Consider the following 144,179-nt stretch of genomic DNA (forward strand, 5'->3'; position numbering starts at 1 on the left):
AAGTGATTACGGTCATAGGGTAACCATCTGAAGCTGGTTTGAAATCTGAGTCCCTCTAGGATGCTATCTGCCTCCTTCCATCCCTCTTCTCTTTTGTTATATAAGAAACGAACCAGCTGGCTCCTTACCTTCAGTTGCACCTTCTTGTTTTTACTTTGGAAATGGATGTAGTCAGCATTTCCAAACTGTCTGAAGTATTCTAGGGCAAAGAGCCTCATGGGGACATATCTTGGAAGCCTAAAAGGTTCCAATTCACAGCCATAAATGCTGATCACTGTGTGGTGTTGGTAGAAGTACCAATCACCAATGTTGTAGGCTTTAGAGAGGTGGAGGACTCTTTGCATCTCATCAGTTAGCCTTGGAGGAGGTACACCATATAGCAAGGTCATTGCTGGGAAAATGAACAAGTCTATGAACTCACAATATGTGTATGGTGAGAGAGAAGCACTATGAAAAACTGAAGACCAAAAGACAACTGATCTTGGAACTCCCTGGGAATTTAGTTTCTTGAGGGGAACAGGGAAGCTATCTGGTTGATAGAACAAGAACAAATGGTAGATGTGTGAAGTGAATCTGAACACTCTTTCCCTTGGTAGATTCATTAGCTGCTCATGAATCTTTTCTGCAATATAGGTAGCATAGTCATAGTGTACAGCAGGAGGCATTCCTAGGGAAAATATGGACATCATTGCCATTATGGTGTCATCAACATCTTCAATTCCCTTATACCCCAGGACATAACTAATCAAGTCCACCAACATTCTGCCCAATTCATTCAGGTACTCATATCCAATAGGAGGAGTTCTTACAGTTTCAGAACCTGAATCTACAAACAACTGGTTGATCTTGACAATCTAGGCATGTGACAAATTAGTTCCCTTCTTTACTAAATCCATCATGGACAGGGGTGTCAATGGTCTTGCAGTGTGGAAGTGGAGCATCTCATTAATGGTTTCTGGAGTGATGTAGAACAACACTGAACCTGTAGGAGTAAGAACAGCTCTCTGGCAAGGATCATAGCATTCCTGGCACTTGTGGATCAAGTCTGGAAGGGGATTGACTTGAGGGAGGTTGTAAATGGGCAAATTTGAATCCCAAATCCCTAAAATATCAGCCCCACTAAGGTGTTGGGCTTTTATTTGATTGATCATATGAATATTATACTTGGAGCCCATTGGAAACCAATCTAACATTTGATAATCCAAGTCCCCCAGGGGTTTCCAATTTATCTCTTTTTGAGGGGCATTCAGAGGCTGGATGTTTAGAGCTATTGGTGTCTCCATGGCTACTGAGCTTCTGACTTGCAGGTGAACTGGTTGAAGTAAGAAAAACAACACAAAGGTGATTCCTTACAATGGAAGTGTAAATTTTAAGGACCAGAGGGTGAATTTAGCAAACAGTAATTGAAATATTGTTTAATGGATTGATAAAAATAATAGCAGGGTTGACCAAAAATTTTCTATGGTGAGTTTAGCCAGCAGAGGTTTCTAGCTCACGATTGCGCGAACTACCTGTGAATTCAGGTTGATTTAGTCAAATGCAGGTTTTACAGACTGTTTGTTTCCTTGCCATAGGGAAATAGGTACAGGTTACTGGATACCAGATGGTGAATTCAGTGTTTTAACACTCCCTTAACAGTTTGTTTGTAGAAATTTGGATAAAAACCAAGTGCAGAGAATAATTTCGAGAAATACCTTGCGGATTGCCAATGATAGTTGCAAATGCAGGTACGACGGAGGCGCCCGCAGTTTTAGAGTCGAACTGTGCAGGTTGGCGCTGGTATGGTCGTCAAATACATGCAGGAACAACAACAGTCTCTTTCGGCAAAAGTAGAAAAACACGAAATTTTGGCCAATATATGGATTTTTGTCATATTGGCGCCTTTTTTGGGATGACGTCAGCATGACGTCATCGGGTGGGCTCGGAGTCAGATGACGTCATCATGACGTCTCCGGGTGATGTGGCTGGTCCTGGTTGGTCCAAGGATATGCTGAAGTGGCGGACATGTCAGCGAAGGGACGGACGCATGAGGTGATGTGACGGCGGGGTGGCAGCGACGTGGCTCTGACGTGGGCATGACATGGGACCAGCAAAACCGGGCGGTAAGTGAAACAGTGGTAACTGTTTTCTCGGACCGCTTACAATACGGCCCCGATTTTGTCAGAGGCCGACCCGAGAGACTGAGAAGGTGACGCGTGGCCGAGGACTGACGTAACCCTTCGTCAGTTTCTCGGGTGCTAACTGTCGGGCGTCGGGACCAACCCGATATGTATAAGGGTCGTCCGATCAGAGGCGCTCGATCGGACGGCTGACGGGTTGATGAAGTGATCGAGCGATACGGAAGGGGGTGGGATTTTAAAAAATATATTTTTTGGGATGCGCGCTTAGCGGAAGACCATTCGGGTATGGTGTTTTGTAAGGTTTTTCAAGGTATTTTGAAAAATCAAATATACGCGTCGAAACTTTTGATAAGTGCCAAAAGGTGGGTTTTTTGGGTTATTTCATAATTTCAAAGGGGCTTATGGGTAGGAGGGGTTTTTTGCAAGGTTTTTTGGGGAATTTTTGGGTTTTTTCTAAGCAGAGGGAAGGTGAGAGCTTAGGGGAAAGGTTGTTGCTCATAACCAGAGGTTAGAGCAGCCCTAGGACAGGGTTGACCACAGTCCCAGGTGGACTAAAGTCTCCCTTTAGACAGACATATTTAGTTATAATGCTAAAAGGAGGATATTTATAGAATGCTTGGGGTTTTATACACCATGGTGTTAATAATACTAGGGAAAGGGTAACATATGGGAATTACATAATAGAGTTAGAGTTAATATGAGGGAATATGTGAATGAAGGGGAAAAATCACTAAGTTTACTTGAAACTTACTTAGTTCAGGGAGTAGATCAAAATGAAAAGAAGTTTTAGACAAGAAATGTGGCTTTTCAATGAATAAAACCACCATCAAACCTCAAGTTTTCTAAGCAATTCAATTGATGAGGGGATGTTAGTAATGAGTGGGAAAAGGGATAATTGGGAAGTTAGACATGCTTCTTTGTTTTCCTTTTCTCATCTTGACCATCAAGGTTAAATCTGACATGAATACCACTTCTGCAACCCCATCTACTTACCCAGCTACCTTGCCTAGCATTTTTTGTTTTTTCTTGGAGGGTGCACTTAAGCTTGCAGACCCTTACTTGCCTTTTCTTTTCTTTGGCTTTTTCGTTTGTTTTTCTATCTACTTCTACCCTTATTTCTTCCAAGGTCCCAGATTAAGCTGTTGGGAGCCTTTTCTTCTCTACCTGAACTAATTGTCTGCCAAGATTAAACAGTTTGGACAGACTTCTTTCTCTATTCTACAACTGAAAATTTAAACCATGACATGATCCAGATTAGACTGTTGGACCATCCATCAAAATTTGAGTCCATACCAAGCTATAAGCACAGATTGTATTCTTATGGAAATATGTGATCTTTGCATCATCAAAGCAGAGCATATTTGGACCTTTTCAGTGCCAATCATGAAATATGAAACCTATTGGTATAGGTAGCTAGCACATGCCACAAATCTTTGGAAGGTGACACTTGGTGGGATATTTCTAAAATGATCCTTGTATGTAACCTTTGTGATGGTGTGCATGCACCCCATGGTGACATCTTGCTAAAGCGAACTCTTGTGTCTATTTCATCCAAGTGCATTCGTGTGGCTCCTTCATTCAACTCATCTTCTAGCATGCGCATGGCCTTCCTGGTGCAACTAGATTGGAAATACACTGATGAATAGTATCCGTGCTGATCTTCTAGTGTGTGCTCGTGCACATTCACATCAACTATCAACTACATGCTCAACTCTAGTCAGACTTGCTTCTTGTCTTCGCCCTGGTGAGTCTACTGAATGGGTTGGATCGCATCCATGTGCACAATAACATGCATGTTGTTTAATCCCTTGCATGTGATCAACAACAATGCTCACCATGTATGCTCCATGCCAACTGCTAGGATAGATCTATAACTTGTACGGGTGCAGTTTCATCCCTAAGTGCATGTTGCTCCCCCTTTTGTTATTGTTCATGCTACAACACACTCGTTTGTCTGTGTAACTTATCTTCTTCTCTGAGTTTTTGCTTCAGCACATGCAACTCATTATTTGTTCCATTCTCTATCTTCATGGGATAGCATTGTCACCTCACAGTCTGAGTCTCCAAACTTTCCTTCATCAACAGTGGATCTGCTTTAGCTCGCAACTTTGTTCTACATTCATGTTTTCAACAACCTTCATCTTTCTTTTGGTGCATTTGGTATGCTACCTTTAGCTATTGTTAATGATGTTGCTCCCTATGATGATGCTGTCATCATAATTTGATTTCCTTGTCTACAAACAACTTGATGTCTTCATGAGTAGGCGAGCTCATAGACACTTTGTCAACTATATCCCCAAGTGTGCTCTAAATGGTTTCTTTGACTCTAGTCTCTTGGAAACCCTTCTACCTATGTTTCTGAGATGCAGATGAACACCTACGATACTTGGAGACATGGAAACGCTCATGGCAAGCAATCTATCAGTCAAAAACCAAAATGAACTTAAGAGCTAACTTGAAACATACCTGTGTGATTGATCATGAAGGTTGCACAATTTCTTGTGTGAGGTCAGGAAAATGACTGCCAAGACTACACAAGGGATAGCCTGGGCTGTTGGGAGGCTATCTAATTGTTGGAACTACAGAATGCACAATCCAATCTAGTTTTTGACTAATGAAGTTATGCAATGAACAATCTCACCTGGCAATGGTTATAGGCTTAGTGACTGCATCATGTAATTTTATGGGCTAGTTGTCACTGTCCCTCATAATCACGCAATTCATGATGGGAGGATAGTCACTGGGTAGAAATGTGCATTTCCTTAGGGGAAGATAGAGCCTTCCCTCTCAGGATTATGTAATGGTGTCTTGGTGAGGCAGAGGCTGCCCAGACTTGCTGACAGGCAACTGGAAGTGAAGTGAATGTGGTTTCATGTCGATGCTAAGTTTAAGCACAATTAAATGATCATGCGTGAAAACGCTGAATGACCAATTTAGAAAATAGAACAACATGCATGTGAGTGAGCCGAGTCGCCAAATTGGCAATCATTCATGAAAAATAGTTTCATACATATGAAAGAAGTGAGATGTTAATGAAAAATGAAATTTTGCTTGTACAAGCTAGTATGCATCAAAACAAGAGTAAGTGTTCACTGAAATGAAAAAGACAACGTTCATATGAAGCCAAACACAAAAAGTGCCAGAAATGCAACACAAGACATGGAAAGCAAGTTTACCTCGAAACAACTGAGGAGAATGTGACGACATCTCCTAGATGTGATATGGGATGTCAAAGCGGAAAGGTTGATGTGAGGAATGAAATCTACAACATCTGGTTGATGATTTTTCATGAAATTGAAATTGTGACATGCATGCCACAAATCTAGGGAAAGGGACACTTGGTGGGAGGTTTCTAAAATTATCCTTGCATGTAACCTCCAACTACCAAAAATAGGTCCTTGAACCAAGGGATGGCTTTGCATGCTACCTTCGGAGAAGCAGTCGATGCATGCAAGTCTATTTTGGTCAGTCCCAGAGGGAACTATCAACTCAACTCCACATCCAAGAGGCTGATCAGCTACTGGGAGAAAATGCACATTTCTTGCTAGGAGCTGGGCTAGTTGCTTAGATTATTGTGCAATTTTTAGGAAGAGTAGCTGATTACTACGCCGATTTGCACAAATTCTGGGTTGAGCAGCCCGGCTGGGAAGGATTGTGCAATTTTCCTGGTGAAGCTTTCTTAGCAGAATTACACAATTCTAGGGCCCAGTAGGTTGCTAGGTAGGATTGCACAATTTCTGGAGGGAAGGCTAGTTTCCCTCTAGATTTGCGCAAATTCTTGAAGGACCTGCTCAGCCTGTTGTTGGACCAAGTCTGTATGAACAACGTGTGAGGGGAATGCATCAAGGTTTGGTTGATAGGCTGTCTTTCTATAAGAAAATCATTGGATCTTGTGTACTTCACGAAGAAAGACATGTTGTTGTGAAGGTTGGTAGGGAGGCTCAAAAATGAAGCTAAGGAAAAATTTTGGAGGGTGGTTGTAGCCGCTACAACACTTGGTGACACACTGGTAAAACTCCAGTTCTCTGAATGGATCTTGTTCATGAAAAGCAAGTCTAACACCTTCGAAAGTATTGTTTAGTTCTCATCTTCTCTTGGTTTCCACACTAGCTTGATTGTAATATGTACCATCTTACAAGCTCTTGGTCAATTGATACACATCCCAAGCGAAGGAAACATAGTTGCTTCGATTGGGGTTGAGGGGTATATTGGTGCACATACAATATATTCTTTAGAGTCTTAGTTTCATCTATAGTGTTGCTCTACTACCAGTAGGCTTGGACAATACCACAATGGAGTCAGAGTATACAAAGCCTTTCTCTTCTTTCACCTTATTTATTTTCATTTTTTTTATTTTTTCATATTCATAATTGTGCATAGCACTTATTCATTTAAGAGGTGGAAGAATGATCCTAACTTATTGAGAGAAGAAGAGGTTGTTCCAGTAGAGAAGTAGTTTATTATACATCTGACGTGCTTATTAAGGTTTCTCCCCAAGATTACTCTACTTGACTGAGCTAACAAGGATTAAGCCAAAAGCAACACACTAGAGTAGGTGATGTTAGTGAGCATGTAAGCGTTGTGTTTTCAGCAAGTTTCACTTTGAATAGTACGTATCTTCGAATGATGTATCATTGAATGAAGACAACAAGTTCTTACCTAAGAGAGTGGACATCTGATAACCAAATTTTGATAGTTTTACAAGTCCTCTCATACTTTACCTAGCGTGTTTCAAGATTCATACATGGTTTCATGTGAAAGTAACCTAGGAACAAAACAAGCAAAAAAAAAACAAAGAAAAGCAGAAGCAAAAGCAGCAAGCAAGTGAACAAACTAAGAAAGCATGTAAGCAAACAAGCATGCAAGAACAATGACTATGTTATGTAGACTATATGGGTTTCCCAATAATTCTAACTTTTTCATAGAATGGATTCCTCTGACTGATGCCTGCATTAATTCCCACATCATGAATTGGGCCATCATCCTATCTAATAACCTACGCACCATCATTACTGAATATCGAGAGAAGAGATTCTCTTCTCCAGAGAACCTTCCCCTGTTCTATTTCAGTGCCTACATTATGGATGCCATTTGTTTCTACACTACATTTCCAACCATGGGTTGAAATCGACCTTACATGACCCCTACCCTATCCATCTTACTCACAAGAAAATATGGGAATCCCATTATATACCCCATTTCTATAAAATATGTCATTCTTTTATTTTTCCCCTGCATCAAATATTTTTCAATAAGAAAGCCCCCAAGTTCTCCCAATAAGCCGCAACAGACCTTCTAGCTATTTGCAAATATTTTGTTGAAGAATGGTTCACCTACATTAGGGTTTTTGGTAGCAGAGCTGATCCACATGTCCTTCCTTTGTATGTTTCTGATAAATTTCTAGCAAGGGAAATCACCCACCAGACCATGGGAAAAGGCCTAATTAACCTCCTTAAAGAAAGCAAGAAGTTATTATGGCCCTCTCTTCCTCACAAGTGTGGTTTTGTTTCTTTAGAAAATTTTAATCATGCCATTAAGGAGTGAGTAAACATAGAACCCCTCAGGATTCATACATTTCCAAAAAGGCAATTTTATCTAGACAAGGTAGCATATAACATCACTACTGTAGTAAAACTCAATCCATACAAATATGTGGATAATTATTTTGAAGACCTATTACAGTCGGTTGAATCCTTCGAACAAGCATTCGAATGGGATAAAGTGAACCTAAATCCTCAAGATTTTGAAAGATTTCGAGAATTCAAAAATGGAAGTATCGATGTAATCCCAATGCACTTGTTAAAGATTGAAGTTAATCCTACACCAAGTGTGATTGTTAGCAATGAAGGACCTAGTTCTCACATAGTCTGAGGTGAATACTAAGAAAAACGAGATACAGGAAAGGCCCAAGACATATATAATACAATAGAGTCCAACAAGAAGTTAGCTAAGAAACAATTTATGAGCACCCCACCTAAACAAATCAGTTCAGAGGTCAAAGTCAATAGTTTGGAACAGAAGTGGGATTAGTTTAATCAACAACTACAAGACACTCATAGAATGACAAATACCCAAGAAACAATGGAGTTCCAAACTCTTCTTCATATTCAGGAAAATACAAAGTCCAATTCTATGGACAAGCAATCCAAATCCATGGATGAGTAGTCGAAGCCTATGGATGAGCAGGTGACAACATCCTAGCACACTGAGAATATCCATGCTCTACCCACATCATAGATAGTCTTGAAAGTGACCAAAATCCCTCCACTTTATGTGTTATACAAACCGCTCCACAAGGCCATAGTAAGCAGAGAGAGGAAAATGAGAAGGGTAGAAACACCCAAACTCGCACCTAGAAATGAGCCAATGGACATAGTTTGGAGGAACATTCCTTCCAACCCAGCTGAGAACTTGACTAGATTTTCATAGTTCACAAGAGGATATGCAATGACCACCATGGAAAAAGATATTAAAGTCTCTACTTTGTTGAGATAAAAGGAAGGGAGGATTCCACAACTCGAGCAGCAGCTCACAACAGAGAAAGCAAGTGTGAACAGGCAAGAAGCTGAGTAGCTTGCCCAATTGTAGGAGGGCATAGAGGTCCTGAAAATAAGCCACTAAGCTGATATATCAGCTAAAAACATGCAACTCGAAGAATTGCAACAAGACATGGAAAGATATAGTGATGTTCCTACTACCGAGGATTTCCTTAAAGAGGCATTGGAACTAAATTCCTTCCTCATGAAATCGCAAGAGAAATTATGCCAAAAGATGTCAAACATTACTCCTTATTTGATCATTAGTGAACAAGTAATAGATAAGGTGATCGACCAGAGAACCAAGTTTACTAATTTGAACACCAGAATCTTAGATTTCATCGAATGGTGGGAAATAGAAGATGAAAGGAGATCCAATCTACCTAGAACTGAGGAGACATACAAAGACATTATTTTCACGGATTGGGACGTGAGAATCAAGCAAGCTAAGCTAGCATTGGCAAGGGAAGCTGGGGTAAAGGAAGGTAATCTAAAAGAAATGCCTGATTTAGGTACTTTGCATAAAAGCTAGGAGGAAACGTCAGAGACTCAAAGGGAAGCAATCACAAAATTGACCAAGACTGACTGGAAGTTGTATTGGAAATACATCATGAAGCTGCATAACTAGATTATGACCCTTAAATTCTCACATCATTTGACTCAACGGATGTTGGTAGGCTCTAGTATTTCCGCAATGATGCTACAACTCCTCGGATTCCCTTCTTTACTTTTATCAACCCAGCAGTTTGTAACAAACTTGGAAGTGATGGTGCTATATGCACAAGTACTAGCTCTTGCACAGGCTATCACTTGATCAACTGGCACAAGTTTGCTAGGAGATCACGCCAACTTCTATGAGTTATTAGAAGAAGCTTTTAACTGTGATGGATGAAAGCTAACTCAAAATAAGCTAGTCTACTTGTAGAAAGAAGCGAAAAGCTGAAAGAAAATGCAAACCCTAGCAAACCCTAGTTTTACTGACTAGCCCTACTGGTGCATGAAAAGAGATGAGGATCTTCGAAGGAAGGAATCTTGGATTAGGGGTTGGATTAGGTTGTATGATGGAGGAAGGGTAGGCAGGGATGTATTACAGGTGCTCTGCACACTATTTTTAAAAACTTATCGAACAAAGACTAGAAAAACCAGAGATCTATCTCTTTTGATCTAATCTGACCTAAAAACCAGAAACATGATGAACATAAATTTATAGATAGGAAAAACTGCAAGATAACTATGGTAACTAAGAAAGAACATATCTAAACATGCAAGTACAACTGATATCAACTTTTCCACCTTAAAACCTAACCATAGCAATTGCATAGGAAGGCAAAAATAGTCTTTTTGTGGCAGCAAGTATGCCTTGGTATTAGCTCATGGCCCCAAGGAGGGAGAGATGAGATCAGGGACTGCTTGATGGCCCTTTTGTAGATATTTTTTGTTGCCAAACTATCAAATCAACTTGAAGCATTAAAAGCTATCTTAATCATCAAAAACAACCAAAGTAACAAAGCAAGATCTTAACCTAAATAACATAAATTATTCTATGAATGAAAGGAAAACACATAAAAGTACACAAAGGAGGTACTGGCACTTTGGTTGGGCCCAACCCCAAGAGCTACAGCCTCCTAAGAAAGCTCAGAGCTGGTGCAAAGAAAAATTCATCCCCATTACTCAAAAAATAATCATGTAACAAAACTATTTATAGCAAGAGCTCGAAAATGAGCTGAAATGCAGAGCTACACTAAAGTGTGAAAAACAATTGTTCAATAGCTAAACTACCAAGGCTTCAAGCCTTCCTACTTATGCAATAGGAGGACTCCCAAAAATCCTCCTTAACTTTAGGAGCTTGGCTGCCAAAACTGCAGTTAATTAGCCACTTCACAAAACCTGCTCGGCTGCCCCTTGAAATCATCTTTGGTGGGCTATTGAACTCCGAGATGATGGTGGAGAACTCAAGGAAGAGATCATTTAGTGCAGGAGGCACCGTTCCTACAAATCCTCAACCTTGTCCCTTCATATTTTGCTATCAACTTGCTCATGAATGCTTGACCTTGGTCCAAAAGATGTCCAAAAATCTACAATAAGCACGTATTAGACTTTGTGGTCAAGTGACTATTCTCATTCATTTAATTAACATAAACATATTCAAAAGCATGCATAAAACTATGAAGAATGGTGGATTAATCGATAATAATAGGCAAAATGAGCCCATAAAGTTACCTATTTTTGGGGCTCATCATCACCCCCTACTAAATGTGTTGCTCATCCTCTGAGAAACTAATCCAGCTCATCATCTTTGATTGCTATGACTGCCTCTCTGACATCCCAGGCTTCCCAGGTGATGTCCTATTCTCGGTCATGAAACCCTGCTTTTCTCTCTACTTCCTACCATTGCATGTGTTTTTATTCTTCTTTGACCCCTTCCAGCTGTCCCAAAAGAAATGGAGGATTGAACTTTAGGCTAATCTAGTTGGCCTTCAGATTTTGCATTGAATATTTATAAAATGGTACTCTTGCCAAAGGCTCCCTCATCCTTGTTGCGGAGTGGTACTCTCTTATTTTGAGACTGTGGGACAATGTGTTCCATCTCCTTATGCGAGCATGAATGCAGTGATCACCAAACAATCTTTCCATGTCTTCAAAGTGAGCAATGGCCTAAGCTTGCCTTTCAACGTAGTCTGGCAGAACCTGGGGATTGTTGGCAAGGTGTTGATGGGCATATACTAAAGCTGAGGGATCTTCTGGTTCTACCCTAATCATGAGTGGCTCACTTAGCTCCCTATCCATAACTTTCTAAATTTCTACTGATCTATTTTCCTCATGGTTTAACCAAGAGGTCATGGCCATGAGTTGCACATCTCCCAATGCAGCATTGGGGTCCCATAGATTCATGTTTGGAAGTGCCAATTTGTGTAAATAGAATTCTGCTAACTTGGCCTTATCTTTAGCTGAGCTACTGTCACACAAATACATGAACTGATTATAATTTTGGAATGGAATGGTGCCCCTTTGGGCCAGTGTGTTAATTTGAAGTTGCAATCATTGATATTTAAGATATAATACACACGACTTAGTAGGTTCCTTGCATTGTAAGGCTTCTATTTCTTGCACTTGTTTTTTTAAAACTTGTATTTCTTCTGCTACCTAAGACTCTTTTTCTTGCAACAGTTTTGTCAGCATATCAACATCATCTTGCAGCTTTTCCTCTCTTTGTTGTTCCTCAGTTGTTTCCTTGTCTACTGGAGGTCCTTCTTGCTGCTGCTGCACTCCCAAAATGGATGGCCTGTCTTCCTTATGACCTCCCTGTAGCTACAACTACTTTTTTAGCAGCTCATTCTCCTCCTATAATTTGGCTCTTTGACTGCTTTCTATGTGCCTCACCATGGCCAACTCTTTTCTTGATTCTTTTAGCTGTTCTTCTAGGTGGCCTATGTTTGCAACACCCTTGGACTTGGTAATTCTCATCCAAGTGTGAGTCCTAGCCCATTCTTGTTCCAATGCAAAGAAAAGTGGTACAACAAAATTCTGTGGGATGATCTTCCCACCTTCTAACAGGTTTTAATATGAGCCCAAGCTAGGCTGAGGGCTTGGATCCAGTATCTCCTCAGACATGTACTCTCCTTGTGATTGTTTGGCTGCCTTCTCCTCCAGTTTCTCAGTTTCTTTTAACTTTGCTAGAGTTTCCTGTAGAGCTGCCTTTGAGTCCATCATCCTAATTTTCTCTCTCCAAGTGGAGTTTTTTGGGCTTCCTCTTTCATAGGTGATATATATCTTGGAAGAAGACTCTTCTTTCTATTTACTGGTTGTGTCCTCAATGAAAATTGGTTCCTTTGGTTGTGGTTGGGTTTGCCCACTTTGATCCTTGTGCTTCTTCTGGCTTTAAAGTACATAGAGGTTTTCCACTTTCCTTTTCCTTTTTGTTTTGTAGGTGTGCTTAATGCAGCAAGCATAGTTGCTGCCTCCCTTACCAACGTCTCGGGAGATTTCTCTTCCTATTGTTCTTTTCCTTCACTTCTTGTAGAAATTCTTGTGTCCAATGTTTCTATCTGTGTTACTGATATCTCAGGGTGTGTCTTTCCCTTTTCTTTCTGGGTGCCTGCTTTGGTTGTGGCAGCCTTCATTTGGGATTTCTCAGCCTTTTCCTTTATAAGTTATGTCCTCTTTTCCCTTGTGTTTTTTTGTTATTGTTTCTTCCTCTATTTTAGGCTCAGTAGTCTTGCCAAATTTTTATTTTTCATTTTGTTCTTCCTCTATTTTTCCCTCTGCTTGAATGTCCTATGTTCCCTCATCATTTTTCTTCTCAATTTCTTCAGTTTGCTCCCCCTCCTCACTGCTCGATGGGGTGATGTTTTCAGGCAAAGTTATAATGTTATCATCCCTGGACATATTTCTGAAGGTTTCCCAAGCTATGGGGATCGTATTGGTGTGTAAAGAATCTTCCACCAATAGTTTGATGAGCCCATGCTGGGCCAACTAATTTGGGATCCCTTCATTTAGCTTTGTACCACATTCAATTAAGGACTGAAGAAGGAAATATGGGATGCTCAGTTTCTTGACTGGAGGCAAGTCAATCCCATGCCTTAATTCATGTAACAACCTGAAATGATATCCATAGATGATGCTAAACCTCCCTTCACATGTGATATACTTCATAATTTGATAACTAACTTCACTCCAGAGAGGAGGCAAGCTTGTCCTTCTAACCTCGTTTTTGTCTTCTACAGGATGCTCCTCAGGCAGAAAAAATGTTTTCTTAGCAACTTGGCCCAATGATCTATCCTCTTTTCTCCAAGGGAGCCCCAAGGGTAGACCAATAATTCTACTTATGAGCTCAAGTGTAAGTTCTAGGGTCAAACCCCTAAAAATAACTATGGCATGTGTCTTTGAATGTGGTCTCAGGGACATCAAAAACTCTTCTGTTATCTCCTCATCATAACCCTAAATTTTGTCAAAGAAGGATATCCAATTTGCTCGGGTGAAAGGGTCCACCACCTCAGGGTGCTCGTGCAACTTGCTAGAGTCTGAGGGTTCTTTCCTTATGAATCTTACTGGCATGTTGTTGAATGCTCTTTTTATGTTTCAACCATAAAACAAAATGCTCAAGTGGAATAAACCAGTCAATTATTGAAACAGAGGACAGCTGAATTCATTTTCTTCTAAACCCAAGAAGGAACTTCTCATGTGTTCCTTAAAATATCAAAGAGCAATAATTCCCATGTTTTAAAACTGTTGTCACCCAGAATTTGACTGTCTATTTATGAGAAGATTTTTTTTTTTACAGAATGGAGTATAAGGACACAGGTTCTTTTCTCAGCACATAGATAGATATGTAAATTTAGTTTTTTCATACACACAGGCTGGCCTCTACTACTGCATGTGTCTTCCTTACAGGAGAATTTTAAAAAATGTTGAGGAGATTTCGGATGCAGAGAAAAAACTGGGTAAACTTGGTGAAATATGCAGGAAGACTTTCACTTTTTTCTCAATGCACAGGTAGACTTTTACTCTTGATTTTCAATCTAATGCTGTGTTCAATTCACCACCTTGCACGAAAAAATCATGCACAGAGAAGTTTTCTTGAGCCTACCTCGTTTGGAGCTTGAAATTCGACGAAAATTTTGGGTTTTGCTTCTGTAGAGTTGTTTTCTACCTTTCCTATAGAACCCTTCCTATAGAAATCTCCTATCTCCTGTAAAATGAAACTGTGCTTCTGGTACAGCCCGATAGGTAGGATATTTTTGAAAACAGGAAGAAAATTGGTGGAGGGTGACTGGTTAACTACTTTGAACATGGTGGATGTGTACTCCAGTCGAGAATGTCGTGAGTGCAGAATCAATAGAGGGTGGTCCATGTTTCAACTGAGCGTCTTTTAACTGCGGCATGGTTTTTGGTGAGGGGATAAGGTGGCCAGACCAGACCATTGATCTGACGTCATAGCCATAATGTTTCTGGATGTTTCTGACTGTCACCACCTCCTTTCACCCATTATCCACCACCACAACTGCTAGTCTCGACGATTTCTTCCTGAATCGACACTCCACACGTGCTGGCTGCACATCTAATTGGTAGTTTTAAATGTAATGGGGCTTGTTTGGATTCAACGAGGATGTGTAACTGGCCGAGCGTGGCTAGTTGACTGGCCACTGATTCCACTCAATTTGAACCATTCCCATAGTCATGCGGCCTTGAAATATGATTTATGCAATTGAAGAATGAGTTTAGGCACTTAGCTGCATAGTCACCGCCGTGTTATGAAGATTTCGGATTTTGGAACCCATTCCTTTGTTTTCTGTTGCTGCATGCACATTGCATGCTTGGCCTTGGATTTTGTTGTTATTCACATGTTTAAGGAGAGCTCCATGCATGTTTCTTCTGCCATACTTTGTTGTCCCTGTCTCTGGAGTATGTCTTTCAGAGGGATCAGCTGCTACAGGAATCCTACAAGATGTCCTGTAGCTGCTTCTCCTAGAATGCAAGCTAGAGTGAGCAGGGATACACTATTGATAAGGGTCTCGGCTGACGAGGAGTCTAGATGGAGGGTATTAGGTATGACAAGTGACAAATTGCTACTTGGATTTGTCATTAAAAATTCTCACTGGCAGCGTGAAGGAAATAGGATTTTTGTGTGTGTCTGTGCAGGGACATAAAAATGAGTGCAATGGAGGTGTACAAAGATGGAAAAGGGGTGACATATGGCAATGGATGGAAGTAGGGATGCTTATAGGCCTCATATAAAGATTCCCAACCTTCGGGTCCCCTTCTGAGATTGATTTTGGCTTGTCCGTAGGTTCTACAGGATATTCCTGTAGAAGATACAAAACTTCCTATAGAAGGTGAAATCTTAGCCCAAATGAGACCAAATCTTAGGAAAGGGTAATGGCCATGGAGGAATGGATTGTGAGGGATGCTTGCAGCCTAGTGGTAACGTCTGTCTTTGTCTTGTGTGATCCTCCTAACCCTGTAATGACCTTCCTGCAACTTGCAATTTATTCAATAGAAATTAGGTTTATTTTTATTTTTCTTTCTTTTTTCCTTTATTTTTTCTCTTTTTTTTTTAGTCTGAGACAACTGGGGTGCCTTCAGGAGGTTTTCACGCTCACTGTCTACCCTGGGTGCCTCCAAGAGGTTTTCACCCAAGGATTTTTTATTTTTTTTTAATGTTCAAGGTGTGGGTGGAGTGGAGACAGGGGCCTGCTCCACTACCAGCATTGATTTATCCAAAGTTTCAATGAACTCCTCGTTAGAAAGAGGATTCCTGTAGATTTTCAATCGATGCCCATTGATGAGCATGGGGATGGCTTCATCAATGGTCCTGATAAGGACTGGACCATTATCGTTGCATTTCTCCACAGTATATGGTCCCAGCCATCTTGTCCTCATCTATCCTTTGAAATCCTTGTATTTTGAATCATATAATAGTGCCTAATCTCTTGGCTAAAATTTATTTTCTTTAAGGTGCCGGTCATGCCATATATTTCTTTGAAGTTGGACCACCTCTGAGTGGTGAAGGGCATGCATTCTCTGTTCATCTAGTTCATTTAGCTGAAGTAATCTTTCCTGTTGTGCATGGCTAAGATCTAGGTCCAACTGAGCTGCCGACCTCAATGTGTTCTATTCAAATTCTATGGATAGTAAAGCCTTCTTCCCATAGACCAAGTCATAAGGTGTGATACTTGTTGTAGTTTCCAAGTAGTCTTGTAGGCCCAGCTGGCTTCAACCAAGAAATTTGCCCAATCTTTTCTGTTGTTGCTCACCACTTTAGTCAGAATCTCTTCCAATGCTCAGTTAGTGACTTTCACCTGTCCATTTGCTTGTGGATGATAAGGGGTGGAAGTTCTGTGCTTAATCTTGTGATGAGCGAGCAAGTCTTCAATCAGGTTAGAGGTAAACTGACTTCCTTGATCTGTAACTAATTCTCTTGGGTAGCCAAACTTGTAGAAGATATTTTCCCTCAAAAGCTCAACCACTTTTTCTTTTGTTGCTACCTTGATTGCCTTTGTTTCTACCCACTTTTTTAGGTAGTCCATGCACACCATGAAGTAAGAATTTTGTTTTGAAGGAGGGTTGATAGGACCCACGAAGTCCTTGCCCCACTTCTCAAATGGCTTGAAAATCACTTGAGGTTGGAGGGGCATTTCATCCCTTGGAGACGGCTTCCCCATCTTTTGACATCGGTCACATTGGCTGATGTATCTCCTAACATCTTGATGAAGAGTGGGCCAATAGTAGCCTGCCTGTAAAATTTTGAAGTTTTGCTGTAAAGTGGCCTCCACAAGGCCCATCATGACAGGTTAGGAGGATGCCAAAGACTTCCTCCTCCCTGACACAGTGCCTCAAAATATGATCTGGGCCGAGTTTAAACAGGTTTCCCCTAATCCAAGTGAATGGGGTGCTTTTCCTCACGATCTTGCTCTTCTCTTTTGACGATAGGTGTGGCTGGAACTTTGCTTAAACTAAGTAATTTACTATATCAGTAAACCACGGTGAGAGTATTGAAATAGCAAACAGATGTTCATCTAGCATGTGATCATCCACCATCCCTTCTTCAATTGCAGGCAAATCTAGTCTAGACAGAAAATAAGTAACAACATTTTCCTTACCTGGCTTATCAAGAATGGTCAGATCAAATTTCTGCAATAAAAGTAAGCATATAATGATATGAGCATTTACATCAGGTTTATTAATCAAATACCTAATTGTAACATGATCAGTGTGTACGAATGTTTGATAACCATTGATGTAGTGTCTGAACTTGTTTAGGGAATGGACTACAGCTAGGAGCTATTTCTCAGTCACAATATAGTTTAACTCCCCCTTCGATTGGTTTTTACTAAAAAAATATGTGGCATATGGTAGCTTCTCTTCAACATGTCCTAAGGCTGCTCCTATGGCTTTGTTCGAGGCATATGTGTGAATGTGGAAAGGTAGGGTCCAGTTTGGACCTCTCAAGATTGGGGCAGTTACCCGCTTACCTGTCAACGCATCCAGAGCCTCTTGACAATTGTCAGTCCATATAAACTCAACATCTTTCCCTAAAAGACCAAACAATGGAGAGGCTAGCTTATTGAAATCTTTAATGAATCTTCTATAGTATCCTGCTAAGTCTAGAAAACTTCAAACATCTCTTACCTTTTGAGGAGGTGGGACCCTTTATATGATAGAAATCTTCTCGGGATCCACCTGTAATCCTTGTAGAGAAATTGTATGACTTAGCACAATCCCTTCAGTCATCAGGAATTCACATTTTTCAGGACTGAGGGACAAGTTCATTTCAATACACTTGGTTAAAACTTTTCCTAGGTTAGCCAATGCTTCTTGGAAGTTGGACCCATAAGGAGTAAAGTCATCCATATAGATTTCCACCGAATCATGAACCAGCTCAGTAAATATGCTCAGTACTGCTCTCTAGAAAGTGGGAGGAGCATTGCATAACTCAAAGGGAAGGACCCGGTAAGTAAAGGTACCCCATGGACAAGTGAAAGTGGTTTTATCTTGGTCTTCCGGGCTGATTTGGATCTGATTATACCTGTTAAAGCCATCTAGGAAGGAAAAGAGATTCTTCTTTTCCAAGCCATCTAACACTTGATCTATGAAAGGCAAAGGGAAATGGTCCTTCTTGGTAGCTTTGTTATGTTCTCAATAATCTTCATAGATTCTCCACTTCCCAGTTTTCTTGGGCACAAGCACCAAAGGAGAAACCCACTCACTGTTAGAGATAGGGTAGATGAATATTACATCTAGCAACTTTTGCAGTTCTTCTTTGACAATGTCCTTAAGGGCTAGATTCATTCTGCTCTGAGGCTGCCTAACTGGTTTACAACCATCTTTAATGTAAATGTGATGGGTACAGACTGAAGGGTGGACTCCTTTCATCTCCTTATAGGTCCAAGCAAAAGCATCCAAATGGTTGTTCAATAAGCTATATAGCTCTTTCTCTTAAGAGGGGGATAGGGATGAGTTGTTCTTCAAGGTTCTTTCAGGGCCAAATTCCACATTCTTAACTTGGGAGGAGGTCATATCAACCACACAGAGATCCACTAAAGCACTGGCTTGGGTGTATTTTACCAACTCTTCTAATGGCAGAACACTGGGAGGTGGCTTTTGAATAAAATTCTCAATAAGGTCATTCTCGGTTTGAGGACCTCCCCTGGTGGCTTCCACTGTGCACAATGGTGCATAGTAGACTTCATCCTCATCCTCCTTAGGAGGAGGTTGGCTATTTGGGAGGACATTCCCAAATAATAGGTTGATCTCCTGAATCTCCAGAGCATAGATAGGGCATGTTGTCTCTCCAGTATATACCTACTGCGCCTGTTTGTTATTGGGGTTTGGGTTTGGTTGAGCAGGCATCTGAGGTTGTCTCGGAGGAGCAGGAGGTAATGGTTGTGGCTGAGCAGGTGGTGGAGGCAAAATAGCGGGAGGAGAGTTGTACCGGGGCTTCCACCCCTGTTGAGGTGCATTCCACTGAGGTTGTGGCTGAACATGAGAATGAAATGAATGAGCAGTAGGTTGAGTATGGTATTGAGATGGATAGGACCAAGGAGGAGATACGGACCAGGAAGGATGAGCAGAGGGCCCCCAAGAAGGTATGTGAGTGGAGTAGTTGGGGTTGTAATAAGTCTGGCATGTCCCTTGCATCCCCTACTGGTACGGTCTGTGTCCATGTGGCCTCCTTTGGTTCAGGAAGTAGAGTGGTTCAGTGGCTCCTTCAGCCCCTTGGTACATATCTTTAAGTCTGGGTAATGTTGGGCACTGGTTTGTAGGGTGGTTTGCCACACAAACGAAACATATATCTATGGAGTGCAATAGACACTCATTCTGAGGATGCTTCCTTGTGCATCTGGGACTAAAGATGGCCAAAGTCCTCTTAGCTTCCTCTTGCTTCTGTTGGATTCAGAAGGTATCCTTTGCATGGAAATGATATATCTCACCTCGCTTTTGAGGTCTTCCATCTAATTTTAGAAGGTATCCATTTGCATGGCAATGGTCTGTCTCACCTCACTTTTGAGGTCTTCCATATGATTTGCAAACTCATGTTTGGAAAAGGTGGCACTAGCTAAAAGTTTACTCCCCCTACCTCTTTTCTAGCCTGCCATAGAATGGTTTCTAAAAATAGTCTTTATGTCATCATAAGGTAGTTGGTAGATGTCTCCCCTAGCTAACAAATTGAGGGTATCTAGAAGGTCTTCAGGGACTCCTCGGAGAAGAACCATCTTCAGAGATTTGCGGCCAAGTGTGCACCTGGCCCTTTTATAACTGAGTTGGAACCTTTCTTCATAGTCTTCTAAAGATTCATCGTTTCCCATGGTCATTCGAAAAATTTCTCCGTTTGTTTCCTTTGACCTACAGTAATCTCTGTATTTGTTGTTAAAGGCTTACTACATTTGAGGTCAAGTTGTGATACTGTTTCCAAGTAACCCCATGAACTAGAGTAATGCTGCATCCTTGAGGGTAGAGGGAAAGAGATTCAACTTTTTCTCGTCTTCTGCATAGTCATAAGTTCGATAAAGGACAACAAAATAAAACAAGAAGGTATCAGGGTTTTCAGTGGTCAATCCATGGAAGTGAGGTAAGTCTCAGGGACTTATGTTTTTCATTTTTGTGTCCCCATTGGTCTCTCAGATGGGAAAGGCACCTTCTATTCTCTCCTCATCTCCTATATTGTTTCTGTGTTCAACCATGGTCTCAGGAGGAATGTTTTCTTTCTCTTCTTCTATTATAGGATCTTCATATATCTCTGGAGGTTCACTTCCACCGAAGAAGAGAGAAAGGTGACTCAATGATGTGGTGGGGGTGTTGGGTAAGAATTTTCCTAAATTGTCTCTATTCCTACGAGGCATGAAATGAAATATTTTTGGTTGATTTTGTGTTTTTCTCTGCTTGTACCTACAAAACTAAAATTTATTGAACAAAAAATTGCAACTAACTAAAATAAACCTTGCTGGAATGAAAATTGCAGAATTGAAATGAAAGGAGGAAATAACTAATCTACTCTACTGAAATGAAATTGCAGAATTGAAATGAAAGCAGGAAATAACTAATCTACTCTACTGAAATGAAATTGCAGAATTGAAATGCTAGGCTACGCTTGAAGAATTGAAATTGTAGAAATGAAATGCTAAGCTACGCTTGAATAATTGAAATTCATGATTTCCTGTCTATAAACTTATGTTCATCATGTTTCTGGTTTTTAGGTCAGATTAGGTCAAAAGAGATAGATCTCTGGCTTTTCTAGTCTTTGTTCGATCAGTTTCGGAAAATAGTGTGCAAAGCACCTGTAATACATCCTTGCCTACCCTTCCTTCATTATACAACTTTCTCCAACCCCTAATCCAAGATTCCTTCCCTTCATTTGCCACACTTTTCCAATTTGCACTAGTTTCTACATTCTTGTGCAACATTTCTCCCTCTATCCTTGAAACCTTTAGTGCCATTTCGAGGAGCCGTATGAATCCCGGGATTTCGCCTTTTACCCGGCCTAATAAGAGGAGTTGTTCATTTCCAACCACTTTCATCACTCCTTAGCTTCATTTACAAGGTTATAGATCCATTCACATCCTTATCTATTATTCATTTCCACTTTCCCACCATTTTTCCTCCATCAACCCTCTAAAATCCTCTTTCGGTTGTTCCTATAGAACTTCCTGTAGAACCCCTGCAGACTTCCTATAGAAGTTCATGTGAGCAGTTTCTCGAGATTTGATCACTGTGAAATTCTCTAGAAGGGTGCTGCAGACCCCTTAGGCCATCTTCTCACCTTTCCAACCTCCTGCAAGCACCCACTCCATTTTCTTTCGTCAATAAACCCTCGCACAAACAGAGATAGTTAAAGCATATGCATAATCATTCTGCAAACTTACTCAAAAACACAAAAAGATGATTTTCCCATGTTTTTCCTCAAAAGTAGATTAGACACATGCCTATTACATTTCCAATAGTTAATGGCATCCATTTTAGCAACTCTCATCTCTTTTCGTGCACCGGTAAGGTTAGTCAGTAAAACTAGGGTTTGCTAGGGCTTGCATTTCTTTTCAGCTTTCCGCTTCTTTTTGCAAGTAGACTAGCCTCTTTTGAGTTAGATTTCATCCATCATAGTTAAAAGCTTCTTCTAAGAGCTCATAGAAGTTGGCTTAAGCTCCTAGCGTACTTGTGCCAACTGATCAAGTGATAGCCTACGACAAGAGCTAGTACTTGTGCATATAGCACCGTCCCTTCCTTACTTTTATCAACTCGGTAGTTCATAACAAGCTTGGATGTGACGGTGCTGTATGCACAAGTATTAGCTCTTACTACAAGCTGTCACTTGATCAGTTGGCACAAGTTCACTAGGAGCTTAAGCCAACTTCTATGAATCCTTAGAAGAAGCTTTTAACTCTGATGGATGAAAGCTAACTCAAAAGAGGCTAGTCTACTTCTAGAAAGAAGATGAAAGCTGAAAGGAAATGCAAACCCTAGTTTCACTGACTAACCCTACTGGTGCAAGAAAAGATATGAAAGCTATGGAAATGGATGCCATTGACTCTTGGAAAAGTCAAATGCATGTGACTAAGCTACTTCTGAAGGAAAATATGGAAAAAGCATCATTTTTTATTTTTGAGGAGTAATTTTGCAGAATTATTATGCATGTGCTTTAACTATTTTGGACTGTGTAGAGGTTTATTGGCGAAAGGAAATGGAGTGGGAACTTGCAGGAGGTTGGGAATGTGAGAAAAGGGCCTAAGGGGTCCCTAGCACCCTTCTAGAGAATTTCATAGCGATCAGATCTCGAAAAACTGCTCACATGAACTTCTACAGGAAATCTGCAGGGGTTCTACACGAAGTTCTACATGATGTTCTACAAGAATGGCCAAAAGAGGATTTTCGAGGGTTGATGGTGGAAAAACAATGGGAAAGTGGAAACGAAGGATGGATAAGGATGTTAAGAGGTATAGGACCTTGTAAATGAAGCTAAGGAGTGATGAAGGTGGTTAGATTTGCTCAAGGATGGAAAGAGCAATGTTGCACAAGAATGTAGAAATTAGGGCAAATTGGGAAAGTGTGGCAAATGAAAGGAAGGAATCTTGGATCAGGGGCTCGAATAGGTTGTATGATGGAGGAAGGATAGGTAGGGATGTATTACAGGCTCTTTGCGCACTAGTTGCCAAAACTACAAAACTTCTGCAAAACTGAAATTGATTGAACAACAAATTGCAACTAACTAGAATAAACCTTGCTGGAATGAAAATTGCAGAATTGAAATGAAAGTAGGAAATAAATAATCTATGTTGCTAAAATGTAATTGTAAAATTTAAATGCTATGCTACACTTGCAGAATTGAAATTGCATAAATGAAATGCTAATCTATGCTTGCAGAATTTAAATTGCGGAAGGGAAATGCTAATATATGAAAGCAGGAAATGTCTAATCTACTTTTGCGGAAATGAAATTGCAGAATGGAAATGAAACAACTACTCTACTCTTGTTGAAATAAACTACTGAGAAGAAGGTTGCAGTAGAAAATAGAAGAAAAGCAGCAATCACAAATACTCTGATGCTTCCCCAGCAACAACACCAAAAAGATGGTGGGCTTTAGTATTGCAGCAATGTTGTTGCAACTCTCGGGACTCCCTTCTTTACTTTTATCAACCCAGTAGTTTGTAACAAACTTGGAAGCGACGATGCTATAAGCACAAGTACTAGCTCTTGCCGCAAGCTGTCACTTGATCAATTGGCACAAGTCCACTAGGATCTTAAACCAACTTCTATGATTTCTTAGAAGAAGCTTTTAACTGTGATGTATGAAAGTTAACTCAAAAGAGGCTATTCTACTTGTAGAAAGAAGCAGAAAGCTGAAAGGAAATGCAAACCCTAGCAAACCCTAGTTTTATTAACTAACCCTATTGGTGCACGAAAAGAGAAGAGAGTTGTTGAAATGGATGCCATTGACTCTTGGAAAGGTAATATGCATGTTTCTAAGCTAATTCTGAAAGAAAACATGGAAAAGCATAATTTTATATTTTTGAGTAATTTTGCAGAATGATTATGCATATGCTTTAACAATCTCTGACTGTACAGCGGTTTATTGGAAAAAGGAAATGGAGTGGGCACTTGTAGGAGGTTAGGAAGGTGAGAAGAGGGCCTATGGGGTCCATAGCACCCTTCTAGAGAATTTCACAGTGATCATATCTCGAAAAGTTGCTCACTTGAACTTCTACAGGAAGTCTGCAAGGGTTCTACAGGAAGTCTGCAGGGGTTCTATAGGAAGTTCTACAGGAATAGTCGAAAAAGAATTTTAGAGGGTTGATGGAGGAAAAATGGTGGGAAAGTGGAAATGAAGGATGGATAAGGATGTGAAGGGGTCTAGGACCTGGTAAATGAAACTAAGGAGTGATGAAGGTGGTTGGATTTGTTCCAGGATGGAGGGAGCAATGTTGCACAAGAATGTAGAAGCTAGGGCAAATTGGAAAAGTGTGGAAAATGAAGGGAAGGAATTCTAGATTATGGGTTGGAGAAGATTGTATGATGGAGGAAGTGTAGGCAAGGATGTATTACAGGTGATCTGCACACTATTTTCCAAAAATGATCGAACAAAGACTAGAAAAACTAGAGATCTATCTCTTTTGACCTAATCTGACCTAGAAACCAGAAACATGATGAACAAATGTTTATAGATAGGAAATCATGCAAGATAGCTATGGAAACTAAGCAAGAACAGATCTAAACATGCAAGTACAACTGGTATCAACTTTTCCACCTTAAAACCTAACCCTTGCAATTGGATAGGAAGGAAAAAACAGTGTTTTTGTGGCAGCAAGTATGCCTTGGTCTTAGCTCATGGTCCCAAGGAGGGAGAGATGAGATCAAGGACTACTTAATGGCCTTTTTGCAGATTTTTTCTATTACCAAACTGTCAAATCAACCTGAAGCATGAAAAACTATCTTAATCATAAAAAACAACCTAAGTAACAAAGCCAGATCTTAATCTAAATAATAGAAATTATTCTATGAATGCTAGGAAAACACATAAAAGTACACAAAGGAGGTACTAGCACTTGGGTTGGGCCTAACCCCAAGAGCTACAACCTCCTAACAAAGCTCAGAGTTGGTGCAAAGTGAAATTCATCCCCATTACTCAAAAAATAATCATGTCAGAAAGCTGTTTACAGCAAGATCTCGAAAATGAGCTGAAACGCAGAGCTACACTAAAGTGTAAAAAAAAATTGTTCAATAGCTAAACTACCAAGGCTTGAAGCCCTCTTACTTATGCAACATGAGGACTGTTGGATGTGGAGCACGCTTATTCAGAGGTCTTTGTTTCAGCTTGATGTATGCCCAAGGAAGTTTGTACACCCATCCACGTGGGGGGTTGTGGGGGCGACTTGTCGCCCCTGTGGGGGTCCGAGGGGGCCGATCCCCTCGGCTGGGGGGTCCGGGGGCCAGTGGTCCCCTGGCGGGGGTTTCAGGGGAAATGCCCCCAAATCTAAAAATAGATGTAAAATTTCATTGTAAAAGTATAGTAATTTCTAGTCAATCTGGGTCGTTCATTAGGCAAATGATCTGACGGTAGAACTTATGTTTAGTTTAGGGTTTTTTCCCTAGAAGGAAACCCTTCTCTTTGTATGAGGGAATTTTATTTGATGCTGTGTAATATATGTGTATTCTCCGAGCGAGAAATAGAGAGGTGAGACTGTGAGAGAAAATAGAGGATATTACAACGGATCTGTTGTAGGTTGTGTCTCTTCATTTTGTTGGATAATAGAAAGGGAGGACTAGCTGTTCGAGGTGGACGTAGCCCAAACTGGGTGAACCACGTATATCTGTGTCTCTGTTTTTATGCATTTTCTAAGTTTATATTTCTACAATATTTTATGTGTTCCATTGCTCCGTAATATATAATTTTCTAACAAGAACTCCCAACAATCCTCCTTAACTTTAGAAGCTTGGCTGCCAAAACTACAGTTAATCGGCCACTTCACAAAGACTACTCTGCTGCCCCTTGAAATCATCTTTGGTGGGCTATTGAACTCCGATCTGATGGTGAATAACTCGAGTAAGGGGTCAATTAGTGCAGGAGACACCCTTCCTACAAATCCTCAGCCTCGTACCTTTGTATTTGGCTATCAACTTGCTCATAAATGCTTGAACTTGGTCCAAAAGATGTCCAAAAATATGCAATAAGCACGTATTGGACTTTGTGGTCAAGTGACTATTCTCATTCATGAAATTAACATAAATATATTCAAAAGCATGCATAAAACTATGAATAACGGTGGATTAATCGAGAATAATAGGCAAAATGTGCCCATAAAGTTACCCATTTTTGGGGCTCATTAGATGTTCCCACCTCTCACTGACGTAATTTTCTCAGGACAACTTACGACACATTTTGGTGCACCTCATCAACTGAGACTAATGACCAGTATAGGTGATTTGAATGATAAGCTGGAAGACAGAAAATCATCATCTTAGCCTCTCCTCATCAAGCCACTATTTATTTTTAGAGTTAGTTAACTAGTTAGGAGGAAGCTTGTTTGAAACCTCCTCAATTTTTTTTATAATCTATTCTTCCACATTAGATACAATAGTAATTATACCCTTCTCATGCATTTAGAGAAGGGTCCACAAGTTTATCAAAATCATTTGCAAAGAATGCACTTTTGTAAGTTTGTGAATGCTTTGGTGAAATTATAGAACATGATCATTTCTTTTAGATATCAAACTACTTTCCTTTGTTGACGCACTATTGTGTTCTTGGGAGATAATTTGATTTGAAGAAATCATTTGATCCATGTCATTATTTAAATGAGCAGAACTTTGCACATATGGTACTATTATCTTGTATGATTGATTTTGTTTAATTCGTGACAACACTTTACATTCATGAATTGTATGTGAGATTTATTCTTTCTGCTAAGAGTTAATGCACTATTGTATGATGCCTAGCTTAAATTGTTAATTTTCATATATATAATTCATCATATATGTAGTATATTTTATAAATTTCTTAGCCTAACTATAAATTCAAAGAAATTATCTTACATGTTATTATCTTTGTTTATGCGTGATTAATATTTATTATCACATGTTAAGCATATATCTTTATAGATCGCATACCACACATAAATACCCAGGTTTATATTACAATAAGTTAGTAAGATATTTGCACGATAGAATAGGTCATTTAGATTATCATTATTCTATTGCAATCACTCATGAACTACTCACTCTCATCTTAAAACCAACATTGGGAAACTCGTCACATTATCCCGAGTCAGAGCCACCACTATAAATGGGAAAGGATTTTTCTTAAGGTCTCGACCGGGTGGTTATCCCCCATGTTGGGGTAGCATAAATCTGAGGCCGCAATAGGTTGACAATGTTTCCTAATTTTAACCATGGTCGTCCATGTTGATGATGGGGGAACATGGTTTCATTTTTTCGACCATGATTGACCATAGGAACCTTTGATATATTATGGTTGACCATGTGCACAATGAATGTGAATGGTTGAATATGGAGACAATGGTGACCATGGTTGAGCATACTTGAAAATGGTTGTCCATTTTTCACATGGTTTACCATGTAAAATATGGTTGATTATGATGAATATGTTTTGCCACAATGACCATTATTGATTGGGGTTTATTAATATCGACTATCATTCGCCATGGTTGACTATGGTACACTATGGTAGACCATCATTGACTATGCTTGGCAATGGCCAACATGTTAACTATTTTATAAAATCTTAACATAGTTTACCATTGGGATCACCATTTTTCATGGATCACCATACATTACCATGATGACTATGGTTGAAAGAATATTACCATGGTTGAGTTGCATTGACCATAGCTAATTATATGTGAATAGGGGAGACTATGGTTAACTATGATTGACAATGGCTAATTGTGGATAATCATAGAATACAATGTCTAACCATACTTGAAATGGACAACTACAATGATTGTAATCAACTATTATGATCATGGATGACTATGATTGACCATGACCAACAATGGGTAACCATAATCAACTATAGTGACTCATGGGAAACTATAGTTAGCCATAATGCACCATATTTATCTTTGGTAAATCATATCAAATCATGGCGACCGTAGTTCGCCAAGTATGACCGTAGTTTTCCATGTTGAAGAGCCATTAACTGTGGGTGAAAATGGACGATAATGGTTGGGCTTGGCCAATCAAGTAGGTGAATGTTGGCTTGTTGGGATTTGACCTAGGTTCAGAGTTAATTAGGGAAACAAATCCTTATACTACTGGCCCTTTTGGAAACAATCTGTGGAGCATGGACTGAGATCTCACTAAAAGTAGTATGGGAGGGTGATGGAACCAGGTTTCTGCACCCTCGAGATGTCAGAGAGGTTCGACTGGTCCAATTGTTCAGTCCTGCGTGTAGGTCACTTCGTGCACTTCTTGTTCCTCTCGCCCTGATATACTGCCTTCACGCAGCGCTAACCAGGGGCTGTGGAGCTTCCGCGCTACTAGAGCAGCGCTCTATGCTATTACTCAAGATCTTACTTATCTTCCTATACTAGTTAATTACCATAGAATTCTTGAATGTCATACGTTATATTTACTTACAAAACATTCATATGATTTAGCGCAGAAAATAAGTAGTATACTTGCAAATTATACCCAATCATACATTAAAACAAGAAAATATACACACAAATATGGTAAATTTATCTTTATTTCTTCTTCCAATGGTTACAAAATCGACCTACCCAGTGCACGTAGCTTTAGGGGTCCGCACACTTAGCTGTAGGGGTCCACGCATTCAACTACAAACTACTAGGCCTCTGTGCACTCGGCTGCAGATCCTTCTCCTAATCTACGACCCAAAGAGACCTTTTACACTTTTATTCAATCACTTAGATTTATCATCCTTTTATTTTTCTACACTTAGAGACTCACTCTATTTTTACAATCACATGGTTCTTATACATGTGTGGGTCTATTAAGCCGACATTACTTTACAAAAATGAGGGCAGACAACCCTGTGACTCTATTATGATTTCATGCTCCGCGCCCACAATTCGTGGAGCTTTTACAAAAGGATTTGGTCAAAATATGGGAGTTAAGCCCCAAAACATGCCTTGGGGGGATTCCATGTCCAACAGCCCCCAATGCAAACATCGTGACTCGCCCTTGAGTCACTCTATTGGTGCGAAGATCTTCGCACAGAGTCCCTCCAACTCTGCTCGAGCTGCTACAATGTCGGCAGCGCACTGAGCTGCTGCCTGTTGGATATGTTGTACACGTTGTTCCGAGACTATGGTGCCAGAAGTGCTTCTCTACATCTATGCCTGTATCCCCTACATTTGTTTGAGCTTGCCTTTAATTTCTGCTATGATGGTGGAGGCCTTGTCGAGCCAAGGCTGAACGCATGCCTTAAAGAGTGCTTATTTTATGAAACTAGCTCACAAAAAGATAGCAAAGATAGATCAATGCCTTAGAATTCACCCTCTTCGAGGGGGCAACCTCCTTTACATTACACAAATGAACAATTCTTGGATGATACAAATGACAAGACCTCCTTTCTATATATAGGAGTCTAAGGGATCATAATACAATCAAAGTCGTCATAACAATAATAATGTAAGGACACATTAATAACAATAGTGGGCTTCTATGGGGCACAATATATGGGGACTACATGTGCACAACAATATAATAAGGGGGTTGTACTAATAACAATAAGGGGTTACACTTGTATTATAGGGACCTAACAATCCCCTCCTTCAAAAAGTGTTGTCCTCAACGCTTGAGTAGTTCTTGATGCTTCTATATAAAATTCTTGTCCTCCCATGTGGGATCTTTAGCGGGTAAGTTCTTGCACTTGATGAGATACTATGAAATTGATCGATTTCGTAGCTGTCGAGCTCTTGTTTCTGTGACTACTCTAGGCTCCAAAAATTTGATTTTTTTCTTCCTCGTCAAGTTCTGGCAATACTGTTTGAACTAGGATCTTCTACAACTTTTGAATCAGTGGTCACACTTCTTCATCCTTCTTCCATTCATCCCTTGCTCCGTTTATCCAATCTGGTTGGATAATAGAAATAGCACAACATAATGCTTCCACATCCTCATCCTCTCTTCAGAGTGCATCTGCAAAAACATTTTCTTTGCTTTTTTGTAGATGATTTCAAAGTCATAACCCAACATATTTATGACCCATTTTTTATGTTCTTCTAATGGTAATATTTATTCTAAAAATTATTTAAGACTATCATGATCCACTTTTACCTTGAAGTGTCTTCCCATTAGGAAAGGTCGCCATTTCTTAAGTGCATGTGGTATTGCCAACATTTCCTTCTCATAAATAGATTGTCTGAGATGGAGCCATAAAAATACCCAATCGTCTACACCAAAAATTGTTTCACTACGACATTGATCTACCTGTTGTTTCATTCAATTCTGAACTAAAGTGGCATTATCCTTTAAAATTTGGAGAACATTTTCTTGATGCTCGATGTGATCTTTCACTTCTTGAATTTTTTTCTTCTCAATATGTCCTTCTATCTTGATATTTTGAGGAGTGGTAATTTCTTCCAATGCATTACAAGATATGGTCGGATTTATTTCTTGATGCTCGATGTGATCTTTCACTTGTTGAAATTTTTTCTTGCTGATATGTACTTCTATATTGATAGTTTGAGGAGTGGTAATTCCAGCCAATGCATTACAAGATATGGTCAGATTCATTTCTTCTTTCTCAATGTGATCTTTCACTTCTTCAACCTTTTTCTTCTTGATATGTCCTTATATCTTAAGAGTTTGAGGAGTGGTAATTCTTGCCAATGATTTACAAGATATGGTTGGATTCATTTCTTCTTTCTCCGGGGTTGGTTCCTGGTATATATCCTCTTCTTTTGATGTTTATTGATCCTTTTCTTCCTCCTCTTCACAATCAATTTAAAATAATTTCTTCCCATCACACATATGACCTTTAATGTATTTGTTATCACAATTGTAACAATGTCCTTTTGCTATTTTTTCTTCCAATTGTTTTGGTGTCAACCTTGTAGGTTGTGGAAGGCTAGGAGAAACAACACATTCATCTTTATAGTTGTGAGAGTAGAATTCCTTGTTGCCATAATTTTTCTTTCCACATTTCTTGCCAACTTGAATTCCTTCTCAAATGAATTAGGTTCCCAGAGACGAAGCTCATGTTGAATGTTATCCTTTAAAGTCCCTATGGAGACACCAATCCTTTGCCTCTCTGGAATATCATTTTCCCTTATATTCAATTTTTGAAAGTCTTCAATGTTCTCTACCATTGAACACTTTTGTTCAAGATTTATTATCTAGCTAAATAAGATGTTACACTCTGTATCCTCATAATGTGTTATCATTTCTTCTATGATAATTGACCAAGTGACAAGTGCTTTACAAGAACAAATCCATTTATACAATAAAACTTGGTTTGGTTCTAAATATAAAGATGCAATATGTACCTTTTGTAATAGTTGAACCTCATGTAGATCAAAAAATTGCTCCATATATAGTATCCAATTTATTGGATCCTTGACATCAAACTTCCTGATATCACCTTTTCTTGATTTTAGGAGCTCAATCTTGAAATGACTGTCACTCTGTAATTTCAAATATTCCATTTATAAAATCATGACCTGTAGTATCCCTTTGTGTCCTCTTTCCAATACCACAAGTTTGATCGAAATTGGATTCTCCAAGGAAGAGTTATGCACAATCTCCCAAGATGACCTAATTATATACCTTTTTAGAAGAGTGAACTTGTATGGAGTGTCACGTGTCACTATTTCGAACTTCGTATATGAAAAATATATAATGAAAACTATAGTACATTCTCTTTCTGTCAATTCTTACAAAATTTTAATATGATACTCAGAGACACAATTATGATGATTTTCCCTAGGTCACTTGTTTGGGATGTAATTTGGGAGCCTGTAGAAAATCTGAATGTCTTGGACTATATCTCTGAAAATATAGAAAATCAAGATCTGAAATTTGGATTTGTGATTTCCCATGAGTTCTTATAAAATGGGTTTTAATTTCAGAGTCTGAACCTTCGTAGAAAAAAAATTATAGTGTTAGGTTCACGATGACCTGTTTGAGATGAAATTATGGAGTTTGCAAAAAAACCCTAACTTCCACAAATAATATCTCTGAAAAGATAGTGAGACAAGATCTGAAATTCTTACCCGAGGTTCAGATCGCTTTCCTCTCAAATAGGTTCTTGTTTTAGCTTCTGAAACTTCATAGCGAAAAAGTTACAGAGAAACTTCCATGATGACCTGTTTTAGATGAAATTTTGGAGCTTTTAAAACCCCTAACTTCCTCAGATCATATCTTTGAAAATATAGCGAGACAAGATATGAGATTCGGACCGGTGATTCAGCGAGATGTTTTTGAAAACGGTTTTTTTTTTAGCAACTGAAACGTCGCAGAAAAAACTTTATAGAGAAAATTCCACGATGACCTATTTTGAGCAGCGAAACCCTAGAATCGAAAGATCTCATAACAAATTTTATGAAACTAGCTCACAAAAAGATAGAAAAGGTGGATCAATGCCTTAGAATTTAGCGTCTTCGATGGGGAACCTCCTTTACATTACAGAAATGAAAATTTATTGGATGATACAAATGACAAGGCCTCCTTTCTATATATAGGAATCTAAGGGGTCATAATACAATCAGAGCTGACATAACAATAATAATGAAAGGGCACAATAATAATAATAGTGGGTTTCTATGGGGCACAATAATAAGAATATTAGGACTACATGGGCACAACAATACAATAAGGGAGTTGTACTAATAAAAATAAGGGGTTACAATAGTAGTATAGGGACCTAACAACTTCCTTGTGTCGTGTCGCATCCACCTGTTATTTCAGTGCTTTGGCCTGTTGCATGCATGCGAGGCTCTGAGTGAGGGCCACAGCCTACGTAGTTTCTTTGATGTTGTCATACTATTGTTGGAGTTCTCGCGCCTCTGTCTCTAAGTGCTAGATGTTGGGGTCCTCCTACATATTCGTGAGGACCTCAAATGACTCTTCCAACATGCTGGTGCAGTCTCGCACTAGACTGTCGATCTCATCTAGTCCCACTGTAATAGCGCTAAAGAGATGTTCTCTGACTTCCAAAGGGTTGGATAACTATGCCTTTAACTGCTACTCGGTGATATGAAGGTTAAGCTCTAGTTGAACCTTTTCCATTTCCTCCCGCACCTCGCGCACCCCTACTACTAACCTGTGAATATCTGCCTCTGCTGGTGTGTCAGTTGGAATGGCCAGCTTAGGGATGCTTTGGCACACTTCATCTAGTACCTATACTAGTTGTCGATTCTGCGACACCACTTCATCACACTGTAAACTCCACTATTCCATGTTGATTTTCTACTCGCTGAGGACTTGTATTGCACGACTCTCCCTAGCCCCCAGTTCTGCAGCTATCCCATCGTGCAGAACATATAAGTTCTCCTGTAGGAGTGCAACCATGTTGATGTTGAAACCCTTCAATGTGCTAACCATAGGCGTATTGGCCTCATTTGTTGTCACGAGTGCTGCTTCTAGCAACAGTATAGTATTCGTCACCCGAGTGCGCAACATTTGTTCTACTATCGTCGTCCTGACTATGAGGTTGGTGGAAAGGATACCAGCTTGTGAAGTGTGCACCTATAACTCCTGCAGCTGCGCTCTGATGGCACCCAACACAATTTGGTTCTCCTACAAAATTTTTTGGAGGGCCTCAGAGGGGACATCGTGCACTGTCTTGCTGATGTCGTGCAGGTCACCCTCGGTTAGGGTGATTGGGTCAACAAACAACTTTGATGCCTTGACCTTCTTTCACGGCCCTGTCCACTCGATTGGGTGCTGGTGCTTCAACTGTGTTGACGTAGTTTCTAAGTCTGCACCTCCCTCTTATTCCTCTGCTTCTTGCCAATACGAAGGCGACATTTGGCCCTCGTGCACGTTCGTGGTTACCTACTGTGCTACTACGGATGCAACCTTTTCTTGTTCAGTTGCTATTTGTGCAGCATCTCGTACCGCCCACGCTTCTACTGCCACTGCCTCCTTCCTTCTCTTTTCTGCCAACAAGGCCATGCGTCTTTGGCCTCTTCTTTCTTCCTCTGCGCCACCGACTTCTCTATTTCTGTGATTTCCGCAACAGGGCACTCTAATGGCCATGTATCTAATACGTTAAAGATGACATCATCCATGGCTACAAATGGTATCTTTCTCCATTTCTTGGTCGGGTTCTTGTGTGCTCTAATGTATATGTTGTGACTGTCCTCTTTAAATTCCACAAAAATTTGCAGGCTGTTGTAGGCAATGGGTAACAACCGTGGCTTGTGGTTGATCTCCATTTTGAGGTTCATCTCCATGAATGCCTAAAATATTGTACTACAAGTGTGAAGCGTACTTCACGGCCTCCGGCAAATCCCTATCAATTGTGGGGAATTGACTATCTTTTAACAATACCCCTACCATGAGCACTATGGACAACAAAAGCCATGCATAGTGGAACACTTTTCCCTATTCCTGAGCTTCGCAGGAATTCTCCAAGAATTCCTTGCAAAGAAACTCAGACAAATTAAATTGGACCCCCTCTGTGCACTGTTCTGGCATGGGTACCTCCTCCCCGCGGCACTTTCACATAAATTTATTGATGAGTATTTGGGTCACCACTCTCACTACTTTATCGCTGATGTTGGATATGTCGTAGCCCCTTTTCTTCTTTTCCAGCATGTAGTTCTTGTTCATGGCCTTCACGATGGCCAAGTCACTACTCTTCCCCTCCAAGATTTCTCCGGGCTCCTCTCCTTTGCATGGAAGCTAGGTAATGCAGTGAATCAACTCTACCATGACGGGGATGTGCTCCTCTAGTCACAAACACTCATCATTCACTAGGAAGAGTAGCTGTCTGATGTGTTGTGGGGAAAAATGCCTATGCAGGACAATCCTATCCACCTAAGGTGTGACAGTGCCTTAGCAACAAACAGATGCAGCTATTTTGGTTTCTTCCTTTATGAAATGTGAAAGAGGGGAGATCAATGGACTTACCGTTGTCTTCCGTTTGTCCCTCGATCTAGATCCTCTTCTCTTTGGGTGTTCACAGCTACTTGCCTCCTCGCTCGCTCAAGAGAACAACTACTTGATTCCAACGAGATCACAAGAGAACAGCTACCTGCGACAAGAGAACAACTACTTGCGGCAAGAGAAGAAAACAACACAAAGGCAAATATTCATATTCATAAATGATTCAGGATTGGAAGTAAATCAAATACACTAATGCAATCATACAAATACACCAGTATATAGGAGCAAACCAAGATAGCTTTATTGATAAATAACAGGGTTCAGGAAGAGATACAACCCAGAGGGCTCTAATCCAGCATCTCCTTCCGAGTAGAATGGAATTGCTATCTTCACCACCCTTCAAAGCATTAAGCACCCAATGATTCTAGTTACAAACGAACAACAATTATTTGCAATCACAAAATTCTCGCCTTCAGATCTCATGGAGGAGAGATCTATATATAATTATTTTGGAGAGAGGATGAGTCAGCTTGAGATCTAACTAGTGTCCTGTCCCTCTCTCAGTTCTCGAATCCACTTGGAGGTTCTTGCTTCCACTTGGAGATTTGGAACCTCTTACTCATCACCAGTCGAATTCCCTGAGGCAAGTGTCATTTTGGAATCTTCCTGGGCATTGACACATTGAGGAATGAGCCTGCCACTTGTCCAAACTCGCTCAACACAGGTAGCTAGTGTTGGAGTTGACATTCAACGCAGGTATCCAGTGTAGCAGTTGACATTCATCGCAGATGCTCAGTGGAGCAGTTGACATGATCCTGAATTGACTTGTTTTTGAGCAGTTTCAGGTGGAGAACTTCTGGAATTGCTGTGGTTTGTTAGCCTTGTTCCTCTAGGGGTAGGAACAACATGTTTAGGGACATTGGATCCCTTAGATTATGGACATTTCATGCTCAATGTTGTAAGGCACAAAAATGTCTATAACAGTTTCCCCCTAAAGTATGAGGCCGTTTATCGGGTGAAATGCTTTATCCAGGAGGGTCCGAAGTTCATCCATTTGCTGGGAGGAGACCTGTAATAAGATACAATACAATACATTATGATTCATACTGCTTTCATGATCTAGCTGAGGCGGGCATTCCCATGCTCAGCTTTATAAATTCATTTTTGTACATAGAACAGACGATCGTCTGATGGTAGACTGATAATTTTGGTGAAATTATCATCCTTTGAGTGGGATGATCATCTGCTGTAATGATGTACATGACAAATGTCTTTATCTTCCCTGAATATATATATTGCAGCCTGGATGGATGAAACTAGATCTGGGGTCTTCAAACTCGTTCGATCTTCACTCTAAGTACAAGTCGATCCATGTGAGAATTGCGCTGAAGTCGAACATGGAAAGACATCGCTTGATTACCGGTCAATGAGGTAAACTGTTAACAATCGCGAGAGGAATCACCGATAATGATAATGACCCTCAAGGTACTGCAGTACAATTCACGTGATGTGAATAAAGGACTTGGCGTCGAACACCACGCAAAATCTTCTGGTCGAAGGTCATTGATGTATACCTGTCGCCGGAAGTGAGAAACTTGCCATTGAGGCATGCAAGCTTCAAAGTACTGAAGGAGTTGTTCCTAGATCAACTTCTTGGATAATGAGCTGATGTCGACAAGAAGCGATCCGCCAAAGGATGGCCTTAATGAATCCCACATCAGTGACACAGAATGGAGCTAATGATTTTAATGGAGGTGAAAACGATCTGTGACATATGATTCAAGGTGGCGGTCATGAATGGATGAAGGATAATGTATGGCAGTGGATGGGACCCGGTTGACTCTTTCTGAACGACTTCTCTTGAACATATGGCGACACTGATGCGATGGATTGGTAGCATTACCCCAATTATGGATGGTATGGCGAGACCATGGTGATGTGACCGGTGAATGAAACAACCCAACCCGATTGTGGTACGGAGGAAAAGTGTCATGTTCAAGAGCGACCTGCTACCATCAAAGTTTTCTTGATTTTCTCCCAATTTTTCCCCAGTCATTGCTGACCAGTACCTCTTTATTTTTGTCAAGCTTGAGGAGGATAACATATGCTTGTTCTATAACCTCCCCTTCAGGCAAGCCCATCGCTATGTTTTAACGAGCCTAGCGATAATGAAACTCGTTCTCGTCTAAAGACAAGTTTGTCGCTATTTAGTGATTTTAACAAGTCTAACGACAAGGATAACTCGGCCCTTTTCCTTTTTAGAGAGTCTGAAAAGGTACATAAAGTTAACTCCAAAAGTCCTTTTTCATCATCTAATCCCTTAAGTCCGAAAAAGTATAAAACAATACAGAAGGGATGAGTTTTCGATAGTTTTAACGAGCAGAACAAACAAGCGCTCGATCTTTTTGTGCAATAATCCCTCAGGTCCAAAAAGATTGAAATCTAGAGGAGGGATAGCACTTCCGGTCGCTTTAACGAGCTGGAAGGCCAAAACTCGGCAATTTTTTCATATTTTACGAGTCAGTTGAAAAGAGCTTAAAGAAGACTCGTCTTTTGAGGAACGAGTGATGAACAGGGTTAGCAGCTGATTCCAGGTACAGGTTGGAATTTTCCAATCACGGCAGTGTCACAAGGATGGCTAGGTGAAATCACTCTTCGCAGCTGTTCCTCAAAATGGGTAAACAATCATATGGAGGTGAACGATCGGCCAAATGAAAAGTGGAGGTGACGGTGCAAACACGACCAAGGCTTTTATGGCAGATGAGGTTACATACACAATGGTTATTTACCGGAATAGGTTCATTTTTCAACGAGCTTGAATGCGCCAAAACACTGCTCGGACTTATGTTTATTTTTTAACGAGCATGAACTATGTGCTAAAACTGCTCGGATCTTGCGTTTATTTTTTAACGAGCATGAAATTTGTGCTAAAACTGCTCGATTAATTTTGCATGCCCCCAGCATAATAACGCAGATCGAGATGCATGCAAATTGGTCACTATTTAAACATAGTAACGCTTAAGGTACAACCCGTTGCGGGGTTACGCCAGTGGAATTCCGTCATAATCCATTAACTCGTAGGCTCCTTTTGCTAACACTCGTTTAACAATATAGGGGCCCATCCATAAAGAATTAAATTTACCTGCTCCCAATTTATCAGATTCTTGGTCGTAAAGCAGGACCAAGTCACCTTCTGAGAAGACACGGGGTTTGACATTTTTGTCGAACTGCGCCTTGACTCGTTTCTTATGGGCTTCGTTAGCCAAAGCGGCGTCACGACGGGTTTCATCCAATTGGATTAATTCCAAGAAATGTGCCTCTTCTTCTGAAGTTCCGGGGAGGAGATCAATTGCGAGTTTAAGAGACGAAATTTCACACTGGACTGGTAAGACTGCCTCCAGGCCATACACCAGTTGGAAAGGTGTGAACCCAGTCACATTCTTTACCGCTGTTCGGTAAGCCCACAAGGCTGAGTACAGGATTAAGTGCCACCTACTTTTGTGAACCCCAGTCATCCTTTGCAACATACGCTTCAGGACCTTGTTGATTGCTTCAACTTGTCCGTTGGCTTGCGGATAATATGGGGTAGAGCTATCGTGAGATAGCCCTAGCTTGGCAGCTAATTCAACCATCATGTGATTGCGAATGTGATCCATGATCTGTAACTATAGCCTACGGTACGTCGAACCTGGCGACTACATGATTGAAAAAGAAACGGGCAGTTGTTTCACCGGTGTTATCCAATGTAGGCATCGCCTCGGCCCATTTGGTAAAATAGTTAACGGCGACTATAATATACCCATGCCCCCCAGTCGAGGTGGGGTTACATTGCATGAAATTGATGCCCCATTTGGCGAAAGGCCCAACAGCAACTATTGGCTGTAAAGGTGCGGGTGGTCTTCTGGTTTTGCTGTCAAAAATTTGACAAGCGTGTCAACTTCTGACTGCGATTATGCAATCTTTGAACATGGTTGGCCAAAAGTATCCTGATCGTAAGATTTTTTGTGCTGTTGCATATCCAGATTAATGCCCCCCACACACGCCTGAATGACACTCATTCAGGGCTTTTTCGGCCTCCTCATGGGTAAGGCACCTCCTCAGAACTGGATCGATACCACGACGGTAAAGCGTATCACCGACGATCATGTAGTCTTTAGCTTGGTATCGTATACGTTTCTGTTCAGTGTGAGAGGTGTTAGGCCTGAACTTTTGGGTTTGGAGATAAATTATGATATCTCAATACCACTCATTTCTTGCAGATATCAGAAACAAACTCTCGTCCACGATTGATTCTTCGGATGTTTTATCGTTGGGTGACGATGGGAGATCGCACAATAATTCTGCGAAAACTAGAGCTTTCTTTGATTTGGAATTTACAAATTCCATATAAAACTCTTGAAGGATCGCTATCCATTTTGAATATTTTCCCCCCAGCAACTATCGCGACAGTATACAAGTCATGGGGTTGCAATCTGATAAAATGGTAGTTTTTCGAAAGAGGACATAATGTCGAAACCTTTGAATCGCTTGAACAGCTGCAAGCGCTAGTTTTTCAACATAAGAATATTTACTTTCTGTATCTTTTAAGTTTTTACTTAAATAATATATAGGATGTTCAATTCCATCGTCTTCTTGAACTAAAACCATCGCAATGGTCGTATCCGCTGCAGCCAGATACAGGTTAAAATCTCTTTGATAGTCTGGGGCATACATTAATGATGCTTTTACTAGAGAATTCAGAGCATCAAAGGAAGCTTGCGCCACCTGATCCCAGACAAAAGGTACATCCTTTTTCAAAAGACGAGTGTAATCTTTAGCAAGTTCTGCATAATTTGGAATGAACCTCCTCAGAAATTTTGCTTTCCCTTGGAGTTTCTGAATCTGAAGCAAATCTGAAGGTGGAGGCAAATTAATGATTTCCTGAACCTTGCAAGGGTCGAGACGAATCCCATCCTTAGAGACTACAAAGCCGAGTAAACGACCAGAACCGACGCAAAACACACATTTGTGCGGATTGAGTCTTATCTTGTAGTGTCGGCAACGTAGAAATATCGCCCTTAAATGCTGCGGATGATCAGTCCGCTTTCACGAATGAGCCGGAAGGTCGTCGAGATATGGTTGAACGATGTTCTTGATGTCATGGAAGGCATAATTCATTTCCCTCTGAAACGTCACCCCTGCGTTCTTCAAACCAAAGGGTAATTTTCGATAAGCGAATGTGCCCCACGGACAAATAAACGCAGTCTTTGACTGGTCCTGTGGGCGGATATTTATTTGATTATACTCGGAAAATCCATCCATAAATGAAAATATTTCACATCCGGCGCATTCATCAATTATCTGGTCGATGAAGGGTGTAGGGTATTTGTCCTTCGGACAAGCTTGGTTTACATCCCTATAGTCGACGCACACTCTAATCATCCCTTGTTTCTTCATAACAGGGACAATATTCGATACCCAATCCGTTAGAGGAACCGGGTAGATGAAACCAGCATGGAGAAGCTTTTCAACTTCTGCTTTAATGGCAGCGGCTTTCTTGGGGTGCACCTGCTGAAGCCATTGTCTTACTGGTTTGACATCAGGATACATCTTGATTTCATGTTCAACAATACTCGAGTCAATGCCTGGCATTTCATCGTATGACCAAGCAAAGACATCTCTGAACTCGCGAAAAAGAGCGTTATATATTTCCAGTTCTGAAGGGGAACAACCTTTGCCAACATAAATATTCTCTACAACATTTGGTTTAGTCGAGATATTTATGCCTATAGTCTCTTCAATATTGGATAAGTTTCGCTCGGAATCCACCGTATTTAAAGTATTTGATAGGAATTCAAAGACTGAAGGGTGATAGAGGTCATGTTGAGTATCTTCTTCATATTCTGGAAGAAGGGAACGATGGTGGTGATCATTCCATGGTTCCCCCTCAATCAACATTGATTGTAAGATTCCTTCATCAGTCCCATGTACTTTCGACCAAGGATCTAATGGGGTACCATATTCTCTAGACCTATCTACCCAAACGCTTGACGAGCATTGACTTGGGTTCGCCTCCCATGCCCTAAACATTGATTGCTACAATATTTCTATAGGGATTGGGGGCAAAACCATTGCATGATCCATGTTTTCATCTTCTGCAACCTTCGTGGAAGATATCATGTTGCAGGTTGCTACTAACGCTATATTTCCTATATAGATAGGAGGTGGAAGCACGAAAGTTCCCATCAATGTGGGGTCTTTCAGTAGGCCTACTCCGATATCTTGAAGCGAATGGTTGCTTTCATGGATCATGGGAATGCTTCCTGTAACTTGTGAACCATTAGGGAGGAAGTTCTGTTGGTCGACGACCGTAATCCCTCCTTGGAAAGGGAATGCGATCTTCCTAAAATAAGTCGACACGACAGCTGCCATGGCATATATCCATGGTCTTCCCAGTAGGATGTTGTAGTCAAGATTCCCATCTATGACTTCAACATCTATTTCCACTGTTTTTCCCTCTAGTTCAACCTTCAAGTTATTTAGGATTTCGTACGGGGTGTACGTCCTTCCGTCGAATGCTTTTAATGTCATCGAAGATCGCGACAAGGTTGGAGATCCGAGAGTTTTCCAGCAACTCATCGACATGATACATGTAGATGCCCCCTCATCAATAATTGTTCGGTGAACAGTTTTGTTGAGGGCTTTCACTTGAATAAGGAAAGCTAGTTGAGCTGGTAACTGAGGATCATATCCTTTGTGGTCAAAGGATACAAGATTGGAATCCTTAGGATCAACCCCACCAATAGCCGATAACAAAGCCTGCCTTTGGGATGGGCAATTTTGTAGTACCTCAAGAGTCGACATAGCGGATGGCAATTGGGTCGAATCTTCCACTATGTTATAATGCTGCGCTGCTCTGGCGCGAGGATTAAATGTCGACCTGTGTACTACTCCCTTCGGCGGTTTTATTTTTAATTCAGGAATGATGGGTGGCACAACTTCTGTGGAAGTTGTTGTCGAACTACTTGGTTGATCTTTACCTTTGTCGTTCGATAGCGGTGGATTCCCATAATCTTTGTTCCTTGTCAAAATCAAAGCATCATTTTGTTGCTTGGAGATCGATAACATTAGCACTTGCGACGGGGAAGCATTTCCATTATCAACCAGATTTTGACCTTGATTGGGAAACGGATCAGTTAACACAGCTGAGGTGTGTGAACTTTCGAAGAACCTTTTGAGCTCAGCTTTGTATGGACAATTTTGTGTCCAATGATCCTCATCACATATAAAACATGGAATTTTTGGTTTCCCTTTCTTACGAGGGCTTGAAGAAGTTTTTTCAGGGGATGACTCACCCTGTTTCTTCTTCTTCCCTTTGTTTTGCTTCTTCTTGCTTCCTGGTTGATTGGGTACTTTGCCTTTATCTGCTGATACGGCATTTACTTCCGAAGCAATAATTTCTTCTTTTTCATTTTGATCTGAAGTCTTACGGGCTTTCTTAGACGAAGCCTTTGTCGACTTTGCGTTTGCAGTGCCAATCACACCATCGCCGGCATGAGAGTCACTATTTGATTTGGGAGGAGGATGAATTGAGAATTCCGGTCTAGGGGCATCAAGTATTTTGTCGTAGAGCATGCCAGACTGAGTATATACTAAGTCTAGATATTGCGCACGAGCAATAACCTGCTCCTCTGTTACGACTCCCCCCTTGGCCACATCTTCCGTTATAGCAGGAAGTAACAACTTTATAAACCATTCAGCTAACAGCTGATCAGGAACGTAAGTCTTTACCATCCGGCGAAGACGATGCCACTCATGTATATGATCGGATATATGTGTGGCCGTCGTCTGATTGAAATTGGTTAATATTTTTGTTCCAGTTTCATACGTTATCGATAATTGAAAATGGGTCAAGAAAGTCGTGGCTAGGGAACTGAAATTGTCGAAAGAGGCTCTAGGTAATTCAATATACCATTTAGCCGCTGGACCTGTCAATGTCCTCTGAAAAAGGCAAAGCCTTATCGAATCATCGTTCAGGGTGTTCGACGAACACCACAGATGAAAATTCATCACGTGATTTGACAAGTCTTCACCTGGATTTTCGTTGAATTTAGGAATGTCCGATGGAAGTTTGTGAGGAATCGCTAGCCAACAAGGGGCGTAAGAAATTGGATCGTTCATTAATCAGTGTAAATCTGGTAATTCCAAAGCTGCCATGAATGGTAACTGTTGATTCAGGTTAGGCGAGGCGTACCCAGGATACGATGGGATCGCCTGAACAGTAGGCCTTTGCATACCAGCATAATGTAATTGATGTTGGTATGACTGATACGGTTGGTGGACTTGACCACTGTAAAGCGATTGGTTTTGACCGTTTTGAATATACGGTTGTCCACTATTGGCAAATATCTGCTGCTCAGAACCTTGGTACACTTGCTGGAATTGTGGTTGTTGGTATTGCACCAGCCACGGTTGTGAAGCCATGTTTTGCTGCGCTATACTAATCGACGGACCAAGATGTGGGGTAATTGTACCCATTTGGACCTGTGTCTCCCCACCAGTTGGCGATTGTGGTTGTGTCACAGGGTCAAGGGGCTGTTGCATTACAACCTGAGAAATCTGAGGTTGACACACAACAGGCATCGTTTGAACTTGCGACACTGTTACAATAGCTGGCGTTCTCGAGATGTTCGACACAGGTACACATTGTTGCATAGAATACACAACTCTTGGTTGTTGGGGTAGCATAGGTACCCAACCACTTGTCGTAACTCCAGTATAACCTGAATACTATTGAGAACTACCGCATGGGTATCCTCCCGGAGGGGGTAATGAAAGGGCATACTGCCCCCCATACGGTAGCAATCCAGAACTCAAGGGGATTGTTTGCCCTTGGGGACTGGATGGCCCAAATTGACCTCCATAGGGATCAATCTGTCGAGTTTCAACATAAGAGTTACCAGATATTATTCCAGAGGAACAAACTAGAACAGACCACACTGTCGAAATAGTCCCTCGGTGGACTCCTTCTAGTGTTTGCGAGCTAGTTGGGACAGATGGTACACCGGCAAACATCGTCGGAGTGATGGCAGGGGGTTCTGCTGTCGCTGTGTCATTCGACACAGTCCTAGATGTCGACGGTTGTTCAGACATTTTAAGTCTATCCAATAAATTTCCTAGCGATTCTACAGGAACTTCCACTGGTGATGGACTAACTTCTGATGTAGAAGGAAAATGAGTGACCCCTACTCCAAAATGGGTTGGAGTACTTGCTTGCGGGTCCTCTACAATTTCCTCTATCACAATCAAACCAGGTGGAAGAGGAAGACTGTCAGGTCCGTAAAAAATTTCTGGTGCCGAAGAAGGGGTTGTTTCGACAGCGACAGTTGTTTGAGGAACAATACTCTCTGGACCGGTTACAGATGGAACTGGTTTAGTAACGCAAGTATTTGTTCTCAGACTAGGATCAGTGTCACTGTCCCTCTGTGGCTGTTGAACTTCTTCAATAGAGGCAGGGTTTCCAGAAATGTTTGGAGTAACCAGAATCTCAGATGTTGTCAGAACACTTGTTCTAACTTTGATAGGAGATTTCGAACCGGTTAAACGAGTTCTCTTTGTTCGTATTGTTTTCGATTCCCGAGACAAAGACGGTTGACTCGCAATCCTCCGCGAACAACGAGGTTTCAATTGACTTTCTTCCATGATTGCGAATTACTCGATCAACTAAAATACAAAAGTGGAAAATGTGTTTCCGAATTGAATGAATTTTATTAGACGCTTTAGACACAACTTGCTTTTTCACTTTTAAAGAGTCGAGAAAAAGCTAAAGATGACTCTAGTCTCCTTCGATGTTTTAACGAGCCCGAAGTGACAAATGCTCGGATGGACTTTTTCTGTTATAGAGTCTGAAAAAGGCCAAAAGAAACTACTCTGGAGATCTAGGCAGAGGGTGTGCAAAAATTTTCGCAAAACCGCAGAATACTTTTTAAGGTACGGGCGGTCGATCTTCGTGAATGATGTGTTCACTGCATTGCGATCAGTAGGGCGGCCGACACAGCTTCCTAAGGATAAAGGATATATTCCTATAGGGGTCTCCCAATATATACGCGATGGTACGTGGGAGCACAATCCATACTAGCGCTATCGTCCCTCAGGAGGAATCACCCACCTTCCACGAGATCGACAGTCACTAGGCTTAACGACGCCGGAACACGTCTCTAGCCTAGACCTCTATGTTGTGCGTTATGTTGCAAAGCATTGTTAGGTTCATTCAGTTTATTTTAAGTTGATCTCTTTAGAAGTTTGTCTTTCAGGATCACCACAAGATGTATGATACAATTCCTAAATGCAGTCTAAGATGATAAGCAAGCTTTATAATCTTTTCAACTTTGAAAATCCTAGCTACTAAGGGAAAAGAAAGACACTATCTTTTCTCAAAGAGCAATCAGCACACTCTAATGCACTCTTTCCTAAATCAATCATGCAAACTTATCAAAATGCAAATGCACAATGAAGGTGTTTGTTTTCCGCTTTCTTAGTAATAATGCCTACAAAGAAAGCTTTGTGTACAACTTTGAATTTGCTTTTAAATGACAGATACAAACAAGTTCACTTTTTCGAAAACAACAAGGGTAGAAGAGATTACAGCACTTTGCAACTTTCGAAATGAATACTTGTTTCAACACTTAAAAGAGACAAACTCAAACCAATAAGCAAAAGCAAATGTATAATCAACTGTAAACAGCCAATGAACTCTCTCCTAAGATCACAATCAGTCAGATCTGAATCAAGGGTTACAGGATGATTATTTCGCTCATGCAAAGGAAAACTGTAAAGGACACCACAAACACATAAAAACACTTACAGTATTTTTGTACAAAAGGAGGTGGAATTCAAGCAAAGAAAAGGAGCTATCAGACTGGTACCTATGCTGGTTAAAGGCTGCAAAAACAGAGATCAAAACAGGGCAACAGACAGCAGAGAACCCCAGCTGCACAAGGACAAATTGGCTCAACGCAACCTCAACACTGTGGAGTTGACATTCAGCGTAGGTAGCCTTCACGGGACCTGCGTTGAAATGCAGACTGCCTTCACAGTGTCTGCGCTGAAGGAGAAACTCTCGTTTCTCTTGGGTTTCGGGTCATAAAATGCTCAAAACTCAATTGTTTCAGGCCAATTAGAAACACAAGCAAGGTATAATCAAAGGGATGCTTTGAGAGGGTACTAAGATCTATCACAAAGGATCATGAAGTCATTTGTGAGTCCATTGTTCAGATCATAGACAAAATCCAGTGAAGGATCAAGGCAGCAACAGTCTACTTTGCAGAAGTAGTTCGATTGTTGTTGTTAAGTCTATGAAGCAAACAATGATGTAAACACAAATAAAATAACTAAAACAGATCTCCCCAGCGGAGTCGCCAATTTGTTGTGGGCAAAAATGCCTATGCAGGACAATCCTATCCACCTAAGGTGTGACAGTGCCTTAGCAACAAACAGATGAAGCTATTTTGGTTTCTTCCTTTATGAAATGTGAAAGAGGGGAGATCAATGGACTTACCATTGTCTTCCGTTTGTCCCTCAATCTAGATCCTCTTCTCTTTGGGTGTTCACAGCTACTTTCCTCCTCGCTCGCTCAAGAGAACATCTACTTGATTCCAACGAGATCACAAGAGAACAGCTACCTGCGACAAGAGAACAGCTGCTTGCGACAAGAGAAGAACACAACACAAAGGAAAATATTCATATTCATAAATGATTCAGGATTAGAAGTAAATCAAATACACTAATGCAATCATACAAATACACCAGTATATAGGAGAAAACCAAGATAGCTTTATTGATAAATAACAAGGTTCAGGAAGAGATACAACCCAGAGGGCTCCAATCCAACATCTCCTTCCCAGCAGAATGGAATTCCTATCTTCACCACCCTTCAAAGCATTAAGCACCCAATGATTCCAGTTACAAACCAACAACAATTCTTTGCAATCACAAAATTCCCGCCTTCAGATCTCATGGAGGAGAGATCTATATATAATTATTTTGGAGAGAGGATGAGTGAGCTTGAGATCTGACTAGTGTCCTCTCCCTCTCTGAGTTCTTGAATCCACTTGGAGGTTCTTGCTTCCACTTGGAGATTTGGAACCTCTTACTCATCACCAGTCGAATTCCCTGAGGCAAGTGTCATTTTGGAAGCTTCCTGGGCATTGACACATTGAGGAATGAGCCTGCCACTTGTCCAAACTCACTCAGCGCAGGTAGCTAGTGTTGGAGTTGACATTCAACGCAAGTAGCCAGTGTAGTAGTTGACATTCAGCGCAGATGCTTAGTGGAGCAGTTGACATGATCCTGAATTGACTTGTTTTTGAGCAGTTTCAGGTGGAGAACTTCTGTGAATTGTTGTGGTTTGTTAGCCTTGTTCCTCTAGGGGTAGGAACAACATGTTTAGGGACTTTGGATCCCTTAGATTATGGACATTTCATGCTCAATGCTGTAAGGCAGAAAAATGTCTATAACATGATGACGAAATGATCTAGATTTAAACATGAAAGCAACAAATTACAGAGATAACCATAAACACAAAGATGCAGTGGAAATAATACTTCATTTCATTAATGGAAAATACTGAAATATGCTTACAGCTAGAAATGGAAATAAACCAGCTAGGGTGATGGTAGCTTATCTTTGAGAAGAGATGTGGCAGCTACATGCCTCTGAACTGTGTTACAATGAGGCTTGAAGGCCTATTTATTTTTTAGAAATAATGGAAAACCATTCACATCCCAAAACCTAACCCTAGAAGATGAAACGCCAAATTGTGGGCCACATTTGGGTAAATTGGTACATCAATTTCCCGCGGTCATATCTTTGGTATATGATCTTTCTTTGACGCGTATGATAGCTCGTTAGAAAGATATATCTAAGAATTACCACTTCATAGAGGGAAACATCGGTCCATGGACCCATGTTGCCCCCATATTTCCCAAAAATGTCATTTAGGGCCTCAAAATGGCTTCGGAAGTTCAAGACCTAAAAAACTGCTAAAAATAGTAAACTGTGCTACAATTTAGGAAACTAAAAAACTAAAAGAGATAATTGTGGGGGTCCAAATGGGATAAGTGGGTGGCCACCAACATCCACCTAGATCATTCCTCCCCCCTTAGGAAGTAATGGTCCCCATTGCGTTGAGTTCCTCCTTGAGATGAGGAAGCTTCTACTGAGCTGAGTCTCTGGTGCATTGTTCTACAATCTCTGGTGTGTCTAGAAATGGTGGGAAGCATGGTCAACGACGATCCTCATTGAACACTCAGTGCAAGTGAAGGAATGGAGGAATGCTGCACTTCAAAGCACTGTTGTCTATAGCCTTGGTACTGGTGTAACGACCATGTCGGAGTGCTCTGAGTTTCTGATGGGTTTTGGTAAGGCGTTCTCTGTGCAGATGTAACCAAACTTTGTCACCCACCTGAAACTTGTGTGGTACCCCCTTGGGTGAGGTGAAGTTGTTCCTGTGTTCTATCATGATCATATCTCTTTGCTGTTGTTGCTGCATGGAGGAACCCTTTGCGGGGGTCATGGATGTAGCAATGATCTTCCGCTTACTTTGGGAGAAAACTAGACAGAAAATGAATTTTCTAGTCTGGGAGATGAGCTTGTTGCTTTTCTTGGCAGTGATCAAAGAGGTGGTGATAGGTGGGGCTACCTTCAGTATCCTGTATAATGAACTATCCAAAGAAATGATGACAGCGCCATGCCTTGACTCATACACAACATGTTACCTCCACAAGTATGGTTGGCCTAATAGTACATCGCAAACATCTAGAGGTGTAACATCACACAATACCTTGTCTCTGAAGGGCTTGATGTTGTAGGGAAGGCAGAACTATTAGCGAACTTTGAGATCTCGTCCTTCGTGAAGCCACCCGATACTGTACGGCTATGGGTGTGGTGTAGTTCATGGGCCCAACCTCTTTATGACCTCTGCTGAAGTGAGGTTCTTTTGGCTGCCACTGTCGACAATGATCTGTAGTGGCAAACCCTTCACCCACATCTGTGAGTGGAAAAGATGTTCCCCCTCCTCTGGGTCTTCGGGCTCATTTTACGGATCTTGGTGGTGGTAATAGTGGCGCTGGGATCTACATCAATGATCTGCTTCCCTTTTCCATTCCCCTTTTCGGGTTCTGGCTCAGGGTTAGAACATGCATCTGATTCAGAAGCCTTCAACCTGGCCACTAACAACTGCTTGGTCCGACACTCACTTGTGTTGTGAGTGGGGCTCTTGTGGAACTCACACCACTTTCCTGTGTCCTTCTTCAACTTTGTGGTGTTCTTCTTTTCTTGTGGATTCAATGGGTTGTATTGGATCACCCCGCCTTGGCTTTGTCCTTTGGGCTTCAGATTTGTAGATCCAAAGTCTCGCTTTTTCTGTTTGAACTTTTGCTCAATTTTGACAGCATATTGGTACGCCATGCCGAGCGAGGAGATGTTCAGGAACTCCATCTCTTCCTAGATGTATCTGTGTAGGTAGTCACAGTATTTGAGTACCAGATGCAACTTAGAATCTTTGATATCCAACTGTGTGCAAAGGGTATGAAAAATGTTTGTGATCTTTGGCACATCTTGGTCCCATCCCTGCCGCAGCATGGTCCACTTTATGTATTTGTCCTCATAGCTTTTGACAGGGTAGTACTCCTACATGATGGCATACTGAAAGTCATTCCAAGTGGGTGTGACTAAAAATAGTGAGCTAGTACTTTGATTCTTCTGCTCACAGTAGGTTTCCCACCAGTCCTTGACATGGGGGGCTGCTTTGAGAAGAGCAAAAACAATTTTTTCCCAACTCAAAAAATCATTAACAGAAAAATGTCCTTCTAGAAAATTTAACCATTTATCTATGACATCTGCATCTATTTGACCCTCGAAGATGGGGATTTCAAAATTAACTTGTACCTTAAACGGCGTGACATTTCCAAAGTAGCTATTGGAAGCCGATGCATTGTCTTTGGTTAGCCGATGAAGAATATGCGCAAATTTGTCCATCATTGCGTTCCTTTACTGCTCAAGGGCTTCTTTGGGAAATATTTTGATAGGATCTCCTGCTCCCTCATCTTTCTTCTCATCCACCATGGGAGGCCATCGGGATTTGTGGCGCTGGCCTTGCAGAGGTTCACCCAGTTCAAGCCCTAACTCCTTATATCCCGACCTCATTGGGGACATGCAAAGAAAAACAAAGAAAAAGCAGACTGCTCTAATACCACTGGTTCGAATTTAAATAGGAACGCAATAAACTACAGAGATAACCATAAACTCAAATATCCAGCGGAAACAATACTTCATTTCATTAATGGAAAATACTTAAATATGCTTACAACCAGAAATGGAAATAAACCAGCTAGGGCGACGGTAGCTTATCTTTGAGAAGAGATGTGGCAGCTACATGTCTCTAAACTGTGTTACAATGAGGCTTGAAGGCCTATTTATTGTTGAGAAACAATGGAAAACTGTTCACATCCCAAAACCTAACCCTAGAATATGAAACACCAAATTGTGGGCCCCGTTTGGGTAAATTGGTATATCAATTTCCCGGGGTCGTAACTTTAGCATACGATCTTCGTTTGCCACGTACAATAGCTCGTTAGAAAGATCTATCCAAGAACCACCACCTTGGGAAGATAAAAATCAGTCCATGGATGCATGTTGCCTCGAGATTTCCCAAAAAACGTTTTTTAGGGCTTCAAAACGGCTCAAGAAGTTCAAGGCCCGAAAAACTGCTAAAAATAGTAAACTATGCTAAAATTTAGGAAGCTAAAAGACTGAAAGAGATATTTGTGGGGGTCCAAATGGGATAGGTGGGTGGCCATCAACATCAACCTAGATCATTCCTCCCCCCTTAGGAAGCAATGGTCCCCAATGCGTTGAGTTCCTCCCTGAGATGAGGAAGCTTCCACTGAGCTGAGTCTCTGGTGAGCTGTTCTACAATCTCTGATGTGTCCAGAAATGGTGGGAAGCATGGTCGATGATGATCCACATTGAATACTCGGTGTAGGTGAAGGAATGGAGGAATGTTTCACTTCAAAGCACTGTTTCTCATAGCCTTGGTACTAGTGTAATGACCATGTCACAGTGGTCTGAGTTTCTGATGGGTTTTGGTAAGTTGTTCTCTCTGCCGATGTAACCAAACTTTGTCACCCACTTGAAACTTGTGTTGTACCCCTATGGGTGAGGAGAAGTTGTTCCTATGTTTTGTCATGATCATATATCTTTTCTGTAGTTGCTGCATGGAGGAACCCTTTGCGGGGGTCATGGATGTAGCAACGATCTTCCCCTTACTTTGGGAGCGAACTAGATGGAAAGTGAATTTCCTAGTTTGGGAGATGAGCTTGCTGCCTTTCTTAACAGTGATCAAAGAGGTGGCGGTAGGTGGGTTTACCTCCGGTATCCTATATAATGAATTATCCAAAGAAATAGTGGCAGTGCGAGGCCTTGACTCATACACAACATGTCGCCTCCACAAGTATGGCTAGCCTAATAGTACATCACAAACATCCAGAGGTGTAACACCACACAATACCTCGTCTCTGAAGGACTTGATGCTGTAGGGAAGGCGACACTCTTGGTGAACTTTGAGATCTCGTCCCTTGTGAAGCCACCGGATACTGTACGACTGCGAGTGTGGTGTAGTCTATAGGCCCAACTGCTTTAAGACCTCTGCTGAAATGAGGTTCTTTTGGCTACCGTTGTTGACAATGAATTATAGCGCCAAACCGTTCATCCACATCTATGAGTGGAAAGGACATTCCCCCTCCTCCAGGTCTTCGAGCTCATTTTTTTGCATCTTGGCAGTTGCAACAGTGGCGCTGGGATCTGCATCAATGATCTGCTTCCCTTTTCCAATCCCCTTATTGGGTTATGGCTCAGGGTCAAAACATGCATCTGATTTGGAAGCCTTCAACTCGGCCACCAACAACTGCTTGGTCTGACACTCACTTTCCTATGTCCTTCTTTGGCTTTGTGGTGTTTTTCTTTTCTTGTGGCTTCGATGGGTTGTCTTGGGTCACCCCACCTTGGCTTTGTCCTTTGGGCTTCAAATTTGTAGATCCAAAGTCTCGCTTTTACTGTTTGAACTTTTGCTTCATTTTGACAGCGTATCAGTACACCGTGCTGAGCGAGGAGATGTTCAGGAACTCCATCTCTTCCTAGATGTATATGTGTAGGTAGCCACAGTATTTGAGTAACAGATGCAGCTCAGAATCTTTGATATCAAACTGTGTGCGAAGGGTATGAAAAATGTTTGTGAACTCTGGCACATCTTGTTCCCATCCATGCTGCAGCGTGGTCCACTTTATGCATTTGTCCTCATAGCTTTTAATAGGGTAGTATCGCTCCATGATGGCATCCTAGAAGTCATTCCATGTGGGTGTGGCTGAAAATAGTGAGTCAGTACTTTCATTCTTCTGGTCGTAGTAGGTTTCCCACCAGTCCTTGACGTGGGGGCCTGCTTTGAGAAGAGCAAAAATAATCTTTTCCCAACTCGAAAATTCATGAACAGAAAAATATCCTTCTAGCATATTTAACCATTTACCTATGACATCTGCATCTATTTGACCCTTGAAGATTGGGATTCCATTAACTTGTACCTTAAACGGCGTGGTGTTTCCAGAGTAGCTGTTGGAAGCCGATGCGTCGCCTCTGGGTAGCCGCTGAAGAATTTGCGCAAAGTTGTCCATCATTGCATTCCTTTGCCACTCAAGGGCTTCTTCAAGCAAGATTTTGATAGGATCTCCTGCTCCCTCATCTTTCTTCTTATCTGTCATGGGAGGTTTTCGAGATTTGTGGGGCTGGTATTGCAAAGGTTCGACCAGTTCAAGCCCTAACTCCTTACATCCCGACCTCGTCGGGGACATGCAAAGAAAAACAAACAAAAAACAAACCGCTCTGATACCACTGATCCGAACTTAAACAAGAATGCAACAAATTACAGAGATAACCATAAACACAAATATGCAGTGGAAATAATAATTCATTTCATTAATGGAAAACACTGAAATATACTTACAACCAGAAATGGAAATAAACCAGCTAGGGTGATGGTATCTTATCTTTGAGAAGAGATGTGGTGGCTATATGCCTCTGAACTATGTTACAATGAGGCTAGAAGGTCTATTTATTGTTGAGAAATAATGGAAAACCCTTCACATCCCAAAACCTAACCCTAGAAGATGAAACCCCAAATTGTGGGCCCTGTTTGGGTAAATTGGTACATCAATTTCCTGGGGTCGTAACCTTGGCATATGATCTCCGTTTAACACGTACGATAACTCGTTAGAAAGATCTATCTGAGAAATACCACTTTGGGAAGGGAAACATAGGAGTAGTGTTGCCCTTAGATTTCTAAAAAGGTGTTGTTTAGGGCCTCAAAACGGCTCCGAAATTTTAGGACCCGAAAAACTGCTAAAAATAGTAAACTGCGCTACAATTTAGGAAACTGAAAAACTAAAAGAGATAGTTGTGGGGGTCCAAATGGGATAGGTGGGTGGCCACCAACATCCACCTGGATCACGAAAATTGTTATTGGGGCACTGTGGAAATGCGACACCTAGAACAGGTTAAGTAGCTCGGCCCTTTCCACTCCTGTGACCACTTTCGCAGCTCTAAATCTATAAACCCCGTCGCAGTGTTCTGCTTGGACTTCATGAGGTGCAAGGTATAAATGTGAGGGAAATTCTCGTGGTAAGCGAGGTCCCAATATTCAAATTTTAAGGAAGGCACCCATGCAAGGTGCATGTCCTCAAAAATAATTTTATTTGGGAGGAGCGAGGTCTGGAGCGAGCTCTTGGTCTCGTCAAGGTCCTTAGGCATGTTAGCCTACCGTTTTCACAGGGGAACATAGGTGGGTAGCTTTGTTGGATGGTGTGAAGCCTCAGTTTCCTCCTCCATGCCTTTGTCCTCGTCTTCTTCAATGATAAGGTCCTTCAAGTCTTCTTCTTCCTCATTAGTCTCTATGGTAATGTCTTTCCCCATATCCTCCATCGAGAGCTTGGTGTGCAGTGGGTTTTGTAGGGACACATGTATGGGAACCATCGCTTGTTTTTCCTTCTTTAGTCTTAGCATGCACTGTGACTTTGAGATTTCTACCACAATCCTGGCACCTTGTAGAGCATCTCCCACAGTGAGGGCCTACGTGACGTCCTTAACAGTCATTTCTATTATTTCCATAACTTACTTAGCTACTGCCATTGTATCCATCCATAAATCTATTACTCATGAACTTAGGGGCTTAATCAATGCTTGACACAAAACAAACAGTGCTATGCTTAATATCTCAATTTTCAAATGACTAAGTGTTGTTTTCTGTGTAGCCCTTTATAATTTATAGTGCTTTTTGAATTTGAATTCAACTGTTCCCCCAAAGTCTGGTTCATTAATGCTCCCATGGTGTTTTTGGGAAACCTTCAATCTGTTAGTCCCACTAAGATGGGTATCTCTCTTAGAAACAAACAATCAAAGCACTTCGAGATTTCCTTTATGTATGATAAATAAGAGAGAAGCAAAGAGGGCCAACTTGGATCTTCCACTTGACTCCTTGCTTGATTTATCTCTCCCTTGATGGAACTTGCAACTCCTCTCCTACTTGTCCTGCTTTAGAGAATACTTGTAGAGACAAAGTAACAAAACACCATCAAAGCATATCGATCTATAATACCATAAACAATGTAGAATTAGAAATACAATGACCATACAATTGCATTCACAAATAACAAGATTCACAAATACACGATTATATGGAGGAAAACTCAAAGAACTTTATTAATAGTATAAGAGAGGATTACAACCCAGCTGTCTGATCCAGCATCATCCTCCCATCATGAAAGCCCTCTTTACCTCAAAAAAAGCAAGATCACCCAACAATACAATGTTCATTCTAAAAGACAAACTAACAACACTTCTTTACAAATTACAAAGTTCCAGCCTCTAGATCTCTCAGATGAGGGATCCATTTATAGATATTTGGAAAGGTGTGAGTCAGCTCTATGATTTTGATTAGTGTCATTTCACTTGTAGTTCTTAGTTCCACTTGGAGATTTATTGGATCTCTTACTCGTCCTTGGGCAAATTCAGAGAGGCAAGTCTCATAGAGGAAGTTTCTAGAAGATTCCATGAGCATCCACTTAGCAAACCGCCTGAGGCATTTGTCCATTCTCACTCATCGCACCCCACAAAAGGCTCTTTCAGTATGCATCACACCTGGCTAGTGTAGGAGTCAGTATGCATCACACCTTGACCAAGGAGTAGTCTGTATGGTCCCGTTTTGGCCAATTCTGAGTGGTTTTTCAAGTGGAACTTTTGGGAAATGAAGTAATCAATTGACCATGATATTTTAGGGTATGAAACAAAACTTTTAGGGGTTAAAGAGCCTTGGTTTATCAACAATATGATTGGGGTTGTAGTGCCCAAACATGTCTATAACAATTTCCCCCTAAAGCATGAGGTTTTAAATCTTCAGATGTCGGGTGAAATGCTTTATCATGAGGATCCGAGGTATTCGAACTGGAAGGTAACTTGTATAAAATACAACAAAATACATCATCATCATTTTATTTTCATGATCTAGCTGAGGTGGGCATTCCCATGCTCAACTTTATAAATTCATTTTCATGTACATAGGATAGATAATCGTCTGATGTTGCAGACTAATGATTCTTTGTATGTAGAGTCATCATCCCTTAGCTTGGATGATCATCTGTGTAGCTTCAGTGTACATTTGATGTCTTTATATTCCTAGATATATCGCATCCCGAATGTATGAAACTAGATCTGGGGTCTTTAAACTTGTTCAATCTTCACCCGATGTACAGGTCGATCCATGTGAAAATATGTCCTAAAGTCGAACATGGAAATACATCGTCTGATTACCGGCCAATGATGAGAGTTGTTAACAAGTGCGAGAGGGATCACCGATAATGATAATGACCCTCAAGGTACTACAGTACAATTCAAATGGTGTGAATATATGATATGACATTGAACACCACGTAAAATCTTTCAGTCGAAGGCCATTGATGTAAACCTGTCACCGGAAGTGAGAAACTTGTCATTGAGGCATGCAAGTTTCAAAGTACTGAAAGGGTTGTTCCTAAGTCAACTTCTCAGATAATGAGCTGATGTCGACAAGAAGTGACCCATCGTAGGAGGGCCTTAATGCATCCCACATCTATGACACTGTTGGGGGGGAAAGTATCCAACTTGGAATGACCCTAACCCACTCTAAGGGTGACAGTTCCTTAGCAACAGCTGAAAGAAAAGCTATCTAAAGTTTCTTCTTTATGACATGGAAGAGATAAAAGGGAGAGATCCACTTACCGATGTCTTGCGCAAATGGTCGATCCAATCTCCTTTGTTTGCCGCTTGCTCCCAGCTCCAAGTCTCTTCACAGGCCCAGCTACACGAGATCCTGCAAATAAGACAAGAAAAGGAAACTACAAGAAGCATGCATTCATAATCGATTCAAGGATTAGCATAAATCGAAGACGCAAGTAAGACAATACACCATTGAAACACATGCGAATAGAAGAACCTCAAATGCTTTATTAATATATGGAAGTAAGGTTCAGGCAGTGATACAACCATGAGAGGTCCAATCCAGCATCACCTTCCCGACGGAGAGAAATCTCTTCTTCACCTCCCTCAAGCAATCACCCAATACTCTCGACTGTAAACCAACAGCAATTCTTTGCACTAAATTCCGGCCTCCAGATCCCATGGGATGAGATCCTTATATAGAGTTTTGGAGTGAAGATAAGTCAACTTGATGTGTGACTTGTTGTCCTCTTCAACTCCAGTTGTTCTTCAGTTCTTCACTCAGAGTTTCTACCTTCCACTTGGAGTTTTAGAAGCTCTTAACTCATCATTAGGTGAATCTTATGATCAAGTGTCTTTTTGGAAGCTTCCTGGGCACTGGCACTTTGAGAAAAAGATTCATCCACATGTCCAAGTACGCCCAGCGCAGGTAGCCTTTGTTGCACTTGCAATGCAGCGCAGGTACACCATAGAGCTTTTCACATTCAGCACAGATGCCTAGTGGAGCAGCTGCTATGATCCAAAACTGACCTGTTTTTGAGTGTTTTTCAGTGGAGAACTGATTTGCAGTGATGTGGTTTGCTGACCTTGTTCCTCTAAGGGTAAGAACAACATGTTTAGGGACTTTGGATCCCTTAGATTATTGATATTTCATGCTCTATCCTGTAAGGCACAAAAATGTCTATAACAGTTGCCCCCTAAAGTATGAGGTCGTTTATCGGGTGAAATGCTTTATTAGGAGGATCCGAAGTTAATTCAATCGTCGGGAGGTGACCTGTAACAAAATACAATACAATACATTATCTTTTCATACTTTCTTTTCATGATCTAGCTGATGCGGGCATTTCCCATGCTCAGCTTTATAAATACATTTGCTGTACATAAACAGACGATCGTCTAATAATAGATTGATAATTATCTGCTTTTAATTATCATCCTTTTTTAGTAGGATGATCATCTGCTGCACATGTCTATGTTTTTATCTCCTGAATATATATCGCAGCCCGGATGGATGAAACTAGATCCGGGGTCTTCAAACTTGTCCGATCTTCACTCTAGTACAAGTCGATCCATGTGAGAATTTCTTGAAGTCGAACATGGAAAGACATCGCTTGATTACCAGTCAATAATGTAAACTGTTAACAAGCGCGAGAGGAATCACCGATAATGATGATGACCCTCAAGGTATTGTAGCACAATTCACGTGGTGTGAATATAGGATCTGACGTCGAACACCACGCAAAGTCTCCTGGTCGAAGGCCATTAATGTATACCTATCGCCGCAAGTGAGAAACTTGCCATTGAGGCATGCAAGCTTCAAAGTACTGGGGGGGTGTGCCTAGATCAACTTCTCGGATAATGAGCTGATGTCGACAAGAAGTGATCCGTCAAAGGAGGGCCTTAATGAATCCCACATCAGTCACACGGAACGGAGCTAGTGATGATGGTGAAAACTATCTGTGAAATATGATTCAGGGTGGCGGTCATGGAAGGATGAAAGATGATGTATGGTAGTGGATGGGACCCGGTTGACACTTTGTAAATGACATCTCTTGAACATATAACGACACTGATGTGATGGATTGGTAGCATTACCCCATGTATGGATGGTATGGCGAGAACATGGTGAAGGGACCGGTGAATGATAATAACCCAACCCGATATTTACGGAGGCAAAAGTGTCATGTTCAAGAGCGACTTGCTACCATTAAGCTTTGAGGTTCTTCCCAATTTTTCCCCAGTCATTTCTGACCAGTACCTCTTTATTTTTGTCAAGCTTGAGGAGGATAACATATGCTTGTTCTATAACCTTCCCTTCGGGCAAGCCCATCGCTATGTTTTAACGAGCCTAGCGATAGGGAAACTCGTTCTCGTCTAAAGACAAGTTTGTCGCTATCTAATATTTTTAATGAGCCCAGCGACAAAGACAACTCGGTCCTTTTCATTTTTAGAGAGTCTGAAAAGGGTACATAAAGTAGACTCCAGGGGTCCTTTTTCGTCATCTAATCCCTTAAGTCCGAAAAAGTATAAAACAATACAGAAGGGATGAATGTTCGATATCTTTATCGAGCCGAACTAGACAAGCGCTCGATCTTTTTGTGCAATAATCCCTCAGGTCCAAAAAGATTAAAATCTAGAGGAGGGATAGCTCTTCTAGTCCTTTTAGCGAGCTGGAAGGCCAAAACTCGGCAAACTTTTCATTTTTTACGAGTCAGTGAAAAGAGCTCGAAGAGGACTCGTATTTTGAGGAACGAGTGATAAACAGGGATAGCAGAAGATTCCAGGTACAGGTTGGAATTTTCCAATCACGGCAGTATTACAAGGATGGCTAGGTGGGATCACTCTTCGCAGCTGTTCCTCAAAATAGGTAAACAATCAAGTGGATGTGAATGATCGGCCAAATGAAAAGTGGAGGTGACGGTGCAAAAACACGACCAAGGCTTTTATGGCTGATGAATTTATAGTCTCAAATGGTTATTTACCGGTTCATTTTTTCTGAATGAGCTTGAACTCTGGGGAAAGCCTGCTCACAAGCTTACGTTTATTTTTTAACGAGCATGAATTTCCGCATTAAAACTGCTCGGATCTTGCGTTTATTTTTTAACGAGCATGAACTTTGCCAAAACTGCTCGTTTTTACCAGTCATAAAGTAGGAAGGTCTCATGGAAGATCTCTATTTTTTAAGGAGGTTCATCTCCCTACGCTTTGCTCCATACCCTCTCTTTATGCAAGCTGGGTATCGGCTAATCCTACGAGTTTAACGGGTTAGACCTACAGGTTTAAAGGGAGGACCTAAAAAACTAAAAAACAAAATAGCCGCCCGTGCTTGCATTCCAAGAGGTTTGCATGCACCCAGGTGTAAGTCTAATCTCAAGGTTGCCCCTACTTTTCCGTCAAGAACCTTTGTTTTCAACAGGTGAGGCTTACCTCTTTCAGGTTACCCAAAGATTGTTCTGCTAATTCTTTCAAACAGAAACTTTCTTCGGCGATGTCTATCATTAGGTTACACAAAGATGGTTACAATTTGTTGCAGCAATTGAATCCCTTTATTTGGAGGCTACCCCTACTTATCCTCTAAAACATTTGTTTTAATGGGTGAGGCTTGCCTTTTATCCAAAGATGGTTACTACTTGATGCCGCAAATGGATCCCCTTCTTTGGCAGAGCCTACTTATTTAGACAAAGGTGAATGACGACGCTTCGCCACACACTTAACTTTAACAAAAGAATCTTTTTCCAGAACAACCCCACTTCCATCAACACCTTCTTCTTCACGGGGCCTTGGCACTTTGCCGGCTCTTCCTTTCGAAGAAGAAGAAGGAGGGGACGGGGTACGGACTAGTCATATTCTCCCGCGGAAATTCTACTTTACACCCAAGGTTTTTTCTGCCTCCAGAGCAGACCAGGATGCATGCCCCCTGGGTTCCGACCTTCCTTTCCTGAATTACTCCCCTTCATCGGGAAGAAGAACCAGAGGTAGAGACCTTTCTTGATCAAATAGACCATTCAGGATAGGTATGTGACTATTTGCGATGCGTGATACTGGAAACGAAAGTTGGTCTACGAGCTTGACCATTCTTCCTTCGTATGGAAAACACATTATTCGAAAGAGTGAGGAGACTATTGCTTCCATGCAATATATGTAGTCTCGTCCAAGGAGTAGGTTATAATCCAAGGGTCCTTGGACGACCATCAAATTCATCTTGACAGCCTTCCCTTTCAAGGTAATAGGCACATTAGGTAGAATCCCTAACGGTCGACTGGTTCCTTTGTCAAAACCCGAGAGACGCCTTGTCTCGGGCAAAAGCGCTAGGCAACCCAGTGCTTTCCAAGCAATAGAGGACATGATACTCACAGATGCCCCTTCATCAATGATAGTTCCAGCCATCACCATTTTGTATATTTGGACTATAACTCTAAATGGTATACTGGCTGGTAACCGGGGTCTGCCTAGTTGGTTCCAATCAAAGGACACAACTAGGTTGCTTGGTGGTGGGACCGAATATACGGCCGGATATGATCCTGACGAAGCTCCTTCCTGCGATAAAGGAGTGGGCACATTGCCCTGATGTTCATCAGAATCGATGTTGATGAAAAGAATCTGGACGGTGTCATCCTTACTCTCTTCGGTAGGGGTGTCAGCTGAAGATGAATCCTTAGTGACTGTGGTATTCGAAGATGAAACTTCTGAAGGGAGAACCGGGTCAACTGCCGTTTCGACCTTTGGACTTTCGTCCGGTCCGGATTCAGTAGGTTCACTTTCGATGACTGACACTTCAGCTGGCCCTATGAGCGGGGCAGCTGTATTTTCGACCAACGAAGGACTTGGCGCGAGTTTTTGGTATTCAGGAGGAAGTAGCAACGGTGTAATCGGTTGACCTTCCAAAACTCTCTTTGCTTCGTCTAAAAATGGACAACGGCGAAGGGTGTGATTGCCTTCACACAGTTCGCAGGGGAATCTCATCCCCCTTCGTCGTCTAGGACCTTCACTTTCGTTGGTCGATGGTAAGCATTCAACCTGGTTGTCAGAGGTTGACGCTTCTGAACTGTGCAAACGAGGGGACCAGTCCCTTAGTATCCGGGGAATACTGGGACAATCACTGTGGAAGTGGTCTCCTCTACATATGACACATGGCGATTTGGGCCCGGTCCGTGCTGTGTGTGGATTTTCGTTAGATACCTTTTGCTTGCCCCCAGGCGCCTTTGGCTCCTTCTGCTTCTTTTATTTCTTCTTCTTTTCCTTCTTCTTTTCTATGGGAGCCGCGCTTTTGGCGGCTTGACCTTTCGAAGAAGAAGGATCGGAGGAAGGCTCATAAGAAGTGGAAGGCTGGAGGGTAGCTCTAGACTAGTCTAACTGTTGACTCGACTGTTCAGGAACCGTGGTGGTCTGAACTACAGCGGTTGAGAATAGCGAAACTGGCAGGCCAATTGTCAGTCCTGGAAGCGACAATGTGGCCATGTGGGGCGCACCAACTTCTCCCCAAGAGGAGAAAGGGCTAGGGGTTCCATCACGTGGAATCCCTTGGTTGGTGTGTTCCATGTTCTCAACCTAAAGATCAACGTAGGAATAAGGGGTGATTATGTTCTGTTTAGAATGAATTTTATATGACGACGCTTTTTAAGACACAACTTGCTTTTTCACTTTTTAAGAGTCGAGAAAAATCTAAAGATGACTCTAGTCTCCTTCGATGTATTAACGAGCCCGAAGTGACAAATGCTCGGATGGACTTTTTCAGTTATAGAGTTTGAAAAAGGCCAAAAGAAACTACTCTGGAGTTCTAGGCAGAGGGTGTGCCAAACCTTTCGCGAAACCACAGAATACGTTTTACGGTACGAGTGGTCAATCTTCGTGAATGCTGTGTTCACTGCATCGCGATTAGTAGGGAGGACGACACGGCTTCCTATGGATAAAGGCTTTGTTCCTATAGGGGTCCCCCAATATACGCGACGGTACGCAGGGGCTCAAGTCCGTATTAGTGCTATCGTCCCTCAGGAGGAATCACCCACCTTCGTAGAGATCGACAGTCACTATGTTTAACGATGCCGGTTCACGTCTCTACATAGACCTCTACTGTGTTTCGTTATGTTTCAAAGCGTTGTTAGATAAATTCAGTTCTTTTTAGGTTGATCTTGCTTAGCAGTTTGCCTTTATGGATCACCACGTGATGTATGATACAACTCCTAAATGCAGTCTAAGAATGATAAGCAAGCTTTTTCAATTCTTTCAACTTATGAAAACCTTAACTACTGAAGGAAAAGAAAGACATCATCTTTTCAAACAGATCATAGAGCACACACTGATGCACTTTTCCTAAATCGACACGCAAACTGTCAAAATGCACATGCACAATGCAAGTATTTCTTTTCTTCTTCCTTAATGTTGGTGTATTACAAAAAGAAAGCTGTTGTATAATTTCGAATTCAATTTCAAGCGAAAGCAAACAAGTGTTTGTCCAATAATCAAAAGAACACCTTAAGATTCACTCGTTTCAACACAAGAAATACTGAAATTCGAACCATATAACGAAAGCAAATTCTCAAGCAGCTATGAACAGTAATAAACTAGCTCTTAGAATCACGACGACACTTTCTCATAGGTCTAGATCCAAGAGGTCATAGCAAGACTAGTTCACTTTCGCTATGGGAAACTGTGAATGACAGCAAGAAATACAATAAGAACAATCACGGTTTCTTCATACAACTGAGGCGGAATGAAGGCAAAGAGAAGTGGTTTCAGCTGGGTATACAGTTGACAACAGGCTGCAAAAACAATACTGAAAACTGGGCAACAGACAGTGGGGAATCCCAGTTGCACAAGGCAAAACTGGATCAGCGCAGGTGCTGCACTGTCAATATGAGATGCAGCGCAGGTAGCCCCTTCAGGACCTGCGTTGCAGTGCAGGTAGCCTTTGTTGCAGCTGCACTGATGAGACAACTCTCGTCTCTCTCAGATTCCAGGTCACAGTTTGCTCAAAAATCAATGGTTTTTGGCCAAATCAGAGGCTATCAGTCAAGTATACACTAGAGGATGATTAAAGGAATATGAACACTATCACAAAGAGCTAAAAAGAGTCCTTGTGGATCAGCTCTTCAAATCATAAACATGCCCAGCACTAGGCTAGAGTAGCTGCCCTCTACTTTGCATTCGAAGAACTCGAATGCAGTTCGATTCGGTACTCCTTTGTTTGAAGAAATGAATAGCAAGAAACACAAGCTACCAACAAGACACGATCCCTAGTGGAGTCGCCAGTCTGTTGGGGGGGAAAGTATCCAACTCGGAATGACCCTAACCCACTCTAAGGGTGACAGTTCCTTAGCAACAGCTGAAAGCAAAGCTATCTAAAGTTTCTTCTTTATGACATGCAAGAGATAAAAGGGAGAGATCCACTTACCGATGTCTTGCGCAAATGGTCGATCCAATCTCCTTTGTTTGCCGCTTGCTCCCAGCTCCAAGTCTCTTCACGGGCCCAGCTACACGAGATCCTGCAAATAAGACAAGAAAAGGAAACTACAAGAAGCATGCATTCATAATCGATTCAAGGATTAGCATAAATCGAAGACGCAAGTAAGACAATACACCATTGAAACACATGTGAATAGAAGAACCTCAAATGCTTTATTAATATATGGAAGTAAGGTTCAGGCGGTGATACAACCATGAGAGGTCCAATCCAGCATCACCTTCCCGACGGAGAGAAATCTCTTCTTCACCTCCCTCAAGTAATCACCCAATACTCTCGACTGTAAACCAACAGCAATTCTTTGCACTAAATTCCGGCCTCCAGATCCCATGGGATGAGATCCTTATATAGAGTTTTGGAGTGAAGATAAGTCAGCTTGATGTGTGACTTGTTGTCCTCTTCAACTCCAGTTGTTCTTCAGTTCTTCACTCGGAGTTTCTACCTTCCACTTGGAGTTTTAGAAGCTCTTAACTCATCATTAGGCGAATCTTATGATCAAGTGTCTTTTTGGAAGCTTCCTGGGCACTGGCACTTTGAGAAAAAGATTCCTCCACATGTCCAAGTACGCCCAGTGCAGGTAGCCTTTGTTGCACTTGCAATGCAGCGCAGGTACACCATAGAGCTTTTGACATTCAGCGCAGATGCCTAGTAGAGCAGCTGCTATGATCCAAAACTGACCTGTTTTTGAGTGTTTTTCAGTGGAGAACTGATTTGCAGTGCTGTGGTTTGCTGACCTTGTTCCTCTAAGGGTAAGAACAACATGTTTAGGGAATTTGGAACCCTTAGATTATTGATATTTCATGCTCTATGTTGTAAGGCACAAAAATGTCTATAAAAGACACGGAACAAAGCAAATGATTTTTTGGAGGTGAAAATGATCTAATGATACAAGGTTCAGGAATGGCGGTCATGAAAAATGGAGGGTGAAGGTATTGCAATGGATTAGGCGTTAGCTGGGTGGTGAACTCTCTGAATGAATTCTCTTGAACATGTCAGCGACACTGAGATGGATTGGTAGCGTTTACCCCAAAATATGGATGGTGTGGAGGACCAATGGTGATATGACAAGTGAATGGAATAACCCAACCCAACTTAATCATAGTGATGGAGTGAAAGTGTCATGTTCAAGAGCAACCTACTACCAATGAATTTCTTCAAGCTTTATTCCCTTTTCCCTAGTCATTTCTGACTAGTACCTCTTTATTTTTTTCAAGCTTGATGAGGATAACATATACTTGTTCTATAATTTCCCCTTTGGGCAAACCTGTCGGTATGTTTTAGCAAGCCTAGCGACAATGAAACTCATTCTTGTCCAGGTGGACAAGTTTGTCACTATTGTTTTAACGATTTCAATGACAAGGATAACTCAATCCTTTTCATGTTTAGAGAGTTTGAAAAGGGACGAAAAGGAAACTCCAACAGTCCATTTTAGTAGCATAATCCCTTAAGTCTGAAAAAGTATAAAATAATACTAAAGGGTTCACTTTTTGATCACTTTAGCGAGCCGAAAAAGACAAGCGCTCAATTTTTTTGTGGGATGATCCCTCGGGTCCAAAAATATTAAAATGTAGAGGAGGGATGGTGCTTCCCCTTACTTTAACGAGCTGGAAAGGCCATTAACTCGACAATCTTTTCGTATTTAACAAGTCTAAAAAGAGCTTAAAAGAAACTCGTTTTTGAGGAACGAGTGATGTTTTTGGGTAGCAGTTGGTTCCAAGTAAGTGTGGAACTTCTCAAAACATGGCAGTGTGAAGAGGGTGGCTAACAGAATCACTCATCACAGTTGTTCCTCAAAAGGGAAAGCAATCAAGTGGAAGCATATGATTGGCCAAAAGGATGGAGGTGACAATCAGAACACAACCAAGGCTTGAAAGGCTGATAACATGACAATCACTGAGGTCATTTACTGAAGGCAGGTTTATTTTTTAATGAGCTTGAACCTTGCGTTAACATGTGCTCAGTGGTGGGTTTATTTTTTAACAAGCTTGAACCTTTTGGAAACATTGCTTATCCCAACTGTTTAAAGATGGCTCTCATTGGTAGGTTTATTTTTTATTGATATTGAATGCTACGATAACATGTGCTCATCACTTTTTTATGTAGGCTAAAAACGACCAAACTACAATGCTAACTACACTAAAATCTAAGGAACTACTGAGGTTAGGTAGGATAGTTTTGTCTTTCATCTAGACAAAAAACTTTCTTTGCTTCATCCACGTGCTGCAGACAAAGGTGAATGGTGGTTAGACCAATCACCTAACCTAAGAAGTTGAAACTAAAAAGTTAAAAAGCTAAAAATGCTAAAAGGCTAAAATATGAAATTGGTCACTTTTCACTTGCATAAAAAGGTTTGCATGCCCCCAAGTATTGAAAAAAGGAGAGTCTCCCTGTCACCATACGGAAGTCCCTGCGGTTAGGTAGGATTGTTTCTCTCATTGTTTAGACAAAAACAATTCCTTGGCTTTGTCCATCGAAATAGACAAAGATGAATGGTGCGAGATTCCAATCACATAAGTTGTCGGGAAACCTATCTTTTCAGCTGAGTTTGCCTGGCAAAGCAGACTAGGGTGCATGCCCCCATGCTTCATTACATTCATTAGACTAATCATAGTAATTAGGTGGATGAAATCAAGGTTGAAAAGACATTCTTGATGCAAATAGACCATTTAGGGATGATGTTTGACTCATAGCTATGTTTGAACCGAGAAATGAAAGCTGGTAGATAAGCTGTGCCATTTTTCCTTCATTTGGGAAACACATCACTCGAAAGAGTGTGGAAACAATAGCTTCCATGCTATAAACATAGTCAGACCCAAGGAGTAGATTGTAATATAATGGGCCTTGAACTACCTGTTAACACCCAGGTTGTTCCCTATGACTCCCAAGGGAATACGGCCAGGGTAACCACTAACCAATCTTTGGATTACAGTGCCTAGCCACACTGTAATCAGAGAGGGCTCTCTCTTTATAATTTGTCTCTGTTCTGTGGAGATTTTAGGCTAGCTATGAAATGAGGGTGTTTAGTTTTATGCTTTGGTTGAGGGATATCTTTCTGTACTTGAAGTGTGTAATCTGCAGATGAGTTTATTTCATTGGGCAATGGAGTCTGTGGCTACAAATGTTTATAAACCTTGAGATGATTTACTGAAATTACAGGGCCATTTAAATACTTCATATAACAAAGTTAGATTATGATGGTGACATGTGAACAACCAGTGAAAAGCATTCAAGAATTTTCCACTGAGAAGGGGTGTGGGAAAGAGACAGATGCCTCAGGAGCAAACTTGAATTCCTGAAAATATTTATCACAGTGAAAGATATAGCTTGAAAGTGTAGCAATTAAGAATTACACCTTATTTACTTTATCTGAAGAAAACATTTATAACAGCTTAGATTGAGTTCAGGGTAATCTGTGATTAAATCCTGGAACTATTCTTTTACTTTGCCATTAAGTGTAAAACTCACAAACATGAAAGAAGATGAAAGACTAGAAAACATATAACACAGAGTTTTAAAGAAGACTTATTGTGGTATGAAACATGCAGGAATCCTGTAATATTCAGCCAGCCACCACAGTGCATCAAGGAACACAGAGCTTTGGAAATTCCATCCACCTTTTGTATTATTTCTCTGAGAGTTGTACAGCAACGGAAATATAGAAATGAAATCAACAACAACCCTTTGCAAACTCATGCGACGGGACTTTATAGAAATGTTTATACAAAATATCTCAGGCATTGAGTCATCTGAGAGAGAAATATCTTCATTACTTCGTACAGAAAAGTAGAAAAGAAGTTATTGCAGCTTTGAATACAACATAACTGCTCTTTAAGTCTGTCAGAGGATATTTTGACCTTTGGAGGTCACTGAGTCGGTTGGAACACTTTGCTTTAATGCTGGAAAATGTGCCTTTACGTTTGCTACACTGTATCTTCTCGGCCTTGCCACCTGTGACTGTGCTTGCTGCTGTGGTGGCCTAATAGCCCTGCTGAGTTGGCTCAGCCTTTCATCTTTCCTTTGTATGCTGACTTTGTTAAACTGTGCTTTGCATAACAATTCATATTTTTATAAACAAAATTTGGTGAATGGCTCACTGTTTACAAAATTGTTTGTATCGCTTTGGTCCACCAGTCATGTGTAGGTAATTGATGCCTGAGGATTGCATCTATAGTCTCCTCTGCCTCTGTATACTTATAAAAATTGGGAGGGGCCTCAAACAGGTGTTTGATTTCATTCATTATAAAAACTAAATTCTCTACTCTGTTATAGAGAGTCTGTCCTGTGGCTGGCCCTGTTTCTTCTAAGGTGTTGGGCTTCTCATTGATCTGACTAGTGGCAAATGTGTTAACCCTTTTGGCATACTAGTCATGTGTAAACAATCTCCCTGCGCTGTTCAGTAAGCTAGGGAGCCCTCTGTTTTCTAACACCTGAAACTTTTCCAAAAACTTGTTCACCTCAGTCTGCATATCCTGGGTTCTTCTTTCCAATGTCTGCACTAAGTTTCTCAGTGTGAGAACCCTTTTGATCAACTGAATGTGCTCAGTTCTTTTTGGAATTCCCATGGCAGCCAACTGAGTGCTTGTCCTATTGTTAAGCACATTGATCATCCTGGTGGCTATCTCCGGCATGTTGCTTAGAGCAGCTCTTGCTCTCTGAATTTCAGTGTGTGCTTTTGGAATGAGGTCCAACTGCTCATGGATGGTTTCAATAAATTGATTTTCTCATTGATAGATTGACCAATGTTAGCCCACAGCAATATTTTAAGCTCAGCCACCACCTTATCTAATTTGAGCTCATTTTCTAGCTCTTTGATTTTATCCTTGAGGGCTTTTATCTCCCTGCCCTTTTCTGCCACAGACTGCTTGGATTTATCATATCTATCATTCACTTTGGCCAATTTATCCCTGGTCTCATTCAGCTCTATCATTTGAGCTTCCAGGGCCTGGATCTCATTCCTCAGCTTTTGCATGTCCAGGCTTGGGGCCTGCTCTGTTGCTGGTGGTGCTGCTGAGGTGGATGTTGCTGCTTGTTCTGGCTGTTGAGGAGGAGGGATATTAGGTGGAGTAGTTTCCTCAAGATTTATTACTTCAGGAGGAGGCTGGGAGGTCTGTCCTTCTTCTCTTTGTCTCAAAGCTGCCTGTAATGCTGCCTGTGCAGCCTCTGATTCTCCCAGTTTTTCTTGTGCCTGGATGAGCTGTTTGTAGAGAGACATCAGCAAATCTGTGGCTTCTTTATCATGCCTCTGTTAGGCAACCTCATCTGTTTGAGGGTGGATTGTGGCTGGCATATTTATCTTTTTCTTCAAGGCAGCCATGTCTGCATCCCTTAACTTCAATATCTCCTGGATGCCCTTGATATCTTTGGGATCATGCCCAATCTCAATAATTATATCTTCTAAGGACCTAACTCTGTTGTCTTTAGCCTATGATGATGCCCTTTCAAACTCAATTTGGGCAGCTGTATTATTAAGGCTATTTTCTAGCCTGTAGTTGTCCAAGGTTTTGTCTGCCAAGGAGGCATAGACCATCTCACCTGTTTGTTTGTGCAACTCAATTTTATCCATTGGGTGGATGTCTTTGGCAAGGACCTCAAGATTGGTCCTTATATAATCTGCATGAGTTTGGGGCTGTGCTACAGCTGGTAAGAAATGACTCATGATCATCTTGCCCTCACTGACATCAAAAGAAGACATCAGTCTTTGCTGCTTAGTGGGAGCCATCTTCAGCAAGTGATTATACAGCTGTATTTTTATGGGCTCACTCCTTTTATTTATGTCTATGAACTATTGTTTGATGCTCAGTTCACCCTCCCTCTGCTGGCTAGAGGAGCTGACTTCTCCTCCCACAGTTCTGTTCTGTTCCCCTTGGAAGGAACTTGCGGATACTTCCCTGCTAGGTGGGCCCATGCCCAGAGACTGCCCTGTTGGCATTTCCTCATCAGAGAAAGGGTTCATTCTTTGTCTTTTCTCACCATGACTTTCTGATGTGGTCAAGGGAGTCTCTCTATCCCTTTTTCTACTAGTATCTTCCTTTTGTGGAGTTTGGAGGATTGAGGCATCAACTAATGTTTCTTGCCTAGGAGGCACTGTATTTTGTGCCTGCTGTTCTGTGGAAATTTGGGCTTCAACTGTCCCTTCTTGCTGTGGGGGCTGCTCTTTATTATGCTGCCCTTCTTCTTGCTGCGTTTCCTGTTGTTGTTGTTGTACCTATTGCTGCTGTTGCTGCACCTTCTCATGTTGTGGCCGTTCAGTATCCATTTCTTTATCCTTGCCCTTCCCAGATATATCTTCAGTGGCTTTGGGTGCTTGCTGGTTTGCAGTCGAGGAGGATGAAACTGCTCCCACTTGTGTGCTTGGCAGTGAAAACACCTGTGAACAAAGTTCAAGGTCAGCCATCTTTTTAAGATTCCTCACTGCTCTTTGATTCAGCTCTTCTTGTGTAACCGACTCTTCTAGGGTTCCTCTCCTCCATTTTGCTTGGTTAGCATGTTTTTCAATGTGAGGGATTTTTAGATGATCATAGCCAGAGAGCCTATATCTGAGCCTTCTCAAGGTGATGAAGTGGTTGGGGTCATAAGGCTTCCAGAGGAAACTAGTTTGAAGACCAAGGGATTCAAGCATCCTGTCTGCTTCTTTCCAACCTTCCTCACTTTGGTTATAGACAAAGTGGCCCAGTTGGTTCCTGACTTTCAACTGTGCTTTCTTGCCTTTGCCTGAAAAGCGAAGCACATCAACATTGCCAAACTACCTGAAGTATTCTAGGGCAAATAGCCTCATAGGCACATATCTGGGTAGTCTGTAGGGAGGTAGTTCACACCCATACATCCTGATGACGGTGTGGTGCTGGTAAAAGTACCAGTCCCCATTGCTGTATGATTTGGATAGCTACAGGATCCTTTGCATTTCATCTGTGAGCCTTGGAGGGGGTGAGCCCATCATTATTGACATAGCTGGGTGGATGAACTGATCTATGAACTCACAATAAGTGTATGGAGTTTCACCTCTACAGTGGAAAACAGATGACCAATATACCATTGATCTTGGATTGCCTTGGGCATCCTCTCTTTTGATTGGAAAAGAGAATTTCTGATGTTGATGATATAAGATCAAGTGGTAAATGTAGGAGGTATACCTGAACACTCTTTCTCTTGTCAGGTTCATTAGTTGCTCATGTATTTTGTCTGCTATATAGGTAGCATAGTCATAGCAGATAGGAGACTTGCCAGGAGCAAACATGAGCATGATTACCAGCACAGTTTGATCAACAAACTCAATGGAGTTGTAGCCCAAAATGGGACTAATCATGTCTGCCAGATCTCTGCCCAGTTGTTTGAGGTATACCTGATTGATAGGAGGATACTTTACAAAGTCAGAGCCAATGTATAGCTGGTTTATTTTGGTAACCTTAGCAGCTGTCATTCTGGCTCCTCGATTTATCATGTCTACAAGTGATAGAGGGACCAGTTTCTTCTCAGTCCTGAAGCAGAGCATATCCCTGATAGCTTCTGGGGTGACATAAAACACAGCTGATCCTGAAGGGTCAAGAACTGCCCTCTGAGTGGGGTCATAATTTTCAGCACATAGATGGATCGACTCACGGAATTGGTTAACTTGAGGGAGCTTGAAAATAGGGAGGAATGAGCCCCATATCCCCAGCACATCTGTTCCAGCCTCATGCTTAGCCTTGAGGTCATTGAGCAGGTGGATGTTGAACTTAGTACCCATCAACATTTCCTCTGAAATCTGATAGTCCATGTCTGCCAGGGACTGCCATTCCAATTGTCTCTGAGGGGCATTTAATGGAGCAATGTTTAATGCTATTGGAGCCACTGGTGGATCCATGACTTCTCCTAGGATTTATGGATAGAGTTGCTATGCAGAGCCACCCAAGAGTTTTCTTTGAGGGAGAAAATGTGAAGTGTATGCAATAGAGGGTGAGTGAGACAGTTGCAGCAATTGAAATACTGCTTGAAGGACTGATAAAACAGTAGCAGGACTGAGCAAAGTGCTTTTTGTGGTGAATTTGGTCAGTTAAGGTTCCTAGTTCACGACTGCGCGAACTAGCTGTGATTTTCAACTCAATTTGCCAAATGCGGCCCTGCAGGAGTTTAATAGCTTTACTGGCTGGATATAAGTGCAGGTCACAATGTGTTTAACGGTGAAAACAGAGTTTTAAAGTCCGTTAACAGTTTATTTGCGGAATTATGGATAAAACCAGGTTTATGGGATGATTTTGAAGAATACCTGGTGAATTCGTCAGCAAGAGTTGCGAATGCAGGTGCAATGGAGGCTCTAGCGGTCTCGGAATCGACTTTAGCAGGCTGGTGCTGGTTTGGACGTGAGCAGAATGCAGAAATAACAGTAGTGTCTTTTACCAAAAATGGAAAAAACACGAGATTTTGGCCAAAAAATAGATTTTTGGCAATATTGGCGCGTTTTTGGGATGACGTCAGCATGATGTCATCGGGTGGGGTCGGAGTCGGATGACGTCATCATGACGTCATCGGGTGAGGTGGCGAGCTGCTATTGGTCCATGGAGATGATGCGGTGGCAGACACATTGGCACGGGCGCAGACAAAAAGGTTGACGCGATGGCTGGGTGGCAATGACGTGGGGACGATGTTGGATGAGCAGATTGACCGAAACCGGAAACGACTGACGGTTTTATATCGCACCGCTATAGTTACGGAGGTGGAATGTGTCAGGCGTACCTCCGATACTTTGTGGGGAAGGCGCGTGGCGGGCACCTGACGTCACCTTCTGATAGATATCGGAAGGTATCTGTCGGACGTCGGGGCCGCTCCGATATCAACGAGGGCCGTCGGATCACATGGGTCTGATCCGACGGTTGACGGAAGAGATATGTGATCGGACAATACAGATGGGGGGCGGCATTAATTTATTATTTGTTTTGGAATATGCGCCCGGCGGAAAAACATTAGGATATGGGGTTTTATAAGGATTTTCGATGTATTTTGAGAAATCAAACATATGCGCCGAAACTTTGGATAAGCGGCAGAAGGTGGGTGTTTGGGTTATTTCACAATTTGAAAGGGGTTTATGGGTAGGAGGGGGCTTTTACAAGGTTTTTTCTTTACAAACGAAGGTTTAATGGGTGGAATGACTTTAAAGAAGGGAGAGGGATGAGGTTTAGGTTCATCAAAGTGACCAGATGCCAATTTGATCCCTGAAAGAGGATTTATTGGCTATAATGCCAAGGGGAGGGATATTTATACAAAATTTGGGGTTTATACACCATGGTGTTAATAATAGTATGGGAAGGGTAACATAGGGGAATTTCATAGTAGAGTTAGAGTTAATATGGGGGAACATGTGAATGAAGGGGGAAATCACTAAGTTTATTTGAAACTTACTTAGTTTTTAGGGAGTAGATCAAAGTGAAAAGAAATTTAGACAAGAAATGTGGCTTCTGAAAGGATTAAGAACCACCATCAAACCTCAAGTTTTTCTAAGCAATTCAATTGATGAGGGGATGTTAGTAATGAGTGGAAAAGGGATAACTTGGGAAGTTAGACATGCTTCTTTGTTTTTATTTTCTCATCTTGACCATCAAGGATAAATCTGAAATGAATACCACTTCTGCAACCCCACCTACTTGCCCAACTACTTTGCCTAGCATTTTTTGTTTCTTCTTGGAGGGTGCACTTAGGCTTGCAGACCCTTACTTGCCTTTTCTTTTCTTTGGCCTTTTTCTTTTGTTTTTCTATCTACTTCTACCCTTATTTCTTCCAAGGTCCCAGATTAAGCTATTGGGAGCCTTTTCTTCTCTACCTGAACTACTTGTCTGCCAAGATTAAACAGTTTGGACAGACTTCCTTCTCTATTCTACAACTAAAAATTCAAAACATGGCATGATCCAGATTAGACTGTTGGACCATCCATCAAAATTGAGTCCCCATCAAGCTATAAGCACAAATTGTATTCTTATGGAAATATGTGATCTTTGCATCATCAAAGCAGAGAATATTTGGATGCTTTCATTGCCAATCATGAAATATGAAACCTATTTGTATAGGTAGCTAACAGTGGCTCCACATGGGGATGATTTTTCATTTGAAAGACCAAGAACAGCAGGTCAGATCGCCTTGCTCCATGACTGCTCTTGCCAACCTTGAAGTTTGCTGCTTTGAAATGCCAAAATTGTGTGCTTCTCTTCTTGGTAGACCTTTGAACCTATTTGCCTTTTGCTGATAGCTTAAAAAAAACTTTGAGAAATTGCATCTTTACATGTTGACAGAAAATAATATATAGATCTAGATATGTACAAGGGAAAACTCAGGCTGCACTTATGGGTGATATTCAAAATAGTGCTTCAGCATCCTGCCATTCACAGGACCTTCATCCAAATCAGTTTCATTAAGACTCTTAAGGAAATAAGTATTGTTTCCTTGTACCGCTTGGACAGCAAATGGTCCTCTCCAAAGGGAATCAAATTTTCCATGTTTTCCCTTATCCTCTCTTCTTGAATCCCACTTGAGGACTTTGTCACCAATGTTGAAATCTTCTGCCTTAGTTCTCCTATCAAAGGCCTTCTTTAATTTTTCTTGTAGAACTTGAACTCTGCTGAAAACTTGGTCTCTAGTTTGTTGTAAACATATGATTTGATTGATTCTTCTTTGCATATCATTTGGTTCAGCTTGGCTTTCTTGAAGAAGTTTCATAACAGGCACTCCTAGTGATGAAGGAAATTTGGCTTCTAATCCATAAACCAACTCATATGGGCTGGTCCCAATTGATCTTTTGGTTGTTAGTCTATCTTCCCATAGGGTATTCACAAGCTTCTTATGCCAGTTCTTTTTGTTCTCTTCTAGCACTTTCTTTATGATGTTTACCAGACTTTTATTTGATGACTCAGCAAGGCTATTTCCTTGGGGATAGTATGCAGTAGAATGGCCCAAGGTGATGTGAAATTTATGGCAGAAGTTCACCATTTTCTTGGATCTAAAAGCAGTAGCATTGTCTGTTATTATTTTGTCAGGACAGCCAAATCTAGCCAATATGTTGCTCTCCAAGAACTGAATGATAGTGGAATCATTTGCTTGTCTGCATGGGACAGCTTCAATCCACTTGGTGAAGTATTCTGTGGCTGTTAAGATCCATCTATGTTGGCCTGAAGATGAGGGATGAATTTCCCCAATGAAATCCAAGCCCCATTGTTGAAAAGGTCTTTCTGTTGCAATAGGCCTCAAGGGAAGTGGCAGCAACTGTCTCTTTCCCTCAAACACTTGACATTTATGACATGAGGTAGTGAATTTCTTGACATCAGAGAACATGGTGGGCCAGTAGTAACCAACCCTTAGTATTTTATCCACAGTGGACTTCCAGTATAAGTGTCCACCACAGTCACCTGCATGGAATTCCTTTATGATATTGTCAGTTTCATTCTCAACTAGACAGTTTAGCAATATGCCTTCATGGTTTTTCCACAATAGATTTCCATCCATAACACAGAATTTAGAAGCTTTCATTTTTAAGAACCTACATTTGGTTCTGGACAATCCTGGGGGAGCACACAGGTTTTGCAATACATAACATATATCAGAGTACCAAGGGGATTGTTCAAAGGCTACATTGATCTTTGGAGTCGCCAGCTCTGGTTCACTGTCCAGCTGGTTAATGTCTAAGGCTTGGAAATTTGCTTCTGTCATTAATTTGGCCAAGCCTTGCCCTTTTATTAGTTTTGTAGGTTTTATCTCAATATCAAATTCCAAGATGTTGGCAATCCACTTTCCTCTTCTGCCCTCTAAATTTTCTTGGGTGAGAATGTCTTTGACTATAGGACTTGGTACATAAGCTATAACATGTGAATAAAGGATGTAAATCCTAAAGTCCTTAATGGCTTTAACCAAAGCATAAGCTTGCTTTTCCATGATTTGATACTTTAAAGGTGCATCTCTAAGAGCTTTGCTAAAGAAAGCAATTGGCTTCTCATTTTCTTGGTCATCTTTTTACAATAAAACAACAGCAATAGTATGCTGGGAGGCAAAAGAGAAAATGATAAATTCTCTGTCAAACTGAGGATTGGTCAACACTGGGGTTTGGGTAAGGGCCAGTTTTATACCTTCAAAGGCCTGATTGGCTTCAACAGTCCATTTGACTTTTGAATCTTTCATTAGCATGTTATTTAATAATCTGATTAGTTCTGCTAAGTTTGGGATAAATCTTCTCAAGAAATTGATTTTTCCCAAGAATCCTTGCAACTCTTTGACATTTCTTGGGTGGGGCATTTGTAGGATAGCCTGTATTCTATCTGGGTCAATTCTAATGCCATCTTTAGAAATGATGTGGCCCAATAGCTTACCTTCCTCTAAACCAAATAGAGACTTCTTGGGATTCAAGGAAATTCCATATTTTCTGCATTTTAGGAAGATCTGTCTCAAATGTTTTATATGTTCTTGGTCTGATTTTGAAAAAGGTGTAAGGTCATCTAACTAAATGACTAAAAAGTCATGAATCTCCTTGGCAAAAGCAATATCCATTGCTCTTTGGAAGGTGGCCCCTGCATTTTTCAATCCAAAAGGCATTTTTACATATTTGAAAGTTCCCCATGGGGTTGTAAATGTTGTTTTGTTTTGGTCATCAGGGTGCACCAGGATTTGATTGAAGCCTGAAAATCCATCCAGTAATGAGATCCTTGAAGCCCCTACGACTCTTTGGAGAATGTGATCCATCTTGGGTAAGGGATAGTTGTCTTTGAGGGATACTTGGTTCAGATTTCTTAGGTCCACATAGAGCCTTATTTCACCAGTTTTCTTTCTTGTAGGGACTAAGTTGGAGATCCATTCAGAGAATCTGATTGGTGCTATGATGCCTACTTTGAACATTTTCTGTACCTCTTGTTCCATTGCTGGGAGAAGCATTGGATTGATTCTCCTCAGTTTTTGTTTAAAGGGTTTTTGATCAGGCTTGAGAGGGATAGTATGCTGGATAACAGAGGTATCATAGGATTTTAGGTCCTCATAACTCCATGCAAAGACATCCTGGAACTCTTTAAAGAGGTCAATGTATTTAGGCTTTTGGTCAGGAGGTAAAGAAGCAGACAATTTAATTATTTTGGGTTTGTCAATTGTACCTATGTTGCATTCTTCAACGGCTGCATTTAAGGGCTGAATTTTTGGTTTTCTGGGGATATCATTTGAGTCAAAGATGTCTTCTAGTGGAGTTAGGCCTGTTGGTAGAAAATTGTCTTTCAGTTCTATGATGTCAGTTTCAGCATTGGCCACTTCTTCACAACTGATTGGTTGGATTTGTTGAATGTTTTCCTTGCTGAAAATAGTTGGATTTAGCATTTGTTTTGCTGTTCTAGGAGATATTGGGTGAGTAATCTTTAGAGACTGTATTTGTGATGGACTTGCTGTATCAAGTATTTGTGATTGACTTGTTGTATCAGTGTCAATATTTAATCCTGCAAATTCTTGCTGGAGAGTTAAAAAATGGTCTATTTGCTTGTCATCCTCAAATACTTGCCAATCAATAACATTGTTTGGAATGGAGGGTCTCTGTTTTACCTCAGCTGTAAAATAATGATGGGGCTCAAAAGGCAGCTTGCAGGCACTTGCAAAGGTGGCTAAACTATGAGCATGTAGATTGTGGGTTCTAGGAATTTTAGTGATTTGTAATTCAGAGAAAAAGTTTAGTACCTCAGCAATAGCAGACCTATAAGTCCTTAGTCTTTTGCCATTGGTGACAAAATTTCCCTTCACTTGTTGGATAACTAAATCTAAATCACCCATGATTGAAACCCTGGCAGCTTGTAAGAACTTTACTAACTTGAGGCCCAGTAAAAGAGCTTCATATTCTGCCATGTTATTAGTACATCTGAAGTTCAATCGATAGGCTCTGCCTTCTGCATGACTATTTTCTTTATTGTGTACCCAAACTCCAGCTCCTGCCCCTAACTTGTTGACTGAGCCATCAAATTCAAGGAACCATAGGATATCCTGTTGGGAAGGAGATTTAATGATCTGTTCATGGGCTGGCAATGTGAGTAGAAGTTGTGGTTTTTCATTTAGCTTGTCTTCTAGGACAGTTTCATCATTTGATTAGGTATGCTTGATATTTAGAACAGCAGTAGTATCTAGTGTTTGATTGACTGTTGTTTCATGGGTGGTAATTCTTTCATTTGAGTCTTCCTCCTGTATGAGTATCTTGGTTTCAACCTCACCTTTTGAGGGAGTTGTGCTGTCATTGAAGAGAATGTATGAGTCTATGTCTGAATGGACAGCATATATGGGAAAGTTTTGAGGCTTTTCTTCACTGCTAACCATATAGTTCATGAGTGTTTCTCTGTACAGTCTTTTTGGTTGCCCAAAAACAGAGATGGTGGCATATGACATGTCTAATTGTAGGGAACCTTGGAGTTTAGCTCCCCATGATCTTGATAACAACATCCCGTACTTAGGTGGGATATCAGCAACAACCACATCCATTAGGATTGTTTTGTTTGGGTATTGAACCAGAGACACACATAAATCTTTTATGAGACCCAGACACTTGACTTGGCTGGAGTCAAAGGAAAATAGGTCCTTGTATGGTCTTGTTATGTCTAGATTCAATCTCTCCATGACTGCTTTTGGCATGAGATTGTGAGAGGCACCTGAGTCAAACATTGCATTATGTAGCATTTTATCATGAATGTGTAAGCTGACATAAAAAGGTAATACCCCTGTGGCTACCGTTTTTCCATCCACTTCCGGGCCAAATAGTAATTCTGGGGTGTCATCCAGCACATTGACATCATCTTTGTTGCTAGTGAGTTAAAGGGACTTTTTGATCTGTAGTTTATAGATGTCATGCTTGGCTAGTTCTGAGAGAGGAATTGCTATTTTTAGTTTGCCAATTTCAGTTTCTAGGTCAAAGGGTTTTTCAGATTGGGTCTTGGGGTTATGGATAACAGTCCTTTCCTTGTTCATTAAATCTTCTTCTTGATTTTTATCTTGACTTTGGGATTTGCCTCTTTTACTCATCTCTTGGGGAGTAACATTTAAATTAGGTTGAGAAGGTGAAGTGGCCACAGGCTGCTGTTTTAAGGACAGTGGTTCAGTGATCTCTTCAATAATCACTTCTTCTGCAGGTGAATTTGTTTTGTCATTAGGTTATGTGACTGTGACTCTTTCAGGCTGCTGATTATCCTTTATCTTTTCAGGCTGGTTTACATTCACAGTTCTGCTCCTTAGCTTATATTGTTTGTCGACTTCATAGACAACAGTGTCAAAGCCTTGTTTAAAGTCAAAGGATTCACCTGATTTAGTTTGGAACAGTTTGATTTCATCATCCTCATGATCTTCTTGTGTTAAGAAAACTTGACTTTCACCATCTAGACCCATTAAATTAATCTCAGGATCTTCATTGGGCTCTGTTGATGTGGAAGTTTCTGCATAATTTTCTTGAAAAGGGGGTCTTATGTCTTGATCAGCACTGGCTTTGCCAATGCCTGGGTTTTGAGTTCTCCTAAAATTTGGATTCCTAGGAGGGTTGTTCTGTGGTGCTTCCCATGATGATTTTCTCTCAACCGATTCCACTCTATCACCTAATCTCTTCATTCCATTGAGTATTGCATCTAGCTTTTGATCAAAGGCAGAGGGCTCCTCTTTGAAAACAATCCTCTTTTCCAACCTTGCCCTGTTTCTTTTGGCAATTAGGTTGGCTTCCACTGTAACAGAAACCCTTTGGGCCTCTGCAAGGGATTGAGGATCTCTTTCCTTCAACTGATAGGCCATGTCAGGGTCAAAACCATCAGGGAATTTGTACAAAGCTAGATCAGGAGGAGGTCTTAAATTTTGTGGGATTGCGTTATATACATTGTTGAATCTTGCACAATACTCCAAAACAGACTCTTGGGGACCTCTTTTGATAGTGTCATATTCCCCAAGTATGTGCAGAGGATCTTTCTTCTTCTCCCATCTACTAGTAAAGGCTTGATAAATCTCATCAGGAGTTGTGATGGAGTTTGCATTCAGGGATCTAAACCAAGTTCTTACATCCACAGTTAGGCTTTGAACAAACATCCTCATTCTGACACTATCATCATCTATTTCATAGGTCTCAAAATGGTCTTGCATCCTCTTAGCATGCTGGACAGCTGTCAGAGGGCCATTGGAGTCAAAATATGAGATTTTGGTTTGGTAATCTTGGGGTAGAGCTGCAGCATTAGCTGGTATTTGCAAGGGTGCATATCGGTTAGCCATATTTACAGGGTTTAGAGGATTAACAGGGGTAGCTGGGATAATAGGAACAGTGGGTACCACAGGGGTAATAGGTAAGGGTGAACCTAGAGTGTTGGTCAAGGGGATATGTGCAGTGGACGAAGATGTGAGAGGAGGACTTTGAGATGAGGGTGGTGAACTAGGGGAACTAGGGGTGGACCAGAAAAGGACCTTGCATGGAGTAGAGATAAGGCTGGGATGATCTGAATCTGATGTTAAATCAGCAGGCTGCTCCTACCTTTGCTGCCTCCTAATGTTTCTAGGGATATTATTTGGATTATCAACAATGATAGGTGGATTAGGGTGAGGATTTTCCCTAGTATGCCGTGGATTTTTCTTGGGAGCCAGCTTCTAACTGTTTTTTAGGATTTTATAGGAAGTTTTTATATCTGCAAGGACTAGATTAAAGATTTTGGAATGGCTATATATATTTCAAAGCTGAGATGAAGATTCACTGAAAAAGCTCTTCCCTAAAGCTGTCAATGTGACACAGAAACAACTTTGAAGGCCTCCTGACTGATTTCAGGCTTGATCTGTAGCTTTGAGAGATGTATATAAATTGGAAAATCCTAAGAAGTCCCCAGCGGAGTCGCCAATTATGTTAACACCCAGGTTGTTCCCTATGACTCCCAAGGGAATACGGCCGGGGTAACCACTAACCAATCTTTGGATTACAGTGCCTAGCCACACTGTAATCAGAGAGGGCTCTCTCTTTATAATTTGTCTCTGTTCTGTGGAGATTTTAGGCTAGCCATGAAATGAGGGTGTTTAGTATTATGCTTTGGTTGAGGGATATCTTTTTGTACTTGAAGTGTGCAATCTGCAGATGAGTTTATTTCATTGGGCAATGGAGTCTGTGGCTACAAATGTTTAGAAACCTTGAGATGATTTACTGAAATTACAGGGCCATTTAAATACTTCATATAACAAAGTTAGATTATGATGGTGACATGTGAACAACCAGTGAAAAGCAGTCAAGAATTTTCCAATGAGTTGGGGTGTGGGAAAGAGATAGATGCCTCAGAAGCAAACTTGAATTCCTGAAAATATTTATCACAGTGAAAGATATAGCTTGAAAGTGTAGCAATTAAGAATTACACCTTATTTACTCTATCTGAAGAAAACATTTATAACAACTTAGATTGAGTTCAGGGTAATCTGTGATTAAATCCTGGAACTATTCTTTTACTTTGCCATTAAGTGTAAAACTCGCAAACATGAAAGAAGATGAAAGACTAGAAAACATATAACACAGAGTTTTAAAGAAGACTTATTGTGGTATGAAACATGCAGGAATCCTGTAACATTCAGCCAGCCACCACAGTGCATCAAGGAACACAGAGCTTTGGAAATTCCATCCACCTTTTGTATTATTTCTCTGAGAGTTGTACAGCAACGGAAATATAGAAATGAAATCAACAACAACCCTTTGCAAACTCATGCGAAGGGGACTTTATAGAAATGTTTATACAAAATATCTCAGGCATTGAGTCTTCTGAGAGAGAAATATCTTCATTAATTCGTACAGAAAAGTAGAAAAGAAGTTATTGCAGCTTTGAATACAGCATAACTGCTCTTTAAGTCTGTCAGAGGATATTTTAACCTTTGGAGGTCACTGAGTCGGTTGGAACGCTTTGCTTTAATGTTGGAAAATGTGCCTTTACGTTTGTTGCGCTGTATCTTCTCGGCCCTGCCACCTGTGACTGTGCTTGCTGCTGTGGTGGCCGAATAGCCCTGCTGAGTTGGCTCAGCCTTTCATCTTTCCTTTGTATGCTGACTTTGTTAAACTGTGCTTTGCATAACAATTCATATTTTTATAAACAAAATTTGGTGAATGGCTCACTGTTTAGAAAATTGTTTGTATCGCTTTGGTCCACCAGTCATGTGTAGGTAATTGATGCCTAAGGATTGCATCTATAGTCTCCTCTGCCTCTGTATACTTATAAAAATTGGGAGGGGCCTCAAACAGGTGTTTGATTACATTCATTATAAAAAATAAATTCTCTACTCTGTTATAGAGAGTCTGTCCTGTGGCTGGCCCTGTTTCTTTTGAGGTGCTGGGCTTCTCATTGATCTAACTAGTGGCAAATGTGTTAACCCTTTTGGCATACTGGTCATGTGTAAACAATCTCCTTGCGCTGTTCAGTAAGCTAGGGAGCCCTCTGTTTTCTAACACCTGAAACTTTTCCAAAAACCTGTTCACCTCAGTCTGCATATCCTGGGTTCTTCTTTCCAATGTCTGCACTAAGTTTCTCAGTTTGAGAACCCTTTTGATCAACTGAATGTGCTCAGTTCTGTTTGGAATTCCCATGGCAGCCAACTGAGTGCTTGTCCTATTTTTAAGCACATTGATCATCCTGGTGGCTATCTCCGGCATGTTGCTTAGAGCAGCTCTTGCTCTCTGAATTTCATTGTGTGCTTTTGGAATGAGGTCCAACTACTCATGGATGGTTTCAATAAATCTCCATTGCTCATTGATAGATTGACCAATGTTAGCCCACAGCACTATTTTAAGCTCAGCCACCACCTTATCTAATTTGAGCTCATATTCTAGCTCTTTGATTTTATCCTTGAGGGCTTTTATCTCCCTGCCCTTTTTGCCACAGACTGCTTGGATTTATCATATCTATCATTCACTTTGGCCAATTTATCCCTGGTCTCATTCAGCTCTGTCATTTGAGCTTCCAGGGCCTGGATCTCATTCCTCAGCTTTTGCATGTCCAGGCTTGGGGCCTGCTCTGTTGCTGGTGGTGCTGCTGAGGTGGATGTTGCTGCTTGTTCTGGCTGTTGAGGAGGAGGGATAGTAGGTGGAGTAGTTTCCTCAAGATTTATTACTTCGGGAGGAGGCTGGGAGGTCTGTCCTTCTTCTCTTTGTCTCAAAGTTGCCTGTAATGCTGCCTGTGCAGCCTCTGATTCTCCCAGTTTTTCTTGTGCCTGGATGAGCTGTTTGTAGAGAGACATCAGCAAATCCGTGGCTTCTTTATCATGCCTCTGCTGGGCAACCTCATCTGTTTGAGGGTGGATTGTGGCTGGCATTTTTATCTTTTTCTTCAAGGCAGCCATGTCTGCATCCCTTAACTTTAATATCTCCTGGATGCCCTTGATATCTTTGGGATCATGCCGAATCTCAATAATTATATCTTCTAAGGACCTAATTCTATTGTCTTTAGCCTCTCATGATGCCCTTTCCAACTCAAGTTGGGCAGCTGTATTATTAAGGCTATTTTCCAGCCTGTAGTTGTCCAAGGTTTTGTCTGCCAAGGAGGCATAGACCATCTCACCTGTTTGTTTGTGCAACCCAATTTTATCCATTGGGTGGATGTCTTTGGCAAGGACCTCAAGATTGGTCCTTATATAATCTGCATGAGTTTGCGGCTGTGCTACAGCTGGTAAGAAATGACTCATGATCATCTTGCCCTCACTCACATCAAAAGCAGACATCAGTCTTTGCTGGTTAGTGGGAGCCATCTTCAGCAAGTGATTATACAACTGTATTTTTATGGGCTCACTCCTTTTCTTTATGTCTATGAACTGCTATTTGATGCTTAGTTCACCCTCCCTCTGCTGGCTAGAGGAGCTGACTTCTCCTCCCACAGTTCTGTTCTGTTCCCCTTGGAAGGAACTTGCAGATACTTCCCTGCTAGGTGGGCCCATGCCCAGAGACTGCCCTGTTGGCATTTCCTCATCAGAGAAAGGGTTCATTCTTTGTCTTTTCTCACCATGACTTTCTGATGTGGTCAAGGGAGTCTCTCTGTCCCTTTTTCTGCTAGTATCCTCCTTTTGTGGAGTTTGGAGGATTGAGGCATCAACTGATGTTTCTTGCCTAGGAGGCACTGTATTTTGTGCCTGCTGTTCTGTGGAAATTTGGGCTTCAACTGTCCCTTCTTGCTGTGGGGGCTGCTCTTTATTATGCTTCCCTTCTTCTTGCTGCGTTTCCTATTGTTGTTGTTGTTCCTGTTGCTGCTATTGCTGCACCTTCTCATGCTGTGGCCGTTCAGTATCCATTTCTTTATCCTTGCCCTTGCCAGATATATCTTCAGTGGCTTTGGGTGCTTGCTGGTTTGCAGTCGAGGAGGATGCAACTGCTCCCACTTGTGTGCTTGGCAGTGAAAACACCTGTGAACAAAGTTCAAGGTCAGCCATCTTTTTAAGATTCCTCACTGCTCTTTGATTAAGCTCTTCTTGTGTAACCGGCTCTTCTAGGGTTCCTCTCCTCCATTTTGCTTGGCTAGAATGTTTTTCAATGTGAGGGATTTTTAGATGATCATAGCCAGAGAGCCTATATCTGAGCCTTCTCAAGGTGATGAAGTGGTTGGGGTCATAATTCTTCCAGAGGAAACTAGTTTGAAGACCAAGGGATTCAAGCATCTTGTCTGCTTCTTTCCAACCTTCCTCCCTTTGGTTATAGACAAAGTGGCCTAGTTGGTTCCTGACTTTCAACTGTGCTTTCTTGCCTTTGCCTGAAAAGTGAAGCACATCAACATTGCCAAACTGCCTGAAGTATTCTAGGGCAAATAGCCTCATAGGCACATATCTGGGTAGTCTTTAGGGAGGCAGTTCACACCCATACATCCTGATGACGGTGTGGTGCTGGTAAAAGTACCAGTCCCCAATGCTGTATGATTTGGATAGCTGCAGGATCCTTTGCATTTCATCTGTGAGCCTTGGAGGGGGTGAGCCCATCATTATTGACATAGCTGGGTGGATGAACTGATCTATGAACTCACAATAAATGTATGGAGTTTCACCTCTACAGTGGAAAATAGATGACCAATATACCACTGATCTTGGATTGCCTTGGGCATCCTCTCTTTTGATTGGAAAAGAGAATTTCTGATGTTGATGATATAAGATCAAGTGGTAAATGTAGGAGGTATACCTGAACACTCTTTCTCTTGCCAGGTTCATTAGTTGCTCATGTATTTTGTCTGCTATATAGGTAGCATAGTCATAGCAGATAGGAGACTTGCCAGGAGCAAACATGAGCATGATTACCAGCACAGTTTGATCAACAAACTCAATGGAGTTGTAGCCCAAAATGGGACTAATCATGTCTGCCAGATCTCTGCCCAGTTGGTTGAGGTATACCTGATTGATAGGAGGATACTTCACAGAGTCAGAGCCAATGTATAGCTGGTTTAGTTTGGTAACCTGAGCATCTGTCATTCTGTCTCCTCGATTTATCAGGTCTACAAGTGATAGAGGGACCAGTTTCTTCTCAGTCCCGAAGCAGAGCATATCCCTGATAGCTTCTGGGGTGACATAAAACACAGCTGATCCTGAAGGGTCAAGAACTGCCCTCTGAGTGGGGTCATAATTTTCAGCACATAGATGGATCAACTCAGGGAATTGGTTAACTTGAGGGAGCTTGAAAATAGGGAGGAATGAGCCCCATATCCCCAGCACATCTGTTCCACCCTCATGCTTAGCCTTCAGGTCATTGAGCAGGTGGATGTGGAACTTAGTACCCATCAGCATTTCCTCTGAAATCTGATAGTCCATGTCTGCCAGGGACTGCCATTCCAATTGTCTCTGAGGGGCATTTAATGGAGCAATGTTTAATGCTATTGGAGCCACTGGTGGATCCATGACTTCTCCTAGGATTTATGGATAGAGTTGCTATGCAGAGCCACCCAAGAGTTTTCTTTGAGGGAGAAAATGTGAAGTGTATGGAACAGAGGGTGAGTGAGACAGTTGCAGCAATTGAAATACTGCTTGAAGGACTGATAAAACAGTAGCAGGACTGAGCAAAGTGCTTTCTGTGGTGAATTTGGTCAGTTAAGGTTCCTAGTTTACGACTGCGCGAACTAGCTGTGATTTTCAACTCAATTTGCCAAATGCGGCCCTACAGGAGTTTAATGGCTTTACTGGCTGGATATAAGTGCAGGTCACAGTGTGTTTAACGGTGAAAACAGAGTTTTAAAGTCCGTTAACAGTTTATTTGCAGAATTATGGATAAAACCAAGTTTATGGGACGATTTTGAAGAATACCTGGTGAATTCGTCGGCAAGAGTTGCGAATGCAGGTGAAATGGAGGCTCTGGCGGTCTCGGAATCGACTTTAGCAGGCTGGTGCTGGTTTGGACATGAGCAGCATGCAGAAATAACAGTAGTGTCTTTTGCCAAAAATGGAAAAAACACGAGATTTTGGCCTAAAAATAGATTTTTGGCAATATTGGCGCGTTTTTGGGATGACGTCAGCATGACGTCATCGGGTGGGGTCGGAGTCGGATGACGTCAGCATGACATCATCGGGTGAGGTGGCGAGCTGCTATTGGTCCACGGAGATGATGCGGTGGCAGACACATTGGCACGGGGGTAGACAAAAAGGTTGACGCGATGGCGGGGTGGCAATGACGTGGGGACGACGTTGGATGAGCGGATTGACCGAAACCGGAAACGGCTGGCGGTTTTATATCGCACCGCTATAGTTACGGAGGTGGAATGTGTCAGGCGTACCTTCGATGCTTTGTGGGGAAGGCGCATGGCGGGCACCTGACGTCACCTTCTGACAGATATCGGAAGGTATCTGTCAGACGTTGGGGCCGCTCCGATATCAACGAGGGTCGTCGGATCACATGGGTCCGATCCGACGGTTGACGGAAGAGAGATGTGATCGGACAATACAGATGGGGGGCGGCATTAATTTATTATTTGTTTTGGAATATGCGCCCGGCGGAAAAACATTAGGATATGGGGTTTTGTAAGGCTTTTCAATGTATTTTGAGAAATCAAACATATGCGCCGAAACTTTGGATAAGCGGCAGAAGGTGGGTTTTTGGGTTATTTCACAATTTGAAAGGGGTTTATGGGTAGGAGGGGGCTTTTACAAGGTTTTTTCTTTACAAACGAAGGTTTAATGGGTGGAATGACTTTAAAGAAGGGAGAGGGATGAGGTTTAGGTTCATCAAAGTGACCAGATGCCAATTTGATCCCTGACAGAGGATTTATTGGCTATAATGCCAAGGGTAGGGATATTTATACAAAATTTGGGGTTTATACACCATGGTGTTAATAATAGTAGGGGAAGGGTAACATAGGGGAATTTCATAGTAGAGTTAGAGTTAATATGGGGGAACATGTGAATGAAGAGGGAAATCACTAAGTTTATTTGAAACTTACTTAGTTTTTAGGGAGTAGATCAAAATGAAAAGAAATTTAGACAAGAAATGTGGCTTCTGAAAAGATTAAGAACCACCATCAAACCTCAAGTTTTTCTAAACAATTCAATTGATGAGGGGATGTTAGTAATGAGTGGAAAAGGGATAATTTGGGAAGTTAGACATGCTTCTTTGTTTTTCTTTTCTCATCTTGACCATCAAGGTTAAATCTGAAATGAATACCACTTCTGCAACCCCACCTACTTACCCAGCTACTTTGCCTAGCATTTTTTGTTTCTTCTTGGAGGGTGCACTTAGGCTTGCAGACCCTTACTTGCCTTTTCTTTTCTTTGGCTTTTTTCTTTTTTTTTTCTATCTACTTCTACCCTTATTTCTTCCAAGGTCCCAGATTAAGCTGTTGGGAGCCTTTTCTTCTCTACCTGAACTACTTGTCTGCCAAGATTAAACAGTTTGGAAAGACTTCCTTCTCTATTCTACAACTAAAAATTCAAAACATGGCATGATCCAGATTAGACTGTTGGACCATCCATCAAAATTGAGTCCCCATCAAGCTATAAGCACAAATTGTATTCTTATGGAAATATGTGATCTTTGCATCATCAAAGCAGAGCATATTTGGATGCTTTCATTGCCAATCATGAAATATGAAACCTATTGGTATAGGTAGCTAACAGTGGCTACACATGGGTATGGTTTTTCATTTGAAAGACCAAGAATAGCAGGTCAGATCGCCTTGCTCCATGACTGCTCTTGCCAACCTTGAAGTTTGGTGCTTTGAAATGCCAAAATTGTGTGCTTCTCTTCTTGGTAGACCTTTGAACCTATTTGCCTTTTGCTGATAGCTTAAAAAAAACTTTGAGAAATTGCTTCTTTACATGTTGACAGAAAATAATATATAGATCTGGATATGTACAAGGGAAAACTCAGGCTGCACTTATGGGTGATATTAAAAATAGTGCTTCAGCATCCTGCCATTCACAGGACCTTCATCCAAATCAGTTTCATTAAGACTCTTAAGGAAATAAGTATTGTTTCCTTGTACCGCTTGGACAGAAAATGGTCCTCTCCAAAGGGAATCAAATTTTCCATGTTTTCCCTTATCCTCTCTTCTTGAATCCCACTTGAAGACTTTGTCACCAATGTTGAAATCTTCTGCCTTAGTTCTCCTATCAAAGGCCTTCTTTAATTTTTCTTGTAAAACTTGAACTCTGCTGAAAACTTGGTCTCTAGTTTGCTGTAAACATATGATTTGATTGATTCTTCTTTGCATATCATTTGGTTCAGCTTGGCTTTCTTGAAGAAGTTTCATAACAGGCACTCCTAGTGATGAAGGAAATTTGGCTTCTAATCCATAAACCAACTCATATGGGCTGGTCCCAATTGATCTTTTGGTTGTTAGTCTATCTGCCCATAGGGCATTCACAAGCTTCTTATGCCAGTTCTTTTTGCTCTCTTCTAGCACTTTCTTTATGATGTTTACCAGACTTTTATTTGATGACTCAGCAAGGCCATTTCCTTGGGGATAGTATGCAGTAGAATGGCCCAAGGTGATGTGAAATTTATGGCAGAAGTTCACCATTTTCTTGGATCTGAAAGCAGGAGCATTGCCTGTTATTATTTTGTCAGGACAGCCAAATCTAGCCAATATGTTGTTCTCCAAGAACTGAATGATAGTGGAATCATTTGCTTGTCTGCATGGGACAGCTTCAATCCACTTGGTGAAGTAGTCTGTGGCTGTTAAGATCCATCTATGTTGGCCTGAAGATGAGGGATGAATTTCCCCAATGAAATCCAAGCCCCATTGTTGAAAAGGTCTTTCTGTTGCAATAGGCCTCAAGGGAAGTGGCAGCAACTGTCTCTTTCCCTCAAACACTTGACATTTGTGACATGAGGTAGTGAATTTCTTGACATCAGAGAACATGGTGGGCCAGTAGTAACCAGCCCTTAGTATTTTATCCACAGTGGACTTCCAGTATAAGTGTCCACCACAGTCACCTGCATGGAATTCCTTTATGATATTGTCAGTTTCATTCTCAACTAGGCAGTTTAGCAATATGCCTTCATGGTTTTTCCACAATAGATTTCCATCCATAACACAGAATTTAGAAGCTTTCATTTTTAAGAACCTACATTTGGTTCTGGACAATCCTGGGGGAGCACACAGGTTTTGCAATACATAACATATATCAGAGTACCAAGGGGATTGTTCAAAGGTTACATTGATCTTTGGAGTCGCCAGCTCCGGTTCACTGTCCAGCTGGCTAATGTCTAAGGCTTGGAAATTTGCTTCTATCATTAATTTGGCGAAGCCTTGCCCTGTTATTAGTTTTGTAGGTTTTATCTCAATATCAAATTCCAAGATGTTGGCAATCCACTTTCCTCTTCTGCACTCTAAATTTTCTTGGGTGAGAATGTCTTTGAATATAGGACTTGGTACATAAGCTATAACATGTGAATAAAGGATGTAAATCCTAAAGTCCTTAATGGATTTAACCAAAGCATCAGCTTGCTTTTCCATGATTTGATACTTTAAAGGTGCATCTCTAAGAGCTTTGCTAAAGAAAGCAATTGGCTTCTCATTTCCTTGGTCATCTTTTTGCAATAAAACAGCAGCAATAGTATGCTGGGAGGCAAAAGAGAAAATGATAAATTCTCTGTCAAACTGAGGATTGGTCAACACTGGGGTTTGGGTAAGGGCCAGTTTTATACCTTCAAAGGCCTGATTGGCTTCAACAGTCCATTTGACTTTTGAATCTTTCTTTAGCATGTTATTTAATAATCTGATTAGTTCTGCTAAGTTTGGGATAAATCTTCTCAAGAAATTGATTTTTCCCAAGAATCCTTGCAACTCTTTGACATTTCTTGGGTGGGGCATTTGTAGGATAGCCTACATTCTATCTGGGTCAATTCTAATGCCATCTTTAGAAATGATGTGGCCCAATAGCTTACCTTCCTCTAAACCAAATAGAGACTTCTTGGGATTCAAGGAAATTCCATATTTTCTGCATTTTAGGAAGATCTATCTCAAATGTTTTATATGTTCTTGGTCTGATTTTGAAAAAGGTGTGAGGTCATCTAAGTAAATGACTAAAAAGTCATGAATCTCCTTGGCAAAAGCAATATCCATTGCTCTTTCGAAGGTGGCCCTGCATTTTTCAATCCAAAAGGCATTTTTACATATTTGAAAGTTCCCCATGGGGTTGTAAATGCTGTTTTGTTTTGGTCATCGGGGTGCACCAGGATTTGATTGAAGCCTGAAAATCCATCCAGTAATGAGATCCTTGAAGCCCCTACGACTCTTTGGAGAATGTGATCCATCTTGGGTAAGGGATAATTGTCTTTGAGGGATACTTGGTTCAGATTTCTTAGGTCCACACAGAGCCTTATTTCACCAGTTTTCTTTCTTGTAGGGACTAAGTTGGAGATCCATTCAGAGAATCTGATTGGTGCTATGATGCCTGCTTTGAACATTTTCTGTACCTCTTGTTCCATTGCTGGGAGAAGCATTGGATTGATTCTCCTCAGTTTTTGTTTAAAGGGTTTTTGATCAGGCTTGAGAGGGATAGTATGCTGGATAACAGAGGTATCATAGGATTTTAGGTCCTCATAACTCCATGCAAAGACATCCTGGAACTCTTTAAAGAGGTCAATGTATTTAGGCTTTTGGTCAGGAGGTAAAGAAGCAGACAATTTAATTATTTTGGGTTTGTCAATTGTACCTATGTTGCATTCTTCAATGGCTGCATTTAAGGGCTGCATTTTTGGTTTTCTGGGGATATCATTTGAGTCAAAGTTGTCTTCTAGTGGAGTTAGACCTGTTGGTAGAAAATTGTATTTCAGTTCTATGATGTTAGTTTCAGCATTGGCCACTTCTTCACAACTGATTGGTTGGATTTGTTGAATGTTTTCCTTGCTGAAAATAGTTGGATTTAGCATTTGTTTTGCTGTTCTAGGAGATATTGGGTGAGTAATCTTTAGAGACTGTATTTGTGATGGACTTGTTGTATCAAGTATTTGTGATTGACTTGTTGTATCAGTGTCAATATTTAATCCTGCAAATTCTTGCTGCAGAGTTAAAAAATGGTCTATTTGCTTGTCATCCTCAAATACTTGCCAATCATTAACATTGTTTGGAATGGAGGGTCTTTGTTTTACCTCAGCTGTAAAACAATGAGGGGGCTCAAAAGGCAGCTTACAGGTACTTGCAAAGGTGGCTAAACTATGAGCATGTAGATTGTGGGTTCTAGGAATTTTAGTGATTTGGAATTCAGAGAAAAAGTTTAGTACCTCAGCAACAACAGACCTATAAGTCCTTAGTCTTTTGTCATTGGTGACAAAATTTCCCTTCACTTTTTGGATAACTAAATCTGAATCACCCATGATTGAAACCCTGCCAGCTTGTAAGAACTTTACTAACTTGAGGCCCAGTAAAAGAGCTTCATATTCTGCCATGTTATTAGTACATCTGAAGTTCAATCTATAGGCTCTGCCTTCTGCATGATTATTTTCTTTATTGTGTACCCAATCTCCAGCTCCTGCCCCTAACTTGTTGACTAAGCCATCAAATTCAAGGAACCATAGAATATCCTATTGGGAAGGAGATTTAATGATCTGTTCATGGGCTGGCAATGTGAGTAGAAGTTGTGGTTTTTCATCTAGCTTGTCTTCTAGGACAGTTTCATCATTTGATTGGGTATGCTTGATATTTAGAACAGTGGCAGTATCTAGTGTTTGATTGACTGTTGTTTCATGGGTCGTAATTCTTTCATTTGAGTCTTCCTCCTGTATGAGTATCTTGGTTTCAACCTCACCTTTTGAGGGAGTTGTGCTGTCATTAAAGAGAATGTATGAGTCTATGTCTGAATGGACAGCATATATGGGAAAGTTTTGAGGCTTTTCTTCACTGCTAACCATATATTTCATGAGTGTTTCTCTGTACAGTCTTTTTGGTTGCCCAAAAACAGAGATGGTGGCATATGACATGTCTAATTGTAGGGAACCTTGGAGTTTAGCTCCCCATGATCTTGATAACAGCATCCCGTACTTAGGTGGGATATCAGCAACAACCACATCCATTAGGATTGTTTTGTTTGGGTATTGAACCAGAGACACACATAAATCTTTTATGAGACCCAGACACTTGACTTGGCTGGAGTCAAAGGAAAATAGGTCCTTGTATGGTCTTGTTATGTCTAGATTCAATCTCTCCATGACTGCTTTTGGCATGAGATTGTGAGAGGCACCTGAGTCAAACATTGCATTATGTAGTATTTTATCATGAATGTGTAAGCTGACATAAAAAGGTAATACCCCTGTGGCTACCGTTTTTCCATCCACTTCCGGGCCAAACAGTAATTCTGGGGTGTCATCCAGCACATTGACATCATCTTTGTTGCTAGTGAGTTGAAGGGACTTTTTGATCTGTAGTTTATAGATGTCATGCTTGGCTAGTTCTGAGAGAGGAATTGCTATTTTTAGTTTGCCAATTTCAGTTTCTAGGTCAAAGGGTTTTTCAGATTGGGACTTGGGGTTATGGATAACAGTCCTTTCCTTGTTCATTAAATCTTCTTCTTGATTTTTATCTTGACTTTGGGATTTGCCTCTTTTACTCATCTCTTGGGGAGTAACATTTAAATTAGGTTGAAAAGGTGAAGTGGCCACAGGCTGCTGTTTTAAGGACAACGGTTCAGTGATCTCTTCAATAATCACTTCTTATCTAGGTGAATTTGTTTTGTCAATAGGTTCTGTGACTGTGACTCTTTCAGGCTGCTGATTATCCTTTATCTTTTCAGGTTGGTTTACATTCACAGTTCTGCTCCTTAGCTTATATGGTTTGTGGACTTCATAGACAGCAGTGTCAAAGCCTTGTTTAAAGTCAAAGGATTCACCTGATTTAGTTTGGAACAGTTTGATTTCATCATCCTCATGGTCTTCTTGTGTTAAGAAAACTTGACTTTCACCATCTAGACGCATTAAATTAATCTCAGGATCTTCATTGGGCTCTGTTGATGTGGATGTTTCTGCATAATTTTCTTGAAAAGGGGGTCTTATGTCTTGATCAGCACTGGCTTTGCCAATGCCTGGGTTTTGAGTTCTCCTAGAATTTAGATTCCTAGGAGGGTTGTTCTGTGGTGCTTCCCATGATGATTTTCTCTCAACCGATTCCACTCTATCACCTAATCTCTTCATTCCATTGAGTATTGCATCTAGCTTTTGATCAAAGGCAGAGGGCTCCTCTTTGAAAACAGTCCTCTTTTCCAACCTTGCCCTGTTTCTTTTGGCAATTAGGTTGGCTTCCACTGTAACAGCAACCCTTTGGGCCTCTGCAAGGGATTGAGGATCTCTTTCCTTCAACTGATAGGCCATGTCAGGGTCAAAACCATCAGGGAATATGTACAAAGCTAGATCAGGAGGAGGTCTTAAATTTTGTGGGATTGCGTTATATACATTATTGAATCTTGCACAATACTCCAAAACAGTCTCTTGGGGACCTCTTTTGATAGTGTTGTATTCCCCAAGTATGTGCAGAGGATCTTTCTTCTTCTCCCATCTGCTAGTAAAGGCTTGATAAAGCTCATCAGGAGTTGTGATGGAGTTTGCATTCAGGGATCTAAACCAAGTTCTTACATCCCCAGTTAGGCTTTGAACAAACATCCTCATTCTGACACTGTCATCATCTATTTCATAGGTCTCAAAATGGTCTTGCATCCTCTTAGCATGCTGGATAGCTGTCAGAGGGCCATTGGAGTCAAAATATGAGATTTTGGTTTGGTAATCTTGGGGTAGAGCTGCAGCATTAGCTGGTATCTGCAAGGGTGCATATTGGTTAGCCATATTTACAGGGTTTAGAGGATTAACAGGGGCAGCTGGGATAATAGGAACAGTGGGTACCACAGGGGTAATAGGTAAGGGTGAACCTAGAGTGTTGGTCAAGGGGATATGTGCAGTGGACGAAGATGTGAGAGGAGGACTTTGAGATGAGGGTGGTGAACTAGGGGAACTAGGGGTGGACCGGAAAAGGACCTTGCATGCAGTAGAGATAAGGCTGGGATGATCTGAATCTGATGTTAAATCAGTAGGCTGCTCCTGCCTTTGCTGCCTCTTAATGTTTCTAGGGATATCATTTGGATTATCAACAATGATAGGTGGATTAGGGTCAGGATTTGCCCTAGTATGCCGTGGATTTTTCTTGGGAGCGAGCTTCTAACTGTTTTTTAGGATTTTATAGGAAGTTTTTATATCTGCAAGGATTGGATTAAAGATTTTGGAATGGCTATATATATTTCAAAGCTGAGATGAAGATTCACTGAAAAAGCTCTTCCCTAAAGCTGTCAATGTGACACAGAAACAGCTTTGAAGGCCTCCTGACTGATTTCAGGCTTGATCTGTAGCTTTGAGAGATGTATAGAAATTGGAAAATCCTAAGAAGTCCCCAGCGGAGTCGCCAATTATGTTAACACCGAGGTTGTTCCCTATGACTCCCAAGGGAATACGGCCGGGGTAACCACTAACCAATCTTTGGATTACAGTGCCTAGCCACACTGTAATCAGAGAGGGCTCTCTCTTTATAATTTGTCTCTGTTCTGTGGAGATTTTAGGCTAGCTATGAAATGAGGGTGTTTAGTTTTATGCTTTGGTTGAGGGATATCTTTCTGTACTTTAAGTGTGCAATCTACAGATGAGTTTATTTCATTGGCCAATGGAGTCTGTGGCTACAAATGTTTAGAAACCTTGAGATGATTTACTGAAATTACAGGGCCATTTAAATACTTCATATAACAAAGTTAGATTATGATGGTGACATGTGAACAACCAGTGAAAAGCATTCAAGAATTTTCCACTGAGCTGGGGTGTGGGAAAGAGATAGATGCCTCAGGAGCAAACTTGAATTCCTGAAAATATTTATCACAGTGAAAGATATAGCTTGAAAGTGTAGCAATTAAGAATTACACCTTATTTACTCTATCTGAAGAAAACATTTATAACAGCTTAGATTGAGTTCAAGGTAATCTGTGATTAAATCCTGGAACTATTCTTTTACTTTGCCATTAAGTGTAAAACTCACAAACATGAAAGAACATGAAAGACTAGAAAACATATAACACAGAGTTTTAAAGAAGACTTATTGTGCTATGAAACATGCAGGAATCCTGTAACATTCAGCCAGCCACCACAGTGCATCAAGGAACACAGAGCTTTGGAAATTCCATCCACCTTTTGTATTATTTCTCTGAGAGTTGTACAGCAACGGAAATATAGAAATGAAATCAACAACAACCCTTTGCAAACTCATGCGAAGGGGACTTTATAGAAATGTTTATACAAAATATCTTAGGCATTGAGTCATCTGAGAGAGAAATATCTTCATTACTTCGTACATAAAAGTAGAAAAGAAGTTATTGCAGCTTTGAATACAGCATAACTGCTCTTTAAGTCTGTCAGAGGATATTTTGACCTTTGGAGGTCACTGAGTCGGTTGGAACGCTTTGCTTTAATGCTGGAAAATGTGCCTTTACGTTTGCTGCGCTGTATCTTCTCGGCCCTGCCACCTGTGACTGTGCTTGCTGCTGTGGTGGCCGAATAGCCCTACTGAGTTGGCTCAGCCTTTCAAATTTCCTTTGTATGCTGACTTTGTTAAACTGTGCTTTGCATAACAATTCATATTTTTATAAAAAAAATCTAGTGAATGGCTCACTGTTTACAAAATTGTTTGTATTGCTTTGGTCCACCAGTCATGTGCAGGTAATTGATGCCTGAGGATTGCATCTATAGTCTCCTCTGCCTCTGTATACTTATAAAAATTGGGAGGGGCCTCAAACAGGTGTTTGATTTCATTCATTATAAAAAATAAATTCTCTACTCTGTTATAGAGAGTCTGTCCTATGGCTGGCCCTGTTTCTTATGAGGTGCTGGGCTTCTCATTGATCTGACTAGTGGCAAATGTGTTAACCCTTTTGGCATACTGGTCATGTGTAAACAATCTCCCTGCACTGTTCAGTAAGCTAGGGAGCCCTCTATTTTATAACACCTGAAACTTTTCCAAAAACCTGTTCACCTCAGTCTGCATATCCTGGGTTCTTCTTTCCAATGTCTGCACTAAGTTTCTCAGTGTGAGAACCCTTTTGATCAACTGAATGTTCTCAGTTCTGTTTGGAATTCCCATGGCAGCCAACTGAGTGCTTGTCCTATTGTTAAGCACATTGATCATCCTGGTGGCTATCTCTGGCATGTTGCTTAGAGCAGCTCTTGCTCTCTGAATTTCAGTGTGTGCTTTTGGAATGACGTCCAACTGCTCATGGATGGTTTCAATAAATTGCCATTGCTCATTGATAGATTGACCAATGTTAGCCCATAGCACTATTTTAAGCTCAGCCACCACCTTATCTAATTTGAGCTCATTTTCTAGCTCTTTGATTTTATCCTTGAGGGCTTTTATCTCCCTGCCCTTTTCTGCCACAGACTGCTTGGATTTATCATATCTGTCATTCACTTTGGCCAATTTATCCCTGGTCTCATTCAGCTCTGTCATTTGAGCTTCCAGCGCCTGGATCTCATTCCTCAGCTTTTGCATGTCCAGGCTTGGGGCCTGCTCTGTTGCTGGTGGTGCTACTGAGGTGGATGTTGCTGCTTGTTCTAGCTGTTGAGGAGGAGGGACAGTAGGTGGAGTAGTTTCCTCAAGATTTATTACTTCAGGAGGAGGCTGGGAGGTCTGTCCTTCTTCTCTTTGTCTCAAAGCTGCCTGTAATGATTCCTGTGCAGCCTCTGATTCTCCCAGTTTTTCTTGTGCCTGGATGAGCTGTTTGTAGAGAGACATCAGCAAATCTGTGGCTTCTTTATCATGCCTCTGCTGGGCAACCTCATCTGTTTGAGGGTGGATTGTGGCTGGCATTTTTATCTTTTTCTTCAAGGCAGCCATGTCTGCATCCCTTAACTTCAATATCTCCTGGATGCCCTTGATATCTTTGGGATCATGCCCAATCTCAATAATTATATCTTCTAAGGACCTAATTCTGTTGTCTTTAGCCTGTGATGATGCCCTTTCCAACTCAAGTTGGGAAGCTGTATTATTAAGGCTATTTTCCAGCCTGTAGTTGTCCAAGGTTTTGTCTGCCAAGGAGGCATAGACCATCTCACCTGTTTGTTTGTGCAACTCAATTTTATCCATTGGGTGGATGTCTTTGGCAAGGACCTAAAGATTGGTCCTTATATAATCTGCATGAGTTTGGGGCTCTGCTACAGCTAGTAAGAAATGACTCATGATCATCTTGCCCTCACTGACATCAAAAGCAGACATCAGTATTTGCTGGTTTGTTGGAGCCATCTTCAGCAAGTGATTATACAGCTGTATTTTTATGGGCTCACTCCTTTTGTTTATGTCTATGAACTTCTGTTTGATGCTCAGTTCACCCTCCCTCTGCTGGCTAGAGGAGCTGACTTCTCCTCCCACAGTTCTGTTCTGTTCCCCTTGGAAGGAACTTGCGGATACTTCCCTGCTAGGTGGGCCCATGCCCAGAGACTGCCCTGTTGGCATTTCCTCATCAGAGAAAGGGTTCATTCTTTGTCTTTTCTCACCATGACTTTCTGATGTGGTCAAGGGAGTCTCTCTGTCCCTTTTTCTGCTAGTATCCTCCTTTTGTGGAGTTTGGAGGATTGAGGCATCAACTGATGTTTCTTGCCTAGGAGGCACTGTATTTTGTGCCTGCTGTTCTGTGGAAATTTGGGCTTCAACTGTCCCTTCTTGCTGTGGGGGCTGCTCTTTATTATGCTGCCCTTCTTCTTGCTGCGTTTCTTATTGTTTTTGTTGTACCTGTTGCTGTCGTTGCTGCACCTTCTCATGCTGTGGCCGTTCAGTATCCATTTCTTTATCCTTGCCCTTGCCAGATATATCTTCAGTGGCTTTGGGTGCTTGTTGGTTTGCAGTCGAGGAGGATGCAACTGCTCCCACTTGTGTGCTTGGCAGTGAAAACACCTGTGAACAAAGTTCAAGGTCAGCCATCTTTTTAAGATTCCTCACTGCTCTTTGATTCAGCTCTTCTTGTGTAACCGGCTCTTCTAGGGTTCCTCTCCTCCATTTTGCTTGGTTAGCATGTTTTTCAATGTGAGGGATTTTTAGATGATCATAGCCAGAGAGCCTATATCTGAGCCTTCTCAAGGTGATGAAGTGGTTGGGGTCATAAGGCTTCCAGAGGAAACTAGTTTGAAGACCAAGGGATTCAAGCATCCTGTCTTCTTCTTTCCAACCTTCCTCCCTTTGCTTATAGACAAAGTGGCCCAGTTGGTTCTTGACTTTCAACTGTGCTTTCTTGCCTTTGCCTGAAAAGTGAAGCACATCAACATTGCCAAACTGCCTGAAGTATTCTAGGGCAAATAGCCTCATAGGCACATATATGGGTAGTCTGTAGGCAGGCAGTTCACACCCATACATCATGATGACGGTGTGGTGATGGTAAAAGTACCAGTCCCCAATGCTGTATGATTTGGATAGCTGCAGGATCCTTTGCATTTCATCTGTGAGCCTTGGAGGGGGTGAGCCCATCATTATTGACATAGCTGGGTGGATGAACTGATCTATGAACTCGCAATAAGTGTATGGAGTTTCACCTCTACAGTGGAAAACAGATGACCAATATACCACTGATCTTAGATTGCCTTGGGCATCCTCTCTTTTGATTGGAAAAGAGAATTACTGATGTTGATGATATAAGATCAAGTGGTAAATGTAGGAGGTATACCTGAACACTCTTTCTCTTGCCAGGTTCATTAGTTGCTCATGTATTTTGTCTGCTATATAGGTAGCATAGACATAGTAGATAGGAGACTTTCCAGGAGCAAACATGAGCATGATTACCAGCACAGTTTGATCAACAAACTCAATGGAGTTGTAGCCCAAAATGGGACTAATCATGTCTGCCAGATCTCTGCCCAGTTGGTTAAGGTATACCTGATTGATAGGAGGATACTTCACAGAGTCAGAGCCAATGTATAACTGGTTTAGTTTGGTAACCTGAGCATCTGTCATTCTGGCTCCTCGATTTATCAGGTCTACAAGTGATAGAGGGACCAGTTTCTTCTCAGTCCTGAAGCAGAGCATATCCCTGATAGCTTCTGGGGTGACATAAAACACAGCTGATCCTGAAGGGTCAAGAACTGCCCTCTGAGTGGGGTCATAATTTTCAGCACATAGATGGATCAACTCAGGGAATTGGTTAACTTGAGGGAGCTTGAAAATAGGGAGGAATGAGCCCCATATCCCCAGCACATCTGTTCCAGCCTCATGCTTAGCCTTCAGTACCCATCAGCATTTCCTCTGAAATCTGATAGTCCATGTCTGCCAGGGACTGCCATTCCAATTGTCTCTGAGGGGCATTTAATGGAGCAATGTTTAATGCTATTGGAGCCACTGGTAGATCCATGACTTCTCCTAGGATTTATGGATAGAGTTTCTATGCAGAGCCACCCAAGAGTTTTCTTTGAGGGAGAAAATGTGAAGTGTATGGAACAGAGGGTGAGTGAGACAGTTGCAGCTATTGAAATACTGCTTGAAGGACTGATAAAACAGTAGCAGGATTGAGCAAAGTGCTTTCTGTGGTGAATTTGGTCAGTTAAGGTTCCTATTTCACGACTGCGCGAACTAGCTGTGATTTTCAACTCAATTTTCCAAATGCGGCCCTGCAGGAGTTTAATGGCTTTACTGGCTGGATATAAGTGCAGGTCACAATGTGTTTAACGGTGAAAACAGAGTTTTAAAGTCTGTTAACATTTTATTTGCGGAATTATGGATAAAACCAGGTTTATGGGATGATTTTGAAGAATACCTGGTGAATTCGTCGGCAAGAGTTGCGAATGCAGGTGCAATGGAGGCTCTGGCGGTCTCGGAATCGACTTTAGCAGGCTGGTGCTGGTTTGGACGTGAGCAGCATGCAGAAATAACAGTAGTGTCTTTTGCCAAAAATGGAAAAAACACGACATTTTGGACTAAAAATAGATTTTTGGCAATATTGGCGCGTTTTTGGGATGACGTCAGCATGACGTCATCGGGTGGGGTTGGAGTCGGATGATGTCAGCATGACATCATCGGGTGAGGTGGCGAGCTGCTATTGGTCCACGAAGATGATGTGGTGGCAGACACTTTGGCACGGGGGCAGACAAAAAGGTTGATGCGATGGCGGGGTGGCAATGACGTGGGGACGACGTTGGATGAGCGGATTGACCGAAACCAGAAACGGCTGGCGGTTTTATATCGCACCGCTATAGTTACGGAGGTGGAATGTGTCAGGTGTACCTCCGATGCTTTGTGGGGAAGGCGCGTGGCGGGCACCTGACGTCACCTTCTAACAGATATCGGAAGGTATCTGTCGGACGTCGGGGCCGCTCCGATATCAACGAGGGCCGTCGAATCTCATGGGTCCGATCCGACGGTTGACAGAAGAGAGATGTGATCGGACAATGCAGATGGGGGGCGGCATTAATTTATTATTTGTTTTGGAATATGCGCCCGGCGGAAAAACATTAGGATATGGGGTTTTGTAAGGCTTTTCAATGTATTTTGAGAAATCAAACATATGCGCCGAAACTTTGGATAAGCGGCAGAAGGTGGGTTTTTGGGTTATTTCACAATTTGAAAGGGGTTTATTGGTAGGAGGGGGCTTTTACAAGGTTTTTTCTTTACAAACGAAGGTTTAATGGGTGGAATGACTTTAAAGAAGGGAGAGGGATGAGGTTTAGGTTCATCAAAGTGACCAGATGCCAATTTGATCCCTGACAGAGGATTTATTGGCTATAATGCCAAGGGGAGGGATATTTATACAAAATTTGGGGTTTATACACCATGGTGTTAATAATAGTAGGGGAAGGGTAACATAGGGGAATTTCATAGTGTCGTGGCGGAAAAATTCGTTTGTGCGGACACAGCTGACCTCCCTAGGAGTCTAAACTCTCTAGCGACAAACAAGACAAAATGGAGCTATCTTTCTCTAAATACACCTTTTAAAACATGAAAACTACAAGTGTTTAGGCTTACCTTATTCCAAAACGCTGTTGTTGTAGCCCGTCCTTGCCGATCCGGATGAGCTCCTCCTTCACATCAATTCCTGCAACCACAAACAATCAAACAATTACCAAGCACTTGCATTTCATATAATAAAACATATATTCAACATGCAGACCAAGGAACACATGAAATAACTCATTAACACAAGCTATTGAGAAAAATGAACCAGTTTGTATTAACAACGAAACAAAGAAACTCTTACAACCTGGCCTTGTGCAAGTTCCTCCCAGGGTCCATCAAGGGTTTTCCTCTACTTTGACAAAGCTCACCCACTTCCAAGTAGAATCAAGCAAAGACAATCTCTCCTCACAAGGCTCTAAATGGGAGTCCTAATTCCTACAGCATTTACCCAAAGAAAATGTATAGCTTCAACCTCTCCTCCCTCTGGCTCAATGCCTTTATTTATAGTGCTGTAAAGAGGTTATTCAGGTCCACCATCAATGGGATAATCCCCCTCTTTGGGTGGGATAGCTCCCTTATTGATGGGATAAGATCCTCCTTAATAGAGATACATGAACCAACTGGAGGCGCATCCATTTCATCAAACCGACCTCTAGAAAGTTCTAGAAGTAACCACAAGTAACTTTTTTAAGATGAAACTTGCGCATTTTGCCTTTTACAGAAGGACGCACCTGTCCTTTGACATACAAAGCGTCCAAAGACGCAGACTTTGTGAACATTGTGAGCGTCCCCGTAGGTAAGGCTTGAGAGAACCTGCGACCCCAGAGATAAACACATTTTTTACAAGACTTTCTCTCTTCTTTGAGTTTGAGATGGATAACAGAGGCATAAGACTTGCCTAAGAGGGTAGCATGACTGTTGATTTGAGCCATACTAAATGTAAGTAGTCATGGTGACATTTTTTAGTGTAACAGATTGCCCCCTAAAGTGCGAAGCCTGGAATAGATTAGGGTTTTGTAATTCTAGGAAGGGTGAAGCGCTTTATCATTTCAAGGATTGTCTTGTGGATGACCTGGTTGGAACCTGCAATTTTCAACACAAAATACATGTATAAGATTATATCATCACTGAGGTAGGCATTCCCATACTCAGATTCAAAACTTTAACTAATGGACTAACTACTCTGATACAAGAATGATCTTGCAGTACATCATTTTTATAGACTTTTGTAGACACAGTATGGACGCAGCCATCTGTTTATGATTAGTCTACATAGATAATGAATACAAAACTCCTCGCAGCCTGGATGGTAGAAACTAGATCCAGGGTCTTCACTTCTACTTTCCGAATTGGTACGATTCTAGCCATGTGATTAAATGATTTGATGTCGAACATGTTAGAAACCACTCGATTACCAGTCGATGATGTAAACTGTTAACAAGCGTGAGAGAGACCACCAGTAATGTCAATGGTTCTCAAAGTACCAAGCACAACCCGTGAAATGTGAATAGATGTTTTGATGTCGAACACTTCACGGAATCCTTTGATCGAAAGTCAATGATGTAAACTGACGTCAAAGGCGAGAAACCTGCCATTGATGCATGCAGACTTCAAGGTACTGTCGATTCCTAAGTCATCTTTCTAGATAATGTGTCGATGTCGATAGAAAGCGACCCGTTGCAGGCAAGCCCGCAACACGAAATCATTGTTCAAGTTGAAGAAATGTTGCTGTAAGGACTGACTCAGGGATGGTCAAATGGATGACAAGTATTTTGCAGATGAAAGTTTTGCTTGTAGACCTCTTGAACACATAACGACACGACAGATGGCTTGGTGACGAATAACTCAAAGTTAATCCCCGGAACCCGGTTAAAGACTTTCAAAGTGGTTTGATCAACTGTGAGGTAAAAGATTTCCCAACCCAAGTGAATGAGACAGTGTCGTGTTCAAGAGCGGTGGTAAAGTTTCTTTCGAGACAAAAGGTAACAAACAGGTTCATTCTTCTCTCTTTTCCCCCACCATTTCTGGCAAGTACCTCTTTATTTTTAACAAGCTTGAGGAGGATAACATATGCTTGATTATAAGCTCATCCTTCAGACGAGTCCAACCTAGTTTAAATTCGAACCCTAGGAAGGAGTGGTTCGTTCCTGTTTGTAATTGAACAGGTCCTCTACTGTAAAAATTTAACGAGCCCAGTATAGGAGAAACTCGGCGTTTTTCAATTTTAGAGAGTCTGAAAAAACTAAAGGAGACTCCACGTCGAACTTTTTCGTACAGTTGTGTCCCTCAAGCCCGAAAAAGTATAAAATAATACCTGGGGGAACCGCTTGATCTTGCGACCAAGGAGTACTTTCATAATAGTGTCGTTGACCTAAAAAGTAAAAAGCGATCAAGGACACGTCGTTTTATTTCCTTATCGAGTTTGAAACGACAAAAACCCGGCAATCTTTTCCTGATTTTGCGGTCAGAAAAGAGCTAAAAGGGGACCGTCTTTTAATTCCGTTTTAACGAGTGTAAAAGAAACGCTCGGCGATCTTTTCATGTTTTAGGAGTCAGAAAAGGGCTTAAAAGATGAATCTGATATTTTTTTTGTGAAAAATTACAATTTCCCTCGAAATCCCTTTGTCCTGCACAAAAGCAACACATTACTCATACCTGTTTAAAATAGGCAAAAATACATCGAGAAATACCTTTTCATGGTAAAAAATGAACTAATTCATCCAAAAAACCTATAAAAAGAGCTTTTACCATGTCATTTTTACCGTTTCACTGTTGAGGTTGAAAAAGGAGCTTTTGACAAGAAAATTTCCCGTGGTCGCTGCGGAAAATCCGACCGTCGAAATCGAACGCCGTCTTATCCAGGTATTTTACACATCCTACTCTGCATTTCTATCCGTTTAGAATTAATTTTTAGGTCTTAGTTTTATTTTTTGGGGGGGTTTTGGTTTTGGAATGCGCCTCTCGGCAGACGCGGGTGCCCTTCGGGTGGCCCGCGTCCCCCGACTTTTTCTCACACGGGAGAATAGTCGGAAGAAGCGGCCCGCCTTCAGGCCAGCCGCGTCTGGGTGCCCTGTGCTACAAAGCTGGGGTGCGTCTTCCGAGAAGTGCGCATTTCAAAACCCCAACTCCCTCAAAAAGCTACCAAAAATTCCCAAATCAATTTCTAATTGCTATTTCTGATGTGCAGGGTATTAACCATGTTAGATTGGAGAGAAAGAGAGCATGTAGAGGATGATGAAGTTGCAATAAATCATCAACCTTCTCTGGATGCCCTAAGAGCATGCGGATTATACAAATACTGGACCATACCGGGCATGAGGGGCCAGGTAAGATTCTTGGAGTGGCTGGTTGAGCGATGGAACGTTCAAGAACAATGCTTTTACATAGGAGGGCACCAGCTCAAGATAGAGCCCTCGGATGTATACTTTCTCACTGGCTTGCCGAACAGAGGCGAGCAACTCAGTCTTGCGGGGACTAGGCCGGGTGGCCAATCCCTTGATAGTCTCCGCGACGAGTGGTGCACACCTGGGGCTCACCATGCGAAAGGCATAGAGATAAAACACATCACTCTGCGTGAACTCAAAGTCATAGCGTTCACGGTTACCAGAATTTGCGGCGCGGCCGCTTTACACATTGCTTCCGGATCCCAAATGCGGATGGCAATTGACTGTTACCAAGGCACCATTTTCAACTGGTGTGAAGCTGTGTCGGCTCATATGAAGAGCCAACTGACCAAGGCAAAGAACGGACGACTAAAGACTTTTTGATATGGGCCTCTAGTCGTGAGCTTTGCCTTGGAGAGAGTTCCAATGCTGATCCCTCAGCAACTCACTGTTGATACGTTGGGTCCTCGGGAGCCAAAGCTGATACGATGGGTTGCGGTGATGGCCCGGCATCCTGACGAGGGCACGGCGGTGGTTCGATTCTCAGATAGTTACTTTCACTGGTTAGAGGACCAGGTTTTTTCGATACAGGACTTTCCGTATGCCGGAATGGATTTTAGAGGTGATCCGGACATGGTTCTTCCACCGCGAGAACAATGGGATGACAGAGGTACTTTATTTTTCACAAGTTTTCTAGTTATGTATTTTTTATTTTTCATATATATCGTCTCAAAACTAACAGTAAAATTTTCAAAATGCAGATGTTGGTCCACAGCGTCTAGCCAACCTCCGGCCTTTTGATAGACTACATCCAGCTGCACCGGTACCGGCCCCACAGGACGCGGCTGCAGAAGTACTAGCTGAGTTGGAGCATGATCTAGAGCATCTCACGGCAGATATACCTGAGACTACTATGGATGACATTCCTACCAGGCTTCAGCGCTTCGTAGTCGCGGTCCCTGGACCGTTTAGGAGATTTTTGCATAAGGTAGCCCGTGCAGTGGTGTCGTACAGAGAGCACCACCAGTGATTGACTAGTCACTTTTGTAGTCACATGTGACATTTTGACTTTTTGTACTTATCATTTTTGCCGATCATAAGGTGTTTTTCAACCTATGATCGAAGACGATGTATATTTTTTGACACACTCCTATCTATATATATCACTATTACCGGCTTATCTTGTTTAACATATGTGACGAAATGTTTTTAAATTTACTTGCATGATTATCGTAAATGTCTGTCCAACATTCGAGAAGCAATTGCATCTGCTAATGTATTTAAAGACCTTGGAATATGCTGATATTCAATGTAATCAAATTCACGTTCCAAGAGACGCACTCTCAAAAACAACCTTAATAACACAGGATTTCTAATGGCATAAACTCTATTAAGCTGTAATACAACAAGTTCAGAATCTAACCTCACTATCAAACGTCGAATTCCAAATGAAATAGATTCAGATAGCAATTCAACCACTGCATTGTATTCTGCAATGTTATTCGTTGTTTGACCGAGGCTTACCCCATGCATAGAAACTAACTCGTCAGAGGGCGAATAGATAACCCAAGCTGCGGAAGAGATATTCCGTGTACTACGACAAGCACCATCAGCAAATCCAATGTATGTTTGGAGAGGCGTCGACATCTGCAATATCAAGAGTAAAACCAAGATAAGCCAGAATAACGACGAAAAAACACACTCTCTAAGCTAAGCACACTGACTAAACTAACAAAAACGCTAGCTAGAAAGAAAATCTATCCTACCTAAAGATTTCTCCATCCACCATTTAAGCATAATACCTCTTTAGGTAAAGTCCATTTCTGGGTTTACCCAAAGAGTCCCCATCAAAATCAACCAGCTCATAAGCCCCTTTTGCTAGCTTTCGCTTTACAATGTAGGGTCCATGCCACATAGGAACGAATTTTCCAGCACCTAGCTTATCGTTAGCTTGATCATATAATAGCACTAGGTCTCCTTCCGAAAAACTTCGAGGTGTTACATTTCTATCATACTGAGCTTTCATTCGTTTTGCGTGAGTCTCGATTGCCAATGTAGCGTCACGTCGAGTCTCATCTAATTTAGCTAAGTACAATAAACGTTTCTCCTCTTCAGAAGTAGCTGGAAGTAATTCAACAACCATTTGAAGTGATGGGATTTCGCATTCAATGGGTAACACAGCTTCCAAGCCATAAACTAGCTGGAAAGGAGTGAACCCTGTTGAATTTTTCACTGAGGTCCGGTATGCCCATAGCGCTGAAAATAACATGTTGTGCCAATTCGACCGATGAACACCAATGGTTCGTCGGATCATGATAACCAGAACTTTGTTGATAGACTCAACCAAACCGTTGGCTTGCGGATAATAAGGAGTAGAGCTATCGTGGCGCAAACCAAGCTGGCTTGTAAGCTCAGTCATCATGATGTTTCGAAAATGGCTCCCATGGTCAGTAATGATTGCTTGTGGGACACCAAACCTAGTTATGATATGATTGAATACGAAAACTGCAGCTGTTTTGCCGCTTGCGTCGAATGTAGGCATCGCCTCGGCCCACTTAGTAAAATAATCAACCGCAAGGATGATATACGCATGCCCCCCGGCCGAGTGAGGGTTACAAGTAATAAAGTCGATACCCCATTTGGCGAATGGACCAGCGGCAATTATAGGGTGGAGAGGAGCAGGTGGAGCGCGCATCTTGCGATCAAACACTTGACAGTTGTGGCATTTCCTGATGGCAATGATACAATCCTTAAACATAGACGGCCAGAAATAGCCAGCGCGCAACACCTTCTGAGCTGTGGCATACCCAGACATATGACCGCCACATGCTCCAGAGTGACAATCATTCAAAACTCTCTCAGCCTCTTCATGAGTTAAACAACGTCGAAAAACTAAGTCTGCCCCCCGGCGATAAAGTGTATCTCCAATAATTCTGTATGGCTGGGATTGAAACCGAATTTTTCGACGTTCCGCTTTGGAAGCTTCAGGCCGAAAGGTTTGGGTTTGGAGATAGATGATTATATCCCCGTACCACGGATCTACAGTACTGATAAGAAACAAAGATTCGTCCGCAATGGACTCTTCTGCCACAGTCTCTGTGTCAGCACTAGGGAAATCACACATTAATTCCGCGAAAACTAAGGATTTCTTAGATTTGGACTTTTTGAACTCCAAGTCGAACTCTTGCAGGATAACGATCCATTTAGAGTACTTGCCCCCTAGCAATTGTTTTGTCAAGATATAAATCATAGGGTTGCAATCCGAAATAACTGTAGTTTTGCGGAGAAGAATGTAGTGACGGAAACGCTGGACAACTTGAATGGCTGCCAGGGCCAATTTCTCCACATGCGAATATTTTAGCTCAGTGGGATTCAAGGTCCTACTAAGATAATATATCACATGCTCCGCTCCGAATTCATCTTCTTGAACTAACACCATTCCAATGGTGGAATGCGAAGCTGCGAGGTATAAGAAGTAGTCCTGGTTGTAGTTGGGAGGATGCAACAACGGTGCATGGGTCAACGCGTGTTTAAGTGCATCAAAAGATTGTTGGGCAATCTCGTCCCAAAAGAATTGTGCGTTCTGTTTCAACAACCGTGTAAAACCTTTAGTGACCTCGGCGTAGTTTGGGATGAATCGGCGTAAAAAGTTCGCTTTCCCTTGCAAACTTTGGAGTTGGCGCAAACTCGAAGGAGGAGGCAATTTGATGATAGCCTCGACTTTCGAGGGATCGACGCGAATGCCGGCTTTTGAAACAACAAATCCCAGCAATTGACCTGTTTCTATACAAAAAACACACTTGTGGGGATTCAACCGAATTCGATAATGCCTACACCTCATAAAGATTGCTCGTAGATGGACAAGGTGATCAGCTCGATGTAAAGAATGAGCAGGCAAATCATCGAGATAGGGTTGCACAATGTGCTTGATGTCGTGAAATGCATAAGACATCGCCCGTTGAAAAGTAGCCCCGGCATTCTTAAGCCCAAAAGGTAATTTGCAATAAGCAAATGTCCCCCATGGACAAATGAATGCCGTTTTTGGTTGGTCGGCAGGTAGAATATTGATTTGATTATAGCCCGAAAAACCATCCATAAAGGAAAACATTGCACTTCTGGCACAATCATCAATAATTTGATCGATATAGGGCGTAGGATAGTTGTCTTTTGGACAAGCTTGATTTATATCCCTATAATCGATACAGATTCTTATTGTTCCTTGCTTCTTGTTAACTGGAACAATATTCGATACCCAATCCGTTAACGGGATCGGATAAATGAAACCTGCTTTCAACATCTTTTCGACTTCTGCTTTAATCGCAGCCGCTTTTCGAGGGTGAATCTGACGCAACCGTTGCCGGACGGGTTTAGCATCCGGGTAGGTCTTTATTTCATGAACAACAATGGCAGGATCAATTCCCGGCATTTCCTCGTAAGACCAGGCAAACACATCGCGGAATTCTTGGAATAGGGCCTTGTAAATTTGGATTTCTTCTTCAGTACATGCGGCACCTATATGAATGTTCTCCTCAATTCCGGTCTTCACTGAAATATCAATGGGAATAGTACGAGAAATATTCCCTAAATTCAGCTCTGAATCAGAATGTTTCGTTGGATCCTGAGCGTCTTTGACATATTCAGCGGTAAAGATAGATGAAAAATCATTTTCAAATGCATCATCCTTAGGTAAAAACGAAGATCTGTGATGGAGATCCTCCCATGGTAGATCATCTACACTTAGGATTTCGCGAAGTTGTTCGTCAGATGACACGACTTCGGGAAACGCTATCCATTCTAAGGTTGAGGTGAAAAGTGATTCTTCACTGACCACATTCATTTGGTCAATTTCGGTTGAAAGCGAGTCGGTAAAAGACATGACAGCTTCATAAGCAATTTCATATGGACTCAAAGGCATAGCATCACCGAATGAGTCTATCTCGGAGTCAGATGGGACAATCCAAGGATCGTCATAAATAATATTTTCTAATGTAATCATATGAATTATCGCAAATGAAGGGTCTACGTTGAGTGGAGGGAGAGGAAAATTTCCCAGTAAACCGGAATCCTTAACTAAACCTACACCAACGTCCCTATAAGGGATTGTCGTCTTACCGACATGCTGGATACTTTCGGAAGAGGCTGGGTCGGATGAAAAGTATGTCAGCTGATCAATAGTCACGATCTTACCGTTATGTGGAAACTTGATTATTCTGAAGACCGATGACACAACCGCTGTCATAGCATATGACCAACTTCGACCCAAAAGAAGGTTGTAGTCTAGAGGGGCATCAACCACTTCCACATCCAGACTAACGGTTCTACCTTCTACCCCTATAGGCAATTCTTGTAGAATACCAAACGGATGGAACCCACGGCCATCAAAGGCCTTAAGGATGGTGGGTGATTGGTTCAACGAAGGAGAACCAAGGGATCTCCAACATTGAATCGACATAATACACGTAGAAGCTCCCTCATCAATCACAGTCTGATGAATAGGTCTGTTTTTGACTGTCACTGGAATTTGGAAAGCCATTTGATGGGGGAGACGCGGTGTACTATTTTCTAGATCGAAGATCATTAGATTTGGATCCTGAACATCAACAGCTCCGATAGCCGACAAAAGAAATTTTCGTTGTGCTGGGCATGATTGCAGCACTTCTAACGCCGACATTGCTGAGGGTGAAACAGCTAAGTCCTCAACAATGTTGTAATTCTGGGCTGCTCTCGCATGTGGATTGAAAGCAGACCTTCGAAGTACACCCTTGGCGGGCGGCTTAATCACTAAGTCTGGGTTAGGTTTTTCGATCTGTAGTGGATCGGAACCAGGAACTGAGGTTGATGGGTTAGAGTGAGAAGATTCTGCTTCTTTACCATCAACAGGATTCTTACTACCATAATCTTGCGATCGAGTCGCAATCCTCACATGAGACATCATCAAAATGGGTTCTTCACTGGCATTCGAAGAAGAACCTATCATCTTATTCTCCTGCTCCGGAAATGGATTTTTTAACACAGCAGGAGTGGGAGCACCTTTGACTATTTTCACAACCTCGGCCCAATGAGGGCAGTCTCTCGTAAAATGATCCTCTTCACAAATAAGACAAGGATATCGAGGTTTGCGCTTTTCGTCATTGGTTTCCGACTTTTCTGTTTTCTCCTTCGGAGCCTTGTCTGCTTTAGCCTTCTTCTTTCCTTTCTTCTTTCCACCGTTTTTTGATTTGGCCGTAGATGACTCTACAGCGTGAATATCGGCGGTAAGTTCAGGAGGAGAAGACTCTCCTGTCGGAGAATCAGGCAAAGTGATAATTGGAGTATTTGAAGCCTTGGAAGACTTCTTCTTACTCTTCATAGTCACGATACCAATCATACCATCAGCGGCATGAGATCCCGAAGGAGCAGCAGCGATTTGATTCGATTTTGGAAGATCCGGAATCTTCTCGTGTAGTGTACCCGACTGAGTGTAAACTAAGTCAAGGTATTGTGTCTGAGCAATGACTTGCTCCTCAGTAACTACTCCAGCCTTAGCTACATCTTCAGTAATCTTCGGTAATAATGATTTGACAAACCATTCAGCTAAGATTTGGTCCGGGATAAAAACTTTCACTAACCTCCTACGACGTCTCCACTCATGGATGTGATCAGAAATGTACGTGGACGTCGACTGTTTTAGTGAAGTTAATAACTCCGTGCCGTTATCGTATCTGACCGGCAACTGAAAGTGAGTTAAGAACGACGTAGCTAACTGACTAAAGTTGTAAAAAGAGGCCCGTGGTAACTCAATGTACCACTTGGCCGCGAGACCAATGAGTGTACGTTGAAAAAGACGTAAGCGGATGGAATCATCTGAGATAGAATTCGAAGCACACCAGAGGTGGTAAGTCATCACGTGATTGGACGGATCCTCTCCAGACTTACCTTCAAACTTGGGTATATCACTGGGCAACTTATTTGGCATTGGCGGCCAGAACTGAAGATATTGAATTGGATCATTCGTTAGGCGCGTCAAGTCTGGTAAATCCAAAGTTGCGATAAACGGTAACTGCCGGTTAGGATCTCTAAAACTCTGGGTCACAATACCAGCCCCAGGAGGAGGATACCCAGGATAACTAGGAACAGGAGTTGCATTTGGGATATTATATCCTCTTGGAAAACCAGGATTAACCGGACTGTACTGGGGTTGTTGAGGTTGTTGATAAGTGTACCCAGGATACGGTTGATACTGGTAAACCGGTTGTTGGACAGCTTGCCCATGTTGGTACTGCCCCTAGTACGGAGGTTGAACAAATTGAGGTTGAGTAGTAACAACCGTACTTATACCAGGCTAACCTATAGGCATCTGGACCGTGGTCTGAATCGTAGATCCTGACAACGGTAAAGATGTCTGAGGCGTGGTAACAGGGACAGTAGAAACTGGAGCCATCGATACTCCAGAAGTAAGTATGGTAGATGTAGCGGTAGTTGCAGCAGCCGTTTGAGATGGAGTGCTAGATGCAATTGGCGGCTGAGTAACTACCGAAGTTACAGAAGTTTGAACATTTGGCTGGACAGGTTGTGGTTGCTGGGTTGGACCAGAAACTACGGGTTGTCCAGCTTGAGGAACCATCTGTACACTTGGCTGCAACACCTGTTGACCCTGTGATGGATCCCATACTAACATTCCAGGGTATTGACCCGTAACAGGTTGAGGATACTGAGATCCATAACCGGATTGAGGGTAGGATTGATAATTGTAAGGTGCAGTTCCCAAACTTGGAACATATGACTGACCTTGAGGCGGTTGATAACCTTGACTCGAGTATTGACCTTGAGGTTGATAACCTTGAGGTAAGTACTGATACTGGGGTTGACCTTGACCTTGAGGTTGGTACCCTTGAGGTTGATAACTTTGGGGTTGATACCCTTGAGGTTGCCATCCTTGAGGTTGCCATCCTTGAGGTTGATATTGATACTGGGGTTGACCCTGGGGTACATATTGAGGCTGGGGTTGACCTTGAGGCGCGTATTGCACCATAGGTGCATACTGACTTTGAGGTTGCCCCCCAGACACGATTTGCGTACCTTGAGGTTGCCCCCCAGGCGTGAACTGCGGTTGCCCCCCAGGCGGTAATTGGCCACCTTGAGGTTGAGAAACGGGAACTGAACCTGACATCATGTAAATGTCTCCTACACCCAATGGTACATTACCACTGTTTCCAGTTAATAACCCACGATCAATGGGTTGAGGAGATGCCCCCGCAAAGGTACCAGAAAGAGACTGATACCCAGTGGGAACAGAAGGACCGCCGTGTAAAAAAGATTCAGGACTTTGAGTAAACACGGACGACTGACCAGTCATATTTACAGGAGTATAAATACCTCTAGGTGGAAAAGGAGTACGAGGTGGAGAAAAACCTACCCCTGAGTTGTCCAAATAATTGGTTAACGAAAGGTACCAAGTAGTACTTCTAGGAGGACTGTAAAAGATGGATTCACGCTCCCTTAGATCAATAGTAAGTTGACCTTCAAGGTTAGAGACACCTATATCCTCCTCTGGAGCAAGTTCTTCTATAGCAATCAAACCAGTAGGAAGATTTTCGGTGATAATTCTTTCTATTCTTGGTGAATCTGGAACACTAGAAGTTGGAGTAACAGGCTCAGATATTTCAGGTTCTTCGCCTGTATCACTAGCAGACGAAAAATTACCGACAAGCTCAGAAACTGAAACAGCTTCGGGATTATATCCTGTCTCTAAACTTTGGTAATCCGGATGGACTACCAAGGAAGATTCTCCTTCTTCAGGTGAACCTACTCTACTGTCACTAGGAGGAGTTACAAGGACCTTTAAACCTTCTAGATTACCCGGGTCGTCTCGAGGAGGTGATCCCCTAAGTCTACGGGATCTTCTCAACAATTCGGCCACAGAAACAACTTCAGGAGACTGGCCCCGAAGTCTACGGGACTGTCTCGGTAATTCCGCCACAATTAAAGATATTTAACTACAACACACGAAAACAAAGTAAAAAATTTCAAATCAAACCACCTAAAGTCTTCTAAAGGAGCAAACAAATTTGAAGCACACGCCTAAAGAATCTAGAGCGTCAAACCAAACACAAACAGTAGTCTTCCGGACCAAAAGCGCTAGTTGGTGATGAAATCCAACCTCGCTGGATTCAGTACAGAAATGGCGGGTGGAACAGTTACCCCGGCAACCTGCTTAATGAATAGACCGGCACAAGTTCCTCCACTTTAACCGTCTCGAAGTGAAGTGAACCCCCCGGAAAATCCAAGTGAGTATAACCGACGTCTGTTCCAGGTACAGTGGGACCTTCCCTCCACCGTCACCTCGGTAGAACCCTAAAGATTATGGTCACTAAAGTTACCAATCACAACAATTACACCTGGGGGAACAGTCTAAACTCCGACAGCACGCAAGGGCAGAGTAACAAGCTCAATCCCCTTACCGGCTCCTTGACAGTAATCCAAGGTTTACCGATAAGTGACCCCTGGCTCCTCGACAATGGTTAATCCGAGGTTTACCGTTTGTAATACGTACTGTCTGGCGTCGTTCCCAACGAGGGGGGAATGATCCCCTCACTGGTTCGGACACGAGCTCGTTCTTCTCCTTTAAGAGGAGCTTTCCTAGAATGCAATTGAAACAATTGGATTTATTCTACTCAAGATAAACTATCTGTTTGGTTTTGTAGTCTTGGAGAGTTAAGTACTCACCTACTCCAAGACCCTAGCCTAAGCTATGTTGGTGTTTCAGAGCCCTAGAAAAATAAAAATTACTAGATTGATTTTAATTTAAGCGTTACTTTTAAGGTTGTTTCTTAAGTCAAAAGGTGATGGAAGTGAAACCAGTGGTGTGTTGACTCGACTCGAAACCACTACAAAATGCACCTAGGATGATTTACCCACTACTTTACTTTTTCGATGAATTGCTTAACTAAAAAGTTGAGAGAATGCACTTTTTATAAAAGCAACTTCTTAATTAAAGACAATCAAAGAAACAATTCATTTGTCTTTTCCAAGCATAAAAACATGACCACTCTTTACTTGCACGAAAAGACTCCTTTTCTCTTTCAAAAACAAAAAGCTACTTGAAACAAGACTTTTAAAGAAGATGTTTTTGTATTTTTTCTTATTTAACAAAAAACATAAATCTATTTTAATAAAAAGCAATTGCAAACTATGAAATCTATGAAAATTCACTCAAAAACAAAACAAATCAAAAGGAAATTATCCTAGTTAATCCTAATGAGGCAAAGCCAACAATGATTATTCTAAGGTGTTTTACTTGATCACAATCAAATCAAGGACTAGCTTATTGCAGAACCAAAAACTAGTCAAAACAAAACTCTAATCTTTTTGTTCTTTTGTAAAATGGAAATCAACACTTTATAAACAAGTAATTCGAAATTTGACCCAAAAACAACTTAAATGGCAAGCTGCTCACACAAGGAGACTTTACGACAGGCCCGACTTCCAAGAAGGCTGACAAACCAGAGAGATCTAAGGCTGGACAACTTTCTACCGTCAAAGTCACTACAGGACCTATTCAAAAATCAAACCCTAGGCCTAAACTTCGTTGAAATCCACTAAAACACTCAAAGCTCACAAAACAAGTTCAGGTGAAAATTTTTGACAGAGTACTAAAGGATCTGGGCAGAAAACACTAAGAAAAATCAAACTCTAAAAGCAATTAAAGCAAAAATGGAGTTTTCCTAAATTCTACAGGAAGACGCAGGCAACCCGTTAGAACAGGCGCGGGCCCACTCTGTGCAGACGGCAACAGCGCGTCCAAAGACGCACTGTGCAGCACTCAGAGGGTGCGTCTCTCTGGAAAAGTTAAGAAAAACCAAATATAACTAATTCTAAAGCTAAGCCACCCAAATACTAATTCTCACAGTCAAAAACCAGAAAATAAAAATGATTTTCTCAGAGCAAAGTTCACACAAAGGAAAAGACTTTCACATTAATGGATTCCCCAGTGGAGTCGCCAATTTGTCGTGGCGGAAAAAGTCGTTTGTGCGGACACAGCTGACCTCCCTAGGAGTCTAAACTCTCTAGCGACAAACAAGACAAAATGGAGCTATCTTTCTCTAAATACACCTTTTAAAACATGAAAACTACAAGTGTTTAGGCTTACCTTATTCCAAAACGTTGTTGTTGTAGCCCGTCCTTGCCGATCCGGATGAGCTCCTCCTTCACATCAATTCCTGCAACCACAAACAATCAAACAATTACCAAGCACTTGCATTTCATATAATAAAACATATATTCAACATGCAGACCAAGGAACACATGAAATAACTCATTAACACAAGCTATTGAGAAAAATGAACCAGTTTGTATTAACAACGAAACAAAGAAACTCTTACAACCTAGCCTTGGTGTTGTGCAAGTTCCTCCCAGGGTCCATCAAGGGTTTTCCTCTACTTTGACAAAGCTCACCCACTTCCAAGTAGAATCAAGCAAAGACAATCTCTCCTCACAAGGCTCTAAATGGGAGTCCTAATTCCTGCAGCATTTACCCAAAGAAAATGTATAGCTTCAACCTCTCCTCCCTCTGGCTCAATGCCTTTATTTATAGTGCTATAAAGAGGTTATTCAGGTCCACCATCAATGGGATAATCCCCCTCTTTGGGTGGGATAGCTCCCTTATTGATGGGATAAGATCCTCCTTAATAGAGATACATGAACCAACTGGAGGCGCATCCATTTCATCAAACCGACCTCTAGAAAGTTCTAGAAGTAACCACAAGTAACTTTTTTAAGATGAAACTTGCGCATTTTGCCTTTTACAGAAGGACGCACCTGTCCTTTGACATACAGAGCGTCCAAAGACGCAGACTTTGTGAACATTGTGAGCGTCCCCGCAGGTAAGGCTTGAGAGAACCTGCGACCCCAGAGATAAACACATTTTTTACAAGACTTTCTCTCTTCTTTGAGTTTGAGATGGATAACAGAGGCATAAGACTTGCCTAAGAGGGTAGCATGACTGTTGATTTGAGCCATACTAAATGTAAGTATTCATGGTGACATTTTTTAGTGTAACACATAGTAGAGTTAGAGTTAATATGGGGGAACATGTGAATGAAGGGGGAAATCACTAAGTTTATTTGAAACTTACTTAGTTTTTAGGGAGTAGATCAAAGTGAAAAGAAATTTAGACAAGAAATGTGGCTTCTGAAAAGATTAAGAACCACCATCAAACCTCAAGTTTTTCTAAGCAATTCAATTGATGAGGGGATGTTAGTAATGAGTGGGAAAAGGGATAATTTGGGAAGTTAGACATGCTTCTTTGTTTTTCTTTTCTCATCTTGACCATCAAGGTTAAATCTGAAATGAATACCACTTCTGCAACCCCACCTACTTACCCAGCTACTTTGCCTAGCATTTTTTGTTTCTTCTTGGAGGGTGCACTTAGGCTTGCAGACCCTTACTTGCCTTTTCTTTTCTTTGGCTTTTTTCTTTTGTTTTTCTATCTACTTCTACCCTTATTTCTTCCAAGGTCCCAGATTAAGCTGTTGGGAGCCTTTTCTTCTCTACCTGAACTACTTGTCTGCCAAGATTAAACAGTTTGGACAGACTTGCTTCTCTATTCTACAACTAAAAATTCAAAACATGGCATGATCCAGATTAGACTGTTGGACCATCCGTCAAAATTGAGTACCCATCAAGCTATAAGCACAAATTGTATTCTTATGGAAATATGTGATCTTTGCATCATTAAAGAAGAGCATATTTGGATGCTTTCATTGCCAATCATGAAATATGAAACGTATTGGTATAGGTAGCTAACACTACCATCACGTTCAAGCGAACGGTTTTCTTTTTCATTGTTATCAATAACTTCGGAAGGATCCCTAATGGTTGACTAGTTCCTTTGTTAAAGCCTGACTATTTTGTGTCTCAGGCAGAAGCGATGGTGAACCAAGCGCTTTCCAAGCAGTTGAGGAAAGGATACTCACTGAACCCCCTTCATCTATGATAGTTCCAGACACAATCATTTTGTAAACTTGTACTATGATCCGAAATGGTACATTATATGGAAGGCGGGGTCTCGCTAGTTGATTCCAATCGAAAGAAATGACTAGCTTGCTTGGAGGTGGGTACCGGATAGATGGTTGGATGAACCCCTTGAACTGGGGGACTTTACTCCTATTGTAAAGGAACGAGTGGATTGCCACCAAGTTCATCAATCTCAGTATTAACAAAAATAATTTGAATGGCATCATTTTCATTCGCTTTGGAAATAATATCATCTGAAGGTGGACCTTCTGAAGGCAAGACAGGGTCGACTGCCATCTCGACCTCTTAAATTTTGTCCAGTATGGACTCAGAAGTTTTACTCTCAATGACAGGCATTTCCACCGATGATTGAGTTATGCCAGTCAGGTTTTCAACTAGCGATGGACTTGGTAAGAGTTTCTTGTATCTAGGTGGGAGTCGCTGCGGTGAAGCAGGACGATTATGCAAGATTCTCTTGGCCTCATCTAGAAAAGGACAACAGGGAAGGTGATGGTCTCCTTCACATAATAGACATGGAGTTTTGACCTTTCTTTTCTGCCTAAGACTTTCATTTTCACTAATTGATGGTGTGCTATCAACCTGATCGCCAGAGGTTGATGACACCGGATGGTGCGAACGGGGAGAACATTCTCTCAAGATCCATAGAATGCAAGGACAATCTCGATGAAAATGGTTTTCTTTGAAAATTAGACAAGGATGTCTAGGAGATTTAATGTGTTGATTTTCACTAGATGATTCATTGTTGCCCCCTTGCTTCATTGACTCCTTCTTCTTCTTGTCCTTCCCTTGCTTCTTCTTCTTAGCTACTTGGTTTTTAGTATCACTAGTTTCACCAAAAGAAGAGGAAGAAGGGGATGGAGAAACAAGCGAAGTAGAAGGTGGAGGGACAACTTCAGTATCATCTAGTTGTTGATTCGATTGCTGAGGAATCAAAACATTTTGAACGATAGAATTTGATAATAGCCATACTCACAAGCCAATTGTGATTCCCGTAAAGGACAATGTAGCCATATACCGAGCATAGATATCTCTCCAAGAAGAGAAGGGACTAGGATTCCCCCCAAAATGGGTTCCTTGATTGGTGGACTCCATTACCTCAACATAAGATCAAGAAAGGAACATGGATGTTATTCCTAATTAAATAAATTTTAATGACGCTTTGACACAACTTCACTTTTTCAATTTTTGAGAGTCGAGAAAAAGCTAAAGCTGACTCTAGTCGGCTTCGATTTTTAATGAGCCTGAAGTGACAAGTGATCAAATGGAGCTTTTCTTTTAAGGAGTCGAAAAGGAATGAAAGTGACTACTTTGGAAATCTAGACAGAGGGATTACCAAACCAATCGCAAAACTGCAAAATACACCTTGGTGGTAAATAAAAGAGAAATTACCAAGGACTTATGTACAACAGTCAATCTTCCCGAATGTTGTGTTCAGTGCATTGCGATCGATAAGGCAACAAACGCAGCTTCCTATGGATAAAGGATATCAACCTATTGTGGTCTCCCAATATATACTCGATGGTACGAGGAGCACAAGTCTGTACTAGCACTTGTCGTATCAAAGAGAAGGAATCACCCAACCTTCGATGAAAATGATAATTACCAGGTATTACGACACCAAAACACGTCTCTATCCTAGACCTCTAGGTGTGTTGTGTTAGGTTCCAAAGTGTTGTTAAGTTCATTGAGATTTATTTTAGAGTTGATCTTGCTTAGAAGTTTTCCTTTAAAGGTTCACCACTTGATGTAGATGTAAAATTCCTAAATATACAATCTAAAATGATAAACAATCGTTTATTTTTTTTTAGCAATGAAAATCTTAGCTACTAAGGAAAGAAGATAATGATTCTTTCAACGGAGAGCAGAGAGCACACACTAAATGCACTTTTCCTAAATCATTTTCCCCATGCAATCTAAATGCAAATGGAAATGCATGTATTTGTTTTTAATTTCCTTAATGTGAACATGCCAAAAAGGAAAACTAAGTACAGATATAAAGTATTTTCTTCAAAGCGACACTTCGACAATTTCTTTTTCAAAATCAATGGAAGACTAAAACGACACTTTTTGATTTCGAATAGAAAACTACTTTTGACATTTTAAATATTAACAATTCAAATCAAATACAATGGAAAAAGTACAATCGACTATCTAGAAGAGGAAGACTTTACGACACTCATCTTTTTGACTCAAAATGATAGTTACGACACTTTTTTGCATAAAAAATGACAGTTCGATTAAGCTACTTCTGACAAAGAAAGACTATAAATGATCGACAAATACATAAAAAAAATTACAAATCCCTATTAATGGAGGCTGAAAAATGTAAAAGAAAGAGGCTTCAACAATGAGATACTAATTATAAGCAACAAAACACCTGAATAGAGCTGAAAACGAGGAAAAAAACCAAATTTCAAAGATAGAAACAATATCACTAAGTCATCGCACTTGTCCTTCAGGTAAATAGGGATGCATCTCACCTACAACACACGTGAGGTGTGATGCATACAGGTTGCCAGTTACAGATAGTGCGATGGGCCAGGGAGCAAAACTGAGTTGGGTTTTTGCTCAAAATTTGCAGCTAAGTTCAATGATTTAAGTTGAGCTATGATGGATAGTAAAAACAAAGTACAAGGTTATGATCTTAGGAGGTTATTGAGATACCATAAGGGTGTTTAGGATGCTTGTAAGTCATATGTTCAGTTCATAAACCATCCCGAAGATTGACTGAAGTAGCATTCATCTACTTTGCAGTTGCATAGCAAAAGCAATTCGAAGGCTATCTGGCCAAATTCAGGCTCCATCTGTAGTTTATAAATCAAACAACAATAACAAACAATCAAACTATTCAGTCCCCAGTGGAATCACCATTTTGTTTCCAGGAAAACTAGTGTCTTTTCAATCTTCTAATCCCACTACGATGGGTAGCTGTCTTAGAAACAAACAATCAAAGCACTTCGAGATTTCCTTTATGTATGATAGATAAGAGAGAAGCAAAGAGGGCCAACCTAGATCTTCCACTTGGCTCCTTGCTTGATTTCTCTCTCCCTTGATGGAACTTGCAACTCCACTTCTACTTGTCCCCCTTTAGAGAATAACTGTAGAGACAAAGTAACAAAACACCATCAAAGCATCTCGATCTATAATACCATAAACAATGTAGAATCAGAAATACATTGACCATACAATTGCATTCACAAATAACAAGATTCAAAAATACATGATTATATGAAGGAAAACTCAAAGAACTTTATTAATAGTAGAAGAGAGGATTACAACCCAGCTGTCTGATCTAGCATCACAACCCTCTTTACCTCAAGAAAAGAAAGATCACCCAACAATACAGTGTTCATTCTCAAAGAAAAACTAACAACACTTTACAAATTACAAAGTTCCAACCTCTAGATCTCTCAGATGAGGGATCCATTTATATATATTTGCAGAGGTGTGAGTTAGCTCTGGGTTTCTGATTGGGGTCATTCCACTTGTAGTTCTTAGTTCCACTTGGAGATTTCTTGGATGTCTTACTCATCCCTGGATGAATTCAGTGAGGCAAGTGTCATAGAGGAAGTTTCTAGAAGATTCCATGAGCATCCACATAGAAAACCGCCTCAGACATTTGTCCATTCCCACTCATCGCACCCCATAGAAGGCTCTTTTAGTATGCATCACACTTGGCTAGTGTAGGAGTCAGTATGCATCGCACCTTGACCAAGGAGTAGTCAGTATGGTCCAGTTTTGGCAAGTTTTGAGTGGTTTTTCAGGTGGAACTTCTGGGAAATGACATAATCAGTTGACCATGATCTTTTAGGGTATGAAACAACACTTTTAGGGGTTAAAGAGCCCTTGGTTTATTGACATATATGGTTGGGTTGTAGTTCCCAAATATGTCTATAACACCTGGCGACATACTTTCCCAAATTTTTCCCATAAATCATGTGTTAAATGCCTACCACCCGCTCCATTTGGTCTCAAGTTGGACATCATATCATGAATAGGGACTTCAATGGTCATTTTCTGACTAACCCATGCGGCAGTGTAGCCTCCCTTGCACTGTTGTGGGCACTATGATTCTTTGCTTCTGCATGCACCTCCAACATAATGCAGCTCTTGGGTAGAAAAATTTATAGTCCCATGCTTCCTTTCAACTTTCTAGAGCACTAAGAATGTACTTCCCTACGCTAGTGAGGTGGTCGCACCACTTGTATAAATATTTCTCTTGTCATCCGTCACTTTTCCTAAAAAATACCAACCTTTTATTGTTATGGGTGGTGTCATGCACCTTATCATATGCAATGAGCTACCCTGGTTGACTCTCTTAGTAATATGTGGTCTAAGCCAAGGCATCAGACTGATCGGTTCATAGTGATAGTCCTCAAATTTGTCAATGTGATAATGTGCACCCTATTCCATCACCCAAGACTTCTTATTGAGAAAATCGTCCTTTATCTCATCCTCTAGCTTTTTGATTTCTACTTCTACGAAAGTGCTTTTCTTCCTTAATCGCACCCTTTCTTTCTCAAGTTCTTGGAGCCTAAAATTTCCCTTTTGGATTTCTTCTTCTAGGGTTCCATGAACTGTCGTATCTATTGGTGATGTCATGTGAAGACTTGGTATTTCATGCTTTATGGGGCTTACAATATTTTCTTTATACTCCAGCCTCGACAGTGCCTACCTAGTCAGGTTCTTGCATGCGGTCCTATAAGCCCATAGAACCATTGGTATGCGTAGGTCCCAGTCAATCATCTTCGTATTGTGGACCATGTTAATGCTTCACATACTTTGTTAAAGGATTCTTCATGGATAACCTTCTATGCACTTGGTCTTTCCATACTCCGTGGTTCCAACAGGAGGGGTCGTTCGCACCATTTCCTTGCCCGCACATACTTACTAATTGTGTCTCCTAACATGAAGACTGTGTGCATCTGCACAACTTTTGCACCATATGCCTGCATCCATTGGAATAGGTGGTTGCGTGGACCATTTCATCCAACAATCATGTCTGTCAATCACATATAAGGCTTCCCAAACTGCATGCGTATCATCCTTCTTCATTCATGCAAGTCCTCGAAACTTCTTTGGTGCGTACCCCACCACCTCGGGAGCGTAGCATGCAATACACATTTCAAGGCTTTGGAACATTGATGTTCCATCAATTTTCTTTCAAATTTTCTCAGGAAGTCATCCACCGCACTTAACCCATCATACATAGATAGGTCCCTCACCTATGTTGATACGCAGTGTAGCGATCTCATCATCATGTTATAGTTCAAGGTGGTTACTTCATATAATCGGTTTTGCCATCCTTCTATTTCATCATGTGAATCTGATGTGCATGAGCTTTCGTGCTCCCATGAGACTCGTCCATCCGCAGTCGGGTTCACCCAGTCTTGATCTCGCATAGTTATCTTGTAGATGCATTCTAGGTCATCCTCATTTTCGTAGTCATGCATCAGCTTTGCGTAGCACAATTCTTCTGTAGGGTCCAATGGTACAACTACACACAAAGACTTCTTTTCAAAAAACATCTTTCACTTCTTCAGATTTATCACCCCATTCATGTAAGTGGCCAGATTGTTAATCAACGCTATTACCTTTTTCTTCTTGATATTCCCTTCTATCTTTGTAGCTTGAGAAATGGTAATTCCATCCAATGCATTACAAGATATGATCAGATTCATTTCTTATTTTTCAAAGGTATGTTCTTGATGTATATCCTCTTCTTTTGACGTTTCTTGTTCCTTTTCTTCCTCCTCTTCACAATCTATGTAAAATAATTTCTTCTCGACACACTTATGACCTTTAGTGTATTTGCTAACACAACTGTAACAAAGCCCTTTCACTCTTTTTTCTTCCAATTTTTTTGGTGTCAACCTTGTAGGTTGTGGATGGATAGGGGAAATAACACTTCCATCTTTATGATTGTGAGTGATAGGCTTCCTTGTTGCCATAATTTTTCTTTCCATTTTTCTTGCCAACCTGAATGCCTTCTGCAATGAATCCAGTTCCCAAAGGTGAACCTCATGTTGGATGTTATGTTTTAAAGTCTCTATGAACACATCAATCCTATGCTCTTGTGCAATATCTTTTACCCTTATATTCAATTTTTGGAATTCCTCAATGTTCTCCATCATTGAACCCTTTTGTTTGAGACTTATCAATTGGCCCAAAAAAGTGTTTCTTTTTGTATCCTCATAATGTGCTATCATTTCCTCTGAGAAAATATTCCAAGTGACAATTTGTTTACAAAACGAAGCCATTGATACCATACAAACATATTTCGTTCCAAATATAAAGTTGTAATGCGTACCTTTTTTGTGTTTTGTACATTATGGAGATCAAAAAATTGCTCCATCTATACTATCCATGTTCCATGATCCTTGCCATCAAACTTCCTCATATCAATATTTGGAACATGGTGGTTCTTCAGTCCAATGTTAGAGTCTATGAAATCATGATTAAAATTTATTTTATTCTCATCATGAGTTTCTTTTACTACCCTTTCACCATTAGTAAGCATTTCTTGTAGAAACTTTGTCAAATTTGTCTTCAAATCTATCTTCAAATTGTCCATCTTAGCTTCCACACCTTCCATATTAGCTTCCACGCCATTGATATTAGCTTCTACACCTTTCTTTAAACCATCCATCTTAGCCTCCATGCCTTTATTTAAACCATCCATCTTAGCTTCTACGTCTTTCCTTAAACCATCGATCTTAGATTTTGTTACTTTTTGTGTGAGTGACATTTGTTGCACTTGGTCTTGTAATTTTGATATATCATTTGCATTTCTTCCTCTTCTTCATGAGTCATGTTAGAGCTTTCATGTTTCTTATTAGGTGTTTCCATTTTCTTTCTTTGGGGCATCAATTATTGATAATAATGCTTCACTATGCCCTTTGAATTCATTCAAACTATTTTTTCAAACCAAGCTTATGCAAAAAAATAAAAAAAAACAACTTTTTTTTTTCACTTAGTAGAAGCTTGATATTGAATATGATGTATTTCTATAATATTAGATCTCCAAGTTTTGAAATTTCTTCCTGCAGTAACCATCTGAGTAATATTTCTAACTTCGCAAGTCTGATCAATATTGGATTCTCAAATGAAGAGTTATGCTAAATCTCCCATGATGACCTGAGTATAGACTGTTCAGTAGAGTGAACTTGTACGTTGTGCTGTGGATCATTGTTTCAACCTTAGGATCTGAAAATGGTATAAAAAAACTACATTCCGTCCTCTTTCTGTAACTCCATATGAAAATTCAATCTGATTCTCAAAGAGAAAGTTATGAAAATTTTCCAAAGGTGACCTATTTGGAATGTAATTCGGGGGTCTCCAAAAACCCTAAATTCCTCAACTTATATCTTTGAAAATATAGTGAGATAGGATCTAAAATTCAGAATCGTGGTTGAGAGTAGTTTATTCTCAAATGTATTTTTTTCTTAGCTTACGAAACTTTGTAGCGAAAGAGTTATAGTCAAAATTATATGATGACCTATTTTAGATGAAACTTTGGAGCTTACAAAAGCCCTAACTTCGTTAGACCATATATCCAAAAATATAGCGAGACAATATATGAAATTCGGATGCAAGGTTCAGAAATATTTCTTCTCAAATTGATGTTTTTGTTAGCCTCTACAACGTCACAGAAACAAAGGTATAGTGAAAATTCCACGATGACCTATTTGGAGTGGCGAAACCTTAGAAGTGAAATCTCTCATACCAAATGTTATGAAACTAGCTCCCAAAAAGATAGAAAACATAGATCAATGCCTTATAAATAATCCTCTTCGAGGGGGGAACCTCCTTTACATTACACAGATGAAAAATTCTTGAATGATTCAAATGACAAAACCTCCCTTCTATATATAGGAGTCTAAGGGATCACAATATAACCAAGCTGACCTAACAATAATAATATAAAGGCAGAAAAATAACAATAGAGGGATTCTATGTGGCACAATAATAACAATATGGGGACAATAGGGCACAACAACAATAAGGGATACAACGAAAATGGTAATGGGGGAATCACTAGTATTATAGGGACCTAAAAAATTCCTAATAGCTCAGGGTAGGGATTGTTGTCATCAACAATCTCTATCACTTTGAAATCTACTTGTGAACTTGCTCCTTCGATATCTACTACGATTCCCTGCAATCTCCCCATAGGTATAATATTTTGTTGGTTTGTCATTCGTAGTTGGATATGAGATGTTCTCGTCCGATCCTAGATCTAGAATCACTTGGTCCATATTCCCCAATCTGTGTGGTCAATGTCATCTCCCTTACTATTCGCGTCGTGTGCTTCCCAAGCTTCCGTACGATGCTAGGTTCTCCTGGCGTGGTCCTAGTGCATCTAGTTAAGAGTTCTTGTAGCCCCTTTACATCCTTGCTGTCACGCAGAAGCTTCATGCATGTCTCCATGAATGTAGTGAGCATCGATGGGTCCATTTATGGCTCCAATATGTCTTTACTTCCTGAGGTGGAGGCATCAACGAAGCTCCTCTTAGATTCCATGAAGGTCTCTGTTAGAGTCTGTCTCTTCAGCCCTCCATTAGAGATCAAAATCTCTTTTGTTGCATTTCATTTTAGGGGGCTCATCAGTTCAATCATCTACATTCCATTAGCAGCATCGATATTTTGATAGAAGCATCTTTTCACTCATGCCCCTCATGTCATGTATATGCTGGTCCATGTCTATACATCAAAATCAATTTTAAAGTCATTCATAGTCCTATTTGGTCTCTTGGTGAGCATAAGGGTCATTTTAGTCATTAGGTCTAGGGTTTTGTCTTCAAAAAGTCTAATAATGTCCACAGGCACATGAGGGAGGTTAAAAATCAGTTTTCATTGCAAAATTTCATCGTCAATATGTTTGATCATGATTCTTCTTCAAAACTCTGTTTTGAAGAAGAAATCATCAAATTTACGGTTTGTAATAAATATGTAATTTTTAAAGTTTTTCAGTCATGAGGTACTCCAGACACAACCCTGGTCTTCCTTTGTCAAGACATGCCACTATCCCTACAAAAAATAGCCAAAAAATTCATCATTCAAGTCAGATAATCAAAGAGGAAACAAAAGAACAGGGTTTGTATTAAAGTGAAGAAATGCCAATTTTAAACATTCCAAAAGTGGGTCTTTACAAAGACAAAATCAAAGCCATGTCTTTATAAAGATATCTCTATGTGTATCAAAGTCATTTGCATCCAAGAGATCAAAGAAGGTCGAAGTTTAGTGGTGAGAGGGCGAAATTGTAATTTTCCAAGCCAAAACTGTGTTTAGAGTACTAGGTAGAGGGCGCGACGCACTAGGAGTGAACACACAGTGCATTTTTGAATGGGAATGATGCACTGGGAAGGCAAGACGCATTGGGTGAGCTGTGTGGGGCACACAACAAAAGGCCCGAAAACTGCCAAGAATTGTTCCAAATTTCCATTAACTTGGGCGGATTTGACAGGTAGAGCCTCCATCTCTGTGATTTATCCAATTTTGTGATATGCTATGGTGCTTTATGGAGGATAATGTTTCAAACATAATCAAACCCTACCATGTCAAAGACTTGACATAAAAATGGCTGCCTAGGGTTTCAACTATTTACCACCAAGTTTTTTCTCTTCCCATCATTTTCTTTTCTCCCTTATTCCATTTTTCCTTGATTTCATTGTTCCCTACCCCCTAAAACCACTAAACCCTTATCCCAAATTCCCTTTCCCCAAATTTCCAAATGTAAACCCCAAACCCTAATCCTATACAAGAACTCCCATAATATCCCATATTTCCCTAACTAATTCTATCCCAATAATCCCTCAAATCCCTCACTATTTTCTCCCTCCTACAGTCCTCTATATCACTGTTTTCCCTTGGTGGCAAAGTCAAACACATCATCAAAGACAATTTAAGACACTTCAACACATCAACATCTACAACTCCAAAACAGTTCATTCACTACCAAATATGGCATTTGATTCTTCATATGAGTATGAGGAGGAGATGCTCAGTGACTCACCAACAGGGGTACATGAACCCAGGAGGCCAAACATAGAGGTGGCAAAACATCTGCGAAGACCGGCAGAGCTGCCCAAAGAAGCCTAAATGAGATGACACCCATTCAGCAGGAGATCATCGCTAATCGGGAGTCTTGGCTTGAGAGAGTCAACATCCACTTAGAGAGACTGTTGGACAAGGCTGATAGGGATAAAGCATTACTGAGACACATGGCTTTCCACTACATGGTGCGGAACAAGGTTTGCAAGGCACGAATAAGAAATTTAAAGGCAAAACTAAGGAAGGCATCAAAAGTGCAAAAGAGGAAAAAAGAGCATGAGCGACTCTAGATATTGGCTGAGGCATCCTTGGCCCATCATAGCTCTTGATGAAGAAGGTCTAGCCCAAATTACAAGAAATTTGGAGCAATTTTTGCATTTTGAAAATTTTTTGCACTAAAAAACAGGTTTTGCCTCCTTATGCACCGCGCCACGTGACGCTCGCTTTTGCTAGAGGGATCCAAATCCAAAAAACTTTGAATTTTTAGATTTTTCATGATAAATTATGGTTTCTTGTGCATGTCCAAGAAATTTGGGCAGGTTTTGAGTCCTCAAGAGGCTAAAACCACTCAAAAAATGACCTCACTGCCCCTATTTTGACACACAGGAAGCAGTCTTGGGAGGTTGAAGTTTTGGAGGGGCAAATGACATCCAAATTCAGAAATTCCACTTGGGTTGGAAAGTAAACAGGCAGGGATTTCCAGCAAGATCTCTTGGGATTAATTAGGACTTTATGAAGTGCCTCAAAATCAGCTCCAAGGTGGCGCGACGCATAGAGAATCAGGCGCGACGCATAGAGGATTTTTTGCCTATTTTTCACTGTTTAGCTTAGAAATTCGCCTAGTTTTGACCGTTTTTTATTTTTGATGTTACTCTTGATTTTTCATGGTGTAATTTGATAACTATGATGTAATATTGGCACATTTTTACTTGTTCTAGAGGATTCATTCACTGAAAAGTGAAAATTAAATGAATGAATCAGTTTCCTATCATATAGGGGTAAGTTGTTTGACTACCTAGATTTCAATTCCTTGTTTAGAATTGGTTCAAACAACTCCTAGAATGGTGAGCTCTACCCCTAGCGGCATGGGAAGGAGTTAGGCTTATCTATATCATGTAATTTCTCAGTCATTTTCAGGGTTGGATACTTGGGATTGTTTGGCACTCTATTTTACATTTCATTTCTACAATTTTGGCAAAGGAAAGACTGGGGTTTTGCAACACTTGTTGAGATCCATGTGGCTCTATGTTTTGATGGTGTTTTTCTCTATGTATTTGTAAGTTCATTGATGTTTATGTGTATCATTTTCCTTTCTCTTTTCTTCTACAATTAAACAAATGAGTGATTGAGGTAGAATTCATTGGACTATTGTGATCTGCTTGAAATTTTGTTTGATTTTACATGTTTTCATCTGTTTGGGGAGGACTCTTGAGACATTCTTGCCCTCCTTAGCCCCTCACCGATATGATCCATCCATTCATTCAATTCAAAGCATCAAAACGATTGCCTTCCTTGCCCCAATCAGAACTCTGCAAAAACTAGGCCTCATCCCCGGACCCAAAATTTGCCTGTCCCTTTTTTCCAACAAAACCCTTGAAAATTCAAATCAAATCCTTGCACTTCGTACCTAGCCTAAGATCAGTTTTTAAATCAGTCATATCAAGCCCCATCGATTATATTTTGCTGATATTGACCCAGAGAGAGCCCTCTCCTTTCCTCATAGGGCTAGCTACGAGGCTGAGCGTGGTTTGATGTGGACCTAGAACCTTACCTTTTCAGCCTCAGGCAAATGTAGGCTCTAACAGTCTCCTTAGCGTGCTCCAAATCGAATTCTAGTTCCTTTGTTGGAGCCTTGTGAACCCATGTACTTTATTCAAGCTACTTACCTTTGTCATCCACTATTGTAATTCCACTTCAGAGTATAATATTTATATTAGGGTCTTCCGCTCATGGATCAGACCTCATCATTTCTAGGTTCTGAGTCATGGGAGGTTGGAGTGCTCCTTCATTGCGTAACCTCGCTATCAGTATGGGAAAATTCTCCATCTCATGATCAAAAAACGTATAATACAAGCAGGATGGTTATGTTGGATTCATACAATCATGAGCATAATGCCATGGCTCTCCATCATTGTAACATATCAGCTCTCTGCAACCTTTTCGTGGTCCCCCTCCACCTCGACCTCATCCACGCCCCTGAAATATAGTGTGTGTCATTCCTATGTTTGATCGAGGGGTCATGTTTCGACCTGAACTCTGTAGGTAGGAGTTTGATCCATCATCAACTCATAACTTCTACAAGTGTGCTCATCATGTCTTACCCACCTACAGAAATTATAGAACAACTACTGTGAATTTTGCATATACTTCTACATCTGATGGCAGTTATATGTAGCATGTTTTCCTCCTATCTAACAAATCATGCACCATAGGGAAGCCATTGCGATTGGTTCTGCTTGTTCCTCTGATCTTAATGGCATTGGCTCTCCTCCCACAAGGTAATTCACGAACACTGGGCAGTGGTCCTTTTTGGGCACTTGACCCTTTCATTTTACCCACCATACCTCATCACGAATCTCTGAGCGGGTTGTCATATATTGTTCCAAACTCTGCATCTAAAGGCACAAGTTTTTCAACTGCGCATGATTCTACTAAAATCCCAGGTTGGGATCTTGTATCGGGGTCTCGTGCAATCTCATTGCGAACTTCAAAGCCTCAGTCTTACTGGTTAGCCTCTGTTGTGATAACGTGTTGCGTAGATGCAGTGTTAATGATGCTAGAAACCATTATGGTACAAACCATTCGTGATGTTGCCCATATGTTAACATCATGTTAGCTTCACGAATTATGCACTTCGGTCTTTGATCCAACTCCCAAGGGGTCTCACCTAGTATCATTGTGATTTCCTTGAACCTAATGATTGACTGTTCCTCTCACTTTAGCCTGCTAAATTCTTTGTTTAGCATAGCTTAGATATCCGCAATCCCTGCATTCGAATTGTCATTTGAATGGTTAATGTACCAGGTCAGCGCACGATCCTGCAGAGCACTCTCCAACATTGCCTTCTTTATATTTTCGTCTGTGACTGCATGTGCTTCCCATATAGCTTTTATCATGAACCAAGACTTGTCCGGATCTTCTTTCCCTACTCCCTTAAACACTGGTAACTTTATCACACTTGCCATATACTTCGCGGTGGTGGCAGAAATGGTATGTACGAAATTATATTCCTTATCAGATTGATCACACTTCTTGGCAAGACATTCACTAGCTCTCCTTTGCCCCCTAGAAGAGGTGAAATCAGGGGGCTAGCTTCTAGTTCTGTGCTACCTTCATTTCTGTAGATTCTTTGACTTTGCGTAGCCCCAAACATCAATTTATTCAAATAACCCGTTTTTCACACAATAGCATTTTAATCCAAGTGTTCAAAGATTTAACGTACTTACCTCATGGTCCTTTGAGGAAGCATTGTTCTACATCGCTATAATCGACTAAAGTATCTACCACAAATTGAGTGATGAATCCTCCTATGATTCGATCGAGCCAGTGATCGACAACATGCGCGATGTTATCTTTTGATATTTCCAATGTGCGCACCAATTCTGGATTCCAAACAATAGGTCTATCAAGTTTACACCTTCCTTGGCTATCCATTAGCTCTGAGATCCACTTGTATGACTCCGTGGGGAATGATGCGAAGAAAATTTCATGGATCTCTATATATAAGTAGCAGTATAACCACTCTTCCTTTGATAGTTGTGGATTCTTGTTTTCCTATGCCGTGAACTCGTGAATCTTCCTGTGCAACCAATATTAAATTCCTTTCTTTGTTGGATTCCAGTGATATGACATGAGAAATCTCTATGCAAATCCCAGTCCTGGAAACAAAACCATTTGTTGCCTTGTTGGGGCCTGACCCAGGTTTGGAGTTAATTAGCCAAAGAAATCCCTGTACTACTAGCCCTTTCAAAAACAGTTCACGAAGCGCAGACTAAGTTCTCACCCGAAGTAGTATGGGAGGGTGCTAGAACCAAGTTTCCACACCCTTGAGATGTGTTAGAGGTTCGACTGTTCCAACTGTTTGGCCCTATGTACAATTCACTTCATGCACTTTCATGTTCCTCTCACCATGATATATTGTCTTTGTGCAGCCCTAACTAGCAGTTGTGGAGCTTTCACGCTACTAGTGTAGTGCTCTGCATTATTACCCGAGATCTTACTTATCTTCCTATACCAGTTAATTACCATAGCGTTCTTGGATGTCTTACATTATATTTACTTACAAAACATGCATATGAGTTCGTGGAGCAAATAAACAGTATAGTTGCAAATTATAACCAATCATACATTAAAACAAGAAAAGATACACATAAATATGGTAAATTTCTCTTTATTGATTATTCCAATGGTTACAGACTCGACTTGCCGTCCGCACTTAGCTACAAATCCTTCTCCTACTCTATGACCCAAAGAAACCTTTTACACTTCGAGTCAATCACTTAGACTTATCATCTTTTTATTCGTCTACACTTAGAGCCTCACTTTATTTATACAATCTGATGGTCAATGGACCATGGGTAGGTATATTAAGGCGACATTACTTTACAAAAGTGATTGTGGACAACCATGTGACTCTATTATGATTTCACGCTCTGCGCCCATAATTCGTGGAGATTTTACAAAAGGATTTGGTCAAAACTTGGGTTTTAAGGCCCTACATGCCTTGGGTGGATTCCATGCCCAACAGTGTATGAGTAATCATTTTTTATCTAAGATTGATTATGGTTTCATATAGTTGATTATGGTTTAGCATGGTTAGATATGGTTGACGATGGTTTACGTTGAATGTGATGGTTATGATTAACCATTACAATTTATGGGTGGCCATGTTTCCTATACTTTACAATGGATATCCATGCTCACCACGGGGGACTATTATTTGGCCATTTTGACCTTAGAGACAATGGTGACTATGGTTGACCACAATTGAGCTTGCATGGATACATTTAATATTGTTGAGCATATGATGACCATTGAAACTATGGTTTTTTATTATAACTATGGGTTCTAATAATGGCCATCGTAGATCAAGCTTGATTAAGATTGACTATGGTCCATAAGGGTCGAATATGACAAACCTTGGTAGACCATGCTAACTAAGGGTGTGTTCGATTCACCATAGTTAATTGAGGCTCACCATGGTGACCATGTTTAGTGATGTTCTACAATTTTGAAATGGTTGAACAAGGGTTGACCATGCATACTATGAATTTCTATGGATGTCCATGGCTGACCATGATTGACTAAGGCTACTAAGCCTCATTAATGTTCACTATAATTAACCATGATTGACTATGGCCAACCATGGTGATGGTAATCAACTATTATAATCATGGTTCACTATGGTTGACCATGGTTAACTATGGATAACCATAGTCAACAATAGTTAGTCATGGGAAGCTAGAGTTAATCATAGTCAACTATAACTAACTATGGTAAACCATAGTTGATTTTGGTGACCATAGTTAACCATGGATTTCGATGGTTGAACATGCTTGACTATGGGTGACCATATGTGAAAATGGACAATAATGGTTGTATATGGTTTACAATGGGGGCCATGATTCACTAAACATGACCATGATTGATTATCATGGAAAATTTTAGGGACTAATATTCACCTAGTGGGCTATTTTCCATTATTTTCCACAAAAAAGATTTCCCAATTTCCAATTTTTATAAAAGATGATTCGCCCAAATTTTAGAATATGCAATTATTTTACCTTAAAAATCACCAATATTATATAGAGGCTATATGTAAAATCATTATATATTTGATTAATTTTACAAATATATCAATAAACATTTTATAGTTTGTATATTAGGGATTATTGAGATTAGCGAATGTTTTTAAACTTAAAGAAAAATTTCAGTATTTAAAATTTTCCTTATTGATCATGGTAAACTAACAACCATGATTTACTATAGTTTACCATAGCTAACTACAGTTGAGCATGGTTACCTATGCTTAACTATAGTTTATTATCAATTACCATTAATAGCAATGGTTTACCATCTCCTAACCATTGTTTACTATGATGGCCATGATTAGTAAAAAATAAAATTATGATGCTATATTAAGATATACTATATTAAAATATATATTCAATTATATAATTTAATAAAGTTAAAGATATATTAATGTCATTGTAGTTGAATAGGTGTGGTGAGTCACGAGGGCTACTATTATAAACACTCCTCACCAATAATTTAAACATATTTAGTAAAATATAATTAATATATACCATAAACTAAACAATATATAAGTTATATGAAAATTCACTTTATTAAAGTATACTAACTATATTAAAATAGAGTATCAAACTATATTGAAAATAGCTTTAATATATTAATACGTAATTTAATAGTTTCATATATTAATACCTCTTTAATAATATATGAAGTTGTATATTTTGTTTTTTAGCATGTTTCAATATATATCTCTTTCCTAATATTTTATATTAATAAATTATATGGTTCATGTTCTTGCCATGTAGTTGGTTTTTACTATTCTTCTTTATCGAAATGATTGTCAAAGCCACCTTTCTAAAAATGCAACGGAAATTGTGGTGTGGTTTTTTTATATATCACTATCTTGATTATATGAATTAAATTAATTAATTATATATAGTTTAAGTTATACATGAAATATATTTTTTCAACCAAACAATTTCGAAAAATAAGGTGATTTTTTGTTATTTAAATTCATTTTTGAATGCATAAATAGTTTCATCATCCTAGAAAACTTTTGGGGAAATCTTATTCTATAGATTAAATGACATAATTAAAATCTTTTAAAATCTATGTTATATTTTAAAATATCTTGGAAAAGGTCATTTACTTTATAAGTCAAATTAAGATTATATATATATAAATATATATATAACTCTTGATCCCTCCAAGACTGAGATGATCAAATCTTTTTTCAAATTTGAAAAGGCTTAGGTATCAACAAATTTGATCATATGGGGATTTGGTTAAGCTTGGTTTATGTGAGAATTACATTTCAATGTAATTATATTTACAATAATTGTTTTTGGTCTACTTTAAAAAAGATATATTCCACATGAATACCATATGTACCTAGTCTTAGAAAAAGATATTACATCTCTTCCAAAGGGAGCAAGTGGCATTTCCTAATAATTTTCTAATGAGATGAGGAACATTAAAAATATTATTTGCAGGTGCAGCCTAAAGTAATGAAATTAATATATTTATCGGTGGAGTGATAAGCCCCAGAGAAGGTAACTATATGGGCTCATTATGCCTATTATTTTCATTTAATCCACCATTCTCAATAGTTTTGTGTATGTTTTTGAATATATTTGTGTCAATGGAGTGAATGGGGATGATCACTTTGCCATGTGGTCTAACGAGTGTTTATTGCAGATTTTTTGGACAATTTTGGACAAGGACCAGGAATCTATGAGCAAAATGATAGTCAAACTCGAGGAAATAGGGATGAGGACTTATAAGAGGGGTGTCCCCTTCCTTGAATTCTTCATCAACGGCTTGGAGTGCAAGGGCCAACGTTGATGATTCCAAGGGGTAGCTGAGCAAGTCAAGTAGGGCTACTGTTATCTTCAATTCCAGGTAGCCAAGTTTCTTAAGTTTAGGAGAACTATTGGGAGTCCCCACTTGTATAAATAAGACGGCTTCAAGACTTAAAAGGTTAGCAATTTCATAGTATATTTTCGCACTATTGTGCAGCCTTGTACTCAACTCATTTTCGAGCTCTTTTTGGAGAAAGTTTTGTGATGCAACTGTTATTTTTTATCAATGAAGATAAATCCAATTTTGAACCATCACTAATCTTTTCTAGAGGGCTGAAGCTCTTAGGTCAAGGTCCAACTGTTATCGTGAAATCTAGTGTCTATGTAGAGCTGCTAGTCCCACTAAGGCTGGTAGCTACCTTAGAAATAAACAAACTAAAACCACTTTCTTTTTCCTTTATGAGAAGTAGATAAGAGGGGAAAGAAGGATACCAACCTCTGCCTTGCGCTTGGTTCCTTGCTCGATTCCTCTCCCTTCTAATATACCTTTTCCACTTGCTTCCTTGTTTACCCAGCTTCAAAGAGTACCTGTAGAATCAAAGCAGCATAACGCTATCTAAGAACAGAGATATACTATCATAAACAATATAGGACCAGATATATTGACCACACAAATGCATATATCATCGATCATACAAGGATGTGGAGGAAAACTCAAATAACTTTATTAATAATCAAGAATAGCAAAGAGGATTACAACCAATTGTTCTGACCCAACGTCATCCTCTCACATCCTTGAAAATCCCTTCTTCACCTCATGAAAATCTTAGATCACCCAACACTATGATGTTACACCAAGAAACCAGCAGCAGTTCCTTCCAAGATACAAAATTCCAGCCTCTAGATCTCTGGGATGAGGGATCCATATATAGATGTTTACAAGGGGGGTGAGTCAGCTTTTGAGATTTGATTAGTGTCCTCTCTCTGATAGTTCTTGATTCCACTTGGAGATTGATGATCTCTTACTCATCCCTGGGCGAATGTAGAGAGGCAAGTGTCACAGGAGAAGTTTCTGGAAGATTCCATGATCCTCCACCTCACAGATTGACCCTGCCATTTGTCCACTCTCACCCACCGCACCCCATAGAAGGGATTTTCAGTATACATCACACCTCCCATGTGCATTTAGGTGGGATGCAACGCACTTTGACCATGGAGTAGGTGAGATGGTCCTGTTTTGACCAGTTCTGAGTAGTTTTTCATGGAGAACTTCTGGGAGATGATGTAATCAACTGACCTTGTTCTTTTAAGGGTTGGAACAATACTTTTAGGGACTTAAGAGCCCTTGGTTTATGGACATTTATGATTGGGGTTGCAGTGCCCAAAAATTTCTATAACAGTTGCCCCTTAAAGCATGAGGTTGTTAATGTTTTGATGTCGGGTGAAATGCTTTATCATGAGGATCCGAAGTTTTTTCAAGTTGGAAGGCGACCTGTAATAAGATACAATACAATACATTATCTTCATAATATTTTCATGATCTAGCTAAGGCGGACATTCCTATGCTCAGCTTTATAAATTCATTTTCATGTACATAAGATAGACAATCGTCTGCGTGAAAACTAATGATTCTAGTAGAGCCATCATCCCTTAGGTTGGATGATTATCTGTGCAGTAAGGATGTATGTTTGATGCCTTTATTTTTCCTGAATATATATCACAACCTGGATGGATGAAACTAGATCCAGGGTCTTCAATCTCATTCGATCTTCACTCAAAGTACAAGTCGATCCATGTGATAGATGTTCTGGAGTCGAACATGGAAGGACATCGCCTGATTACCAGCCAAATGATGTAAGTTGTTAACAGGCGCAAGAGAAATCACCGATAATGATGATGACCGTCAAGGTACTATAGTACAATTCACGTGGTGTGAATAAGGGACTTGGCATCGAACACCACGCAAAATCTTTCGGTAGAAGGCCACTGATGTAAACCTATCGCCAGAAGTGAGAAACTTGCCATTGAGGCATGCAAGCTTCAAAGTACTGAAAGTGTTCTTCCTAGTTCGACTTCCTGGATAATGAGTTGATGTCGACAAGAAGCGATCTGTCATAAGAGGGCCTTACTGAATCCCACATCAATGACACAGAATGGAGCAAATGATTTTAATGGAGGTGAAAACGATCTAATGATATAAGGTTCAGGGTGGTGGTCATGAAAGAATGGAGAGTAAATGTGTTGCAGTGAATGAGACACAGGTGAATTCTCTAAGCGACTTATCTTGAACATATCGGTGATAATGACATGATAGATTGGTAGCGTTAACCCCAAATATGGATGGTGTGATGGAACAATGGTGATGCGACCAATGAATGGAACAACCCGACCTGACTCAGATGCGGAATGAAAGTGTCATGTTCAAGAGCGACTTGCTACCAATAAAGTTCTTTCAAGTTTTCTTCCCAATTTTTCCCTAGTAATTGCTGACCAGTACCTCTTTATTTTTGTCAAGCTTGAGGAGGATAACATATGATTGTTCTATAATTTTCCCTTCGAGAAAACCCATCGCTATGTTTTAACGAGCCTAGCGATAGTGAAACTCGTTCTTGTCCGTATGGAAAAATTTGTCGCTATTTGGTTTTAACGAGTTTAACGACAAAGATAACTCAGTCCTTTTCAATTTTAGAGAGTCTGAAAAGGGACGTAAAGAAAACTCCAATAATCCTTTTTCATCATATAATCCCTTGAGTACGAAAAAGTATAAAACAATACAAAAGGGATGAATTTTCGGTACTTTTAACGAGACGAACAAAACAAGCGCTCGATCGTTTTGTGTAATAATCCCTCAAGTCCAAAAGGATTAAAACCTAAAGGAGGGATAGCACTTCCAGTCACTTTAACGAGTTGGAGAGGCCAATTACTCAACAATGTTTTCATATTTTACGAGTGAGTTGAAAAGACCTTAAAGGAGACTCATTTTTTGAGGAACGAGTGATAAATTTGGGTAGAAGCTAATTCCAGGTAAGGTTTGGAATTTTCCAATCATGGTAGTGCCACAAGGATGGCTAACAGGATCACTCTTCATAGCTATTCCTCAAAAAGAGTAAACAATCAAATGGAGGTGAATGATCAGAAAAAATATAGTGGAGGTGATGATGAGAACACGACCAAGCCTTCAAAGGCTGATGATAATGCATTCACGATGGTTATTTACGTGAAATTGGTTCATTTTTTAATGAGCTTAAACTCTAGGGGAACGTTTGCTCATTGCTTATGTTTATTTTTTAACGAGATTGAATTCCGCATTAAAACTGCTCAATATAATGGTCATTGATTATCTTGATTTTACCATTGACAACTTTTGTTCCTTCAAAGGTTGTACTACCTGCTCAATTGCTTCATAAAAATAGTTAGAAACAAATAATATATGTTTGAAATGAGTCAAAACACTAATATTTTACTTGAATTACATGAAAAGTAATTTAAAAGTGGTTTTTTGCCTCTCATTTTACCATTTCATTTGAACTTTGGTTTGTTGGAGCTTTGGAGGTGCTTTCCCCTTTGATTTTCACTAGCTAATTCCGGGATATTCTGTGGACAATTCTTGGCGCCATCTGGACCAGGTAGGAGGTAAACCTGAGCTCTTCAGTTTCATCCTTTCCATTTTCAATTCTGAGCATGTTTTCTCGTTTTCTGAGCCTCTCGGGTTTGAAAAACTCGTCCTAGCTCCATCGCACCTCTTCTATATTGAAAGGTGCGATGCATGCTAGCTTGGCCATTGGCCAGTCAGCATGCATCACACCCAGAACACTGCTGGGGGTGCGATGGGCGCAAAGAGGGAAATTTATGCACAGTTTTTCATGGAATTTTTTGCCTGTTTTTCACCAAATCAGGATCTTGACTCCTCTCTTGTTTGTTTCAGAGATTCATTGGAGCAAAATGCCTATTACATGGCGAGAATGTGAGAATGAAGAAGAGGACATGCTTGCATTACATGATACAATTACAGTAAATGCACTGCGGAACTGTGGCCTGTTCAAGTTTTTCTACATCTCTAGCATGAGGCAACAAATGAACTTGTTGCAATATCTTCTCGATGCATGGGATCCTACCACCGAGGTGTTCTAGATTAGGGGAAAGTGTTATAGACATTTTTGTGCCTTACAGCATTGAGCATGAAATGTCCATAATCTAAGGGATCCAAAGTCCCTAAACATGTTGTTCCAACTCCTAAAGGAACAAGGTCAACAAATTACAGCGTCTCCCAGAAGTTCTCCACTAGAAACTACTCAAAATTGGTCAAAACTGGATCAGTGCACCCTCAAAACAGAGGTTTTGACATTCAGCGCAGGTTTTAGACAAGGGAATTGCGTTTCAGTGCACCTAAATACACTGTGAGGGTGCGCTGATCAGGAAAAGACAAGTGGCGGAGACATTTTGCGAGGTGGATGATCATGGAATCTTCTAGAAGCTTCTCATGGGACACTTGCCTCTCAAAATCACCCAAGGATGAGTAAGGGATCAATGAGATCTCCAAGTGGCATCAAGAACTATCAGAGAGAAGACACTAATCAAAAACCCAGAGCTGACTCACACCTCTACAAATATCTATATATAGATCTCTCATCCCAGAGATGGAGGGGTTGGGGGCTGGAATTTTGTTATTGCAAAGAATTGTTGTTGGTTTGAGACTGGAATCATTGGGTGCTTAATGCTTTGAAGGGAGGTGAAGATAGGAATTCCATTCTGTTGGGAAGGAGATGCTGGATTGGAGCCCTCTGGGTTGTATCTCTTCCTGAAACTTGTTATTTATCAATAAAGCTATCTTGGTTTTCCCCTATATACTGATGTATCTTTGATGTATGATTGCATTAGTGTATTTGATTTATTTCTAATCCTGAATCAGTTATGAATGTGAATATCTGTCTTTGTGTTGTGTTCTCCTCTTGTCGCAACTAGTTGTTCTCTTGTCGCAAGTAGCTGTTCTCTTGTGATCTTGCAGAGACCTGTTGAAGCTGGGCGAGCGAGGAGTGAAGTAGATGTGAACACCCAAAGAGAAGAGGATCTAGATCGAGGGACAAACAGAAGACATCAGTTAGTACATCCATCTCTCTTCATTCTTAATTCATAAAGGAAGAATACTAGAATAGCTGTCTCTGTTTGTTGCTAAGGCACTGTCACACCTTAGGTGGATAGGATCGTCCTGCATAGGCATTTTTCCCCACAACAAATTGGCGACTCCACTGGGGAGATTTGTTTTAGTCATTTTATTTGTGTTTCTATCATTGTTTGTTTCATAGACTCAGCAGCAACAATCAAACTGCTTCTGCTATTCTCAGTTGCAAAGTAGACAGTTGCTGCCTTGATCCTTCACTGGATTTTGTCTATGATCTGAACAATGGACTCACAAATGATTTGATGATCCTTTGTGATAGATATTAGTACCCTCTCAAAGCATCCCTTTGATTTTACCTTGCTTGTGTTTCTGATTTGGCCTAAAACCGTTGATTATTGAGCAATCTGTGACCCAGAACCCAGTGAGAAACGAGAGTTTCTCCTTCAGCGCAACTGCTGTGAAGGCATTCTGCGTTTCAACGCAGGTCCTCTGAAGGCTACCTACACTGAATGTCAAAACCACAATGTTGAGGTTCCGCTGAACCAGTTTTGCCTTGTGTAGTCAGGGTTCTCTGCTCTCTGTTGCCCTGTTTTGATTTCTGTTTTTTGCAGCCTTTAACCAGCATAGGTACCAGTCTGATAACTCCTTTTCTCTGCTTAAATTATGCCTCCTTTTGTACAAAAATACTGTGAGTGTTTTATGTGTTTGTGGCGTCATCTACAGTTTTCCTTTGCATGAGTGAAATAATCATCCTGTAGCCCTTGATTCAGATCTGTTGATTGTGATCTTAGGAGAGAGTTCATTGGCTGTTTACAGTTGATTATACATTTGCTTTTGCTTATTGGTTTGAGTTTGTCTGTTTTAAGTGTTGAAACAAGTGTTCATTTCGAAATTCGCAAAGTGTTGTAATCTCTTCTACCCTTGTTGATTTCGAAAAAGTAAACTTGTTTGTACTTGTCATTTAAAAGCAAATTCAAAGTTGTACAAAAAGCTTTCTTTGTAGGCATCAATACTAAGAAAGCGGAAAAAAAAAACTGCATTGAGCATTTGCATTTTGATAAGTTTGCATGCTTGATTTAGGAAAAGTGCATTAGAGTGTGCTGATTTCTCTTTGAGAAAAGATGGTGTCTTTCTTTTCCCTTAGTAGTTAGGATTTTCAAAGTTGAAAAGATATAAAGCTTGCTTATCATCTTAGACTGCATTTAGGAATTGTACCATACATCTTGTTGTGATCCAGAAAGGCAAACTTCTAAAAATATCAACTTAAAATAAACTGAATGAACCTAACAACGCTTTGCAACATAACGCACAACATAGAGGTCTAGGCTAGAGACGTGTTTCGGCGTCGTTAAGCCTGGTGACTGTCGATCTCGTGGAAGGTGGGTGATTCCTCCTGAGGGACGATAGCACTAGTACAGATTGTGCTCCCACGTACCGTCGCGTATATATTGGGAGACCCCTATAGGAATATAACCTTTATCCTTAGGAAGCCGTGTCGGCCGCCCTACTGATCGCAATGCACTGAACACAGCATTCAGGAAGATCGACCGCCCGTACCTTAAAAAGTGTTCTGCGGTTTTGCGAAAAGTTTGGCACACCCTCTGCCTAGAACTCCAGAGCAGTTCCTTTTGGCCTTTTTCAGACTCTATAACAGAAAAAGTCCATCCGAGCATTTGTCACTTCGAGCTCGTTAAAACATCGAAGGAGACTAGAGTCATCTTTAGCATTTTCTCGACTCTTTAAAAGTGAAAAAGCAAGTTGTGTCTAAAGCGTCGTTAAAAATTTATTTTAAACGGAATAATCATCACCATTCCCTCGTTGATCTTCGAAGTTAGTCTCTTTTAATCGTAAGTTCTTGTAGACTCGCTAGCAAATCTTTTGGATAGACTAGATATGTCTGAACAACCGTCGACATCCAGGACTGTGTCATCCGACACAGCAGCGGCAGAGCCTCCTGCTGCTACCCCAACGATGTTCGATGGTATACCATCTGTCCCGGCAAGTTATCAACAACAAGTCGGAGTCCCATCAGGGACTGCTTCGATGACATGGTTAGTTCCTATTTCTTCATCCGGATTATCATCTAGTATTTCTTATGTTGAAACTCAACAAATTGATCCAATGTGTCTTCAAAGGCCAATCTGCCCTTTAAGTACTGGATTGCCACCATATGGAGGGCAGTATGCCTTTTCATTGTTCCCTCCCGGAGAACAACCATATGGGAGTTTACAACAAAGTTCAGGTCAAATTGGAATTACATCCAGCGGTTGGGTACCAATACTGCCTCAGCAACCAAGGGTTGTATATTCAATGCAACAAGTCCACCCTGTGTCGAATATTCCCACTATACCTGCTATGGTTACTGCGTCGCAAGTACAAGCGCTACATGTTGTATGTCAACCCCAATAGCCTCAGGTTGCAATAAAACAACCTCTTGTCTCAACGACTCAATCACAACCTCAGGTTAGTGCCTCCTTATCTGGAGCGACTCAGGATCAAACAAGTACTGTGACTCCTCATCTTCGTCAATCATCCAGTATTGGTCAACAGCAAATGGTTCAACAACCAGAGCTAGTTCAAACTCAACAACCCCCATTCCAGCAATCATATCAAGGAACTGAGCAACAAGTCTTCGTAAGTAATGGGCAATCGCATTTCCAATGCGGTAATCAACAACCATATTATAATGGTTATGCCCATCAACCTTGTCAAAGTCGCCAGCATCAAATACATTATGCTGGTATGCAAAGACCCACTGCTCCGGCGATTCCATCTTATCCTGGGTATGCTTCGCCTAACCTGAATCAACAGTTGCCCTTTGTAGCAACTCTAGAATTACCAGATCTAAACTGGCTGACGAATGATCCAATTGCTTATGCCCCTTGGTGGCTAGCGATTCCGCATAAACTTCCGTCAGATATTCCTAAGAAATCCGGGTGAAGATCCGTCGAATCATGTGATGGCATTTCATCTGTGGTGTTCATCAAACACCCTAAACGATGATTCGATTAGGCTTCACCTTTTTCAGAGGACGTTAACTAGTCCAGCGGCAAAATAGTATATTGAATTGCCTAGAGCTTCGTTCAACAACTTCAGTACCTTAGCCACGACTTTCTTAACCCATTTTCAATTACCGATAAGGTATGAAACAGGAACAGAACTCCTAACCAACTTCAAACAGACAACAACCACTCACATATCTGATCATATACATGAGTGGCGACGTCGTCGTAGGATGGTAAAAACGTACGTTCCCGATCAGCTATTAGCTGAATGGTTTATCAAATCCTTACTTCCTACAATCACGGAAGATGTGGCAAAGGGGGGAGTCGTAATGGAAGAGCAATTCATCGCTCGTGCGCAATATCTGGACTTGGTCTATACTCAGTCTGGCACGCTCTACGACAAAATACCTGGTGCCCCTAGACCGGAATTCTCAATTCCTCGTCCTCCTAAATCAAACAATGACTCTCATGCCTTCGATGGCGTGATTGGCACGACAGACACGAAATCGACAAAGGCTACATCTAAAAGGGCCCGTAATATTTCCAGTCAAAATGCAAATGAGGAACTTCTTGCCTCGAAAGTAAATGCCGCGTCGACCGACAAGGGCAAACAACTGAAGCAACCAGGGGGCAAGAAGAAAAAGAAAGGGAGAAAAAGGAAACCCCCTGCAGGGTGTCATATATGCGATGAGGATCATTGGACGAGAGATTGTCCACATATAGCTGAAGTTAAGAAACCCTTTAAGAGTTCAAAAACCTCAGCAGTATTGACTGATCCGTTTCCAAGCCCGGGTACCAAACTGGTTGCTAATCAAAATGCTTCCCGATCCCAAGTGCTTATGTTGTCTATCTCAAAGCAGCAAAATGATGCTTTGGCAAGGAATAAAGATTACGGGAATCCACAGGTGTCGAATAACAAGGCTAATGAACAACCTAGTAGTTCGACAACAACTTCGACCAAAGTTGTGCCACCCACCATTCCTGAACAAATGATAAAGTCGCCAAAGGGAGTAGTGTACAAGTCGACATTTAATCCTCGTGCAAAAATAGCACAGAATTATAATATAATAGAGGACCTGGCCCAATCGCCGTCCGCTATGTTGACGCTTGAGGTACCGCAAAATTACCTCTCCCAAGAGCAAGCTTTATTATCAACAATAGGTGAAATTGACCCAATGGACTCCAATCTTGTGGCCTTTGATCATAAAGGATATGACCCTCGGTTACCAACTCAACTAGCTTTCCTTATTCAAGTGAAAGCCCTCAACAAAACTGTTCATCGAACAATTATTGATGAGGGGGCATCTAGGTGTATTATGTCGATGAGTTGCTGGAAGAATTTAGGCTCACCACCCTTGTCGAGATCGTCAACGACGTTAAAAGCACATGATGGACGATCATACACTCCATAAGGGATTTTAAGTAACTTGCAAGTTGAACTAGGGGGCAAAACAGTAGGAATTGATGTTGAAGTAATTGATGGAAACCTCGATTACAACATCCTACTGGGAAGGCCCTGGATATATGCCATGGCCGCAGTTGTGTCGACCTACTTCAGGAAGA

The sequence above is a fragment of the Pinus tabuliformis genome, chromosome J, assembly GCF_031772625.1.
Source record: "Pinus tabuliformis cultivar Carrire ecotype Pingquan chromosome J, CPIR1, whole genome shotgun sequence".
Taxonomy (NCBI): Eukaryota; Viridiplantae; Streptophyta; class Pinopsida; order Pinales; family Pinaceae; genus Pinus; species Pinus tabuliformis.